The 144,179-nt window shown below is 46.9% G+C and overlaps 1 protein-coding gene and 2 long non-coding RNA genes across 4 annotated transcripts; 2 read left to right on the forward strand and 1 right to left on the reverse strand.

Moving 5' to 3' along the window:
- The first annotated feature begins 7,127 nt into the window (after positions 1–7,127).
- On the forward strand, positions 7,128–44,867 carry THBS2 (thrombospondin 2). 2 transcript variants are annotated; one of them, XM_030929300.1, is made up of 23 exons: positions 7,128–7,252; positions 7,346–7,518; positions 10,457–10,530; positions 12,003–12,559; positions 15,023–15,107; positions 18,984–19,180; positions 20,191–20,331; positions 21,088–21,184; positions 22,968–23,138; positions 23,417–23,593; positions 24,888–25,061; positions 26,223–26,350; positions 26,425–26,577; positions 27,040–27,258; positions 29,727–29,834; positions 31,110–31,269; positions 33,210–33,328; positions 34,447–34,681; positions 36,400–36,627; positions 37,580–37,851; positions 38,590–38,687; positions 39,805–39,944; positions 42,846–44,867. In XM_030929300.1, exons 3-23 carry the CDS (start codon positions 10,479–10,481, stop codon positions 42,851–42,853), a joined length of 3,519 nt encoding a protein of 1,172 aa, XP_030785160.1. In that variant the 5' UTR covers positions 7,128–7,252; positions 7,346–7,518; positions 10,457–10,478; the 3' UTR covers positions 42,854–44,867. The 2 variants fall into 2 exon arrangements, with proteins under 2 accessions (XP_030785160.1, XP_010386645.2); XM_010388343.2 differs by having other exon boundaries at positions 7,251–7,518.
- Positions 21,218–47,337, reverse strand: LOC115896969. The gene is made up of 3 exons (XR_004056923.1): positions 46,986–47,337; positions 46,063–46,382; positions 21,218–21,554 (listed from the first exon to the last, which is right to left on the reverse strand). It is a non-coding gene; the product is annotated as an uncharacterized LOC115896969 (long non-coding RNA).
- Positions 47,338–101,732: 54,395 nt separating this feature from the next.
- LOC115896965 lies at positions 101,733–107,476 on the forward strand. Its single transcript, XR_004056919.1, has 3 exons — positions 101,733–101,929; positions 103,465–103,682; positions 106,224–107,476. It is a non-coding gene; the product is annotated as an uncharacterized LOC115896965 (long non-coding RNA).
- Positions 107,477–144,179: the final 36,703 nt, after the last annotated feature.

The raw sequence follows: 144,179 nt of genomic DNA on the forward strand, positions 1-144,179 counted from the left end.
GGTGATCTGGGCATACTTGCCAGATGGGCGCTGCTTGGAGCTTGTTAAAATTATCAAAAGAGCAAGCAGACGACTTTCCCTGTATGACTTCTCCAGCTGAAATGCGCACACAGGACACTGGGCCTGGCCCAAAGGCAGATTCCGACTCAGTAGGTGTAGGGTGGGGGAATCTGATGGTGGGTTTAGAACAAGCTCCCCCACTCTAAGATCACGCTTGGAGCAGTAAGACTTGAGTGACTGGAACTCACCAGGGCACTGTTATCTTGGCCACCACCCATTCTACAGAGGAGAAAGCAAAGGCTCCTGGCTCTGGCCTCGCCTTGCCGACCCTGGGGTCCCCAGGATCCTTCCGTGGAGAGGGGCCCAGAATTCCCAGGGCCAGGGCTGAGGCCAGTCCTTCTGGCTTGGATTCCATCCAAGCTGCACTGACTTGGAGCACACACAGGAAAAGGAACGGGGGCACTCTGTCGATTTGTTTAAGGCTCCGTTTGCTCATCCATTTGTTCAGAAAATACTCATTGAGCATCTGTGGCACCTAACACATCCCAGACACTGCAAACAACACAGCATGCATGAGGCATAAACAGGTCCCTGCCCTTTGGGGCTCCTATGTAGCCCGGCCTGCTGCCTGACTGAATTCCCACCAAGCCTGGTGGAAGTCTGGTCATCAGCTCGTGCGCTGTGTCTCGCGTGACTGCAGCCTCCTGCCTCACAGATGGCTGTTAAGGGGTGAGCAGGAATCTTCTGTTCATTTCTGTTGTGCATAAATTCTAATTATGTCCCAGAAACCACAGATTCCCTTTTCCAGGTGTTGTGCGAGCATTCCAAGGCAGTGGCAGGGCCTTCTAGGACATTTGTGTGGCCCGTTTCTTCACCTGCCCAGCCATCACTCCCCTGGTAAACCCAGCATGGACCTGAGCCCATGCGCTCTACCTCAGGGGGCCCAAGGGCTGTGTTCCTGGCCCAGGCTTCCTGTGGCCACAGCCCATGCCCCCTCCCCCTGTCCCCTGCCCTGGAGTGGAGGTCATCCCTTGAGTGGAGGTCAGCCCTGGAGTGGAGGGAGGTCATCCCTGGAGTGGAGGTCATGCCTGGAGTGGAGGTCATGCCCGGAGTGGAGGGAGGTCACGCCTGGAGTGGAGGTAATCCCTGGACTGGAGGTCATGCCTGGAGTGGAGGGAGGTCATCCCTGGAGTAGAAGTCATGCCTGGAGTGCAGGTCGTCTCTGGAGTGGAGGTCATGCCTGGAGTGGAGGTCATGCCTGGAGTGGAGGGAGGTCACGCCTGGAGTAGAGGTAATCCCTGGAGTGGAGATCATGCTTGCAGTGGAGGTCATACCTGGACTGGAGGTCATGCCTGGAGTGGAGGTCATCCCTGGACTGGAGGTCATTCCTGGAGTGGAGGTCATGCCTGGAGTGGAGGTCGTCTCTGGAGTGGAGGTCATGCCTGGAGTGGAGGGAGGTCATCCCTGGAGTGGAGGTCATCCCTGGAGTGGAGGTCATGCCTGGAGTGGAAGTCATGCCTGGAGTGGAGGTCATGCCTGGAGTGGAGGTCATGCCTGGAGTGGAAGTCATGCCTGGAGTGGAGGGAGGTCATCCCTGGAGTGGAGGTCATCCCTGGAGTGGAGGTCATCCCTGGAGTGAAGGTCGTCCCTGGAGTGGAGGTCATCCTTGGAGCAGAGGTGCCGGTGTTGCAGACATTGAATGTCTCCCTCACTTCCCCTCTTTGCCTCTCAGCCCCTGCATTAACGTGCCCTCCATTTGGGGAGTTTGGTTTCCAGATTCTGGAGACTTTGATCTGGCCCAGTCTGGTGACCCTGGAAGGCAAGCTTCCTCCTGTTCTGCATGGGCCATTTGGATGACTATCTTGGGCCGCCTTTTCTGCCTGCTGAGACCTTTTGCTCCTTCATCATACACATTGACCTTGCCTCCAGGGCTGCCACAGATGCGAGTTTGCTTGCTGTCTCCTCTGTGGCACTGGTCACTGATGGCAATGTTCATGGCCAGGACTGTGCACAGAGTCCATGGTCCTCCTCATACCGTTCTCAAATCGCTGTTCTCTGTCTGCCTTCCCTCCTGCCTACGTTATCAGCACCACAGGCACCTGGTCCCTGGACTCAGAGTCTGTCTCTTATCACAGGGCTCAGAATGTTCTATCTCTTTTAGGGACTCCCACTGTAACAGGGGATCTTTGAGACTGCATGACCACTTTAGAAACATCCGGAATAATGGAAATTTCAGGCAATGTATCTGCATGGATACTGCATCTTTACAAACTGAAGGTCTGTGGCAAGTCTGCTGGTCCGATTTCTCCAGCAACAAGTGGTTACTTTATGGCTCTGTGTCATGCTTTGTAATTCTTACGATATTTCACATTTTTTATTACTATTCTGTCTGTGCTGGTGATCTGTGATCAGCGACCTTCAGTGTAACTACCTTAATTGTTTTGGGCCATCAACAATTGCACCCATGTAAGATGGCGAACAAAATCAATGAGGGTTGTGTGTGCTCTGACTTCCCTACCGATGGCTGTTCCATCTCTCTCCCTCTCTTTGGGCCTCCCTGTTCCCTGAGATGCAACAATATTGAAATTAAGCCAATTAATTACCTACAATGGCCTCTAAGAGTTCAAGTGAAAGGAAGAGTTTTGATTTCTCACTGCAAATAAAAACTTACTAAGTTTAGTGAGGGAGGCGTATCAAAAGCTGAGACAGGCTGAAAGCTAGGCCTCTTGCACCGGTTAGCCAAGTTGCGAATGCAAAGGCAAAGTTCTTAAAGGGAAAGTGCTCCTCCGGTGAACACACAATTGATAAGAAAGCAGAACAACCTTATCGCTGATTGACAGGGAGAAAGTTTGAGTGTCCTGGAGAGAAAATCAAACCAGCCACAACATTCTCTGAAGCCAAAGCCTAATCTAAGCAAGGCTCTAACTCTCTCCAATTCTCTGAAGGCTGAGAGAGATGAGGAAGCTGCAGAAGAAAAGTTCGACGCTGGCAGAGATTGTTTCATGAAGTTTAGGGAAGAAGCCATCTCTGTAAGATGAAAGTGCGAGGTGAACCAGCAAGTGCTGATGGAGAAGCTTCAGCAAGTGACCCAAAAGATCTAGCTAAAATCATTGTTGAGGTGGCTGCACTCAACAGCCGATTTTCAATGAAGACGAAACAGTCTTCTCTTAGAAGAAGAGGCCACGTCCAGCTGTCGTAGCTACAGAGGAGAAGTCAATGCCTGCCTTCAACAATTCAAAAGCCAGGCTGTCTCTTTTATGAGAGGCTAATGCAGCCGGTGACTTCAAGTTGAAGACTGTGATCATTTACCAATCTGGAAATCTTCAGGCCCTTAAGAGCTATGCTAAATGTATTATTCTTGTGCTCTTTAAATGGAACAGCAACGTCTAGATGACAGCAAATCTGTTCTCAGCATGGTTTACTAAATATTTCAAGCCCACTGTTGAGACCTACTGCTCAAAAAATGATCTATTTTAGAATATTACTGCTCTTGGTCAATGCACCTGGTCATCCAAGAGCTCTGAGGGAGATGCTTAGTGAGATTAAGGTTGTTTTCATGCTTACTAACACAACCTCCATTCTACGGCCCATGGGTCAAGGGGTCATTTGGACTTCCAAGTCTTACTATTTAAGAAATACATTTCATGAGGCTATAGCTGCCATAGACAGTGATTCCTCTGATGAATCTGCGCAAAGTCAGCTGAAAACCTTCTGGAAAGGATTCACCGTTCTAGATGCCACTAGGACATTCATGAGTCCTGGGAGAGGGAAAGGTATCAACACTGACAGGAGTTTGGAAGAAGCTGATTCCCATCATGAGGGATGACCCTGAGGGTTCAAGGCTTCCGTGGAGGAAGTCACTGAAGATGTGACGAAATGAGGGAGACACGTGGCGTTAGAAGCTGGGCCTGAGGATGGGACCGAATTGCTGTACTCTCATGATAAAACTTGAATGGATCAGGAGTTATTTCTTGTGGATGAGCAAAGAAAATGATTTCTTCAGATGAAATGTACTCCCAGTGAAGATGTTGTGAAATGCTTCACTCCTAGGGAAGATGTTGAGATGACAACAAATAATTTAGAATATTACATAAGCTTAGTTGAAAAAGCATGACATGCTACAGAGAAACGTTTTATAAAAGAGTCAATAGATGCAGCAAACTTCATTGTGGTCTTACTTTAAGAACGTGCCATAGACACTCTACACCACCCTTCAACAACCACCACCCTGATCAGTCAGCAGCTGTCAGCATTGAGGCAAGACTCTCCACCAGCAAAATATGACGACTCACTGAAGCCTCAGATGACCGTTAGTAGTTTTGAGCAATGAAATATTTTGGAATTAAGATATGCACCATTGTTCTCTTAGACATAATGCTACTACACCGTTAATAGACTATAGTGGAGTGTAAACGTCCCTTTTACATGCACTGGGAAAGCACAAATCCATGCAACTGACTTTATTGCAGAGGTGTGGAACCGAGCCTGCGGCATCTCCAAGGTGTGCCTGTGCTAGTTCCCTGGGCCTGCTGCAATGAAGTATCACAAACAATGCATGGATTGTCCTGCGGTTCTGGAGTCCAGCAGTTTTAAATGCAGCAGGTGGCAGGGCTGCACGTCCTCGGAATGCTCTGGCAGAAGCCCCTTCCCCATCTCCCACAGTTCTGGCGTTTCTGGCAGCCCTTGGTGACCTTGGCTTGTGTTTGCATCACCGCGTCCTCTGCTCCTTCATCAAGCGGTGCTCACCCTGTGTCTCCGTCTTCATACTCTCTATTCTTATTAGAACACTAGCCATTAGATTTGGAGGCTGCCCTATGTCAGTTTGACGATATCTACACTTGGTTTCATCCACATATACTGTGGTATTTCCAGTAAGCTCATTCACAGGTTCAGGGTGGACATGAACTTCGGGGGCATGATTCCACCTGCTGCATGTCTGTCCCTCGTCCTCCCGCACTCGCACGTGATTCCCTCAGCATCATTGGCTTTCCCGCCGAGGCCTCTGATTGCTTGTTGTTTCATCCTCACATCTCCCTTCCTACTCATCCCCAGGGGGCCCAGGGAATATGCTGACCAGGGGCTGTCCCCTGTACTCCCCCTCTGGCCCCCTGCACAGTGGGGCTGCAAAGTCCCGCTTCACCCTGCCAGGCACCTCTCTGTGACTTCCACCGCCTATGAAGCCCTTTCCATGCATCTGGGCCTGGGCGCTGCTCCAGGAACCTGCTGTTCTCTGCACCATGAACACCTACCCACTCTCTCTGCCTGACATACTTTCTCAATCGGGGAAGCCCCATTCATGGGCCATGTTCCAGTCGGTTTACCCTCTGTCTCCTCTAAACAGACTTCCCTGATTATGGGCTGCCAGATTCTACAGAAGGAGGCCCGTCTTCTCTGCACCCAGCCATCGGCACGTGGAGGGTCATTACTACATTCCTTCCTCCTTCCCAGTGAGTGTCACGGTCTTCACCGCCTGCTCCCTCCCGAAGTGCTGAGCAGCAGAGGAAGAGGGGAGGCTGTGGCACGCGGATGCCACCCTCCACATTCCGGCCCCAGGAAAAACTGACCTGGAGGCAGAAAAACTCAAACCGATGAATGGATAATTATCCACTGAAAATTCTTTAAGGGGAACTGGGTTATAGTTATTTTGAATTTGAGATAGCATTAACCTATTTAAACTACTTTTTAATTCAAATGATGACTTTGTCCCCAATAGCTTAAAAAAGCAAAATAACGTACCTTAAACATGACACATACACTCTTGGAGTCTAGTCTCTTGTCTGTGCGTGTGTCAGAAACTGATATTTACCAAGTGATAGTAAACAGGTGCCATTAGGAAAAACGGAGGTTTTCGCAAATGAAAGCTCCTTCCCTCTCCCACACCTGCTCACATATCCTCCCTGAAGACAGAGGCAAGAAAGCGAGGCTTGATCTTCATGATGCCTGCCGACCTCTGCGGTGCTGGACCCCTGTGGGGGAATGCCAGGAGGCTTAAGAGATGCTCCCCTGCCACAGAGACAGTGAAAGCTATGTCCATAGAAATTCGCTTTAATGTTCTCTAAAACTTGACGGGTCCATGGCCAGGCTGACAACTCCACACAAACGTGAAGGAACCCAATAGGCAGGTGCCAACAGAAAGCAGGTGCAGGTGGCTCTGGGCAAAGCAGCACCTCCCTAGTCACCATTCACCCCACCTGGAACAAGTAGAACCTCCCCCATTCAAGGTCCACCCCAACCTGGGAGAGGCAGCAGCTCCCCTGTCTGCCATTAACCCTGACCTGGGAGAAACGACACATCCCCATGCACCATTCACACTGACCTGGAAGACACAGCCCCTCCACCACCCACCTTCCACACTGTCCTGGGAGAAGGGGCACCTCCTCCATCCACCATCCAGCCCACATTGGGAGAAGCAGACCCTCCGCCATGTGCCATCAACCTCCGCCTTGGAACAGCAGCTCCCCTTTCCACCATCCGCCCTGACCCGGGAGAAGCAGCTCCCCCATCCATGGTCCACCCTGACCTCTGAGAAGCGGCCCCTCCCACCCCCATGCAGAGTGCACCCTGATTGGCCCTGATGCCTGAGGTGTGGGGGGGCGGGCTTCGCTGCTGCCACTGCTTCTGGTTCTCTGAGTCCTTGCTCTGTGCCGCTGCACATCAGGCTGTTGCTGCGATGGGACCACGTGACAGTGTGCACCAAGGGGACTTGGTCGGGTGTTGCGTGTCACGGGGAGACGTCCCTGGAGGGAATCCTCACTGAGCAGATGAAGCAGAATTTGGGTTACCATGAATTTTCCCAAAGCTGCAGTACAGTTGTTCAGTCCTCTAACTGCCTGAGGTAAATGTTGGCAACTTCCTTTTACATTAAATTTCATTTTTGTCACATAATAAACTTGGTTATTGACCATAAAAACTTTATTAATATACAGACTAATTATTGATACTCACCGATGTATTTTATGTGTTATTGAGAGTCAGTCATTTGGTTTAGAAAGACCGATATCACACTGAATAATTCGGAACATATTTAAGGCATAGAACGTGCATTTTTTTCTCTTAAGCAAAATGAGGCGTTCTAGCCAATCTTGCTAGTGTTATTTATAGCATCTTATTTCCTGAGAGAAGACAGGAAAAGTGAGTCCCTGCCTTCCCTCTCTCTGTCTGGCTCCTCCCAGGCCTGTCTGGCAGGGGCCGGGGTGCAGGAGGAGGAGGCGGCCTCCAGTACAGAGGGGCTGGACTTGGACCCCTGCAGCAGGTACTCGGAGCAAATGGTGAGATCAGAAGGGGGATGATGTCATTCCTTCGAAGGAATGAATTAAACGTGCTTCCTCGTGTGTCTGATTGACAGCACTGCACAGGAGAAGCGGCATATAAAGCCTCACTGCCCGGGAGCCGCTCGGCCACGTCCACCGGAGCGTCCTGCACGGCGGGGCCGGTCTCTCGCTCCAGCAGAGCCTGAGCCTTTCTGACTCAGTCCGGAACCCTGAAATCAGTCACCACTGCATCTTTTTAGCAAACCAGGTACGATTATTTCTTAAACTCAATTATTTCATCGTGCTCCAAGTTTAAGAAATTAGAGCTCTGGAACTCTAAGAAGGGGAGAAGAAAAAAGAGCTATTGAGATTCTTAAGGTGGGGGGTGCATCTATTAACACTAAACGGCCAGCCTTTCTTCACGTGGAGTTTTGACTGCCCACTGGAAGAGCAAGGCACGTGGCGGCCGCTAAGCTTTTCCTCCGCGGCTCCTTTCCCCGGCTGGCCCGGCACCCCTTCCTCTCTGAGGGTTGTGGTTGCTGCTATTGTAATGCATATACCTGCCTGGGAGCCCGGTAAAGGCTTTATGTTTTCAGCTTCAGAATAAGAAGATTCCACACGAGAGTTTGTTATTGAGGAGGGAATCAGAAACCACTCCCGGAGTATCTGAAAAGTAGCTGGAGATTAGAGAGAGACTCTGATTGTTAACATTATTAGTAGATTAGAGAGAGACTCTGATCTCTGATGAACATGATTCGTAGATTAGAGAGAGACTCTGATTGTTAACATCATCATTAGTACATGACAGAGAGACTGATTGTTTACATCATTCGTAGCTGAAAAGTGATTTTGAACCTAACTAGAGAGTATTTGTGGTGAGTCTATGCAAAGTCCTGTGACTGCCGGGACACACAGCGACTTTTAACAGTTTTGCGGCAGTTTGCATATGAAAAGCCAGCTGGTGGGTTGCCTGGCTACCACTTAAGGAAGGTGGGTTTGGCCGCCCAGGACTGGGGGCTGAGCACCCAGGAGCCTGCTGTTTCATCAGACTGCTGTTGGCGGGGGATGGCCGGTAAAGGATTAGCTCTCTGCAAAGTTATCTTTTACTTTGATTGTTCATCTGAAAAGAGTTTTCAAAGACCTTTGCAAATTCAAACTACATTCTGCTGCAGACAGGCACTGAAATCTTTCTTTTGGAAAAACACAAGCATAAACATGGATGCGTGGCATGCAGAGGCTGGGGCAGGGGTGAGCGGCACTGGCTTGTCCGTGGCTCCATCCCTGCCCGGTGTCCCTGGACGGGCTGAGGCCAGGCAGCCCGGCTGCTCATCCTTCCTGTGGCATGGAGCCTCACTGTCCTTTGACAATCCTCAGCGGCGGATGCTTTGTTAGACTCCTGTTCTTGGAAGAATCCACTTCAAGGCAGAGACAGTAGGATCTGGTTTTGTCAGAGGAGTTTGCTTTACTTTTTCCAACCTGTCCTTATGAAGCTGGGCATCCAGAACTTTCGCGTTTGCCATCCTGTTCTTGGCTGGCCTCTGCAGGGCCAGCCCCACACAGCTGTCCTTAGGGGACTGCGATGTGTCCGGCAGTGTGGGCTGATGAGGTGGAGAGCTGGGAGGAGCCTGCCAAGGCTGTACCTGAGCTGCGTATTCTAACACCTCTGTGGTGCTTACTGTGTGCAGGTACTGTTCTAAGCTCATGGTCAAGTGTTCACTCATGTCATTAAACCCTCTTAAGAGCTCCATAGAAAGGTCCTGTCAGCACCACCATTATGACTGCGGCTGCCTCGGGCATTTAGAGTAGAAATTGCCCCAGATCCAGAGGCACATTCTGCTCCTATAACCCATGCCTGCGGCTTGCTGGGCTAAGTCAGCCCCTGGTGAAGATTCGTTTGCTGAATTCATCTCTCATAACAACCCAATGAGGTGGGCGTTTTACATGACGCTATATTTCTACAGATGAGGAAACTGAGACAGAGAGGTTAAGTAAGTTTTCCTAGGTTGCACAGCTGGTGCTCAGCATTGCTCAGCCTGGTGATGGCCTCCGCCAGCCGCGGGCTGTGCTGCTTCCGGAGCCAGGACAGATGAAGCAATCACCAAGGACCACGGGGGTGGCACTAGGGGCAGCAGATGGGTTGCGGGGAGGCCGGGAAGCAGATGAGTTGGAGGGGTGTCCAGGGAGCAGATGGGTGCGGGGTCTGGAGGTGCTGCCAAGCATTTCTTCTGGGGAACGTTTCTCTATTCCTAGAAGGTGAGGATTTCCAGGTTACCAAACGTTGTTTCTGGAGAGGGAGAGTCCTTGGATTAACAGTGAGAAGTTAACAGCCTTTGCTATTCGAAATATGGGAAGAATTGGGGTCTCAGTCTTTGCTTCAACCTGGAGCAGGGTGTGACCAATTGCTGGAAGAGACTTGGGGAGCCCTGGGACCCGCAGGCTCATGCTCCTTTGGGAGAGGAGAAGCTGAGACCCACGGGGTTAATCGTGCAGCAGGGCATTGGGCCACGTCTCCTGACTCCGGGTCCAGCCTCCACTGAGCTGTGCCAACTTAAAATCCCCAAGAATGGAAAAACAGGCCTGCAGGAAAATAAAAAGGCAGGGTCAAAATGATGGCTAAGTCAAGTGTTCTGTTTTTTTGTAAGTATAATTCACCAAATTAAGTTTATTTCTAACTTTTTTTACAGTTAGTATTTATTCTGTTTAATTAGGTTATGCGTAACTGTTTTTTTTTTTTTTCTGGACCTTTACACAAAATGCTTTCACAGATTATTTTTGTCAGGCTGGATATTTTTCTAAATTCAAACTTTTTAGATCTAAGTCCTGTCTACGAGTCGTATGAACAGAATTACTCCGGGCAAGCACTGACCTTGCCCATCGTCCATTTGCTCATCTGTAACACGAGGACAATTAGAGCACCCCTCACCTCCCCGGCTGTTATGAAGATGAAATAATAGGAATATTTAGAACGTGATGAGCACAGTGTTTGCCGGCGAATGCTACCCCAACAAATCTTAGTTATAGTTAGAAGAATCCTGCTTGAAAAGTAAATTTCCTCCTTAGCTCTTAGTTTCCCACAAATCTAGTTGGTGCTGAGTTTTATATGCAAACTGTTTTTCAATGGTCATGTGAGTCACTGGGCCAGTCTCTCTCATGGGCAGGGTTGCAGCTGTGGACTCATCACTAACAAGGGTTTCCTGTATCCCCAGGAGCTAAACTGCAGGAGGCAGGATGGTCTGGGGGCTGGTCCTGCTGGCTCTGTGGGTGTGGCCCAGTACGCAAGGTGAGTGTCCTCAGAGCCCGTGGTCTCTCGGGCTTGTGAGATGTGGCTTAGCTGCGAGGGGAGAGACGACAAAATAAAGTGTGTGGTTGGACAATTTTTACCCGTGAGGACCTTCTAGCTCCTTAATAGTAACTTACTTCAGAGCCAATATGACATGAGATAATTTATCTTTGGAAAATTCAGGTGTTAGAGAAAAATGCCATTTCACTTAGAGTTGCACAGTTTATCCTTTTTTTCTGTAGAGGATGTTCACAGCACTGCAAGTATTTGATGTTTGTTGAATTATTTTTGCTCCACTTTCTTCCTCCTTTAAATATTTTCCCATGTGTTTACTTTTCTACAGTACGATTTTTAATGACCATGTAATATTTAATCACAGATGAAGCCTGATCTTTTTCAATCAATTCCCACTTAGATTGGTTTATTTTCATTAGCATAAATGGTGACACAAAAAATACTGATGTGGATAAATCTTAAGTAGCATTTGTGATTATATCCTTTGGATAGGTTACAAAATTAGAATCGCTGAATCAAAACTTTTAATTCTTGCCAAGTAACTCTATGGAAAGTGGTCCCATGCCCACTTCTATCAGCAACACTGTGTATTATACTGTTCTAATTTGCCAAATATTAGATGAAAAGGAAGGCTTTGTTTAAACTTTCCGTTCAGTGTATTCCTTCGAATTATTTAAACTGTTATGATTTTGGTAAGGTCTGATCACTTTTCTTGCCAATAGCCTAGGTGGTGAGTTAAAACCATTTGTTTCTGTACTGGACACTGATCACTCTTTCAGATCCTTACCCACAGGGTGCATTAAGAGTTGGAGAATACATTTTTACAAAATAGCAACCTGCTAACATAACGGGTTTTAGGCAGTGGATCTCAACAAGAAAGCAACATATGATTGAGCGGCTTTCAGACACTTTATCAGTAGCAAGGCTAAAGATCCATGTCTTTCCTAGTTATTCGTTCATTTATTTATTTCCTGAGCAATCAACTGGTAGAGAGGACGGCTGCTTTTCAGCCTCAGATCTGAGATGGAAGAGCCAGACAGAGTGACTTGGGACATGTGCCAGAATGTCAGTCGAGGCCCGGATTCCCTCACCACGAAGGTGGGGCTATGTGAAGGGCCAGCTAAACGGACAGGGCGCTGCCTGGCCCCACCGATTTACCTTCTGGCACACGCTCCTCAACCAGCCAGGGACAGAAGCTGACCCCACAGACCCACAGCTGCGTTGGGACCACACTCTGAATAGCGGCACTGGCAGTGGCTTTTCATCAGAGATTCATCAGATAGTGGCTTTTCATCAGAGAGGGCTCTAGCATTCCTATAAAAGAGGGAGAGAAGCTGTGGGATATTGGGAGGCCTGGTTAATTTCCTTACACAGGAGGTTCTGGTTTGTCACCCTGGGTCTGGCCAACCTCGCCCTCTTCCCCTACGTCACCTTCTGCACTGCGGTTCCCTTTGCAGCTGGTCACCAGGACAAAGGCACGACCTTCGACCTTTTCAGTATCAGCAACATCAACCGCAAGACCATTGGCGCCAAGCAGTTCCGCGGGCCCGACCCCGGCGTGCCGGCTTACCGCTTCGTGCGCTTCGACTACATCCCCCCGGTGAACGCAGAGGACCTCAGCAAGATCACCAGGATCATGCGGCAGAAGGAGGGCTTCTTCCTCACGGCCCAGCTCAAGCAGGACGGCAAGTCCAGGGGCACGCTGCTGGCTCTGGAGGGCCCCGGTCTCTCCCAGAGGCAATTCGAGATCGTCTCCAATGGCCCTGCAGACACGCTGGACCTCACCTACTGGATCGACGGCACCCGGCACGTGGTCTCCCTGGAGGACGTGGGCCTGGCTGACTCGCAATGGAAGAACGTCACCGTGCAGGTGGCTGGCGAGACCTACAGCCTGCACGTGGGCTGCGACCTCATAGACAGCTTCGCTCTGGACGAGCCCTTCTACGAGCACCTGCAGGCGGAAAAGAGCCGGATGTACGTGGCCAAAGGCTCTGCCAGAGAGAGTCACTTCAGGGTATGCTCTGCAGGGAGGTGGCCACCGTGAGGGAGGAAGGAGCTTTGCTGCCAACTGATCCGCGAGTGCGTCTGGTGATGCGATGCTTGAGCAGGCGGAGCCTGGCCTTAGAGAAGCACACTGCACCTCCACACACGTGCTCACATGCATGCATGCACACACTGCACACCACATGCAACCAAAGGCATGTGCATACGTGCACATGCACCACACACACACGAACACACATGCACACAAACACATGAACACACATCCAAAGACATATACACAAACACTGCATATGCACTCACACTCGCATGTGTATATACATCACACATGCACACACCACACACACACGTGAACACGCATGCACACACACGAACACACATCCAGAGACATATACACAAACATAGCATATGCACTCACACTTGTATGTGTATATACATCACACATGCACACATCACACACACATGCGAACACACATGCACACAAACACACGAACACACATCCAGAGACATATACACAAACACTGCATATGCACTCACACTCACATATGTATATACATCACACATGCACACACCACACACACACACGCGAACACACATGCACACAAACACATGAACACACATCGAGACATATGCACAAACACTGTATATGTACTCACACTCGCATATGTATATACATCACACATGTACACACACCACACCACACATGCACAGACACACACCTCACCACATACACATGCATGTGAACACACCCTCACATATGCATGCCAGTGTGCACACAAACACCGTACATGTGCACACACATGCACATGCAGACCCACATAAACACCATTCACACACTCATGTGCACGCATGCACACCACAGACATGCATGTGAACACACACATGCACACGTACACACACCCTACATGGGCATACATGCACATACACAAATAAACACCATGCATACACTCATATTCACACAGATGTGTGCACGTGCCACACATGCACACACACACCACACACACATGTGAACATACACTCACACATGCACATGTGCACACAACCATATGTAAGCACTTATACAGACATGTGGACAAAATAGATGTGCACACATCCATGCAATGCACACACATCACACACATGTGAACACACACATACACACATGTGCACAAAAGCACCATACACAGTCACACACATGCACACACTTACACACATAAACACCATACATACACTCACATTCACTCACATCCACCACACACACATAAACACACATATAGAAGCACACACAGAACCACAGATGTACAGACACATGAGCACACATGCACACACACTCATACACACGTATACACACACAAACTCCACATGTGAACTCATGCATACACATACGTCCACCACGCATGTGTACACACACAGGCACACATGCACACACAGGCACACATGCACACACAACGCATGCAGAGCCACAGGCAGTTGTCAGCACTTACATACTTTCACACATGCACTCACCCTTTCATGTGCAAACACCACCCACAAGTGCACACACACACACAACGCACGCCTTTCTAAGTCATGATTAATCAGAGAGGGCTGCCCCAGCTGTGCTTTCCTGACTGCACTAATAACCATCAGTTGTGATTGAGGGCTGGTTTGATGATCGGGGAATCAACCCTATTCCAATGTTTCTAGCAATCCCAGACTCTTTTGATCACGACCAAAACCACTCCTAAATGTTTGCTTTAGTAGCGAAATGATGGGAGAGCAAAGTAGCAGGTGCCCTTTTCCAAGGGAAAGGGCTATTGATTTATGAGGGAATGGTTTCATGTCCATGTTGGTTAAAATATGTTTGGAAATGAATCTTCCTTAAACTGCAGGTGTTTAGAATCACAATAGGGTGTAGTACATTGCTCCCTCCCAGTCATGTAGGGCCTTGGAAATAAGTACATGGTTAAACTCAGTAATTTGAGTAAAAGGCCTAGAGATGCATAGCTTGTTTTTGAGTTAATCTCTCATGGGTGCCGGGGAATTCCATACTATATAGGATTGGCCCAGCCCCACCGTAACTCAGCTGCGAGAGGCGCTCAGGGTCTATGTCTCTGAGTGGACCAGTGGGCTTCTGTGAGCTCCTTAGTCCGATGCAGAAACTCGCTAATCATGGTGACTTGCAAGGGAAGAATGGCCTTGAACGTCCATGGGAACATGCCCAGAACACAGCAGGCCACAGCTCTCCAAGGGCCATTTCACTCATTTACGAAACATTTCCTTCTAGGTAGATTTCTTACATTACACTTCCACTTCTTGTGTCATGCTCAAAACCAAAATTTCAAAAGTACTGTATACAGAAAAACTGATTATAAAGAGACTGCAAACCTGCTACGTAGAAGGAAATACTTTCACTACTTGAAGATCGCATCTTGTGTTTTTAGAATGTCAGTTAGCTTGGCATCAAACGTTGGATGTTTATCTGTTGCTCTATTTTTCTGCTTGGATGTATTTACAGGGTTTGCTTCAGAATGTCCACCTAGTGTTTGAAAACTCAGTGGAAGATATTCTAAGCAAGAAGGGTTGCCAGCAAGGCCAGGGAGGTAGGTGTGTTTTGAAAAATGCATTTTATTTACTGGCTTGGATGGGTTTCTATTGTGACATGATGTATGTGTGTGTGTGTATATATATGTGCATGCATGCTTGTAAAAATTTAAGTAAAAATATTTGGAACTACCACTATTGTCTTTGAGTGAGTTAGCTGGTCACCTTAGACATGTTGATATCTGAAAATAATAAATTGATTAAACAGTTAATTTTAAGCAGATTTTAATAATCCAAACAATTTTATTATAGAAGACAAAATATAAATAGCTGGTACTTTAATATGACTTTAAATATAGGCAACTTTTCTAGTATATTAATGTGTGATGCTCGTCTGCCTAAGGAAAGTCATAGATATTTGTTGAACTTGACTTATAGAAGTTTTTCTTTCTTTTTTTTTTTTTTTTTTTTTTGGAGATGGAGTCTTGCTCTGTCCCCCAGGCTGGAGTGCAGTGGGATGATCTCGACTCATTGCAAGCTCCACCTTCTGGTTTCACACCATTCTCCTGCCTCAGCCTCCCGAGTAGCTGGAACTACGGTCACCCGCCACCATGCCTGGCTAATTTTTTGTATTTTTAGTAGAGATGGGATTTCACAGTGTTAGCCAGGATGGTCTTGATCTCCTGACCTTGTGATCTGCCTACCTCGGCCTCCCAAAGTGCTAGGATTACAGGCGTGAGCCACTGCTCCCGGCCTAGAAGTTTTCTTATACTGTTCATAGTTGTTATCTCCATCATATGATGGAAATCTATGCTACTTAAATCATTGACAGATGATCTCACCTTTTCTGTTAGTTACAACTGTGAATGATATTTCCAAGCATACTTTCCAACATTTTCTTGAGCATTTCATTCCGAAGGTTGCTATGACAGGTTCATTAAATACCATACATCATTTAATCTTCAGAGTCACTACGTGAGATGCGTACTTTCACTTTCTTCGTTTTACAAAGATGAAGTCTGGCACCCAAGGGGGTGCTGTGTGGCTGCCGTGTTCAGCTCCCCAGAGAGCAGGCAGCAGGGCTGCTGCCGGGGTCTGACAGCCTCAAAGCGGAGCTCACGTCTGCCACACGGTGTGGCTGTGTGCGCATGAAGGCCAGGCCATTTCACTTCCAAATTATGACAAGTGTAAATTGTTATGTCATCAGGAAGATGTGGGATTTGATATCTTTGATGCACAATGACTCTGTGATTCCACTGCCTACTTCAGAACCGGGGTGCGTAGCCCACTCCTCAGTTACACTTTGCAGGTTCTGATTGCTGTGCATGTCCCGTGGGGAAAGAGAACAAGGAGACATTTGATCATCAGTGCGGGGAGAAGGGTGTTCTAAGACCAACCCTCAATCCCAGCTCCGACTTTCACCCCGCCATGACCCTCGCTGTGCCTGTGACCTGAGGGGTAATTTGCAGCACAGGCGGAGTTATCTTGGCTCCAGCACTCTGAGTGCCAGGGCCTCAGCTTCATGAGGCAGTGCTCTTCCCGGGCTCCTGGGGTGGAGGTGGCTGTGGGGCTTTTGGGTACTTTTTGTTGCAATAATGTTTTCAGTCTGATATATTTATATGTATATATGTGGGTGTGTGTGTCTGTGTGTGTGTATTTTCACTAATATAGAAAAATATTGTTTTTATAAACAAAACATATATGCAAATATGTTTTTATGAACAAAACATTATGCAAATATATGTTTATTATTTTATAAACAAAACTTATATGCAAATATTTTCACTACTATATGCAAATATTGTTTTTATAAACAAAACATATATGCAAATATTTGTATGAAAGAAAATATACCCTTCGTGGTGTTCCTAATCACACGTTTGTACCATAATTTCACGTGGGTTCAGTTGAACTAGCGCAAAGGTTGTCTATGGCACGTTGAATTAGTTGTCATAATGGTTAGTGAGTAAAACTAGCCTACTATGACAAACACGACTTACAACTCTATGTAAGCAAACACCTTGTGTGTGTGTGTGGGTGTGTGCGTGTGTGTGTGTTACCAGCATACACCCTAGCAGGTGCAGTCTCCTTCAGCAGGTTATTTCCTAGGCTCATAGGTACCAGTGAATAATCCCTGGAACTATTAAAAGCCAACCTTTAAAACTTATGAGAAACTCTGAGATCTTCCAAAAAAAAAAAAAAAAAAACCCAGACTTACAGAGAAATCTAGATCTGTTATCTCCAGATGTAGAATAAATATGGATCTATATACCTATATCTACCTACCATATGTGGCCATCAACCCTGAGTTAGTCTACTCAAAGCCAGGTGGATGCTGATGTCCCATTGGAGATCTTTGCCAACGAAGACTTCTTCTTCACTGGTTGTGTCAGACTTGAGGAAAATGGGCCTTTATAGAAACACCTACTTCATGGAATGGTGCTTGGCAATGACACTCCCTTCTTCACTGTTTGTTAAAAGTGAGAGTAACCTTGTGAAGAGGCTGAGCCATTATTATTTTACAACTGAGAATATTGGCAGAAGCCTGGAGAAATGCAAGCTAGTTGGAAGGTTTTACTACCAAGTAAAACTACATTCCTGTCAGAGCCGGAGCAGAAGCAAAGATATATGTGGTCTTTTGTTTAACTTTTAAAAGAATGAAAAGCAAATACCCTAGGTTAGCTAAAGATCAGTGTGCTGGGTAAAATCCACTCAGGGTGGTTTCTCTCTCTCTGCCAATACACTGATATTGACCTGATTGTACATGGTTATGGGCATGATGAACTGAGGGGAAGCCTCTGAGCTTAATGCAAATTGCAGCACAGTTTATAACCAAGTGATAAAAACTCGATCACGGAATGCCTGACAGTGCTGTAAAATGTGTAAGTCATTCCTCAATAATGGACTGTCCGAGAGAAGTCAGGCATTTCAAAGACGGGATCCTCACCCCTAAGAGGGAGCAGAGTCCTAGATGGGGGTGAGGTGAGCTCCGGCGTAGAGCCTGGGCCCCGACTGCGTCCATGCAGGCCCCACTGAACCTGAGGACGGGACCTGCCTCGGTCCCCAACTTGCCTTGGGTCAATTTGTAAATTACATGCCATACCCATCCAGGTCCCACGATATAGGGTTTCAGAGGGAGCGGTGGGAAGGTGGGAAGGTGGGAGCGGTGGGAAGGTGGGAGTGGTGGGAAGGTGGGAAGGTGGGAGCGGTGGGAAGGTGGGAAGATGGGAAGGTGGGAAGGTGGGAAGGTGGGAGCGGGGGGAAGGTGGGAAGATGGGAAGGTGGGAAGGTGGGAAGGTGGGAAGGTGGGAAGGTGGGAGCCAGGGGAAGGTGGGAAGGTGGGAGTGGGGGGAAGGTGGGAAGGTGGGAGCCAGGGGAAGGTGGGAAGGTGGGAGCGGGGGGAAGGTGGGAAGGTGGGAAGGTGGGAAGGTGGGAAAGCTGGGACCAGCAAGGCACAGTCTCGAGGGGACCGGCTGTTTCAGCAAGAGGATGAGTGAATTTTCTTTAAAGCAGAGCAAGGAGCTGTAAGAAAGGGTGTTTGGGGATGAAAATAAAAAAGGATGAAGAGTCTAGAGGAGCCGTCAGAACTTGTGGGGGATGTGTTGTTCAAGAAGCAGATTTGTGGTCGGAAGCTTTGGAAAGAGGGGACCTGGGTCTGAGTGACGTGCGTGGCCACTCCTGCTTCTGCGTTTGGACCATGTGGGCCTGTCCTATACTGCTGTGTCTCCCCACTCCTAAGCTAACCACGGCTCTGCTCCGTCTGTGATGCGTGGCAGTGTGGGAAACAGCCGCTGTCCCCTGTCCCTGCTGTTCCTGGTGTCACCCAGCACCAGGCCTCTCTGGGAACCAGAGCAGGTCATCCTCCCTGTGGTTCCGGCCCCTGCTGCTGGCCACGTCCTCCGTGACGCTCACGGCCCTTCTGTGCTTCCCCTCAGCTGAGATCAACGCCATCAGTGAGAACACGGAGACACTGCGCCTGGGTCCGCATGTCACCACCGAGTACGTGGGCCCCAGCTCGGAGAGGAGGCCCGAGGTGTGCGAACGCTCCTGTGAGGAGTTGGGGAACATGGTCCAGGAGCTCTCCGGGCTCCATGTCCTCGTGAACCAGCTCAGCGAGAACCTCAAGAGAGTGGTGGGTGCCCGCGAGGGGCTGCAGGGGTCACAGGGCACAGGCAGCTCCACCGCTGGCCCATCTCGGCGGGTCTCAACACTCCCTGGCCTGGCGGTGCCTGGTGCTCGATGTAAAAACCCACAGTTCTCAGGGGAGGCGTCTGCCGGGACCCTTGCTCAATATTCAGCGTTGTTAGAGGGAAGTTGGGTAGATCTAGGGAAGTATTCCCAAGGAAAACAGTCCTGGGCACAGTCTCCAAAGTAAATTCTTAATTTGGGGAATTTATCTCCTCAGTAAATCTGTAGGTACGAGTGTATACACACACACACGCACCTGCAGAGGAAAATACTTTTATTTAAAGGACTACATGTTGGAGTAGCTGAAGAAGCAGGATGGGAAGTCCCCGTGAGGCTGGCAGGAGTGAAATGCATTTTAGCAGCACAGCTTGGCCAGGAAGAGTGAACACAATGAGGTGCTCTGGGCCACGGTGCCCCACGATGTCCACATGGCTAACCAGGGCGCAGTGATGCCGACTGTCACTTGTACCCAGAGGACACGAAGTAAATGATGCCAGGAGATGGAACCCGGGGCTAGGAGGGCTGCGAGGGCAGGAGCCTGGGGCAGGGAGGGTGGCGAGGGCAGGAGATTGGCTGTATCCCTGCCTGTCCTTATGGCTACTGCCTGGGGACCTTGTTCCCACCCCCAGTCCCACCTTGGGTTCCCATTTGAAGGAGCCCCAGCATTGCTCTGCACTAACCCAGGTGTGATGTGAGCCGCGCAGTTTCCACTCCCCTGGAAGGCAGGTGGATAGGTCGCCGCAGAAGCCCAGGCAGTGACAAGCTGTGACACTGGCTCAGAAAGCTCCATGAGGATAGAGGGCAGCTTCTGGAACTTCCTCCCAGGGATAAGTCAAGTCCTACTTGACTTTAGAGCTTTTTAATGAAGGAGGAACTTTGTTTTTCATCCACAAGCATGATGACTAAATATGTTGTTTTCTTGTCTATACTTAAATGTTTCACTTGATTTTCCAGTCGAACGATAACCAGTTTCTCTGGGAGCTCATTGGTGGCCCTCCTAAGACAAGGAACATGTCAGCTTGCTGGCAGGATGGCCGGTTCTTTGCAGAAAATGAGACGTGGGTGGTGGACAGCTGTACCACGTGTACCTGCAAGGTGAGGCCCCAGAACTCAGCTCTCGGGGGAGGAGGCCACCACTGGACACTTAGCAGAGCCTGACTGCCTGGAAATGCCAGCGTTCAGTGCGGATGTGTAAAACCTGTTCAGCTACGTGAGGAAATCTGAGTGCAAGAACCACAGACGGGCCAGGAACCATATTCATGACTCGAATCAACCTCTTTGTTTGCACATAAAGAACCAGAGCCCAGAGAGGGGGAGCGACCTGGCCAGCGTCACCAGTGGGTTAGAAACAGGAGGAACAGAGAAGCCAGACATGGTCCTAGACTCCGCATTTAATTCCATTCAGTTCTGACACAGCCTGAGGCTCAACAGAAACGTTTGGGGGAAATACCAGCCACTGCCTGAAGTCTTATAGACAGACAATTTAGCTTTTAGTGTCACTCTATTTCTGCTAACAGTGGCCTCAGAGTTACCTTAGATAACGGGAGTTCCTGCTGCCTTTTCGTCCCTCCTTCCAGGAAGCGTGGAGCTCTCTGTTGCTTCCTTGCTGCTCCGTGAAGGGAGAAAGGAACGGAATGGATGCAGAGAGCCATCTGGGGGCCCTGTTCTTGTTAGGCTCTGAGCACTAATGGGAGAAAAAGATGCCCTTATTTTCACATCTCTGTTTGTAACATACGGTCCGTAGGATGGAAAACATTCAGCCATTCTGTCGACTCCTTCTAGTCTCAGCCCTTGTACCAATGTCCCCTGCTTTTAAATGAGTGTTTCATGCATGCCTTTCTTCACTTGTAGAAATTTAAAACCATTTGCCACCAAATCACCTGCCCGCCCGCGACCTGCGCCAGCCCGTCCTTCGTGGAAGGCGAATGCTGCCCCTCCTGCCTCCACTGTGAGTATCGCCAGCCGGCGAGCGCATCCTGCATTTTTAGGAAGTCCATGCTTGTTTGTTTATTTGTTCATTGGTTGGTTTTGGCGGAGAAGAGTGAGGTTCAGCCCCATGAGGACAGGTGAGGGAATCAGGGGCCCACCCTAGGCCACTGGTCGTCCACTGAGGACTGACTCGTGGCCAGAAAGGAGTGTGGAAGCCTTGGGAACGTGGGGATGGGAAGGCCTGTCCTGATGCTTCTCAGACGAGGAAGCTGAGCCCAGGGGTCATGCAGGTGAGTCCAGAACAGACCTCGATGGAGCCCCAGCTGAGTCAGAGGACACATGTAGATCTGTGACTGTTATGGCAGCGAGCAATCACTGTACACACACTCCTGGATAAGAACCATAGGAAATCAGACAAACAAAAACCAAAGACTGTTACCTGAGGAATGTGTTCTAAGTGATAGAAATACGTTCCAAGGAACAGAACCTGAGATGGAGAGGAACCACGCGTGGCCACCCTGGGGGTCCCGGGCCACCCTGGAAACTCAGTGCACCTTCAGAGACTGCCCTCGGGTCTCTGTGCTGCCTCCCACCCCTGCCCCGAGTTCCCTTCCCAAGCTGGCTCTGCTGACTCCACCCAGAGCTCCTGAGCCATCCATGGCTCCCCAGTGCCTTGCCATCCGGGCAAGGTGCTTCAGGTCCACACCCCAAGTTGCTGCTGCACTAAGACCAGGCAACACTTCTCCCAAACTAAACTAGTCACCATCCCCCAAACATTCCCAGAATGTCCCCGTGGCCCCAGAGCTGTGTCATCCTCAGGACACCTTAACTGTGATGTGGACAGAGAATGAAGGGACTCAGAGCTCACGCTCTGCCACTCTGTGATTTCGAATACAATGGGATATTTCTGAGTTTCAGATTTATTGCCTGTAAAATGCAGAAAATGTATCCCTTATACGGTTAGTCTTATAATGAAAATCAACAATTCAGTACGCGTAAAAGTGCCTCTTAGGTATTCACAAAGCCAGATTGCTCCTGGCACAGCATAAAAATATAATCCTGATAATTAAATGGCTCACATTAGACTAGAAGGAGATATTTTATGTTACCAAGAGCATCATAACCAGGAAAAGATCGCCTTGACCATTTTTCTTTTCTTTTCTTTCCCTGCTTTCTGGAACACTGAGTCACGGCACATTCATTGGGTTTCTCTCCTTACGGGAATGATTTCTTGCACCAGGTTGCTCTTTCCTTCCATTTGGGGGCTGTGATTACCCACGAGGAATTTCTTTACAGGGAATCTCCTTTTTATTAGCTTGTTTCAGTTTACTTGGAAATAAGTGACCTGTAATTTTCACCAATAATTGAAATGTTTCACTACATTATGTAAATCAGTGAACAGAGGTTAAATGGAGATACATTAAGTCTTTATAACTTTAATGAAACCTCAGGTAGAAAAGATTCAGCACTGTCTTTGGCAAGCTGTTTTATAAAATCGATTAGAAGACCTTCCTGGACACACATGGATTTAGCTCCCCACAGCACCCAACAGTAGACCCAGAAATGCGTTTCTGTTCTTCCCTTGAAAGGCAGCCCCTGAAGTCCTGTGCTGGTCACAGACTTGAGTCCCACAGAGCCACAGCCCAGCCACTGGGACGTCCACCTGCCCCAGCCAGGCAGTGGCTCCTCAGACTCCTGGATGCATGAACTGCGGCCCCGTGCCAGCTGCCCTGTGCCTGTTCTGTTCTGTGGCACGTCTGTGAGGCAGGGCCTGATTCCACTCTGTTTGCTTCCTCTGGCAGCGGTGGATGGTGAGGAGGGCTGGTCTCCATGGGCAGAGTGGACCGAGTGCTCGGTGACGTGTGGCTCTGGGACGCAGCAGAGAGGCCGGTCCTGTGACGTCACCAGCAACACCTGCTTGGGGCCCTCCATCCAGACACGGGCTTGCAGCCTGAGCAAGTGTGACACCCGCAGTGAGTGTCGGGCATGTGACACCCGCATGCCTGTGGGGGTGGGGCCAGGCTTCCTTTAGCCTTTGAGACCTTTGCAAGGGACACAGCTGCCCTCAGGAGGCGCTGGGCCTTTGCAAGGATTCTGGCCAGGCGAGGCTTTTCCTCCCGGCTGATGGGAAGGGTTCTCCTTCCCTCTCCTCAGCAGCTGTGAGGTGCTACTCGGTTAATAAGGCACATGGTTTATAGGCAAACGCCCCTCAAGGCAGCACAGCCTGATCTCTCTGTGCTTCTTGTGTTAGTCCGGCAGGACGGCGGCTGGAGCCACTGGTCACCCTGGTCTTCATGCTCTGTGACCTGTGGAGTCGGCAACATCACACGCATCCGTCTCTGCAACTCCCCAGTGCCCCAGATGGGGGGCAAGAATTGCAAAGGGAGTGGCCGGGAGACCAAAGCCTGCCAGGGTGCCCCATGCCCAAGTAAGTGCGGTGAAGGTGGGGCCCTGGGTAGGTGGGTTCACAGGCGGCTCACAGTGATCCGGGGTGCCAGGGTTTGTTCCAGCCCAGCCCAGCTGAGCAGCAAAGGGGGCTGCCATCCCAGGCCTGGCTCAGTACAGGACCCATCCTTTGTGGTTAATTCTGCTCACCTGTGCTCAGCGCCAACCTCGTCTGAGATAGTCCCGTTTCATCCCGGTTCAGGAGAGACTGTAATTAAAAGAAGAATGAGCCAGCACTGCAGCTCTGTCATGGGAGTGAGTGTGGATGGAAGTGAGTGAGTGTGGACAGGGAAGTGAGTGTGGACGGGGAGGGAGAGTGGATGGGGAGGGAGTGTGGATGGGGAGGGAGTGTGGACGGGGAGGGAGTGTGGATGGAAGTGAGTGTGGACGGGGAGGGAGTGTGGACGGGGAGGGAGTGTGGATGGAGAGTGAGTGAGTGTGGATGGGGAGGGAGTGTGGATGGAAGTGAGTGTGGATGGGAGAGAGAGTGTGGATGGGGAGTGAGTGTGGACAGGTAAGGAGTGTGGATGGGAGTGAGTGTGGACAGAGGACACCGCAGATGCACAGAACTGTGTCTCTCTGAAATAGTCTTTCCCTGCGTCTGTGCAGACTAGGGTGGGAGTTATAGAGCACTTGGGCCAAAGCATCAAGGACTTCCCCAGGGAGACCTGGCTCAGGAAGTGCATGGACATGCTGAGAAAAAGAGGGTGTGCGGAGATTGCTTTCAGCAGTGCTCATGCCTCATGGATACTGCCTATGAGGACATTCGGTGTCACACCAGGCTTCCGAGTTGAGGTCACCCTCCATGACAGAGGGACACCTTGGCGAGGAGTTCTGAGCTTCTCATTGTAAATGGTGGTGTGGGGCCGGGCACAGTGGCTCATGCCTGTAATCCCAGCACCGTGGGAGGCTGAGGCAGGAGGATTGCTTGAGGCCAGGAGTTTGAGAGCAGCCTGGGCAACATAGCAAGACCCTCTCTATTAAAAAAATTCTTTTATTAAAAAGAGGAGGTGGTATGATTTGTCTTCTGGAGGCCAAGAGATTGCAGCAAAACCACTGGAAACGCTGTCATCTGCACCACTCCTGGAATACACCGTTGCAGCAGGTTTAGTGGTGCGATCACGCTCTGACCTGTAGTCAGCCAACCTGGGGAGAAACCAGTTTGTGAGGCTGTATAGGGAACACCACGTCCCACCTGCTCTTCCCTCTCATTCAGCCAGCTCACATTCTCCACCCCGGGCCTTGCTCTGAGCTCCCCCTGTTGGTTTTCCCTGCAGTCGATGGACGCTGGAGCCCCTGGTCCCCGTGGTCGGCCTGCACTGTCACCTGTGCCGGTGGGATCCGGGAGCGCACCCGGGTCTGCAACAGCCCTGAGCCTCAGTACGGAGGGAAGGCCTGCGTGGGGGATGTGCAGGAACGCCAGATGTGCAACAAGAGGAGCTGCCCCGTGGGTGAGTGAGGGGTGGCAGCGGGGGCACTGAAACCGGCTTCCGTTCTGATGACAAGCGCAAACACTTTGGGAAACTAGATGAAAAACACAGAAAAGAAAAATCCATTTTAGTTGCACATGTGAAGACAACTGCTTTTAACATCTGTATTTCAGTCCTCCTGTATTTCTAATGTAAAAGCAGAAAAGATGCCATGTGGCGTGGCCTGTGGAATGTGGGTAGTTGTGTGGCGTGGAATGCGGTGTGTGGGTAGTTGTGTGGCATGGCCTGTGGAATGTGGGTAGTTACGTGGTGTAGACTGTGGCATTTGGATAGTTGTGTGGTGTGGTATGTGGTGTGTGGGTAGTTGTGTGGCGTGGAATGTGGTGTGTGGGTAGTTGTGTTGTGTGGCCTGTGGAATGTGGGTAGTTGTGTGGTGTAGACTGTGGCATTTGGGTAGTTGTGTGGCTGGGAACATAGCATGTAGATAGTTATGTGGTATGGAACATGGTGTGTGGGTAGTTGCATGGTATGGAATGTGGCACATGGATAGTTGTGTGGTCTGGGATGTGGCATCTAGGTAGTTGTTCAGTGTAGAACATGGCACGTGGGTAGTTGTGTGGTCTGGAATGTGGTACGTAGGTAGTTCTATGGTCTGGAACATGGCACGTAGGTTGTTCAGTGTGGAATGTGGCATGTGGATAGTTATGTGGTGTGAAACATGGCATGTAAACTGTGATATGATCCAGAGCGGGGCATGTGGGTTGTGAAACGTGGCATGTGGGTAGCTGTGCAGTGTGGAACATGGCACATGGGTAGATGTGTGGTCTGGAATGTAATATGTAGTTGTGTAGTGTGAAACGTGACATGTGAGTAGCTGTGTGTTGTGAAACATGGTGTGTAGGTAGTTGTGTGGTGTGGAACATGGTGCGTGGGTCGCGGTGCGGTGTGGAAGGTGGCGTGTGGGTAGATGTGTGGTGTGGCCCGTGGCGTGTAGTCATAGTGTGCGTGTGCTTCTGTAACCCACTGCACTGTGCCCACCTGAGCAATGCATTCTTGGAAATGACGCCTGATTACACAATTTGATGACAAGGATATCCAGAGTGTTTGACGGCACACAGGGCGGGCTTCCCTCTGTGCTGCGCAGGGTGCGTGGTTAACTCGGCTGCACCTTCTCCCACCCAGATGGCTGTTTATCCAACCCCTGCTTCCCGGGAGCCCAGTGCAGCAGCTTCCCCGATGGGTCCTGGTCATGCGGCTCCTGCCCTGTGGGCTTCTTGGGTAACGGCACCCACTGTGAGGACCTGGACGAGGTGGGTGACCCCGCCCTGGGCTGTGGGCGCCCTGGAGGTCGGGAGCGGCCTCTCACGTCTGCTTGTCCCCGCAGTGTGCCCTGGTCCCCGACATCTGCTTCTCCACCAGCAAGGTGCCTCGCTGTGTCAACACTCAGCCCGGCTTCCACTGCCTGCCCTGCCCACCCCGATACAGAGGGAGCCAGCCCGTCGGGGTCGGCCTGGAGGCAGCCAAGACGGAAAAGCAAGTACGCAAGGCCGGCCTTCCTTGTGTGTTGTGAGAGGCTTTGGAAAAATCACATGAGTTCGGAAAAGAAGCAGGAGAAAGGAGAGGAAGGGGTGGTGTGGCCCAGAAGAGACATGGGAGGGGCTGGCCCGGGGAAGCTGAGCACCGACACAGCTTGGCCGCTCCTCTCAGCGCGGGGGGGAAGGGCGGAGTGAAGGTCAGGCCACAACCTCTCAGCTATCAGCGGCATCCCTTGGTGAGCTGCAGCTGAGGCTCAGAAACGATGGCTGAGTCACTCACAGAGCCTCAGGAACGAACAGCACCTCAAGTGCATGTCCAGAAAGCCCTTCCCACTTCAGGACTTGGGTCTGCTTGGGACGGGGCCTGCTGGGGGCCGTGGTGCCCAGCGCCCTGCCTCGACGCCTCCAGAGCGTTAGCGTTAGTGTCCTGCCTGTCACTAACCACGCAACCCTTCTCCCCTTAGGTGTGTGAGCCCGAAAATCCGTGCAAGGACAAGACACACAACTGCCACAGGCACGCGGAGTGCATCTACCTGGGCCACTTCAGCGACCCCATGTACAAGTGCGAGTGCCAGACAGGCTACGCGGGCGACGGGCTCATCTGCGGGGAGGACTCGGACCTGGACGGCTGGCCCAACCTCAACCTGGTCTGCGCCACCAACGCCACCTACCACTGCATCAAGGTGAGGCGTGGGGCTCGCAGGGCACCCAGGCCACGGCGGTCAGCCCTCCTCCTGGTGCCAGGGACATTTTGTCGAGGGGGGGAGCACAGCGAATTTCGAAGCACGGCGAATTTGGAGGGAGCGTCTCTAAGGCCTCTTGCCTGATAACCAGGTTAAATGCGTCCCCCGGGTCCCCTTTCTGGGGGTCCTTAGTAGACACAGCCACACTCTGGCGCCGCCCGCTGCTGGGCACCAGAGAACAGCAGGTGCCTCGGCCCATATTTGCAACTGTGTGCATCGCATTACCTGAAAGTGTGAGTAGAGGGAGGACGCCGCCGGCTCCACGCTCAGCTCCAGGCTGTGCCGAGGCCACTGTGTCTCAGGCAGGTCTGGCCAGGCTTTGTCACTTGGAAAGAGTTAGGACATGGTTTTCTTCCCAAAGCCCAGGTGTGTTGCGATATAAGGAGCAGCTCAGCTGGCTGGGAGAAGGAGCTCCTTCGGGGCCCGTCACAGGCTGGACCGCTTTCCTGTGGCCACAGGAGCGAACACCATGGTCCAGGAAGCTCAGAACAACAAAAATCTGCTACCTCACAGCTCTGGAGGCCAGAAACACGTCATGGTGCTAGCGGGGCTATGCTCCCTCTGCTTCTCCCCGCTTCTCTGGCTCAGCCGTTGCTGGGCTTCTGGGGCTGGTGGCTGCATCACCCTGACCTCTGGTCTGTCTTCATACCACTTTCTCCAGTGCCTTTCTCTCCCGAAGCTTTCTCTGCCTCTCTCTGATAAGAACACCTGTGGCTGTGTTTAGGGCCCACCCAGATAATCTAGGATGAGCCTCTCTGTTCAAGGTCCTTAACCTAATTGCACTTGTTACCATATAAGATGAAATTCACTTCAGCCATACCAGGTGACATACCCGGGCTCCAGACACCAGGACGTGGACATCCCCTGTGGGAACCACCACTCAGTCCACCGCACAGGGTGCCCCAAAATGTGTTAGTGCAGTTTTATGCCTTAAGAAAGTCAGACATGGAAATGCCACAAACTGACACAAAATATCACTTGAAAATATAACTATATTCATTTTTATTTAATATTTAATCATGCTTGTGAATTTTGTGTTAATTTTTTCTTTCAGTCCCTCTTGACTAAAGATAGCAAATACTGACTGAAACAAAATATGAATATGTTTTAAAATCAATGAGGCACTGATCCCAACCTATGTTACACCCCTTGGCTACCCAGCCTACCCTTCCTGAAGCCCCTGATTTCAGAAGGTCAGCTGCAGCTGAGACCATGCTGCTGGAAGACCTCCTGATGATTCTTTCCATTGTCGTGGAATTTTAGATGGAAATTTAATAATTTTGAAAATGGTACATAATTTACAAAATTGTGTGTGTGTGTGTGTGTGTGTGTGTGTGTGTATATATATACATATATATATGGGACTGCCCAGAGTGTGCTGCCAGAAATGTTTTGAATAATTTTATCTATTTTAACTGCACAAAAATAGATATATATATATACACACACACACACACACTCACACACACAAAATAATTTAAAAGAGAGACTTGGCAAGGGACCCCTGTGCCTATTCCCATATTCACCCGACACACAGGTGCTGGATCCTCCCCATTGCCAGGGGCCCCCATCTGGGATCCGTGACCTCCACGACAAGCAACATGCTGTCCTTTCTTGATCTGTGAGGGCTGAAACTCTGGGCTCCAGGACATGACTCCAGGTTCTGTCTTCTGATTCCATGAGTGATGCACTTTGAGCCACGGGGAGGAGACACCCCTTGGAGCTCTTGCACACGTGTTCAGGAAACTGAAGCAGTTGCTCTACGCTCTACCTTTTCCTGGATTTCCAGTTCCCTCAAGTTGTTGGTGTCTAGACAGCTCAGCTTTAAATGATGGTATAATTGGACTGAAATGAAATGAGTGTTTTGCCCTATTACACGCATTACCCACTCATCGTGAAGAGCTGAGTTAGCAGATAATTTCAAGTTCTCAGCCCTGGTTTCAGAACACATCACATACATATTTGAAAGACTCTTTTCTTTGAGATCTTTCGGCTGGTGAGGGTTAAACGTTTATAAGCTTTGGCATTTTGATTTATGAGCTGAAGCCTGTGGGAAGGAAAGCACCACTAAAGCCTCTTTTCTCCCCCATGTTCTCTCAGAGCAATACCTTGTCATTCTCTTCTTGTTTCTGCAGTTGTTTGGCAACCTCACTGGGATCCTGGGCTCCAAACACTAGTTTCTTTTGTCTCCCTCATGAGTAATGGTGACATCATTTCCAGGGCAGGAGCTGAGAAGAAATCCACGCGCCTCTGGCCTCCTGGCTCCTCTCTGAGCTCCCACTTGAGATTGAGGACAGACGGGGGACGCTTCCTTCCTCAGAGCCATGCTGGTTTCATTTCACCTCCATTCCTGAAAGAGGCGCTTTCCTAAATGTTTTTTCCAAGTGTTCTTCCTTCTCTAATTGTAGGATAACTGCCCCCATCTGCCGAATTCTGGGCAGGAAGACTTTGACAAGGACGGGATTGGCGATGCCTGTGATGACGACGACGACAATGATGGTGTGACCGATGAGAAGGTAGGAGCGGCTCGTGCCGCGCACCTGCCCTGGGTTCCAGGAGCAGTGAGGTCCGCAGGAGGCCGCTTTATACCAAACAGCCCTTGTCAACGTAACTACCATTGTCTTGCAAGCGTTTGTGCATAAGCAGTTCCCAAAGGTCACTGTAAAGTCAGTCATTTGCAAAAGTGGATTACCTCAGTGCATGGGACTGCCCAGAGTGTGCTGCCGGAAATGTTTTGAATAATTTTATCTATTTTAACTGTACAAAAATAGAAGACCTCCTCTCCTTCTGCTGAGGAGCCAGTGATGGGCAAGGCTGACACCACCATGAGTGATAGACTTGCCTTTATGGCAACCTTTAAAATATTATCATTTTTCTGAGAAAATTGCTGCAAACACAAATGGTTTAACGTATTTGTACACAAAACAGCTCTAGCAAGAATAGATTACGTTTTTACTCACTGCTTTCTTACATCTGACTTTGATGGAGACATTGACTCACTAATCCAGTCATTTGATATTTACATCTCTCCACACCATGAAGTGTATGTTTTACCATTTTTGCCTTAGCAATCTCCGAATTTTCAACAGAAGACAGATGCATAAATGATAAAATGATTTTATATTGAAAAAGTGTTTGGCGAGGGCTAACTGGCTTTTTTTTTTTTTTTTTTTTTTTTTTTTTTGACGGAGTTTCAATTTTGTCACCCAGGCTGGAGTACAATGGCATGATCTTGGTTCACTGCAATCTCCATCTTCTGAGTTTAAGCGATTCTCCTGCCTCATCTCCAGAGTAACTGGGATTACAGGCGCACACCACATGCCCAGCTAATTTTTGTAATTTTAGTAGAGATGGGGTTTCACCATGTTGGCCAGGCTGGTCTCGAACTACTGATCTCAGGTGATCCACCTGCCTCAGCCTCCCAAAGTGTTGGGATTAAAGGTGTGAGCCACCACGCCTGGCCCTAACTGGCTTTTTGAAGTGCTGGGATTAAAGGCGTGAGCCACTGAGCCCGGCCCTGGTCTCGAACTCCTGACCTCAGGTGACCTGCCCGCCTCAGCTTCCCATAGTGCTGGGATTAAGGGTGTGAGCCCCCGCGCCCGGCCCTAACTGACTTTTTGGAGTGCTGGGATTACAGGTGTGAGCCACCGTCCAGCCCTAACTGGCTTTTGTGTTTGTTTGATTTCTGTATTGATTTTCATCAATTTTGAGTACATAACTTACAAGCGCTAAACGGCTTGACCCACATTCCTATGATCTTCGTTGAAGTCTTCCCTTTCTTGTTTTTCCAGGACAACTGCCAGCTCCTCTTCAATCCCCGCCAGGCTGACTACGACAAGGATGAGGTTGGGGACCGCTGTGACAACTGTCCTTACGTGCACAACCCCGCCCAGATCGACACAGACAACAACGGAGAGGGTGATGCCTGCTCCGTGGACATTGACGGGGATGGTGAGTGCTTCTGCTCCTTCCGACGCATGCAGTTTTTTTGTTTGTTTGTTTGTTTTTTGAGATAGAGTTTCACTCTTGCTGCCCAGGCTGGAATGCAATGGCACCATCTTGGCTCACTGCGATCTCCACCTTCTGGGTTCAAGCGATTCTCCTGCTTCAGCCTCCTGAGTAGCTGGGATCACAGGCACGCACCACCACACCCAACTAATTTGGTATTTTTAGGAGAGACGGGGTTTCACCATGCTGGCCAGGCTGGTCTCAGACTCCTGACCTCAAGTGATCTGCCTGCCTCGGCCTCCCAAAATGCTGGGATTACAGGCATGAGCCACCGCGCCCGGCCCAATGCATGCGTTTTAAGGGTCACAATTGGAAGAATTTGCAAGCTTCGTGTTTTATTCTGAATTTTGATAAGCTCCTCTCATTTTTACACTACTATAAGATTAAATGATTCGTTCAGTTATTCCCATAGGGGCCCATGCTTATTCTGCCTTGCCTTTTCCTGAGGGTCGGGGACACCGGCCACAGGACCGCCCTAGAGAAAGCTATGCATTTGGTTTCCTGTCTCTGACCCAAGCCTCGCAGTCCTGGGCCTCATGCTTCTTCATGGCATCTTTTCTAAAGTTCACCCTTCATTCAAAAATTCCAAGAAGCCATTACATGTTTTCATCAAACTGAGCTTCCAGGAGCCGTGGGTCTCTCCTGTGCCCCCATCCTGGGACATCTGCCTCTGCGCCCTTATTTCTAAATGTGTATTGGAAAGCTCCTCCCACAGGGCTCAGTTAGAATAACGTGGGTGTATTGTGGCTACCTCTGCCACTGCTCCCGGTGGATACTTTACCTGGAGAGCTTGCTGGTCTCGGTAAGCGAGCTCTGCAACCCAGTGCCACTGTCACCGCATGGCTGCTCCTTCTCTCGGGGTGCCTGGAGACCAGGCAAGCACTTCTGTAAAATCAGCAAGAGCTCGGGGCAGGCTCACGTCCACGCTGAAGCTCGGCCCCAGCTCCTCCACACTGGGCCTCCCTCATGGGGTCCTCTTCCCAGCCCGGCGACAGCCACCTTCTGAGCCACCCTTCTGAGCCACCCCAACCTGCTGTTCGGTCTCACGGCGGGTTTCTCAATCTAATCTTTTCCCCTGATTTCTGCCTCCACCCTCTTCTCGGTCTCGGGAATGTGGTGGGTTGCTGTCTAAGGGCTCGTGGTGGCCAGGGGGCTCCTCGGCTGTCATCCGGGGTGGCGTCTGTGATGTGCTGGATGCAGATCCCAAGCTCCCAGTCCCTTCTGTTTTTATTTTTTAGGGGCTCCTTACTTCCCTTCTCCAGACCTCACCTGACCAAAGCAAGGCGAGCGTCTCAGCTCAGTTCTGGCTCTTCCTGTGGACTCACTACCGTGTCACGTTTTGCTCTGTCATTTGTGACACTGTCGCTGATGGGATTGTTTAGTTCAGTGCTAGTTTATATTTTTATAACTTCAGTATCAATGCAACTCATCATTTTCAGATTTCTTAAAATAAGATATGACATCGAAAAATCCTGCCACTCTCTGCCATTGTTTTTTCCTACTCACGTGCATGGATGATAAGCTCCTAGGAACTCAACACGTACTTTCTGAGTGGGTATTAGGGACAAACAAGCAATTTAGCAAGCTCAGATTTACACGGCGACAGCACTTTCAACTGCCCCTCCTGCAACATTGCCCAGAAATCTCCAAAAGTTGGTTCTATTTCAAATGAAAGGAATTTGAGTTGTAATGAAATATGTCGTATGTTCTTCTAAAATCTAATAGTCTTTATATTTTACTATATTCTTAGGCTTCTTTTTATTATCATTAAATAAAAGTGTGGCTGTAAGCAATTTCACGTGATGGGAACCCAGTGAGCTTCTCCTAAACTCACCTGTCCTTCTGGTTTGTTTTTGTTTTTTTCCCCCTTTGAACACCAACAGATGTCTTCAATGAACGAGACAATTGTCCCTACGTCTACAACACTGACCAGAGGGACACAGACGGTGACGGTGTGGGGGATCACTGTGACAACTGCCCCCTGGTGCACAACCCTGACCAGGTGAGAGCAGCTGCGGGCAGGCGGGGTTGGGAGTCCTCATCAGAGGGACTCGGACGGTGACGGTGTGGGGGGTCACTGTGACAAGTGCCCCCAGTGCACAACCCTGACCAGGTGAGAGCAGCTGCGGGCAGGCGGGGTTGGGAGTCCTCATCAGAGGGACTCGGACGGTGACGGTATGAGGGGTCACTGTGACAACTGCCCCCTGGTGCACAACCCCGACCAGGTGAGGGCAGCTGCGAGCAGGCGGGGTTGGGGGTCCTCATCAGAGGGACTCGGATGGTGACGGTGTGGGACATCACTGTGACAACTGCCCCCTGGTGCACAACCCCGACCAGGTGAGGGCAGCCGTGAACAGGCGAGGTTGGCGGGGTTGGGGGTCCTCATCAGAGGGACGTGGACGGTGACAGTTTAGGGGGTCACTGTGACAACTGCCCCGTGGTGTACAACCCCGTCCAGGTGAGGGCAGCCGTGGACAGGCGAGTCTCAGGTCCTCATCAGTCCCCTCCACGAGGCCTTGGCAGTCTTCCATGAGCTCCGCCAAGACAGGATAACATGGAGTTTTCAATGATTTCAATCGAAAACATTTACTCCACTCAAATCGCAGCACAATTCTTGTATCTCAGTGGCCACAGGCCAAATGAATAAATGCCTTCACCTCATCAGCTGGAGCGAGGTTGCATCTTCACAGAATTCTCTCCCCATTTTCCTGATGCCAGCTAGGAATTGGCTTTATTCCCAGGTGTGCGTTTGAAAGAGACAAGGGAAGACAGTCATCTTGATGCAGCCCACAGGACATATTAGAGCAAGTGGTGTAAAAAAAAGACATAATTACTTGGTAGTTCATGCTTTTCCAGTGAAGAAGCACAACATCTTCCTTTAGTGAAGTGAATTACTGTGGAGAGGTGGCAGAGGGTGGAGAGATTCCTGGACCGAGGGTCCTGGCCCCAGTGCTGGTCCTGACGTCAGGGTCGGTGTGACCTTAGACCAGCCGCCCTTGCATGACCCGGGGCTTGTGCTGCAGGACGAGGAGGCGGCTCTCAGGCTTGCGTCCTGCTGGTTCCTCTCCACCTCCTCAAATTGGCGCTTCTCTGCTGTTTCCCTCACGCCCCATCCCCTAGACCGACATGGACAACGACCTCGTCGGGGACCAGTGCGACAACAACGAGGACATAGATGGCGACGGCCACCAGAACAACCAGGACAACTGCCCCTACATCTCCAATGCCAACCAGGCCGACCACGACAACGACGGCCACGGTGACGCCTGCGACCCCGATGATGACAACGATGGCGTCCCCGATGACAGGGACAACTGCCGGCTTGTGTTCAACCCAGACCAGGAGGACTTGGACGGTGGGTGCTCTCCCAGCTCATCGGGCATGGAGGAAAACGGCTTCTGAGCAACCCACCAGGGCAGAGACATGTATGCGCAGAGATCAGCTTAAATCTGCTGCTGGAAAAAGGGCAGTTACTTTGGGCCTCTTAAAGCTATGGTTCCACGCAATATGAGTTTCCTCTGCCCTGACACTCAGCACGTTCTTGGCTGCGTGTGTGCCCTTCAACAGGTGTGCTGCCTCGCGTGTGTGTGCGCGTTGGGGGAGGAGAAATCCCTGCCCCCATGTCACTGCTGGATTGTTGATGATCTCCTGGAAACAAAGCCAGTTATACACATAGGATGAATTGGAGATTTGGCGTATGGGGCCAGGCAGGGGACAGGGAGGATTTTTTTTAAGAGCATTTTTTAAAGAGCAAAACAAACAGAAGTGGCATGAGTGTGAAGGTGAGAGGAAGAGCTGCTTTGCTCAGGGATAAGCATAAATAGGTGGCCCATAGGCACCGGGGGTGGGGGGCCAAGGAAGGAGCTGGATGGGCTGCAGTCGTCTAAGTCAGAGTCCCTGAGTAATAAACAAGGGCACGGCTGTGCTCTGGGGATTCCTGGGTGGCTGTGAGAAAGTGGTCCTCACTAGGAGTTGGGGTCTGGCTGACACAGGCTCTCTTTGGAAGCCGTGTCCTTGACAGATGGAGATAAGGACTTGAGGGGCATCTGAGACAGCATGACTCAGAAGTACGTGGGAGATGCTGGGATCAGAAGGGCAGCTCCCGGGTTCTCCCTGAGCAGCATGAAGGGATGGAGTGAGCACAGGAAGCCTCATCTGGACTCCGTGCTCTGATGGGCAGGGGCTTGCCCAGGCAGCGTTTCCACAGAGAGGGCCTGGGATGGAGAGAAGCTGACAGGGAAAGCAGCATTTCAGCCTTTCAGAATGCCAGATAGCAACTACGTGCCTGCCACACGATAGGTGGAGTATGTTCTTGAACAGAACAGAAACTAGTTGAAGAATATGATGAGATATTCAATCCAACTTACCTTTCCTCATTCTAAAACAGCAGGCCGTGTGATAGCTAATTCAGTATGTTGCTATCTGCCTGTCAGGTTATCGTCATTGCCGTAGACTGACTGGACACATGTGGCAAATTCGTGTTCCCCCGCCCCGGTTTGCACCAGGCCCACCTCATCCCCTCTCCCCACTATGCCACAACCCTGTTGAAAACTTGACAAGGACCTCCTAAACAGCAGAAGTCCATGTCTCCCTAGGAAAAACCATTTTAGTGTGAGTTCTGCTTTAATGCCAAATAGACTATAAAAGGCAGGGATGACTAAGAAAAGTAATAACAGACATTCAGAAAACTATCCAAAAAGAAAGCTGGAAATGCAGGTTGATATTACTTGACAGCCATTCAGGTTTTATACCCTCAGCATTGAGTTTGGAACACAGTGAGAAATGGCTTTATGTGAATTTGCTGTGCTGGCCTTTGCTGTGTATTTATCACAAAAATGTTGTGAAAAGAGTTGAGGCTCCTCACAGCAGTGAAGTCAAATGTTTTGGAGGTTGCAGAGCATGAATCCACAACACACTGCAAAGCACTCAATCTTAGATGTTCGGGGAAAATGCACTCATGTTTCTCAGACATAGAAAAGCAAATGGCAAACCACCGACTTTGCTTCTTTGTTTTGTGTGTGTGTGTTTTAGTTATTTTTATTTTTCATTTTTTGGCTTGTTCTTTGTGCATAGGTGATGGACGGGGTGATATTTGTAAAGATGATTTTGACAATGACAACGTCCCAGATATTGATGATGTGTGTCCTGAAAACAATGCCATCAGTGAGACAGACTTCAGGAACTTCCAGATGGTCCCCTTGGATCCCAAAGGGACCACCCAAATTGATCCCAACTGGGTCATTCGCCATCAAGGCAAGGAGCTGGTTCAGACGGCCAACTCGGACCCTGGCATCGCTGTAGGTGAGTCTCTGAGTCACGGTGGTGGTGCCAGCATTGCTCTGGGGGAGGCACCCACAGAGGATGCAGACTGTGCTTTAAGATCATGCAGGTGGGATGCCGTGTGGTCTTTCTGAAAGCCCCCATCCTTCCATGGTCTGTGAAACTGTCTGCCTAGATAAGCTTGACAGGCACATGCACCTGCCGCTCTGAAGTCTCTGAAATTTCAGTAAGCCATTTTATTTTATAGACTTGGTCTATGAAATGGGACCTCATAACCCCCTCAGAACTCTTGTAAGTTGGATCTTAAATCCTTTCAATTCCAATAATCTCATGGTAAAAGAGCCCACTGGGGATGAAGAGGGGAGCCCCGCTGGGCATCCACTGTCAGAGGGTCACAGGGCCAAGGATTGCCTCAAACCTGTTTCTTTTTTTTTTCCTTTTCTCTCTCTCTTTCTCTCCTTCCTTCCTTCCTCCCTCCCTCCCTCCCTCCCTTCTTTCTTTTCTTTCTTTCTTTTCTTTCTTTCTTTCTTTCTTTCTTTCTTTCTTTCTTTCTTTCTTTCTTTCTTTCTTTCTTTCTTTCTTTCTTTCTTTCTTTTCTTTCTTTTTCTTTCTTTCTTTCTTCTTTCTTTCTTTTTCTCTTTCTTTACTTTTTTTTTGAGATGGAGTCTTGCTCTTGTCACCCAGGCTGGAGTATAGTGGTACAATCTCGGCTCACTACAGCCTTCGTTCCCAAGTTCAAGTGATTCTCCTGCCTCGGCCTCCTGAGTAGCTGGGATTACAGGTGCCCACCACCACGCCCAGCTAATTTTTGTATTTTTAGTAGAAATGAGGTTTCGCCATGACTGGTCTCAAACTCTTGACCTCAGGTGTCTGCCCACCTCGGCCTCTCAAAGTGCTGGGATTACAGGCATGAGCCACCACTCCCGGCCACCTGAAAGGTGTTTCTAACAAAACCTTATGGCATTGCATCCAGGTTTTGACGAGTTTGGGTCCGTGGACTTCAGTGGCACGTTCTATGTAAACACTGACCGGGATGACGACTATGCCGGCTTCGTCTTTGGGTACCAGTCAAGCAGCCGCTTCTACGTGGTGATGTGGAAGCAGGTGACGCAGACCTACTGGGAGGACCAGCCGACACGGGCCTATGGCTACTCTGGCGTGTCCCTCAAGGTGGTGAACTCCACCACGGGGACGGGCGAGCACCTGAGGAACGCGCTGTGGCACACGGGGAACACGCCAGGGCAGGTGAGGATGGCCGGCCGGGCCCATGCACCTCCTGTGTGCCGCTGTGGCTGCGGGGAGTTTCAGCAGGACTAGCCCAACCCAGAGACCCCAATTTTGTTTTTATCAATTTTAACTCCAGGCACAGTTATTTTAATAATCTTACTTTATTATAGACACTGTGCCTGGGGTTACAACTCAACACATTTGATTATTACCAGTTAAACACAGTTGCTAATCCTCTTACAAATTAAACCTCTTTTACCTTCCTCTGGAGAAAAGGAGTGAGCACAGGACATAATGATCAGATATAATATGAAAAAAAAATTTTTAATTGGAGATAGGGATAACTGAATATCAAAACTTTAAGTATTTTGCCCAACATCCCATATCAAGGAAAGAGAAGATCCAGACATGAACCCAGGAATCTAGGGTCAGGTGCCTGGTTTATTCAATCCAGAAATCTGAGGGTCAGGTGCCTGGTCTCTTCAATCCAGAAATCTGAGGGTCAGGTGCCTGGTCTCTTCAATCCAGAAATCTGAGGGTCAGGTGCCTGGGCTGTCAGCCCTGAGCCACACTCTGTCCATGGGCTTCAATCCACAGTAGAGATTTGGATGATAAACACATCAGAGAGAGATGGAGCACCATGAGCCTTAAATGTGAACTTTCAGAGTCATGTTCTTGCTTCCTGCTTGGTGTTACAGGGCTGTGGTTAAGGTCCTGGGTGCCCATGGCACTCAAGAGTGCTGTGTTCTCCCTCAGGTGCGAACCTTATGGCACGACCCCAGGAACATTGGCTGGAAGGACTACACGGCCTACAGGTGGCACCTGACTCACAGGCCCAAGACTGGCTACATCAGGTGAGGGCAGGTCAGCGCAGCTGCATTTCTTCCAAGGGGCTTCCCATCGGATGGCACGTTTGAACATTAATAGACAAATAAGCTCAAGTGAATTCTAACTTTTTGTTTTACTCTAGATTCGTCAGCATTAACTACCTTCTCTTTTCTATCCTGCATCTCTACTAAATATTACATATTTTTTAAAGATGGTTGAAAAGGAGAATATACAATCTGCTTTGTTTTTAAAATGACTTTTGGGATGATAACCGTATTTTCTCCTAATGAATATCCCAAGCAGGGGAGAACACCTGCAATTAGAAAAACTGCATCTTTGCAGAATTAGCATGTGCTTTATTGGAGACTAGATTTGTACCTGTTTCTGATGATGTAGATGGCTGAATTTAAAACACGGTTGTAGGAAGTTTTGACACGGTTAGCCCAGCAGAATCTTGTCCCTTGGCTTAACAGCTTTTGTAATTGATTTTTATTGAAACAAAATGTGGTCAATTTAAAATCAAGGTATTTTCGTTTTTGTTTCTTCAAAGTTAATAAGCATCAAGATCAGGCCGGACTCTGTACAGATGCCAGGAGTGTGTGAGTCCCTGGCAATAGTGGGCAGATCTGTGTGGGTGAAGTGCAGGCTCATGGCCTGGCTGGAACGTTTCCCTAAGGGCCTCCCATTGATTCACACTTACGCCCCATCCTCCCGTTGGGGGCTTCGTGCATCTGGTCCTGCTCCCACACAGCTTCCACAGTGGGGAGGAAAGTCAGTGAGCTCATGATTTTCGCACATGGTAAAGTAGGGAGAGTCCACTGTGGCTTCCCAGGAAGGGGGAAGTTTCCTCCTCACCCACCAAAGGCAGAGTCCCCTCTAAAACCCTTGCCCGGGTGACTGTCAGTGAACTCACAGGTTGTGACAATGGTGTGGTTGCAAGAAGGAAGGCGTGCCCTGGATCAGTGCTGCACCGGGGTGGCTGGAGCTCCAAAGGAGAAAGCCAGCGATGCCCCCTGGGGCACTGAAGCCCTGGGCGGGGTATCCACAGCTCGTGTCTGGAGCCGACCTGCCACCACTGGTGAATGCTTCACGGAGTTCATGTTCTCTTTCTTTCCTCTTCTTCTTTTTACAAACCATTTTTAGAGTCTTAGTGCATGAAGGAAAACAGATCATGGCAGACTCAGGACCTATCTATGACCAAACCTACGCTGGCGGGCGGCTGGGTCTATTTGTCTTCTCTCAAGAAATGGTCTATTTCTCAGACCTCAAGTACGAATGCAGAGGTGAGTGTGAGTGATTCAGGTTAGTGGGGAAAGCATGTGGCACCCAGAAGGGGAAAGGGGTACACAGTGCAGTTTTCCACTTACAAAAGCTGTACATCAGGGCAATAAACCTAATGCATGATATCACACGAGACCCCCGCACATTCCAAGCAGCCATTTCATTTGGTCAGCTTGGATTGTTGTTTGTGGTAATTGCATTTGGATGCCTCTGGTAGAACACTTTCCAATTATTTACAGGTCCCACCCATCCTCATTGTGCCATATCCTAGAGTTTGCTAGATTTCCTCCACCTTCCAGGCTCCTGACACCATTTTAGATTGGTACCCTTGCATTAGCAATGGCAGGCAGGCAGGAAGGAAAGAAGGAAGGGGTTTCTCTATAGTTATCTCTCTACAAGTATATTTGAATCAAAATATTATAGACCTGGAAGATAACTTGAGTCCCATCTGCTCTAATTCCATGACTTCACGTGCACATTACCCTTCCACAGATGTGGGAAATAAGGCTCAGGATGCTTCTCAAAAATTACACATTGAAAATCATGTGTTTGGCTGGGGGCAGTGGCTCATGCCTGTAATCCTAGCCCTTTGGGAGGCCAAGGTGGGTGGATCCCCTGAAGTCAGGAGTTCGAGACCAGTCTGACCAACAGGGCAAAACCCTGTTGGGGTTGATTTCTCTGCTTGTTCTGTGGAGGTTTTCTTCTTCTTATGTTAGGATGTCTTTCAAGGCATCTCATTTCCTCCCATCCATCCATATCATTCATCCACCCACCCACATATCTCATCCATCCATCCATCCATCCACCCATCTGCCCATCCATCTCATCCATTCACCCAATCATTCACCTCATCCATTCATCCATCCATCCACCCACCCACACACCCACCCAGCGCAGCCAGCCAGCCAGCACCCACCCAGCCAGGAGCACCAAGCCAGCCACCCACCCACCCAGCCAGCGCAGCCAGCCCGCCACCCACGCACCCACCCACCCACCCAGCGCAGCCAGCAGCCAGCCTCCAGCCAGCCAGCCAGCCATCCAACCACCCAGCCACCGAGCCACCTAGCCATGGGAAGCCATGCCACGAACCCACCCACTCCAGCCAGCCAGCCAGCCAGCCGAGCGACACAACCAGGGCATCCACCCCCACCCACGCAGCGGCCCAGCCACCAGACAGCGCAGCCACCACCCACCGACCAGCCAGCCAGCCACGCACAGAGCCAGCCAGCAGCCATCCAGCCAGCCAGCCACTCCAGCCAGCCAGCCAGCCAGCCACACCACCCACCCATCCAGCCAGCGCATCACTACCCACCCACTCATCATCCATCCAACCAGCCACCACTCATCCATCTATCTTATCCATCCATCCATCTCAGTCACCCACCCACCCACTCACTCATTCATCTCATCCATCCACCCACCCATCCATCTCATCCATCCATCCATCTCATCCACCAATCCATTCATCCATCCATCCACCCATGCACCCATCCATCCATCCATCTCATTCACCCACCCACCTATCTCATCCATCCATCCATCCACCTATCTCATCCATCCATGTCATCCATCCATCCATCCATTCATCGCATCCATCCATCCATCCATCCAGCCAGCCATCCATCCATTCATTCATCCATCCAATCCGTCCGTCCATCCATCTAATCATCATCATCATTATTCCATCCACCCAACCCACACACCCACCCATTCTCAATCCAGCCATCATCATCTATCCATCCTCATCATTCAGCCAACCACCCTCCACCTAGCATCTATCCATCCAACCAGCCCACCTCATCCATCCATCCATCTACCCACCCACCCATCCACCTCATCCATCCATCCATCCATCCATCCATCCATCCATCCATCCATCCATCTACCCACCCACCCATCCACCCATCCATTTCATCGACCCCCACCAATTCATCTATCCCATCCATCCATCCATTTCATCCACTCACCCACCTACTCATCCATCCATCCACCCACCTATCCATCCATCCATCCATTTCATCCACCCACCTATCTCATCCATCTATCTCATCCATCCATCCATCCATCCATCCATCCATCCACCCACCCACACACCCACCCATCTCATCTATCCATCCATCCACCCACCTATCCACTGATCCATCTAATCCATCCACCCACCCACCCATCCATCTCATCCATCCATCCACCCACTCACCCACCCACCCATCCATCTCATCCACCCATCCATTCATCCATCCACCCACCCACCCATCCACCCATCCATTTCATCCACCCCCACCCACTCATCTATCCCATCTCATCCACTCATCTATCTCATCCACTCACCCACCTACTCATCCATCCATGCACCCACCTATTCATCCATCCATCCATCTATCTCAGTCACCCACCCATCCACTCATCCATCCACCAATCTAGCCACCCATCCATCTCATCCCCCACCCACCCATCTATCCCATCTATCCATCCATCTCATCCACCCACCCACCTATCTCATCCGTCCATCCACCTATCTCATCCATCCATCTATCTCATCCATCCATCCATCCACCCATCCATCTATCCATCTATTCATCTCATTCATCTATCCACCCATCCATCCATCTCATCCAGCCACCCACCCACCTCATCATCCATCCACCCATCCATCCACCCACCCATTTCATCCATCTACCCATCCATTTCATCTATCCATCCACCCATCCATCCATCCACCCACCCACCCACCTCATCCATCCACCCATCCATTTAATCCATCCACCCATCCATCCATCCATCCATATGGTAGCCCTCATTTTTAATTAAAGTAGTTATATTTCAGGTTCTAGGTAAAACAAAATAAAACACTACCTATGGCCCAGTCATCCTAACTCTGTTTATTGTTCTTTTTCTTTTTGTAGATGTTTAAACAAGATTTGCTGCATTTCCGGCAATGCCCTGTGCATGCCATGGTCCCTAGACACCTCAGTTCATCATGGTCCTTGCGGCTTCTCTCTCCAGCAGCACCTCCTGTCCCTTGACCTTAACTCTGATGGTTCCTCACCTCCTGCCAGCAAACCCAAACCCAAGTGCCTTCAGAGGATAAATATCAGTGGAACTAAGAGAAGAACATCTAACCCACTAGAGGAAACCAGTTTGGTGATATACGAGACTTTATGTGGAGTGAAAATTGGGCATGCCATTACATTGCTTTTTCTTGTTTGTTTAAAAAGAATGACGTTTACATATAAAATGTAATTACTTATTGTATTTATGTGTATATGGAGTTGAAGGGAATATTGTGCATAAGCCATTATGATAAATTAAGCATGAAAAATATTGCTGAACTACTTTTGGTGCTTAAAGTTGTCACTATTCTTGAATTAGAGCTGCTCTACAATGACACACAAATCCCATTAAATCAATTATAAAGAAGGTTCAATTCAAATTTGAAGTAATGTTATAATAAGGAGAGATTAGAAGACAACAGGCATAGCAAATGACATGAGCTACCAATTAACTAATTGGAACATGTAAAACAGTTACAAAAATAAACAAACTCTCCTCTTGTCCTACAATGAAAGCCCTCATGTGCAGTAGAGATGCAGTTTCATCAAAGAACAAATATCCTTGCAAAATGGGTGTGACGTGGTTCCAGATGTGGATTTGGCAAAACCTCATTTAAGTAAAAGTTTAGCAGAGCAAAGTGCTGCGCTTCAGCTTGTGCCGCTGTGGTGTCGGGGAGGCTCCTGCCTGAGCTTCCTTCCCCAGCTTTGCTGCCTGAGAGGAGGCAGAGCAGACGCACAGGCCGGAAAAGGCACATCTAACTCGTATCTAGGCTTTGGTAACTGCAGACAAGTTGCTTTTACTTAATTTGATAATACATTTCATTAAGGTTCCAGTTATAAATGTTGTTAATATTTATTAAATGAATATAGAATGCAGCTCCATTTACCAATAACTTATTTTAAATATGCCTAGTAACACATATGTAGCATAATTTCTAGAAATAAACATCTAACAAGCATATAATCCTGTGAAAATATGAGGCTTTATAATATTAGGTTGTCATGATGAAGCATGCTAGAAGCTGTAACAGAATAAATAGAGAATAATGAGGAGTTTATGATGGAACCTTAATATATAATGTTGCCAGTGATTTTAGTTCAATATTTGTTACTGTTATCTATCTGCTGTATATGGAAATCTTTTAATTCAAATGCTGAAAACAAATCAGTATTTAGTCTTGCCAGGCACACCCAGTAATCAGTCATGTGTAATATGCACAAGTTTGTTTTTGTTTTTTGTTTGTTGGTTTGTTTTTTTTGCTTTAAGTTGCATGATCTTTCTGCAGGAAATAGTCGCTCATCCCACTCCACATAAGGGGTTTAGTAAGAGAAGTCTGTCTATCTGATAGGGGGCAAATCTTTTTCCCCTTTCTGTTAATAGTCATTACATTTCTATGCCAAATGGGAATGATCCATAACTTTAGTCTTAATGTACACATTGCATTTTGATAAAATTATTTTTGTTGTTTCCTTTGAGGTTGGTCGTTGTATTGTTGTTTTGCTGCACTTTTTACTTTTTTGTGTGGAGCTGTATTCCCGAGACCAACGAAGCGTTGGGAGACTTCATTAAATGTAGCGACTGTCAACAGCGTGCAGGTTTTCTGTTTCCGTGTTGTGGGGTCAACCGTACAATGGTGTGGGAATGATGATGATGTGAATATTTAGAATGTACCATATTTTTTGTAAATTATTTATGTTTTTCTAAACAAATTTCTCCTATAGGTTGATGAAACGTCATGTGTTTTGCCAAAGACTGTAAATATTTATTTATGTGTTCACGTGGTCAGAATTCCACCGCTGAAACCCTACACTTAGCTAGAACCTCATTTTTAAAGATTAACAACAGGAAATAAATTGTAAAAAAGGTTTTCTATACATGATCTCTCTCCCTTTTTTAAAAAGAATTAGCAGGGTTTCTACTGGGGGGAAAGGGGTAGAAGGAATTGGCATTTTGCTTCCTCTAATGTAAGCAGGCCTGTGGTGTGATCACGGGCTATCTCTTCACAAGTCACAGGTTGAAATGCAGGCTGAAGGGTCTGGTGGAGAAGGAAGCCCCTGCTTGACACAGGTCTCTGTTCTGCTGAGCCTCCCAGCGCGGTGTGGGATACAACCATTTAGCAATTCATCTCTCTTGCCTCTGCTCATTGTCAACCGAGGGAACAGACCTTTGTAGGGAATTTGGCAAACATGATTGAAATGATTCAGAAAAAGGCAACAGTACAGGGGACCGTCTCCCTAATACGAAATGTTCTTCCCTCTTGACTCATTCTTCTGAGTCAGGCAGAGGGAAGTAGCAGACCCCAGAGGAAGGGCCCATTTCCAACCATAGCACTGCCTAAAAATGAGCCAATCGGGCTCACCAGTTGGAGGGGGCAACAGCAGCAGCACAGGATGCTGGGGTTTCTTTAGCAGTTCCAGCTGCTCTTTCTGAGTAGTATGGAGCCAGACACAGGAAAGACACAGAGAAAAAAAAAACAGGGAGAGAGGGAGAGAGGGAGAGAGGGCATCCAGAGAGAAAGGGGAAAAGAGGGAGGGATCTGGGGAGAAAGATACAAAGAGACAGAGGGGGAATGGGGGGAGGGAGGAAAAGAGAGTGAGATGAATAAAAACAAGTATATTTGGCTGAAACACGCTGGGGTGAGTCAGACAGTGAAGCAATAAGATATAGGAAAGGCCATCTGAGGCAACGGGCTGTGAACTGAAGGCCCCGGCTTTGAGTTGTGAAATGGATGAGTTTCATTTCATCAATATGGAGGAAAGAGCTAGACCTACATGTGTAAACGAAAAGCTGAGAAACAAAATAATGATGGCAGTGATAGTGGCTGGTCTATGGACAGCTATTGGCGGAAGCTCAATGCACATTTTACTCATGAAACAATACATAAACTATATTGAATAAGGATGCTTAGAAGTCAGGCATTAAATTAGATACATTTCTCGTGCATTCAGGTTTTGTTGTCATTTATCAAAAAGTTGAGGTTTCCTGACAGCCATGTTCTCTGTCGATGGCCTTAGACACATCAGAATGGTTGTCTCCAACGATTAATGTCTGGTGCCTTTGTGAGCTGACCTGGGAGGAAGGTGTCCCTGGACCTCGAAGACTCCGTGCGAGGGCCTGCTCTGTGCTCCTCCATCTCCCTTCTGCGAGCGGCTGCCAGCACACCACCGGAGCTCCGCACCTTCCACCGTGGACAGGGAGGGCCGTCCTTCTAGACTCTGCTGCTGCTGCTGCTGCTCACAGGGAAAAGTTCAGCCCAGGCTCACGCTCTGATAGTCGACTGTACAAGGCTCAACCAACTCACCCTCAGGGCAGACACAGGCCTTGGTCGTGTGGAACGAGTCGGTGGGTGAAATAACACATCCTCATTCCCAAGTACCCAAGCTTGGGATCTGTGATTGCCGGGAGGAGAGAGGCCTTCATACCGTGACCAACTCACTGGCTGCTGCGTGTCCCAGCTGTAGGCTACATGGGGGGAAGGGGCTCCTTCCATCATTCCTGGAGGACCAAAATCTTAGGCCAGCTTTGCTCAGCCTGAGTTTCACAAAGTGATGCTTTTGACCATGGAGCAAGTAGTGCCTAGGCCTTGAGGAACGCAGGTGTGGGGTGATCCAGGAGCTGCCACTCAGCTCCATGGCCACAACAGCCCTGTGGGCTGCCAATACCCAAATGGGAGGGCCCTGCTGAGGGCTGAGATCACCCAGACGAGGCCCTTAGCCCAGGGCAGGTACTGCACTGATGCTTCCCACCCTCTTAGGAAGCTCCTTCTGGAGCCACCAGCCTGGGGGCCCAGGGGAGGGGCTGAAGCAAACCTGGACATCCCTGCTTCGCCCGGGTGTCAGCCCTGTGCCCAGGGGAGTGAGCTGCGGGCCCAGAGCAGCTTTCGGCCCACGCAACCGGCATTAGTTTTGGGGACCACGTGGGCATTTGTGCCAAGAGGTCCTGGCCCTGAGCTCCCCCGGCCCCGTGCAGTCCCACAGGGGCCCCCGACTCACCCTTCCCCAGCCCTCGCTCAGGGGCCCGGCCCCTCTGACTCCCCCGAGTCTGCGCTTGGCCCCTCACGGGTGGGGTGGGCGTGGAGCCACGGCTGTCCCTGCCGCGTGGCCCACCCAGGACACCCGCCGACCCTACAGCCGTAGCAGGACCTCCTGCCAGCTTCTCAGTTCCTGTCTCAGTCATTTTCAGGCCCTTGAAGACTTTTGCCACTTTTCAGACACTTTTTACCACATAATGGCTTTTTCAACCCCAAAGCACAGCAGAAGCAGGATGGGAAGTGATCTTCGACTTTCCAGCTTCCAGCAGACACCCCAGACGCGCGTGGACTGCAGGGCTTGGGTCGGGCGTCCCTGGGAAGCTGAGTGCATTCAGTCCTGGCGAGCCCCGCCCGTGCGCCTCCCCCGGAGCCCGAGGCCCCGCCGAGCGCATGCCCAGCCCTCCCTGCGCGCCTGCGCCCTCCCTGCTCTCTCTCCTGGGCCCTGACTGTGGTTGAGTGACAGCTTCACTGCAGGGAAACCAGGAACCTTCAAAAGGTCGATTCTGCAAACAAAATGGTGTAGAGAGAGGAAGAAAGTATTAGTGCAACAAAACTCAATTGCGCTTCGCTTTATGTACGATTTATTTACTTTTAAAATATTTATTTTTTTTTCTGTTTTTAGATTTATTTTTCTACTGAAAAATTGTTTAGTTATCTTGAGGTGGGACAGAATTCTTCATATGACTTTTCCCATTTAAAAATGTAATTATTTTAAAATATGGCTTTAGGAATAAATTACAGTTGTTAAAATGGAGATATGCATTATTTATATTTATGTATTGATTATTGAACGGCATATACTCAAGCAACATACACGTGACTAACATGCATCATGAATACACAAACCTTCTCCCTTGTCTCAGGCCATACTTATTCTGGATTTTTAAAAAGTAGAAAATTTGACAAACTTTCAGAGAACAAGATCAACACACAGAAATCAGTTGTGCGTCTGTATACCAGACAGAAACAATTGAAAACGGAAGTTAAAAATACAATACCATTCGCAATAACATACAAAACAATAAAATACCTCGTAATAAATCTAACTTGGGAGGCCGAAGACTTGTACTATGAAAACAGAAGAACAATGCCAAATAAATTAAAGGAAACCTATATAAATGGAAAGACACCCCCTGTGTATAGTTTGGAAGATTTAATTCTAATTGATTATAATATCTGTAATATTCTTGGGTTATATGTGACATTTTGATATCTGTATAAAATGTGTAATGATAAAGTCAGGGTAATTGGGATACTCATGACCTCATACATTTTTGTATTCTTTGTATTGAGAACATTACAATGCTTCTAGATATTTTGATATGTACAATAAACCATTAAGTTTAATTTTCCTGCTATACTGCATGTGATAGCTCATTCCTTCTGACTGTATTTTTGTACTCCTTAACCAGCTCCCCTTCATCTTCCTCTCCACCATTCCACCCCAGCAGCTGGCACCCACCATCCTGCTCTCAACATCCACAAGACCCACTTTTTTAGCTCCCACATATGAATGAGAACATGCAATATTTGTCTTTCTGTGTTGTGCTTATTTTACATAACCAAATGATCTTCAGATCTATCCATCCTGCTGCAAATGACAGGATTTAACTCCTTTTTGTGGCTGACTAGTATTCCATTGTGTAGACATACAACATTTTCTTTGTCCATTCACCTGTTGATGAACACTTAGGTTGATTCCATGTCTTGACTATTTAGTGAGTAGTGTTGTAAAAAACATGAGAGGGCCGATGTCTCTTTGATATGCTGATTTCCTTTCCGTTGGACGTATATCCAGCAGTAAGATTGCTGGACCATACCCAACATAGTTCTAGTTTAGTTTTTTGAGGAACCTCCATACTGTTTTCTCTAGTGGGTGTACTACTTTACATCCCTACCAACAGTGTATGAGTGTTCCTCTTTTTCCACCTTCTCATCAGCATTTGCTATTTTTTGTCTTTGTGATAATTCTAAAAAGGGTCAGATAATATCTTCTTGTGGTTTTGAATTGCATTTCCATAATGACTAGTGATGTTGAGCCTTTTTTCATATATGTGTTGGCCATTTCTTTTGAGAAACGTCTGTTAGGTCTTTTGCCCAGTTTTTAATTGGGTTGTTTGAGTTTCTCATATATTCTGATTACTAATCCCTTGTTGGATGGGTAGTTTGCAAATATTTTCTCCCTTTCTGTGGGTGGTCTCTTCACTTTGTTGATTGTTTCCTTTGCTGTGTAGAAGCTCTCTGGATTGATATAGATACTATTCTTCTATTTTTGTTATAGTTGTCTGTAATGTTGAGGTCTTACCAAAAAATCTTTACCCAGATCCATGTCCTGGAATTTTTTCTCCCTATTATTTTTCAGTAGTAGTTCTATCATTTTGGGTCTTGCATTTAAGTCTTTAATCCATTTCGATTTGATGTATGTATATGGTAAAAGAGGGGGGGTCTCGATTCATTTTTCTGCATGTCTAACTTTCCCGGCAGTATTTATCAAAGAGACGGTCCATTCCCCAACGTATGTTCCTGGTGTCTTTGCCAAAAATAGTTGGCTATAAATGCGTGGATTTATTTCTGAATTCATCATTTTATTCCATTGGTCCACGTGTCTGTTTTAGTGTTGGTACCATGCTGTTCTGGTTGTAATAAACATGAGAGGGCCGATTTCCTTTTTCCATTTTTCCTTGTTTACTATGATATTAAATGTGGGTGTGTCATTTATGGACTTTCTTGTGCTAAAGTACATTCCTTCTCTACCTTATTTGTTGAGAGTTTTTTAAAAATCAAGAATGGATGTTGAATTTTATTAAATACCTTTCAACATCTATTGAAATGATCATATGGTTTTTGTCCTCAATTCTGTTGATGTGCTATGTCATGCATATTGATTTGCACATGTTGAACCATCCTTACATCCCTGTAATGAATCTCACTTTATTACAGTGAATGATCTTTTTAATGTGTTGTTAAATTCAGTTTGCTAGTGTTTTGTTGAGAAGTTTTGCATCCATGTGTATTAGGGTTATTGGTCTATAGTTGTGTGTGTGTGTGTGTGTGTGTGTGTGTGTGTGTGTGTGTATGTGTGTGTCCTTGTCTGATCTGGCAATAGGATAATGCTGGCCTTATAGATGAGTTTGAAAGCATTTCCTCCTCTTCAATTTTTTGAAATAGTTTGAGTAGAATTGGTATTACTTCCTATTTAAGTGTTTGACAGAATTCAGCAGTGAATCCATCAGGTCTTGAGGGCTTTTTCTTTTGATGGGAGATTTTTCATTAGTGCTTTAATGTTGTTACTTATTGTTGGTGATTTCTTGATGGTTCAATATTTGTGGGTTTTACGTGTGCAGAGGTTTATTCATTTCTTACCATTGTTTTCCAATTTGTTGGCATGTAGTTGGTTAGTTTCTAATTATCTTTAGAATTTCTGTGGAATCAATTGTGATATTTCCATTTTTATCTCTGCTTTTATTTATTTGGGTTTTCTCTCTTTTTCACTCGGTCTGGCTAAGGGTGTCAAATTGTATATCTTTTCAAAAAACTAACATTTTGTTTTGTTGATATTTTGTATTTTTTTAGTTTCAATTTTATTTATTTCTCTTCTGTACTTCATTACATTTTTCTTTCTATTAATTTTGCTTTTGGTTTATTCTTACTTTTCTAGTTCCTGCAGTGCATTGTTAAGTTGTTTATTTGAAGTCTTTCTACTTTTCTGATATAGACATTTATCACTATGAAGTTCCCTCTTAAAAGTATCCCATAGCTTTTGATGTGGGTGTATTTCCATTTTTGTTTGTTTTAATACATTTTGTAATTTCTTTCTTAATTTCTTTATTGATCCATTAGTCATTCATGAGCATGTTGTTTAATGTCCACATATTGTACAGTTTTGAAAATTCCTCTTGTTATTGATTTCTAGCTTTATTCCATGTGGTCAGAAAAGATACCTGATATGATTTCAACTGTTTTAAATTTCCTGAGACTTGTTTTATTGCCTAACACGTGGTCTATCCTGAAGAATGTTCCATGTGCTCAGGAGAAGAATATAAGTTCTGCAGCAGTTGGATAAAATATTCTGTAAATGTCTGTTGGGTCCATTTGATCTAGAGTGTAATTTAACTTCAATGTTTCTTCATTGGTTTTCTGCCTGGATGATTTGTCCCCTGTTAAAAGTGGGGTGTTGAACCATCCTACTATTATTGTATTGCAATCTATGTCTCCCTGTAGTTCTACTGGTATTTGCTTTATATATTTGCATGTTGTGGTGTTGAGTGCTTATTTACTCATTTCCTCTGGCTGAATTGATAAATTACCTTTATGATAATTTTCTTTGTCTCTTTCTACAGTTTTTGACTTAAGATCTATTTTATCTGATATGAGTACAGTTACTCCTGCTCTTTTTTTGTTTGCATTTGCATGAAATATCTTTTCTTATTCTTTCACTCTCAGTCTATGTGTGACTTTATAGATATAATGAGTTTCTTATAGGCAGCACATAGCTGATTCTTCTTTTGAAAAAAAGTCATTCAGCCACTCTATGTCTTTGAAATGGATAATTATTCCATTTACATTGAATGTTATTATTCATAGGTAAGGACTTTCAACTACCATTTTGTTACTTGTTTTCTAGTTCTTTTGTAACCCTTCTTTTCCTTTCTTCTGTTTTTTTCTGCCTTCTTTTGTGGTTAAGTGGTTTCTTCTGGTTGTATGTTTTAATTCATTGCATTTTATTTTTAGTGTACCTATTATAGGCTTTGGCTTTGTGGTTACCATGATTCTTACAAAAAGCATTCTATAATTATAAGTAGTTATTTAAAATTGATATCAACTCAACTTTGATCACAAATGAAAGAAATAACCAGGAAAACCTGTATACATTAGCTCCCTTCTCCCACCACATTTTAAATCTTGATGTCACAATCTGTATTTTTAATACTGTCAATTTCTTAAATATTGTTGTATTCGTTTTTACTTCAATTGCTTTTCCTTTTAGTCTTCTTAGTAAATACACAAACAGTTTACACACCATGATTGCCATATTAGTGTAGCAATCACATTAGCATTATTTTCTTTCAGTTTTAAGAACCCCCTCTAGCATTTCCTATAGAACATGTTTGGTAGCAATATATTTTCTCAGCTTTTGTTTTTCTGGTCAAGCTTTTATCTCCCCTTTATTTTTAAAGGGCATATTTGCTGGGTTTAGTATTCCTGGTGGGCAGTATTTTTTCTTCAGCACTCTGAATATATTGTCCCATTCCCTTCCTACCTGTAAAGTTTCTGCTGAAAACTCCGCTGCTAGACATATTGGATCTTCCTTATATGCCATTTGCTACTCTTCTCTCACACTTCTCTCACTTTCAAGAGCTTACCTTTGTTTTTGACCTTGGAGTGTACTTGTAGCATGTTTTGGAGTATTTTTAATTTGGTGGAAACTGACTGGTGACTTTTGACCTTCGTATACCTGGATATTCATATCTTTCTCCAGATTTGGAAAGTTTTCTATTATTATTAATAAGTAATAATGATAATTATTATTTTAAGACAGGATCTCACTGTTGCCTAGGCTGGAGTGCAGTGGAGAGATCCGGGCTTACTGCAGCCTTACTCTCCCAGGTTCAAGGGATCTTTCCACCTCAGCTTCCCAAATAGCTGGAAGAACAGGCATAAGCCGTCATGCCTGACTAATTTTTAAAACAATTGTTGGAGACACAATAAATCACTTGTGTTGTCTAAGGTGGCCTCAAACTCCCGGGCTTAAGTGATTTTCCTGCCTCGGCCTCACAAACTCTTGGGATTATAGAGATAAGTGACTGCACCCAACCTTATGTTTTTGCATAAGGTTTCTACCCCTCTTTATTTTTCAGTTTTTTCTTTATCTTCAATAACCTGAATATTTGATTTTTGCCTGTCATCCCATAGAACCTCTAAAGCTTTCTCCATTCCATTTCACCTTTTTCATCTCTTTTCTTTCCTTTTTTTCCCTCAGTTAGTCTTCAAGCTCACTGATTCTTTCTTCTCTTTGGTCAATTTTTGTTATTGATACTGTTTATTTCATTTCTCAAATTATTCATTCTTCACAGGATTTCTGTTTGATTTTTTCTAAAATTTATTTCAATCTCTCTGTTAACTTTCTCTGATAAATTTCTAAATTGATTCTTTGTATTTTCTTGAAGTTCATTGAACGTTCTTAAAACAGCTATTTTTACTTAATTGTCTGAGAGATTACATATCTCCATCATTTTAGGGTTGATCTCTGGCACCTTGATCTGTCTATTTGGTGAAGTCACATTTTTCTGGGTGTCGTTGATGCTTCTGGATATGTGGTAATGTCAGCACATTGAAAGATTACATATTTATTTTAGTCTTCACAGTCTGGCTTTGTTTGTGCCTGTCCTTCTTCTAAGTAGAAAAAGTATATTCTAAGTAGATTGACTGTTGAATTCCCTGAGGCTGTGACCACTGCAGCCATATTTGCACTAGAAGACACTTGAAGTCTAGGCTTGCTACAAGTCTTGTAAAGACTCTGAGGTTGACATGGCTTTCCACCTGAGATTAATTTGGGGAAGACCCAGGGAAGGTACTCAGGCTGTGTGGGAATGCCGGCCAGGAAGCTGAGTCCAGAAGACTGTGTCAATGGCCCAGATGGATGAGCCACCAAACAGGTCTCTGCACATCTGGGCTGGGTTCCCAAGTGCAGCAAGAGTGGCTGAAATTGAGACTGGGTGCCCTAGAAATCTGCTGTTGAAAGAAGGCTTATGGGTCTTTCACATTGGCTCAGGTGGGTATGTATCTCCCAGGGAGGTCTTGCACAGATACAATCATTCCATAACTGTAGCAGAAGCGGCTGCAGCTTGGAATGGGCCCCTTTGGAATCTGCTGTGGCACAGAGTCTGGAGAGCCTGATCTTGGTTTAGAGTGATGCATGTTGCCTAGCAAGTTCCTGCATCAATGAGATAGTTCATCAACTATAGCAGGAGGGGCCGGAACTGAGCCTGGGCCCCCTGAAAATCTGCTGTGGAATGCAGGCTGGAGAGCCTGGTCTCATTGGCTCCGAGGGGTGCACACTTCCCTGCAGGTCTTAGTATAGATGGGATAGTTCTCTGATTGTATCAGAAGGGGCCAAGCTGAGACGGGGTCCCCTGAGGATCTGCTGTGGCATGCAGGCTGAAGAGCCCGGTCTCACTGCCTCAGAAGGGTGCAAATCTCCCTGCATGTCTCAGTATAGATGGGATAGTTCTCTGATTGTAGCAGAAGGGGCCAGAGTTGAGACAGGGTCACCTAAGGATCTGCTGTGGGAGACAGGTTGGCAATCCTATCAGGCAGTCTCAGACACCCAGGCTGCCATAGATGGGTGAATCTCTCTCTGGGTCCTTGTGCAAGCAGCTCTGAGCTGGCACCTCAGCTGGTGGACACTGGGACCGAACCATAGGGAAACTGTCAGGTTCACCACTGAGGCTGATGTTAGCAGGCAGATGAGCCCTTCTGCCAAGGTCCTAGTGTGTGTGATTCCTTCCAGATCCCTTGGCAGGTGGTTTGGATTGCAGCCTCAAGGCCAAAATGGGGCTGTAGCCAAACCCCTCGGAAGACTGAGTCATTTCTGGGTTTGAGCCTGGGAGCAAGCTCAGCAGACCAGCCACCCGAGTGTGGGTCTAAACTCTTAAAACAACCCTCCACAGTGTTCTACCTGAATCCGGAAGCTCCAGCAGAGACTTGACTGTGGATGCATGCAGAATTCTTATTGTTGTGGGAGGATACGAGTTAGTTACCTTCCATTTTGCCTTATTGGTGACATCGCCTACTTAATATTGTAAAGAGGGTAATACTGCCCCACAGTAATCCACAGATTCAGTACAATTGCTATCAAAATTCTGGTGGTTGGGTGGTTTTTGGCAATATTAGAAAAAATTATACTCAGATTCATATGTAATTACAGTGTCTTCTAAAAATTCAAAACACGATTGAAAAAGAAGAACAAAGTTGGAGAATTTATACTTCTTGATTTCAAAACTTACTACAAAGCTACAGTAATCAAATAGTGTAGCATGGACATACAGATAAACATAGAGACCAATGGAGCATAACTGAGAGTCCAGAAAGAAACATACATACGTATAGTGAATTGATTTCAACGGAGTCTTAAGACCATTGAATGAGGAAGGCTCAGGCTCTTCCGCAAGTGGCCCTGGACAACTGGATCTCTACATACCAAAGAAAGAAATGGTTCCTACCTCACATTATATACACAAATTGACTTAGAAATGTATTGGTGACCTACTGTAAGGGCTAATACTATAAAACTCTTAGATAAAAACATAGGGGTAAATTTTCAGGACCTTAGATTTAGCAATGGATTCTCAGATATGCCACTGAAAGCATGAGCAACAACAAACAAAACTAGATAAATTGGTCTCTATTAAAATAAAATTAAAAACTTTTGTGTAATCTCATAAGCAAACTATTTACTTTTGAAAGTAAAAAGATGTATGACTGAATGGGATGAATATTTGCAAATTATATATTTTATAAGTGTCTAGTGTCTCAACAACTAAAAGACAAAGAACTCAACTCAAAAATAGTCAGTGGATTTGAATAGACATTTCCCCAAAGCAGTTATGCAAATGGCCAAAAATCACATGAAAAAACTCTTGACCTCATCAGTCATTACAGAAATGAAAATGGAAACCACATTGGGGTGCCACCTGCCACTCACTGGGATGGTGATAATTGCAGGCGCCATTGAAAACAATATGCTAAGAATAGATAAGGCTCAAGGACAGTATCTCTAGCTAGTGGCACTTTCAATGAACTCCAGTAGTCAAGGACAGTATCTCTAGTTGAGCTTTTAATGAACTCTAGTAGGCGCCAAGAAGGCAGACAAATAAGAAAGAGCTTAGAGACAAGGAACTAAGCAGAAGGTTACATCTGGGTGCAGAAAGTTTGTTTTGCATTGTGTTATTTTTGCTGACGTGGGGTTTATGGAGTACAAATAAAGTGAGGCGGAGGCTCTAGGCGCGGCCGCCATGTTCTCTGTTTGTCTTTGTCTCCTGTGTCTGTTCATTCTCCACCACCCCCAGCACGGTCCCCAATAGATAATAATAATTAGAAAGGGAAGTATTCGTGAGAAACTGGAACCCCCGTATACCACTGCTGGTGGGAATGTAAAATGGTGCACCTGCCTTGGAAAACGGCTTCACATTTCCTCAAAAAGTTAATCTTGAGGAAAGATTAACTTTGATCCAAAAGTTTCACTCTTAGGGATATATAGCCAAAATAATTGAAAACAGATCTACAAACATAGTTCCATACCTGAGTGTCCATAGCAGCACTATTCACAGTAGCCCAAACATGTGAACAACCCAAATGTTCATCCATGGATAAACGGCTAAGCACAACACGGCATGTGCATACAGCCGCATTTTCCTCATCTGTAAAAAGTAATTTAATAGTGATACACCTACAACATGGATAATCCCCTAAAACACTGTGCAAAGTGAAAGAAGCCAAACACAAAGGTCACAATAGATAGAATTCTGTTTATATGAAATATACAGAACATGTAAATCTGTAGAGACAGAATGCTGATTGGCATTTGCTGGGGCTAGGGGCAGGGGAAAATGAGGGTGACTGCTAACTGGGTACAAGATTTTCTTCTGAGGTGATGAATATGCTTGGTAATAGTTTAACAACATTGTGAATGTACTAAGTGCCATTGAATTGCATACTTTAAAACTGTTACTTTCATATTATGTGAATTTCACCTTAACAAGAAAAAAGAGGCCAGTGTGGTGACTCATGCCTATAATCCCAGCACTTTGGAGACCTAAGTTGGGTGGATCTCCTGAGGTCAGGAGTTTGAGACCAGCCTGTCCAACATGGTGAAATACCGTCTCTACTAAATATACAAAAAATTAACCGGGCCTGGTGGCAGATGCCTGTAATCTTAGCTACTCAGGAGACTGAGGCAGGATAATTGCTTGAACCTGGGAGGTGGAGGTTGCAGTGAGCCAAGATCATGCCAGTGTACTCCAGCCTGGGTGACAGAGTGAGACTCCATCTCAAAAAAAAAAAAAAGAAAAGAAAAGAAAAAGAAAGAAAGAAAGAAAGAAAGAAAGAAAGAAAGAAAGAAAGAAAGAAAGAAAGAAAGAAAGAAAGAAAGAAAAGAAAAGAAAGAAAGAAAGAAAGAAAGAAAAAATGGGAAGCAATCATAACTATAGGAAACACTCAGTAAATGAAATTGTCAGACTAATAAACCGACCTTAAGACATGTTTTTTTCTTTGATTGAGAAAAGGTGTAAGCCTTTAGGCCTAAACATTTATCATCTTACACCTATAAAATAAACAGTTTCTAGAATCTAGTCACAGAGCAGTGACTACATCTCACACTAATGTATAATGTATTGAATACTTAAAATTTGCTGAGAGTAGATCTTATATTCTCACCACATGCATGCACACGCACACAATAACTATATGAGGCGATGAACACGTTAAGCAGCTGGATTAGGGTCAACATCTCACAGTGTATACGTATATTGAAACATCACATTGTACACCTTGAATGCAAACAACTTTCATTTACCAATGGATATGGTTTGGATCTGCCCAAAATCTCATGTCAAGTTGTAATCCTCAGTGCTGGTGGTGGGGCCTGGTGAGAGGTGAATGGGTCATGGGGGTGGAGCCCTCATGAATGGGTTAGTGCCATCCCCTGGGTGCTGTTTTTGTGATAGTGAGTTCTCGTGAGATCTGGTTGTTTAAAAGTGTGTGACACCTCCGCTTTCCCTCCTTCCTCCTGCTCCAGGCATGTACGATGCGCTGGCTTCCCCTTCGCCTTCTGTCATAATTGTAAGCTTCCTGAGGTCTCCCCAGAAGCTGAGTAGCATCATGCTTCCTGCATAGCCTACAGAACTGTGAGCCAGTTCTTCTTTATAAACTACCCAGTCTCAAGCATTTCTTTATAGCAGTGCGAGATCAGCCTCATACACCAACTATCCCTCAATATAGCTGAGAAACCAAGGTAAGCGTGTGGACCATGGCAGACCTGGCTGTGAGGAGTCCAAGTCTCCCTACTCCCTCAGGTCCAACTGTTCTCACGCCTGCTGCTCTCCGGTGGTGACGCAGATATGGAGGGAAGGATACATTCTGGAGTGGGGCATCCATGTGTGATGTCAGCTCCACCACACCAGCCACACTGTGACTTATGTTCACTGAGTCTTGCTGCTCCCATCTCTAAGACGGGAACACACTATCTGCTTCCCTGAGTTTCCACGAGGCCAAATGAGGCTGTGCATTTAATGCACGCGTGTGCACAGTACAGAGCTTCCCACACGTGTATGTTCTTTCCCCTCCACTCGGGTTTTGTGCACAGACAAGTTTTGAGAGACAGAGGAGAAGCAGTGGCGGGAGGCCTGTGCTGGAGGCAGAGGAGTGCAGGTGGCTGCCCGGTCTGCCTCTGTTTGCGAAGGAAGTGCTAGGAAAGTAGCTAAGGAGAAAATTGTAGGCTGAGGATCTTCACTCTGAGTGATGTTGGGCCTCCTGTGGACCTCCACGTAATTGTCCCAGGGCCCCCTCTGCTAGGCCCTCTGCAGTTCCCATCGGGGATCTGCGCCATGTGACTAAAGGTATTGACTCGTCTCATTCTCATGGAGATTCTCCACCTGCCGCCAGGCTCCCCGAATGCTCCATACTGGATTATTACATATACAGGGCCTTTTGTTTTTCTGGCTGGTGGTTCCATTGCTTTCATTGTTTCTTGAAGGGGTCATGATCTTAAAATTTCTACAAGCTGTTGTATTGGACGGAGTGTTTCTTGACATACCATAGTGCTTCTTGTGTGTGCACACGTGTGTGTGCATGTGTGTGTACGTATATTCAGTGACTGAAGGCTGTGTGTCCAGCCCTGAGATAGATGCTACATGCCCATTACATTTTCAAATCATTCCTGTGTTCACTACCTGGTTCTGGGGCTCCCATGAGGAAACTAGGGCTCAGAATCGTGGAGCCCCTGTCTGAGGTCCCCAGCCCATGCCCAGCTGTGGCAGTACAGGGATTCTGGACCTTGCCGTGGGCGCTGTGTTGTGTGTCTCATCCAACAGCGCAGACCAGACGGTGCTGAGGCCGTTCTGCCGGAGAGCAAGCTCAGGGGCATCTGGAGTTTTCTTATGAAGAATTCCATTGTCTCGCCAGTTTGGATTTTGGGAAGCCTTTCTTTCCTGCCAGAGTAATCATGCTTTCTTTCGATGAGGAATGAGGGTGTGAACTTCCAAGCTGGCCTTTGGGATGGACTGTGTTGGCCAGGGCTCCTGGGCTGTGTCCAGAGGGCTGTTTGATGGCTTCTCCATCTGCCCCTGTCTCCTTCCCGGCCTCTCAGGAGTAGGGTGGGGCTTCATGGCTTCATTGGAGGAGAACGCGCTTGCCTCACCTGGAATCCTGGCATGTCTAAACGTTAATGCATCTTATACCACCCAAAGCTTAGGTCAGTTCAAGTGTCGCCTGGGTAGGTAATGATTACACAACCTCTGTGTGCCTGGGGAGGCTGACGGCACGAAGGTAGGACTCCTGCCCGAGGTAGGGTTGTGTAAATCTCAGCGTGTCCGCTGCCTGGCTTTCGGGTACCTCCGTGTTCTCATGCGTGGAGTAGGGATGCCCATTTCAGCACCCAGCTGACTGTTTTGATGCCAGAATGACGGGACATGGGTGAAGCTCTTTGCAGATTCCCTGACACATAACATGCAGTCAGCGAAATTTAATTATTATTTTTTATTTGCAAGGAAGTGTGTTATTGACCTCATCTTTGAGGAAATGTGAAGCTTTTTGGGAGTGTGCATCGTGTTGAGGCTGGCAAGCACAGGGGGCCATGTCCCTCAGTCTGCCTCAGCCATTGACTGCCTGTGTAGTTCCTGGGAAAGTCACTAGCCTCCCCTGAGCTTCAGTTTCCTCATCCACCATACGACAGAAATAGCATATTCCTCATGGGGCTATTGTAAGAATTAACCTAAATTAATGCAACAGAAGAATCAAAATGGCTCATTTGAGGTGTTTTGGAGTAGCTATTAGATGAATAACAAAACAATGGCTAGCGGGAGCTAGAAGGTGGGCAGAGGGGTTTAGGGGAGGGAGCTGTGCATACAGCCCCCCTTGGAGAGGGCGACGGAGAGTGGGGGCAGGAAAGCGCCCACCCATGGGAGAGTTGCATTGAAGACACAAGGCAGGGTCCAGCTATGGGGAGTTGGAAAAATGCTTCCCAGAGGAATGGGAACCGACACAGAGTCACGTGTGCCAGGAGCTTGGGCCCTACTCACGCTGGCCCCTAACCCAGTCCATCAACCCTGGACAGAGCCTGGGATCTCAGCCTGCAGGTACTGAGCAGGGGAAGATGCTTCCCTCAGAAGAAGTGATGGGGCAGGAGGAAGAGATGGCGGCACTCACGGGGCTATCTGTGGGGACTTCGACCCCTGGAGTCCCCTCTCAACAGCGTTGGGAGGCAGGTCTGGTGCAGCCTGCACCAGGGCCACTCTGAGGGTGGAGATGAGCAGTATTTACCAGACCCCCAAGATGGCCGCATGGGGAGCAGAGGCCACATGCTTGGCCTCACAGCTTTGCAGTTGCATAGGGTCAGCACACTTATGGGGAATGCGAAAAGGATCCATGGGATCTTGAAGGGGAAAACAGTTTCCTTGAGACATGTCACAGCCCAATGTCTGCACCCCTGAGGCTAAGAGGAAAAGAGCAGAGGACGCATGCTCCCGACGTGGCGTGAAAGCAAAGGTCTTGGTTGTAATTCTGGAACACGGGTGTCTCCGAGGAATACTCAGAATATTCACCTGCCCTAAAGCACTTCCTTCAAAGAGGGAGCAGACATGCAAAAGTGATTGACCATTCATTGACAGAACCTTCTGTGCTTACATGCTTTCAACATGTGTGTTTACTTCAGCATCAACAAAGCTACAGCAGAGAAAAAGCACATTGATTCTGCCCCAGATCAAAAGATGTCAACAGCAGAATACATGGTCATTTTCACCTTGACCATCACATTGTCTTGTTTCTGTGTGTGTGTGTGTGCGTGCGTGCACGCACAAGTACTTGTGAAGGTTCATGTAAACCTGCTTATGAGGAAAACTGTAGACTCAGATTAAAAGCATCTTTGCACATCACATGTACTCCAGAAATACGTACAATCATCGCTCACCAATAAAAATATTTAAGCCGGGTATGGGGGTTCACATGGTGGCACTTTGGAAGGCCAAGACAGGAGGATTGCTTGAGTCTAGAAGTTCTAGACCACGCTGGGCAACGTAGGGAGACCCTGTCTCTACACAAAATCTAAAAAATAATTAGCCGGGCATGGTGGTGAGCACCTGCAGTCCCAGCTGCTTGAGAGGCTGAAGCGAGAGGATTGCTTGAGCCTAAGAGGTCAAGGCTTCAGTGAACCATGATTGCACCACTGCATTCCAGCCTGTGTGACACAGAGAGACCCTGTTTCCTAAAAACAAAATGAAATTTTTTAAAATAGAATTTCTAAAATAATTAAAAGCAAGCAAGAAGAGTAAGGAGCAAAGATCACCAGATGCTCAGTTTTCTTGTGAAACAACTTTGCATAGACAGTGTGTATCAGTTGTAGGCTGCTTATTCACAAGTGGAACTCACAGCCTTTTATACTGTAGCCTCTTTATTTCTTTTTTAACTTTTATTTTAGGTTCAGGGATACAAGTGCAGATTTGTGTAGGTGAATTGTATGTCACATGGGTTTGATGTACTGATTACTTAGTCACCCAGATCATGGGCACAGCACCTGATACGTAGTTTTTGGATTCTCACCCTCCCCTTCAAGTAGGCTTCAGTGTGTGTTGTTCACCTCTATGTGTCCATGTGTTCTCATCATTTAGCTACCGCTTACAAGTGAGAACCTCTGGTATCTGGTTTTCTGTTCCTGTGTTAGTTTGCTAAGGAGAGTGGCCTCCATCTCCATCACGCTGCTGCAGAAGACTTGCCCTTGTACTTCACTATGGCTGCATCGTATTCCATGGCGTGTGTGCACCACACTTTCTTTAGCGTCGTATTCCATGGCGTGTGTGCACCACACTTTCTTTAGCGTCGTATTCCACGGCGTGTGTGCACCACATTTTCTTTAGCGTCGTATTCCACGGCGTGTGTGCACCACACTTTCTTTAGCGTCGTATTCCACGGCGTGTGTGCACCACATTTTCTTTAGCGTCGTATTCCACGGCGTGTGTGCACCACACTTTCTTTAGCGTCGTATTCCACGGCGTGTGTGCACCACACTTTCTTTAGCGTCGTATTCCATGGCGTGTGTGCACCACATTTTCTTTAGCGTCGTATTCCACGGCGTGTGTGCACCACATTTTCTTTAGCGTCGTATTCCATGATGTGTGTGCACCACACTTTCTTTAGCGTCGTATTCCATGGTGTGTGCACCACACTTTCTTTAGCGTCGTATTCCATGGCGTGTGTGCACCACACTTTCTTTAGCGTCGTATTCCACGGCGTGTGTGCACCACATTTTCTTTAGCGTCGTATTCCACGGCGTGTGTGCACCACACTTTCTTTAGCGTCGTATTCCACGGCGTGTGTGCACCACACTTTCTTTAGCGTCGTATTCCATGGCGTGTGTGCACCACATTTTCTTTAGCGTCGTATTCCACGGCGTGTGTGCACCACATTTTCTTTAGCGTCGTATTCCATGATGTGTGTGCACCACACTTTCTTTAGCGTCGTATTCCATGGTGTGTGCACCACACTTTCTTTAGCGTCGTATTCCATGGCGTGTGTGCACCACACTTTCTTTAGCGTCGTATTCCACGGCGTGTGTGCACCACATTTTCTTTAGCGTCGTATTCCATGATGTGTGTGCACCACACTTTCTTTAGCGTCGTATTCCATGGTGTGTGCACCACACTTTCTTTAGCGTCGTATTCCATGGCGTGTGTGCACCACATTTTCTTTAGCGTCGTATTCCATGGCGTGTGTGCACCACACTTTCTTTAGCGTCGTATTCCATGGTGTGTGCACTACACTTTCTTTAGCGTCGTATTCCATGGCGTGTGTGCACCACACTTTCTTTAGCGTCGTATTCCATGGCGTGTGTGCACCACATTTTCTTTAGCGTCGTATTCCACGGCGTGTGTGCACCACATTTTCTTTAGCGTCGTATTCCATGATGTGTGTGCACCACACTTTCTTTAGCGTCGTATTCCATGGTGTGTGCACCACACTTTCTTTAGCGTCGTATTCCATGGCGTGTGTGCACCACACTTTCTTTAGCGTCGTATTCCACGGCGTGTGTGCACCACATTTTCTTTAGCGTCGTATTCCATGATGTGTGTGCACCACACTTTCTTTAGCGTCGTATTCCATGGTGTGTGCACCACACTTTCTTTAGCGTCGTATTCCATGGCGTGTGTGCACCACATTTTCTTTAGCGTCGTATTCCATGGTGTGTGTGCACCACACTTTCTTTAGCGTCGTATTCCATGGTGTGTGCACTACACTTTCTTTAGCGTCGTATTCCATGGCGTGTGTGCACCACACTTTCTTTAGCGTCGTATTCCATGGCGTGTGTGCACCACATTTTCTTTAGCGTCGTATTCCATGGCGTGTGTGCACCACATTTTCTTTAGCGTCGTATTCCATGGTGTGTGCACCACATTTTCTTTAGCGTCGTACTCCATGGTGTGTGCACCACATTTTCTTTAGCGTCGTACTCCATGGTGTGTGCACCACATTTTCTTTAGCGTCGTATTCCATGGCGTGTGTGCACCACATTTTCTTTAGCGTCGTATTCCATGGTGTGTGCACCACATTTTCTTTAGCGTCGTATTCCATGGCGTGTGTGCACCACATTTTCTTTAGCGTCGTATTCCATGGCGTGTGTGCACCACATTTTCTTTAGCGTCGTATTCCATGGCGTGTGTGCACCACATTTTCTTTAGCGTCGTATTCCATGGCGTGTGTGCACCACATTTTCTTTAGCGTCGTATTCCATGGTGTGTGCACCACACTTTCTTTAGCGTCGTATTCCATGGCGTGTGTGCACCACACTTTCTTTAGCGTCGTATTCCATGGCGTGTGTGCACCACATTTTCTTTAGCGTCGTATTCCACGGCGTGTGTGCACCACATTTTCTTTAGCGTCGTATTCCATGATGTGTGTGCACCACACTTTCTTTAGCGTCGTATTCCATGGTGTGTGCACCACACTTTCTTTAGCGTCGTATTCCATGGCGTGTGTGCACCACACTTTCTTTAGCGTCGTATTCCATGGCGTGTGTGCACCACACTTTCTTTAGCGTCGTATTCCATGGTGTGTGTGCACCACACTTTCTTTAGCGTCGTATTCCATGGTGTGTGTGCACTACACTTTCTTTAGCGTCGTATTCCATGGCGTGTGTGCACCACACTTTCTTTAGCGTCGTATTCCATGGCGTGTGTGCACCACATTTTCTTTAGCGTCGTATTCCATGGCGTGTGTGCACCACATTTTCTTTAGCGTCGTATTCCATGGTGTGTGCACCACATTTTCTTTAGCGTCGTATTCCATGGTGTGTGCACCACATTTTCTTTAGCGTCGTATTCCATGGTGTGTGCACCACATTTTCTTTAGCGTCGTATTCCATGGCGTGTGTGCACCACATTTTCTTTAGCATCGTATTCCATGGTGTGTGCACCACATTTTCTTTAGCGTCGTATTCCATGGCGTGTGTGCACCACATTTTCTTTAGCGTCGTATTCCATGGCGTGTGTGCACCACATTTTCTTTAGCGTCGTATTCCATGGCGTGTGTGCACCACATTTTCTTTAGCGTCGTATTCCATGGCGTGTGTGCACCACATTTTCTTTAGCGTCGTATTCCATGGCGTGTGTGCACCACATTTTCTTTAGCGTCGTATTCCATGGTGTGTGTGCACCACATTTTCTTTAGCGTCGTATTCCATGGTGTGTGTGTGCACAGTTTCTTTAGCATCATATTCCATGGCGTGTGTGCACCACATTTTCTTTAGCGTCGTATTCCATGGCGTGTGTGCACCACATTTTCTTTAGCGTCGTATTCCATGGTGTGTGTGTGCACAGTTTCTTTAGCATCATATTCCATGGTGTGTATGCACCATGTTTTCTTTATCCAGTCCACCAGTGATGGGCATTTAGGTTGACTCCGTGTTTGCTATTGTGAACTGTACTGCAATGAACACATGGGTGCATGTGTCTTTCTGGTAGAATGATTTATATTCCTTAGGGTATATACCCAGTAATGGGATTGCTGGGTTGAATGGCTGAGTTCTTTGAGAAATCACCAAATTGCTTTCCATAACGTCTGAACTAAGTTACATTCCCACCTGTGGTAGGTACATGTCCTCTTTTCTCTGCAACTGTAGCAGCACCTGTTATTTTTTGGCTTTTAAATAATAGCCATCCTGCCTCATGTGAGTCAACTCACGATACATTAAAGGCTTAAATGTAAAACCTAAAGCTATAAAAACCCTGGAATATAACCTAGGAAACACCATTCTGGACAAAGGCCCTGGCAAAGATTTCATGACAAAGATGCCAAGAACAATTCCAACAAAAACAAAAATTGACAAATGGGACCTAATTAAACTAAAGAGTTTCTGCACAACGAAACAAACTATCAACAAAGTAGACAGACAACCTACAGAACAGGAGAAAATTTTTGCAAACCACGTCTGATAAAGGTCTAATATTCAGAATCAATAAAAAACTTAAACTTATAAGCTAAAAGTAACCTCATTAAAAAGTGGGCAAAGGACATGAACGGACCCTTTTCAAAAAAAGACATACACATGGCCAACACACACGAAGAAAAGCTCCACATCACTGATCATTAGAGAAATGCAAATCAAAACCACAATGAGGTACCATCACCTCTTTGTAACAAAAACTTTCATTACACTTTCAGCAGGAATAAAACTAGGCCACGGGTGTTTGGAAAGGATACATTTCAGGCCTCGGTAGCCTGCATGGCACTTTCCCCTTGCCTTAAGCAGTCAGGCATCTTGAGGCCCCTGTCTCTTGCCAGACCCAGGCAGAGGTGGGAGGAGCACAGATAGGAGCCTCTAAGCAGGAGCAAAAGGTGGGACCCTTGGAGAATTTGCTCAGGATAAACCAGTGTGGGGTGGATGAGCTCAACCATCACAGAGGCAGCTCCCATGCAATAATCTCTGAATGGGACGCTGAAGAGTTTAAGAAACACCCAAATCTTAATGTGTCCTGGGTGTAACTTTCCAATGGAATGCACTTTCAAAACTTAAATGTGCTCCATTGTAGCCGACTTGGGGAAAAAAAAAAAGAAAAAACAACAACAAAACTGTGTTACTGGAAAAAGGATTGCCTGCCCTAGGGCTGAGGGCTGGGGGGAGGTGGAGAGTGAGGGTCCGAGCCCAGATGCAGGGGAGAGGGCTTTCCAGAAGGCCCATGAGCATCCACGTGGGAGCGCTCTCTGGGGCTTGGATGATCATGGTTTCATGTTGATGAAAGTATGATAATTATAGCCTTGATAATAATACAATTAGTTTCCTTGTGTTGATTCTCCAACCACCAAGAAAACTTTCATTGGGCTTTGTCTTAAGGCAGAGCATTGGACCTGAGCTTGGGGCCAAGTCATTTATTTTGGAGGTGACCCTAGGAAGCTGGACCCAGGGAGCAGGAAACCTACAAGAGAGATTTAAAGTGTACATTATTGAGTTGGTTACTGCTGTGGGCAACTGAAGCTCAATTTTCCCAGGATCCTATTGAGGAACCAGGAAGAAATGTTCCTCTGAAGGAGTCTGAGGTGTTTATTCATCAGCTCACCTCACACCCCCTTACCCTCCATGCCTTTAATTGCCCATAATTCTGGGCTGCATCCACCTGTAGGCTTAGAAAATGTGAGAAACACAGTGTTTACTTGAGTTAGGACGCCGTCAAGAGTGATCATGGTCAGTGTAGCTCATGCCAGAGCTGGTCGAAGAAGACACAGTCCGGGGAACTAAGAGTGTCTGCGATAGGAAGACTCTCCTGGAAAGTGAGACAGCGCTGATGGGGGCTCCAACCTGCGTTAGGGCAGGGCACATTTGTGCATCTACATCCTGGTTTTCAAGCAGTTCTCCTCCAAGAGTGGCTGGTGCTCAGTAAAGGCCTCTGAGTGGACATCTAGGACTTCAATGATGCTGAGAGTGTTTTCTGGTCTCTCAGCTGTGTTTCTCCCACTTTCATCCAAAAGAGCTTGAATCTAATGTACCTAACTTAGAAGAGTCTTCCGAGAGGTTCACCATTTTGAATTCAAGATGACATCTCACATCATGGATTGGGATTCCCTGGAAAGCATAGTATCTGTTTTGGCAAAAAGATTACCCAGTTATTGGAAGGGGCTCTGCATGATTTGTTGAGGAACACTGACCACCAGAATAAGGGAACAGGAATTGATTACAGGCAGCAAGAATGACGTTGGAATGGGTGTCTGTGCAGCCCCTGCCACTTTTCCAGTTGTGCACAGCTCCTTTTGAGTATGTGCTCCTCTCCTCTCCTTTGAAGCAGTGTCCTTCTTGCAATTCTTAAGCATTTCTTCATTGACAGACTCCACAGGTTCCCCACTGGCATGAGCCATGGGAGAGATCTCTTTACCTCCTGCTTCTCTTTGCATAGAAGTCAACAAAAGTGAGCTCTGAGGAGAGATTGTTCTGCCTGGAGATAAGAATGTTAATGGCACCTTAGGAGAGTGCGTTTCCAGGGACTGCTGAGCACAGATGCTGAGAACTGGAGTTGTAGAAAAAGGGGTAGAGGAGAGGTTAGGGAGGTCTGTGTGCACCACCTGCCCTGAAGAAGGTTCATCATGAAAGACGGAGGAAATACAGAGAGGGCTTGGGGAAGCAAAGGCATAAAGCCCATGATACAGGAAGATGGGGAGATGGGAAGAGGAGTGGGCAGAGGAGAATTCAAAGGAGCAGAAGGTGGAAAGAGGGAGAGAAACACTCCTCTGATTCTGAGAGCATGATCAAGGGGTTTGGTCACCAGAGTTCGGTTTTAGGAAAAACAGACATGTCATCTTCTGAAGCTGCTGCTAAGGAGAGAACTGGGGTACAAGAGCAGAGGGAACTCATTGAAAGGAAGAAGCAGGCACTGGAAGGACATTCCAGATGCACCAAGAGAAGTGACTTCAGTCCACTCTGGGCACATCTTCCAGCCGAGAAAAAGAGGCGCCCCAACCCGCAGCCATGATTATCTCCTCCCAGGGTTAGGTGGAGCTATGATTATGTAACCCTAGGATTACCCAGGGCCATGATTATCTCCCTCAAGACTACACAGGGCCATGATTATCACTTCCCAGTGTTAGGTGGAGCCGTGATTCTATCCTCCTAGGAGTACAGCAGGCCATGATTCTCTCCTCCTAAGATTACACAGATCATGATTATCTCCCCCAGGATCACACAGGGCCATGATTATCTCCCCCCAGGATCAAACTGGACCATGATTATCACCTCCCAGGATCACACAGGGTCATGATTATCTCCCCCCAGGATCACACGGAGTCATGATTATCTCCTCCCAGGATCACATGGAGTCATGATTATCTCCCCCAGGATCACACGGGACCATGATTCTCTCCTCCCAGGATCACACGGAGTCATGATCATCTCCTCCCAGGATCACAAAGGACCATGATTATCTCCCCCCAGGATCACACGGGACCATGATTATCTCCTCCCAGGATCACATGGGACCATGATTATCTCCCCCAGGATCACACGGGACCATGATTTTCTCCTCCCAGGATCACAAAGGACCATGATTATCTCCTCCCAGGATCACACAGGGTCATGATTATCTCCCCCAGGACTACACAGGGCCATGATTATCACCTCCCAGGGTTAGTTGGAGCCATGATTACATCCAGAGTACAACAGACCATGATTATCTCCTCCCAGGATCACATGGGACCATGATTATCTCCTCCCAGGATCACAAAGGACCATGATTACCTCCCCCAGGATCACACGGGACCATGATTATCTCCTCCCAGGATCACACGGAGTCATGATTATCTCCTCCCAGGATCACACGGAGTCATGATCATCTCCTCCCAGGATCACACGGTGTCATGATTATCTCCCCCCAGGATCACACGGGACCATGATTATCTCCCCCCAGGATCACACGGGACCATGATTATCTCCCCCCAGGATCACACGGGACCATGATTATCTCCTCCCAGGATCACACGGGACCATGACTATCACCGCCCAGGATCACACGGGACCATGATTATCTCCTCCCAGGATCACACGGGACCATGACTATCACCGCCCAGGATCACACGGGACCATGATTATCTCCTCCCAGGATCACACGGGACCATGACTATCACCGCCCAGGATCACATGGGACCATGATTATCTCCTCCCAGGATCACACAGGACCATGATTATCTCCCCCCAGGATCACATGGGACCATGATTATCTCCCCCCAGGATCACACGGAGTCATGATTATCTCCTCCCAGGATCACAAAGGACCATGATTATCTCCTCCCAGGATCACACGGGACCATGATTATCTCCTCCCAGGATCACAAAGGACCATGATTATCTCCTCCCAGGATCACACAGGGTCATGATTATCTCCCCCAGGACTACACAGGGCCATGATTATCACCTCCCAGGGTTAGTTGGAGCCATGATTACATCCAGAGTACAACAGACCATGATTATCTCCCCCTAAGATTACACAGATCATGGTTATGTCCTCCCAGTATCACATGGGGCCATGATTATCTCCTCCTAGGTTTATGTAGGCTTGGAGCAGGGTCAGTGTTAGAAATAAAAATGGAGCAAAAGGGGGTTTCCAGCCAGGCCTTCAAAAGTAATAGGAAATTTGATACCAGAGATCATCAGAGTCATTGGTTTAGAATCTTTGTAACTTTCATCTCTCGATATCCTATTTGTTTATTGTGTTTAACAGTAAAATGATGTAAAGAAAAATTGCTATCAAAATATACTCGAAATGAAATGAAATTATATTTGAAGCATCAGTCAAATACAAAAAGAAAGTGACCTATCTCACTACCTTGTGTTCTTAACTCTAACAACAAATGAGCTGGACAGGTCAGTGGAATTGCCATCTTCTGCAAGCAAAGGCCCTAAGAGGAGGCGTAGAGGCTGAGTGAACCATGTAAGGTCTTAAAGCAAGTTCTTGAAGGGCCAGGATCCTTAACTTTGGTCCCTGACTCTTAGGTAGCTGCTACAACCTTTTCCTTAAAATATCTTTCATGCACAAATGAAAGTGAATGTTTGTACAAGGCAGGTACTATTATGTAATGAAAGGCACAGTATTGGAACACACGCTCTAGGTCTGTGTGACTCGAAATCATTCAGCTCTCTGGAAACTCAGTTTTCTCATCTGTGCAGCAGGTCTGCAGAGACAGGGTGAGAATTTCAGGAGACCCACAGTGGGTGACCAGTGAGATGGCTTTTCTGTCTTCCCTTCAGTGAATTCCTCTTGGGATGCTCACAGTTCCACACTGACTGTTATCAGGGCCACGTTGGGGTTTCAGAGACCATACCTACTGTTTTATGGCCAGAATTAGAGATTTTTGAGTTACTTTAGGTCTATTTTAGTTGTAGCCACTTTGTGTAGCTTTTTCTGAGTTTGGGTTTCTCTTATAGTTTAATAAGCTGCACGTTTTACACATTTTAAAAACATTAAGTTATGCAGTATTAAACTTTTCATAATGTTCTTTTTTTTTGTTTGTTTTAAAATTGAAATAGCCTTCAACATTTTAAATCCAGAATTCTTATTCAGGAAAAGCTCCAAACCCAGAAATAGCTTTACATTTTCTGCCAACACATGACATAAAAATATCTCTTTGAAAAAAAATAGCAAATCATTTGTGGTTCTCTTAATGGCTAGTAAGAATATGTCTAGCTTTTACTTGATTATGAAATGGAAAATTGCAACACTTACCTTAAATAAGTAATATGACTTTTGTCAGACACCAAGATCCCAAATTTCCCAGAAAAGCGCAATAACGATGACCCAAGGCAGGAAGAGCTCAGATTCCCATGGTTGGGCTGCCTTTGGCTGCACACAGGGCTCCCACAGGCATGTCTGGCGGTGCTGAGGTCCACTGATAGGGGAGAGGCAACTGCCCTGGGCAAGGGCCAGGAGACACAGGGCTTTGTTTGGGACTGGTGCAAATCAGGGCCTGGGAGACACTGGGCAGGACCAGAGTATTCACGTCTCAGCTTCAGGGCTTGGGAAGCTGGAGATGCTCAGCCTGTCCTAGGAAGCCTCCCTGTGTGTGTGGGAGGGTGGGTTGAGTATTGTGAAGGTGGATGAATCCTACAGTAAGGGAGTAACTGCATGTGGCCTTAGAAAATATTTTAAAGTCGAATAATCATGAAAATGCATTAATTCATCACTCAACCCTTCTGCCATATTTTGTTCATGCCTGTGGCATCCCAGAGGATGCAGGCTAAGGCCCTGCCTGGTGGCTCTGAGGCTCACAGGTCCTTAGGAGTGAGGATGTGAATAGAGCAGGGACGAATTCAGGGCTCAGGATTTGGTACTTTCTCCAGCAACTTTTTTACAGAGAAGCCTCCCAACATCTGGCAAACATCGACAACATTCGACAACCACAAGGGAAGGCCACAGGAGCGTGGTGCGGGGGGGTGGTGCGGGGGCGTGGTGCACGGGCTTGGGGGCGCCACGGGTCCCACAGAGCTGCTTTTATTAACAATAAGGAATTTCATGCCCCCGTCTGCCCATGAGAAGCAGAATACTGTCTGATGTGCTGAGTATCCCACACATATTTTGATCTTCTTAACTCATCATTTGAATAATAAAGCACAGAAAATGAAAGGAGTAAATAAATTCCATCTTGCAAAAAAGTACAATGTTGCAGTTTGCAAAGTGTTGCGGTGAAGCTATGGGATCCCAAATCAACTCCCGAAACCCTGCGTTCCCTAGCTGGCCCTCCTTCTGCAGCTCTGCAGGCCCATCCTCACCCAGACCCCAGGCCTAACTCATCCCACTCGGCTCTCTGATGATCCCACAGCTTTGCGTCTGATTGGCTGCTCCAGGGCCCAGGGAGCAAAGTCTCCCTCTGACTTCACCTTTGGGGCCCAGATGCTGTGACCAGTGGTGTTTCCCCAACAGCCAACACAGCGGCAGGTGGTTTTCCTGGAGAGTAGAGCCCGGTCCTGGATGTCCTTCCCTGTCTGGAGTCCAGAGTTCCCCCTGCAATTCAGTGTGGGGGTCCTTCCCTGGTCCTGGACTCCGCTCAGCGCCCCAGGGATTCATCTGCACCCAGGGATGCCTGGAAGTCCCCCGCGGAGACCCGTGCTGGTCTCACAGCTTCGCACTCAGGAAATGGCCAAGCCCACGGACAGGGAGGCCGGGTGTCCATCCGGTTCACTGCACTGTCAAAGGAGCCTGGGGCTTTGGGGCATGAAGGCTCCTCTCCAGGACGAGGGTTCTTCAGCACAGAGCGAGGTTTGGAAACCACATCCTTCGTCACAACAAAAATATCCCATGGAAATCCTTCTGACAAAAACATGGATAAACGTAAGCACAAAGCACAAAGCAAGTACTAGACAAAGTTCCATATTTCCTGAATCCTTATTTCTTCCTGTTTTAACTGTCAAGTCTTCCTCTAACTCTTGGCTTTTACATATACATTATATTGTCTAAATATGCACATATTCTCTTTAATATATTACATTAAACTGTCATCACTATTTTCCTGTAAACAAACTAAATCATAGGAGCAAAATACTTCTGTCTACTTTTGATCTCAAGTACGTGACACTTTCTTTCAGATAACTGCAGATTTTATGCCAGATATAGATGTTTTTACAAGTCATCTGAGATTTTCTTAAATGTTGCTTTTCTTTCAAATGAGCTATGCTTTGGAATAAAAGAGAGGTCTTTATAAAATGTTTGTAGGCGAATGTATTTTCTGGGTATGGGAGCAGCATGCACTGATATAAATTGTTTCCTGACCCCTCTACCCACACACAAGTACACACTCATTTACACATACAGGAGAAACAACATCTACACAGAATTCATGAACTAGCACACACCAGTTCGTAAACTTGCCAGTTTTCAGATAGGAAACTCTCTGAAGAGTGGACTAAAATGTCTACATTTTGAACGACAGAAATCCCGTGAGTCAATGGGAGGGGCAGGGCAGAACTGCTCACTGCGATGTGGAAAGGGACTCATGTATTCCAGCTGTTGAAAGCAAGACCCCAGAAACCTAATGGCTTCTCTGGCCCCTAAAATATTTTCCAGACTGGAGCAGGCACCAATGACATATTCCCAAAGAGGAACTCCTGGTCTGCGCATACTTACGTCGAGACTTGTCTTTGTAAAACAGATGCGACTGCTAGTATTCAGATTTTGATAAATTGAAAAATCCCCTCGTTTCCTCTGCAATTTCTCATGCAGGTGAATGTACAAAATGTAGACAAGGAACAAAGAATGAGGAAAACGGGCAGTGGATGGCACAAAAGCAATATTCACGCAAAAGCAATGTGCATACTGCTATGTGTTTTCAGTCACACGTCATACTTTCTCTTTTTATCACGATGAAGCACTGGGAGTTCCAACATCACTGGTAGAAAACTTATGTATATAATTTATACATTTCTATCACTTACAATTTTATCTTCAGAATGGGACAAAAGGGCTGTTATCGGACTGGTGAGATGGCTCATGCCCGTAATCCCAGCACTTTGGGAGACCAAGGTGGGTGGATCACCTGAGGTCAGGAGTTCGAGACCGACCTGACCAACATGGTGAAACCCCGTCTCTACTAAAAATACCAAAATTAGCCGGACATGATGGCACATGCCTGTATTCCCAGTGACTCGGGAGGCTGAGGCAGGAGAATCACTTGAACTCAGGAGGTGTAGGTTGCAGTGAGCCATGCCTGGGTGACAGAGCAAAACTCTGTCTCAAAGAAAAAAAGGCTGTTACTAAGATGAATTATATGAATACTGGGATGGGCTTACATATTTCAGTTTAGTTTTTTCCAACAAAATTCATCTTATAATTTCCAGGCAATTTTGCTTCAGCAAATGCACACAGATATTTACACACTGCACTGTGTGAAAGGAAAATAAATCTTGGAACCCTAAAATCACTAAAATCACTAAGCCACAGGGAAAAGTCAAGCTGGGAACTGCTTAGGGCAAGGTGCCTCCCATTCCACCCCTTAAAAAGATAGCTATACTACAATATAAAGCGCCACACTTCCCTCACAAGGAATTTCCTGTAGACAAAGGACAGACGGAAGTAAAAGTCACCCCCCCGTTCACTGAGATAAACGCACGCCTGATTCCTCCTTTGGAGAGGCTAATCAGAAACTCAGAAGAATGCAACCATTTGTCTCTTACCTACCTATGACCTCAAAGCCTTTCCCCACTTCGACTTGTCCTGCCTTTCCCGACAGAATGAATGTATGTCTTAACGAATGCGCACCTTACATATACTGACGGATGTCTCAAGTCTCCCTAACATGTACAAAACCAAGCTGTCACCCGACCTCCCTGAGCACACGTCGTCAGGACTTCCTGAGGCTGTGTCACAAGCACTCATCCCTAACTTTGGCAAAATAAACTTCCTAAATTGACTAAGACCTGTCTCAGATATGTGGGGTTTACAACTGAAATTAGGTTTGCAGGTCTGCCCTTCGCTGGACAGAAATTCATCAAGAATAAGACCCACATCTCTCCTATTTCTGTATGCACAGTTGTTGAGAGTGATACCCCTCCAGTCACCTCAAGGAGACAACCTGGCTGTAACGGGACCTGTGCTGCGGTGTTCACTGTGCCGCGGTGTTCACTGTGCTGTGGTGTTCACGTGTGTGCTGGACGGCAGAGGTCCTGGAAGGGGGCCAGGGGCGATTCAGAGCACTGTGGTCTCCTTAACTTCTGATTCTTAAAACCAAGACATCTTTCCTGAAAGAGGCTCTTCAAGGCTGTTACGGCGTGATGCATACCAACATGTTCCATAAAGCAAGTGGAAAGACCAGCAGTGTCAGGGTGGTCTCCAAGTCAGAGGGTGCATGTGTGCTAGAAATGGTTGATGTTGAAACACAGACGCTGCATGTAACACACTCTCTTTTTGGTTGTGAAGTCTGAAACTTCCCTGAGAGGCGAGCAGATGGAGGAGAAGGACTGGGGAGCAGATTCACCCTCCAGCATCTTTACTGACAGGGTGGATCACGGGGCACTGGTCCGTTCCCGACGTCTGGGCAGAGCATTTCTCTGAGACGCTGCGGTGGGCTGGAAGAAGGCTCCAGCACCTTTAGTGCTTCCCGGTCCCTGCAGGTCAGCTCATTGGATGCTGATGATGGGGCCGTCGAACGGAACACAGCAATTGGGATATTGTTCAGCGACTGCCCTGGCAATACCTGGTGACAGAGAATAAAATATTTCAACAGTCACCTCTGCTCAGTGACAGGTCGTCCATGTCACCGTGACACAGGCTTCCACCAGTCACATGTGGGATAAAGTGAAGGCCTCCAAGGTCAGCAATAAATGCACCCAATTCTGTGGGCTGTACGTCTCCGGGCAGAGATGTCCGAGCATGGTGTGGCTACTGGAAAGAGCCCCAGGAAGCGGCCGCCACCTTCATAGTCCACATTTGGAAGACCTGCAGGTCGGGAAGAGCACAGAGCAGCCGCACTCACAGACCAGGGACCACCGCATCAGCACACGGAGCTCAGTCAGCCCGATGCCACCTTGAGCTTCCATGCGGGCAGACTGACCCCACCACAGGGTGTCACGGGATACGCACTCGGCCAAGAGCTGCCGAAGCCAGGGCAACGATGTGGAACGAGCTCTGAAACGGGTGGAGTGGAAGTGGCATTTCACTCTCAGCTGCTGGCACGATGCTGTCCTAGCCAGGACTCAGGGACTGATGACTTGCAGGCACCTGGGAGCTGATGCTCTGCCCAGCACGCCCTGCCCACGGCTCAGCTGCCATCGTGAGTGTCTCTGCCTCGGTGATGAGTGCAGTGCCTGCCTTTCTGTGTCAGCTATGCTGAAGCGCCCAGGAGGATTTCTGTGAGAGGGAAATATGCAAAACCCCACTGATGTCTGTTCCCAGTGATCTAGAATGGAAAAGGCTCACTGTTCCAAGAGGTTGCAGAAGTTTTTCTATCACCTTAATTGATATGTGTCTAGTGTAACATTTCAATGGCCAAAAGGTACAGAAAACATTGCACTTTCTTCAGTCTAGCCCAACAATGTTTCACGTGCTACTGTGAAACAGAACCTCTGTGAAAGGATTCCTGGCTGGGCACGGTGGCGCTCTGCCTATAATCTCACACTTTGGGAGGCTGAGGAGGGTGGATCACCTGAGGTCAGGAGTTCAAGACCAGCCTGACCAACAGGGTGAAACCTGGTCTCTACTAAAAATACAAAAATTAGCCAGGTGTGGTGGTGCGTGCCTGTTATCCCAGCTACTCAGGAGGCTGAGACAGGAGAATTGTTTGAACCTGGGAGGTGGAGGTTGCAGTGAGCTGAGATGGCACCACTGCACTCAAGCCTGGGTGACACAGTAAGACTCCATCTCCAAAAAAAAAAAAAAAAAAAAAAAAACCTCTGTGAAAGGACTCCTAAGCAGGTGCTCAAGGAAAACAAGCTCGCCCCTTACCGGGCAGCTGCCAAGTGAGTCAGTAACTCGCACCATTTTCTGAGCCTCTGGTTTAAAAGCTGAGGTTTACCATGAAGTATGACATCACCAGACTCCATGTGGCTTTGATATATATAAGTAAAAGTCTCCAGAATGTGAGTTTCCTTGTTGTCATGTTTTGCTGCCACTGGGGACCCTTGTGGGTAGCACTGCAGGGAACAGCTGCAAACCCGCTGCTCACCTGTCTCCAGACTGAGGGCCCGAGATCCACCCAGCACCCCAGATGGAGAGTCTCCAGACTGAGGGCCCGAGATCCACCCAGCACCCCAGATGGAGTCTCCAGACTGAGGGCCCGAGATCCACCCAGCACCCCAGATGGAGTCTCCAGACTGAGGGCCCGAGATCCACCCAGCACCCCAGATGGAGAGCTGTCAGTCTTCCTCCGGCATTCTCCCTCCCTCCCCTCCCATCCAGCCAGTCTCCAAGGCCTCCTGGGACACCTGGGCTCAGTTTCCTTCCCTCCAACCCCATGGCTGCTCTGCAGCTTGGGCCAGAACCAGCGGGCTTTCTGCTCCCAGGCCCACTTCCCTCCATTCTACAGCAGCGGAGGGAGGAATCTTCTAAAAGCAAAGCTCTGAGTGTGCTTCTCACCTCCTCAAAACCCTTCAAAACCCTTCCTTCAAAACCTCATGTGACTCAGAGAGCACCACAGCGGCCCAACACCCCACAGCACCTCCTCCCTCGCTGTTACTGGAGGCAACCTCACCATCAGGCCTCTTTCATCTCCCTGAGCATCCAGAGACCCCCCCTTGCCCAACGCTGTCTGCTCTGGATGGTGGAGGCTCTTCCCTCCCCAGAGCTCTCCTCTGTGTGGACGTCGGGCAGCTGTGGGAGGGACCAGCCACGTGCTGTCCATGGCTGGTGGCCTTCTTCTGGGGACAGGGATGGGAGACAGGGGGAAGGGGGGGTGGGGGGACAGGGACGGGGGATGGAGGGGCGGGGGGACAGGTGGACAGCCTGCCTGCAGCTTCGTGGTCATTTGCAGGGTTTACATTTACTCAATTCTTTTTACTTTTTAAATCTTTTTTAAGTGCATGGCTGTGTTGGGTTCACAATTGTTTGAATAGACGATCGTTTAATTAGTTCAGTTTTATCCAGTTGTTAAAACCATCAGTAGATATGTGATCTGATCCAAGCTTATCCAAGGAGAAGTTGCTCTTTGTTACTGTGTTAATGGTATTTCTTCTACTTATAAATAGATTAATCCAGTAAAATGTAGAGCGTTTAGAGAGAGAGCTGAAACTAAGGTCTGCTGAGTGTTGAACTTGAATACGCTCTTATTTGGTGGCTGCTTTAAAATAACTCTAGAAATTTAATAAATTGCTCCTGGTTCTAAGGAGCTGTCCCTCTTTAGATCAACATTTAAACTTACAGTAAGGTGAATACTTCGTCCGGTAATTTAAAGTTGAGCTGAGATTCTCTTCTGGATAAGCATGATCACCAGGTTGGGATGGCTTTTCTCTGCTCTTGGTTCTGCTCACGTTTTGCCACATTGGAGAGTTTGTTCTTGTAACTGTCCGTGAGTAACTTGTCTGCTTTCAGAGGTTTTAGCTAAATTTCTCTTTGTAAAATCATTCTAGCAAATTTATTATGCAAATGGCATAAGGGATTAGCTTTGCTTTTTTTGTATTTTAAATTGTTCTGTCATCTTTCTCTTATAGAGTACATCTCCTGTAGCACCTAAATAAATTTCTGTCTCCTATACCTTTTGTTGTGAATACATGTTTTGGTCTGAATATGTATAATTGCTAAGTTTTGTTGATTTGGGACTAGTTTGTGTTCAGAGTGGTGCAGTCGATGCGCAGTCTCCCAGGTGTGAGCAGGTGCCATGCAGAGGCTGCGCAGGGCTTCCCCGGACCCGCTCTCCAGGACGCCCACCTCGTCAGGCTCACCCACCCCCACTGCACCTGAGCTTCTGTCTGTGGAGGTGGCTGAGACGGCTGGCAGGTGGCATGTGTGTGGTCACGGTCCTGTTCAGTTACGCTGTCTGTTCTTAACTTCTGCCACACCCTCCTTCGGCTTTTCATTTCATGAGGGTTGTTGTTGGTGGAATGTTCTGTGGCTCATTTCTTTCCACCTCAGAGCTAGCCCTGGACCTGATGTTTTTGTGTAAATGCTGGTGCTCACCCTGCGGCCGTCGTGGGGTTTGCTGAAGATGGTGGCATGTGGCTGGGTCAGCAGCAGCCGGTGGGGGCTTCGGGGTGTGTTGGTTGTGGAGTGGTCTCCTCCGAGGAGTGAAGCGCTGCCCTCAGTCCCAGCTGCTGCTGGCGGCACTCGGGCCCGTGGCTCTGCTCATTTTGTTGAGTTCATGGCGAGGCCTAGTGGGGTAGCTGACCCCGGCTTGGGTCTTAGCTATCATGCTCAGAACACACTAAAGTCACTTTCACAGTTGGTTTTTGTTTTAGCTGTAGTTTTTCATGGCTTAGTTGGTTTTTAACTTTGTTTGTGTATAATCTTAAACACGATTTACATTGGACTTTATTACTTTTGGCTAAGCCCATGGACATGGTGGCTGGCACGAATTTACCAACCCTAAGGAAAATTACTGTAGCTTCTCACACTTCTGCTTACCACCGCGTCCCTATCTCCGCTGTTTCCCGCAGGGCTGTGGCTTAGTTGGGAGCTTGGAGCTGCTCCTGAGTGAGCCTAAGGCCCGCTGCTTTGGGTCTTCTGTGAACCTAGAGGCCTTCATGCAGGAACGCAGGTACCTGGATGCGTGGTCTTGCAAAGAACTCGCAAGGAGGCCAAGACCAGGCTGTGTGCTGACCACGTTGCACAAAGCCAGGCTTGGTCAGTGCCAGGCTTCAGAGATGGCAACATGTACTCAGAGGAGAAATTGCTGAGCTGCAGTTCTGTGTGAGTATCCTGGACTTTCTTAGTAATCGTAGTAAGAAACAAAACAAGTTTTAGTCCAAAAAGCCTACTTTTGAGTGATTTTTTCTGGCAAAGCAGGCTGTGGTCTGTAGGGGCCCAGCTCTGATGTCACAGCAGGTGACACAGGTCAGAAGCAGCCTCCTTGGAACGGAGTCAGCATGCTGGGGCCACCTCCCTGCCACCTCGCTTGGCCTGGCATCACCATGGCACACAGTGAGGGACCTTCTGATCCTGGTGGCAAGGGCCTTGTCTCCAGCCTGCCCCTGTGGCCAGCCCTGGGCACCTCTTTCATCTCAGGTTTCCAGCACATTGAAACAGTCTGTGACACCACCCTGGAGAGAGCAGAAGCCACGTTGGAGTGACCGGCCTTCTCGGACCACAGGGGTGGACATAGCAGTGGCTGTGGCAGCCTCAGGTGGACACCTCCCCTTCACTCCGTGTGCTCCCCATGGCCTCTCTCTGGCTCTATGAATAGCACTGACCCAAGTGGGGAGGGTCCCTGCGAGTACAGGAGCTGCATGGACAGCCAGTCCGGTACAGCCCCATTAGTAAGAGGCTTGGGAATAAAGGGTGGTACCAGGGGGTGGGGGGCTGAGGGTCACTGACCTCTGTGGGGACACAGTGGGTGCCACAGTGATTGACACGTCCAGCTGGGCCTGCTGGCTGTGGGACCCCCTAAGGCATCACGAGGTTGCTAGTTTTGGCAACAGAGAGGAGAATTTGTGGAAATGGGGTGCCATAGAAGAAAAGTAGACTGGGCTTGGTCCTCACAAAGGAATTGTCGACTGTTCTGGTAGAATTTTAACCCTTATATTTGAGAAAGGGAGCAAGGAAAGATAAAATCTCCTAACTGCTCAGGCGACTGTGTGGATAGCCTGCTAGGTTGGTTTTTCGATCTCAAATGTCCCTGAAGGAGTTGGGGGGATAGTGTTGATAGGGCCTCACTGCTCGCATGAGCTGGGTATCCTGATCCCTCGTTAGAAGCTGTTTCTGTTGAATGATATCCCAGAACTATTAATTCTGGGAGCTTGAAAACCACTTATGTAATGTCTTCAGAATAATATTAAGGGTTGGTCTCCACAGGAGAAATCTGGGCCACAGTTACACAGGATCCCACCCTGTTTCCAGGGAGCATTTGCCTCTTAGACAGTATTTGCTGAGAAGAAACAACAGTTTATAGCTTGAAAAAAAATCAGGATGGCGAGTGAGATCCATGGCATGTTTCAGCTTTTCTGCGATTCTCTGAAGCTTCTCTTCGTCAGTCCCCCGTGAATCCCGGGAAACTTTCCTGAGAAAATAAAACGAATTCACAAGATAGACACATAAAATTAACGCATAAATTAACACATATGGAGATATTTATGAAGCTTAGAGAAAACTTTATTGCCTGAGGCACGTGCTCCAGAAATGAGGTGTGGAATAAACAGAAGGACAGAATGCCGTCTGAAAGGCTGCCTCCACGCTTAACAACTGGCCTGTGATGATGGAAGACCTTCCAGAATCTAAATTTGCCTGGTAGTAATTAATAGGAAGAGTTAATAAGACAATACAGGAGATCATAAAGCCAAATTTTGCTCATTGGAGCACCATAAAACGTTTTGCTCATTGTAGCGGTAAATAAAAGGTGTAGCCTCAGAAGAAATTCAGAGCTCGGTTTCGATGAAAGAAAATGTCATCAATCGCATGTCCCAAAATAAAGCCTTTCAAGCCAATTATGTAATTGTCTTGTAGAAAGTTAATGTTTATTCATCCATATTTTATGCATTCTTTATTAATTTTATTTTCATGGGATAACAGATAAGATAAATAGTGTTTTTCAGATGTCCTCACTCTTGTTTCTCATCACACACCATTGTAATAGCTGTAATCATCTTAGCGCATTTCCTCTGGAAAGATAGAAAGGATGAGCTCACCTTAAAACACTCATTTCCCAAAAGGCATGTTTTTACCCTCTGTGGTTTGGATCGGGTTGCTGGGAGGAGGTAGTTCTTGTAGGTGAGAGTCACGGACAGGAATGTCAATACCAGGAATATCTGTTAGCCACATAGAAATAATTTTCATCGCTTTCACATATATTATTTTATGTCATCAGTACTTTCTGTTAATTTTATCAGATAGCAAAGTCTATTTTATCATCAAATATAGTAGGTGATTAAATAGGGGGCACCCTTCTACCTGGGATGCCCGGTGGAGGCTCAGCATTCACCCAGACCCACAGGATCTGTGAGGCGGTGTGGGACATCAGGCTGGCTTCCTTCACATCTGGGCTCTTCCTCAGCCTGATCCACCCCACATCTCACTGAAGCCACAGAACACAAGACAGCAGGCTACGGACTCATCAGCTGGGGGTTCATCTCGTGAGAAACACCATCTGTGGCCACTGACTAGAGCGGAATTCAAAGATCCTCTGCAAGGGACTGCTCTTCAGAATTTGTCCAAACGCTGCAGAGCCCATTCCTGTTCGACATGACAGGTCCGCCAGCTTCAAGGCACTTAGATCTGGGAGAGGGACCTAAACCTCAGCAGAGGCAGAGGGAACTCGGGACAGCAGCGACGCTGCTTTTTTCTCTCCTCATGTGCTGCTATTAGGAAAGGGCTTTCTATTTTGCAGGCACAAGTTAAAAATCACTACCAACCTTTTTTCAATAAAATTCAAAATTCCTTTTCACTGTTTCCACAGACTTTACCAAGCCACTTTGTGAGACTGACAACAAATAATAGCTTTTAAAATGGTTTTGGCCCTGATGTGGTTTGGCTTTGTGTCCCCACCCAAATCTCATCTTAAATTGTATTCCCACAATTCCCATGTGTTGCGGGAGGGACCCAGTGGGAGGTAACTGCACCATGGGAGTGGTTCCCCCTGTACCATTCTTCTGGTAGTGAATAAGGCTCACGAGATCTGATGGATTTATCAAGGGTTCCACCTTTGCATCTTCCTCATTTTCTCTGCCACTGCCACATAAGAAGTGCCTTTCACCTCTCACCACGATTCTGAGGCCTCCCCAGCCATGTGGAACTGTTAATCCAATTAAACCTCTTTTTCTTTGAAGTCTTGGGTATGTTTTTATCAGCAGCATGAACACAGACTAATACAGAAAATTGGTACCAGTAGAGTGGGGCGTTACTGAAAAGACACTCAAAAATGTGGAAGTGACTTTGGAACTGGATAACAGGCAGAAGATGGAACAGTTTGGAGGGCTCAGAAGAAAATAGAAAAATGTGGAACAGTTTGGAATTTCCTGGAGACTTCTTGAATGGCTTTGACAAAAATATTGATAATGATATGGACAGTGAAATCCAGGTTGAGGAGGTCTCAGATGGAGATGAGGAACTTGTTGGGAACTGGAGCAAAGGTGACTTTTGTTATGTTTTAGCAAAGCGACTGGTGGCATTTTGCCCCTGCCTAAGAAATTTCTGGAACTTTGAACTTGAGACAGCTGATGTAGGGTATCTGGGAGAAGAAATTTCTAAGCAGCAAAGCATTCAAGAGGTGACTTGGGTGCTTTTAAAGGCATTCAGTTTTAAAAAGGAAACAGAGCATAAAAGTCCAGAAAATTTGCAGCCTGACAATGTGATAGAAAAGAAAAACCCGGCCGGGCGCGGTGGCTCAAGCCTGTAATCCCAGCACTTTGGGAGGCCAAGACGGGCGGATCACGAGGTCAGGAGGTCGAGACCATCCTGGTTAACACGGTGAAACCCCGTCTCTACTAAAAAAAATACAAAAAACTAGCCGGGCGAGGTGGCGGGCACCTGTAGTCCCAGCTACTCGGGAGGCTGAGGCAGGAGAATGGCGTGAACCCGGGAGGCGGAGCTTGCAGTGAGCTGAGATCCGGCCACTGCAGTCCAGGCCGGGCGACAGAGCGAGAGTCCGTCTCAAAAAAAAAAAAAAAAAAAAAAAAAAGAAAAACCCATTTTCTGAGGAGAAATTAAAGCCAGCTGTGATATTTGCATAAATAATCAGGTGCTGAATGTTAATCTCCAAGACAGTGGGGAAAATGTCTCCAGGGCATATCAGAGACCTTTGAGGCAGCCTCTTCCATCAGAGACCCAGAGGTCTAAGAGAAAAAAATAGTTTTGTGGGCCCTGAGCTGTGTGCAGCCTAGGGACTTGGTGCCCTGTGTCCCAGCCGCTCCAGCCGTGGCTAAAAGGGGCCAATGGGTAGCCCGGGCTGTGGCTTCAGAGGTGGAAGCCCCAAGCCTTGGCAGCTTCCATGTGGTGTTGAGCCTGCAGGTGCACAGAAGTCAAGAATTGAGGTTTGGGAACCTCTGCCTAGATTTCAGAAGATGTATGGAAACACCTGGATGCCCAGGCAAAAGTTTGCTGCAGGGGCGGGACCCTCATGGAGAACCTCTGCCAGGGCAGTGCAGAAGGGAAATGTGGGGTCAGAGCCCCCACACAGAGTCCCCACTGGGGCACTGCCTAGTGGAGCTGTGAGAAGAGGGCCAAAGTCCTCCAGATCCCAGAAGTGTAGATCCACTGACAGCTGCACCATGAGCCTGGAAAAGCCGCAGTCACTCAATGCTAGCCCATGAAAGCAGCCCAGAGGGAGACTGTACCCTGCAGAGCCACAGGGGCAGACCTGCCCAAGACCATGGGAACCCACCTCTTGCATCAGCGTGACCTGGATGTGAGACCTGGAGTCAAAGGAGATCATTTTGGAACTTTAAAATTTGACTGTCCCACTGGATTTCAGATTTGCATAGGCCCTGAACCCCTTTGTTTTGGCCAATTTCTCCCTTTTGGAACGGCTGTATTTACCCCGACTGTATCTAGGAAGGAACTAGCTTGCTTTGGATTTTACAGGCTCATAGGTGGAAGGGACTTGCCATGTCTCATGTGAGACTTTGGAAGGTGGATTTTGGATTAATGCTAAAATGACTTAAGACTTTGGGGGACTGACTGTTGGGAAGGCATGATTGGTTTTGAAATGTGAGGACATGAGATTTGGAGGGGCCGGGCGCAGAATGATATGGTTTGGCTCTGTGTCCCCACCCAAATCTCATTTTGAATTGAACTCCCACAATTTCCACATGTTGTGGGAGGGATCTGGTGGGAGGTCATTTGAATCATGGGGGCGGTTCCCCCATACTGTTCTCGTTATAGTGAGTGAGTCTCATGAGATCTGACAGTTTTATCAGGGGTTTCTGCTTTTGCGTCTTCCTAGCTTTTCTTTCGCCGCTGCCATGTAAGAAGTGTCTTTCACCTCCTGTCACGATTAGGAGACCTCCCCAGCTGTGCGGAACTGCTAAGTGCAATTAAACCTCTTTTTCTTCCTAGTCCCAGGTATGTCTTCATCAGCAGCATGAAAACAGACTAACACAGGTCCTAACAGAAAGCATGTGCCGTTTTTATCCAGTTGACAAAGGCACACCCTGGGCGTTTCACAGGACTGAAGCATTAGGACCTGTGCAGTGTGTGTGTGTTTGTTGTTGCCCACGTTTGGGCCTGGCACCAGCACAGGGGAGAGGAAAATCCACTGTCACCCACAGCCTTCCCAAGGCTCCCCCACTGAGTGCCAGCAACGGACGTAGCTAAGCCCCAACCTCTCTGCCCAGGGAACCAGCCATCGGCACCCATCAGGCTCCAGGGCCTCTCGACAGGAGGCCCTTCAAGTTGAAGGGGTGACGTGTCCTGTCCCTGCTTCAGTGGAAGTCAGATTCAAATGTATACCAGAAGGACATAGAATATCTACCTAGGACAAAAGACCCCAAAAGAGAATGAAAAACCACAACCAAAACAGAAGGAACCTGTGTTATTGGGTATTTAGAGTTGACCACACGGCTCTTGCTGGCCTGTGTCTCATGCTTGGGAGCACTCGGCTCTGTGGACGTGACAGCGTGAGGGTGTGACCCAGGTCTTATTACTGCTGGGTGTTAGGATGTTAGGAAGCAGTGATCATTTCCTCCAGAAACAAAGACTTCCTATAATTTCTTCCTATGTGTGAGGTGGAAATCCAATGTCTATATTTTCTATCAGTTACAGAAAAATTTCTATTTTTAGATTCTGGCTAAATCTTTACCACCAATGTAAAGAAGGGTCATTTGGACTTATTCTTGTTTAGAAACCAAAAATCTACCCAAATAACTGATTTCCAAATTACGTGGGTCTGGTAGTTTTGTCTTGGTTTGCTTTAAGAGGGTAATTTCTCCGTATCTATCAAGAAGTCTGATATACAGTAGGTGATTAATAAATGTTTGTTGAATAAATGAATGAATGAGACTGTGACATACACTGTTAGAGACATTGTGTTGTGTCAGTATCAATGATATTTATGATACAAGACAAGGCATTTTACTTCCGCCTTTAGAGATGCATTTAATTTATTGTATATTACCATCATATTTACAAAGCCCCTTTCCATCTCTGTGTAGGGTAACTTGCTGCTCTTTATCAAGAGCAATCTGTGAATTTTGAAGAAACAGCAGACATCAGAAAAAGGAAATCTCCATCTAAAGATAAAATCACCTAGAAATTGCCTAGAGCACGATGAAAACTCATGCTTTGCTTGCTGGCTATAAGCATTTCTCTTGGGGTGGTTGTACATTTTACTTTCTGGCTTCCCACCCGCTAGGATGCATGCCACACTGAACTTAAATTCCGTGACTAACTGCCATGCACAGATGTCCTGGAGACGAATACACACCAGAAAGTATGCCGAGTATCATATTCACACAAAACATGATGGAACTAGCAAATATTTGCTGCTTTTGGCTGGGTTGGAAATTATCTTCTGTGAGATAAATCTTTTGGCTAAAATATGAGTTTTAAAGATTCTCAAATGTTTGAGTCTTCATTTCTGCATTAATTAAATTAAGATGGAGCCAGCGTCTCAGAGACGCTCACATGCTCTTAACTCATGAGGTTGCTCTGAAGTACCTCATTCTGTTTATATGCATCCTCCTGCGTGGCAAGGAAGAGAAAGAGCCAATAAATAAATGAAATAAATGAAAAGTCCTTCAGCTTCAGGCCCAGAACGGAGGTCTCAAGCTTGGTAGAAAATGGGCTGACCAAGAAACAAGCCATGGTGTCTGAAGCACACGGACACCTACAGATAAGAGGCCTGTTCTTTCCCACTGGCCCGCAGGGGCCCCAAAGTCTCGCATTTAGACTTTAGGCTCTTTCATCTTTGTTAAATATGTATTGATGTATTGGTCTTAGAGTTTTATTTTGCTCTCTATGAAGACAATGCCTGTAACCGTCTGTTGTATGTAATAGAATGCCACAGTGACTAAAATACGCAAAAATAACAAGACCCAGAAAGATGAAATCAAAAATCCTTGTTGTAGTAGCCACTAGTAAGAAGTCCAACTTCTATCTCCCATTTGCATTGACCCATTTGTGTATTTACTAACTCATTTGCCTGACAGGTACCGCACGTTTCCTGTGTGCCTTCAAAGCTGTTTCATCTCATTTCCCTTCCTCTCCAATTTGACTGAGGGGCTCATCCGAGCCTTCGGCACCGGACTCAGTTCTTGTTGAAACACTGCCCGCCACCCTTGGCAGTCTCTGTGTTGAATGGTGGAGCAGCCAAAGTGGGTTCTCAGAGCCCGCTGCACCTCTCTGCAGACCCCCACCTGCCAGCCCCCTCCTCTTGGCCCTCAGAGGCCTGGCCTGTCCTGCTCCAGCGCAGTGACCCCAAAGCCTCTTTCCCCCAACAGGACACCTCCAATTACCCCCTTGTCCTGTGTGTTCCTTTCTCCTGAGGTTTGCCCTCTCCCACAGCATAAGCAAGCTCCAGCCTCTCCTGCTTCTGAACCCTCTCCTGGACCCTGCAGCCTCCTCCCTCTGCCCCTGCCCCTGCCATGCTGCTTCTGGCAGCTCCTGCAGGCATCCCCTTGGTCACGCTTTCCGGATGTTCCCCTAATTCAGTAGTTGGTCTTCACTTCTGCCCACACCGGGCTGAGGCTTCACTGGAGCTCGGGGATGCCCTGCAGAGATTCCTGCTGCTCCCTCTCAGGCCTGGGCACCTCCCATGACTCCAGGGACAGAGCTCCTCCTGCCTCCCAGGCAACTCGCTCTTCCCTGTGGGGGCTTGGTGCCCTGCAGTTGGTTCTTCTTTGTACCCTGCTGGCCTCTTTGCACCGAGCTCCTCTCTTCAGCCTCTGCTGTGCACGGTGAGTGGTTGTGAGCACAGGATGCCCACAGGCAGATCCATCTCAAGCCAATGCCATTCCCTCTCCCCTGGGAATAAGCCCATCTTCTCACACCTTATTCCCACCCACCACGGTCAACCAGGGGGTGTCAGTCACCCCAGCCTCCACCAGGCCCCACATCCTGATGACTTCATTTTGAAAACTTATTTTTGAAGTTTTCATATTTAAATATTAAACTAATAACTTTGTAATTAGGGATAAAATTCAAAACCGTAAAGAAAGAAAAATTAAATCATCCCAATTTTACCACCCAGAAATCGCTGATGCCAGTGTTCAATGAGTGTTATCACAAACCTCTCCATGAATGGGAAAGAATAAAAGAAGGAAAAGCACATTTAAAAATGTGATTATACCATAAACGCTAAAGTATAACGAAGTACAGGATTTAATTTTAAATGAATTTGACCAACGAAACAGAGAACTGGACGATAAGTGGAGGAAAACGGTCAGACACATTTTCAGTTACAGCAGAAATAATAGCTCCTAAAATACAGCTCTGAAGTTCGTCAAAATGTTAACAAAAATGTGAAGGAGATGGAACTTTTCAAAGCCAGCGGTTCAGGTTTGGGTCACACTAAGGGCCCCTGGTTCTGAATGAGAAAATCAGCATCTGTGAACGTTCTTTTATCCCCTCTCTTCCCTGAGCTCCGGTTGTGTACATGTCTCCAACGCATTTCCTACGATCAACATTTTTCATCTTCGTTCCACATTTAAACGGATTCAGTTGTTTTTCTGTAGTTCAGTCTCTTTTGGTGCACGTCCTGTTTCTGACCTCTTCATTCAGGTTGTTCTCATTCGTGGCTGGATCACACCAGCAAGAAGGACTCGGGGCTGTCCTACACTGAAACCGCCTGAGTGCTGCTGTCTCTGTGCTTTCAGAAAATCACGGTGGGCACAAAATTTTAGACTAAGCAAAAGAGCTACTGTTCACGAATCCAGGGCCAGCCTGGTGACTGTCTTCCTTTAAAGCACCTGGTTGGGTACCTAAAATGTTCCATTTTTTAAAAAAAATTCAATAACTTCATCAGAACAGGCCTTGATGTAGACAGATCTCCATTTTTTTTTTTTTTTTGGTTTTTTGGGTGAGTTTTTGCTCTGCAGGCTCAATTCTTTGGAATTTAGTTCTGAAATCACCCTATGGTTGAATATTCGTTTCCTAGCCGTCTGCTGCTGTCTTTCTTTCTCTGCAACCTTGGTGGGTCTGATGAGCAGGGAGAGTGCGGGCAGCAAAGCCACCAGGAAAGCCCAGAGCAGCAGAGCAGGGATGGAAGGTGGTGGGGGGAGGAGGGGGATGTGGAGCGAGGGGCTGGAGCGGCAATAGGGGAACACAGGGGAAACCTAAGGGCATGTCTATCATTGATAAGAGTAGTGGGGAGTAGCAGAGCAGAACGTGAAACATTTATACATCAGTTTATAGCTGATGGGGAAAGGAAGAGAATTCCCAGTGTCACATCCCTGAACGCTATTCAAAATGGAATCTCACGTCACATCTGAGACAGTAAATGTTCACCGTGGAATAGAATTTGAAACAAAAAAGTACAAGTAGCTTCCCTGCAGAATACCTACTGGATGTCGGACCGTGTACCAAGTGTTCTGCAACATTTACGTTATTTAAACTCCCCAGTACTTCCATTGCTTTTCCTTTACAGATGGGGAAACTGAGTCACCAAGGAGGTGATTAGCATGCAGAAGGTCATGCTAATTTGCTAAATTGCTGGTAACTGGAAGGGCCTGGATTTGACCACAGGTGTTTTATGACAACTCTAAAGACAAAAAATCAATACAGATAGTTTCAACAAAAAGAAAATAAACAATCTATTTATATTATTCATCATTGATAAAATGAAAGGTTTTGAGAAAAACAAAGCAATGAGAAGAATCTGAGACAGAAATATAGAGGTTCTGCCTTGCACTCACCTGGGGCTCTGGAGTGAGATGAGACAGGACCAGAGCCCCTGCCAGCTGTGTGACCTTAGGGAACCTCTGTAATGATTAAAGTCATGCAAGTAATAACTCCACTAACACCCAGATGCCAGGCCCCAGGCTGTGGGCTTCAGTCATACCATTGTTACCCCATTTTCTCCCCAGTTACTCAACATGCCAACCTCATGGGTTAATTGAGAGAAGTGTGTGGGTATTCCTGGTCAAACACTCAACCTAGGGCTGGCTGCTACCAGCGCTCCGCTCCGATGACTGCAGGGACGTGTTTTATATCCATAAAACCAAAAGGGGATGCCCGTGTTTGAGTTAGTCACAAAATGTACACGCCCATGTCCCGCTGTCTCCAGCGGTGGAGATTCGAAAGCTTCTAAACACACCCGCTATCAGGTGACATGGAGACGTGGGTCTCCCCATGTGGAGGTGTGGACAGATCCCATGGTTGGGTAGAGACGCTTGGGATGGAGGAGGAGCTGGGCCTAGTGTTAGAGCAGCTGGGGTTCTGCAAGGGTTGCCACTGTCCAGGGAGAAGATGTGGAGAAAACCGAGGCCTGCGGTGGGCAGGAATCGGGAGGGGCAGGGTGCTCAGAGGACATCCCTGCTTAGTGGAAGCCACAGGATTTGCCGGGCATAAGCAGGAAGTAAAAACCATACCCCCTTCTAACAGGGTGTGCATGCTGCTGAGAGAACATCTGTGTCATTCCCCAGCACAATTTGGAAGTATAATTGAAGTCTTTTTCACCTTTCACAGCATCAGACAACACTGAATTATTAAGGTGATGGAGGTTCCAGATGGTTCTATGAGACATAATGTGATTCAACCAAAATGGAGGCCCAGTCTTCACCTCAGCAGGTGAGTGCAGATGAGAGAATCGCAGGCTTGGGCTTGGGGCTGGTCACGGAGGATCCTGTGGTCTACACCCCAGTTTCAGCGGCTCCTGAAGTAAAAATGTGCTTGAGGAGAGCCCACCTGTCTTTGGGGAGTGCAGCGGAACTCTGGAGGCCGGATGCTGGCTGTCGCCTTCTAGGAGTGGAGACTTGGATAATAGACGCTTAAGGGCCTTTTAAGGTTAAAGGTCTTACTTTTTAACTTAAGGTTTTGCTTTGTTTTGATTTTGGACAGAAGAGTCCTGGAAAAATTAATTGCCAAGGGTCACTTGGAAGAGAGTGGGTGCCGTGAATTTGGTGGGGTCACCCAATGTCAGACTGGCGAGCATCTCGAGTTGCCCGTCAGCACTGTGCCTCAAGCTCCTGGTGTTCCTGGAGGCTGTGCCCTGGAGGCCTGTTGCAGAGGCCACGAGGCACATTCTCCTGCTGTGAAGTCAACCCGGGCAAGGCAGGCGTGGCAGCCTGTACCATGAGGGCAAGGAAACGTGGAGAGGGAGGTTGGTTTCATGTTACAAAATGCGGGATGAGTAGGCAAACCCCCACGTCTGGCCAAATTACACTTTTAGGTTCAGGCCTATACTTTATATTTTAAAAGCTCAAATTATTTTATAATCTCCTGAAAATACATCATCTTGCCATTTGCTTTCAATACTGCACTGTGACCTTTTATAATCTTTCAAAAACATGTTCTCCCCTTGGATAAATGAGGAAATAAAGAGGATTCAGTGAAGACCAACTACTGAATTAGTTTTAAATATCTTGTTTATAAAATTTTACTCCTGAGAGGATTTAAGAGTTGCTTGGCCCTTGAAGCCAGCAGACTGCGTGCATTACTTCATTTGTGGGGGAGGACTCTAGCCCCACATGGCGGATGAAGAAACTGTGCCTCGGAGGAATTAAGCAAATTGCTGAGGATGGTACCACAGGGAACGCCCTTAAGCTTCTATTGTCCTAATCTCCACTCTCAGACTCCTAGAAGGTGGCCATGTGTCTGCCCGGCCTCCTCACACCTGCTTACCCCTTACCTCGCTACGGGACCTGGTGTTCACCCTGCCCTTCTAACACAGTCTCTACAGCCTTGTCAAGGTGTAGCCCACTGACGGGCAGCATCAGTGCCATCTGGAAGCTTTTATACAAAAAAAACCCCAAACCCAGTGACTCCCAAACCCCAAAACTCTTTGCCTCCCAGAAGCTTTTTTCAAAAACCCCAAACCCGGTGCCTGCCAGAAAAACCCCCAAACCCGGTGCCTCCCAGACCTTCGGAGTCTGACTCCACCTGCAGGATGTTTGTGTGACCTGTAGGCAAACTAACATTTGGAAAGTATTGTCCAAGAACATGAGTAACCTCTCAGTCACCAAACACAGCAGTGTTTTCTGAAGCCGTCTCCTCGTCATTTTTTGTTTTGTTTTGAATTTGAGATGGAGTCTCGCTCTGTTGCCCAGGCTGGAGTGCAGTGGCATGATCTCGACTCACTGCAACCTCCGTCTCCCTGGTTTAAGAGATTCTCCTGCCTAAGCCTCCCGAGTAGCTGAGATTACAGGTGCCTGCCACCACGCCTGGCTAATTTTTGTATTTTTAGTAGAGATGGGGTTTCGCCATTTTGGCCAGGCTGGTCTCAAACTCCTGACCTCAAGTGATTCATCTGCCTCTGCCTCCCAAAGTGCTGGGATTGCAGGCGTGAGCCACCAAGCCCGGCCTCTCCTCGAGTCATCTGTCGTTTGCAGGACGGGCGTGGGAATGGCCTCCATGTTTCTAAGTTGTCACCTCCTGAAGCTCCCCATCCTTTCTGGTCTACTTTTCTCAGTGTGCTGCTGCACCGCATGCTCTGTTGTTAAACATCTACTTATTCCTCCTCTCCAATTCTATTTTTTCCTATATTTTCTATTTTTTTCAATTAATAATAAAATAATAAAATCAAAAGCTTCCACAATTGTCCAAGGGCATTTAACTCCTAAACCACTGCCTCTTACTCTGCTGCCTGTCCCAGCTGCCCACAAGACATCTCAGCCTGGAGGTTGTTGGCAGCACAGGCTCAGCATTTCCCACATGGAAAGACCCTATTCCGGTTCCATTGCCTGCTTGAAATGGGAAGACCCTGTTCCGGTTCCATTGCCTGCTTGAAATGGGAAGACCCTGTTCCCATTCCATCGCCTTCCTGCCTGAAGTCACCGAGCTTCCTAACCCCCGATTCTGCTGAAGAGGCTCCCGCATGCTGGCCTGGAAACGCTGTCTTGTTCCCTGCGTTCGCTTGAGTCCTTGGCTTGGTCCCTTGTAGGGGCGTTTTCTCCATGAGCCTGGGTATAAACCTCTGCAGGAAGCCCCTGCTCAGGCCCCACCTGGATCACATCTCTGTACTTCTCTGTGTTTCCATTCTGTCTGTTTAACAGGAGCACAGAAATAGGTATTTGACCCTCACTTGATGCTCAAAGAAGAATATATTACTGGAAACCTTGTCAAATGCTAAGTATTTTCAACTTTCACTCCTGGTGTACTGTGAGATGTTTCTGTCTCTGCTGCCGCCGCCTAGTTCACGCGTTTCTGTGTGGCTCCGTGCGTCCCCCAGGCTGCTCACTGGGGCCCACTGTGCAGAGATTGATTCTGTTGCAGCAGATCACAGAGGACAGGGATCGGGTGCCCCTCATCCTCACACATCTTCGGTTCTCACCACGGAGTCCCACGTACCATTGACCACTCTAGAAATTCAGCACCCAGTGGTGTCTGTAGGTGGAGCCTTCCCTGAGCTGGGCCGTTTCAGGCTCTGCAGTCACAGCAGGGAGCAAAGCAGAGGGGTCTCTGTCCTCATGTAGATGAAATCTAGTGAGGGGGGATGTGGCAAACATGCACGTATAGTTGATAAATCTTACAAGTAAAAAACTCCATGAAGAAAGTCAAATGTGGTGACTTGCTGGAGGCTGACGGCGGCCGGGGCCGTGGCAGAGGCTGCAAGGAGAAGGCGTCTGAGTGAACACCAAGCTCTGGGGAGAAGCCAGGAGAGGACAAGAGGAGGATGGTGAACCAGAGAGGGCCGGGCCTTGAGACAGAGTGGACAGAGGCGGGCGGGAAGAGCAATGGGGGAGGGAAGGGTAAGGAAGGAGGGCAGGAAGAGCAGTGGTGGAGAGGGAAGGGCAAGGGCAGGCCTCAGGGTGGGAGCTGGAGCGTGTTCAGGAACCAAATTAGAAAGACCTGCCTGGAGGTGCCAGGGGGACCTGACCCAGAGCACATTGGCCTCTGAGCAGTTCTTACTACGAGTCAAAGGAGCACTCGCTTCCTCAGGCTGAGTGCCAGCCCTCAGTCAGTCGTCCCGGATTCGGTAGTACTGGGAGCACCTGAATTTGGGGACTGGCCCCTCACCACTGTTTTCTCAGTCCTCGGAGAGTGGCTGATGCGGGAGGATGTTCAGTGAGGCTTTCTGGACACAGCAGGTGTGGGACAGTGTGGACTGTGGGGCAGGAGGGGAGGTGGGCTGGGAAGCCAGGTGCAGGCACGCAGAGCTGAGATGCGCAGGGACACACACACCCAAGCGTGTGCAGATGTGTTTAAACTCAATCTGCACCAGATTTTATGTGCTCCCCCGTGTCTCCTGTCTCTAACACTTCTTGTGTTCATGAAAACCAGCCCCTGTAACCTCTGGAGCTCTGGAGCTGCTGAGACGCAGCCTGTTTCCAGACAGTGCCATAAAGACATTCCCCTCCGTGTGCCCACAGTGTTCTCTTAGTGACCTGTGACACCTGTCACACAGCATCCTTGCACTTACCAGCTACAGAGCAGCGGAGGCTGGACTTGGCTTGTTTCGGCCCTAGGTGGAATATCCTCCTGTTACCTGCTGCCCAGAGCCCAGGTTCTGTCCCAGGTGTGGCTGCGACTCTGTCATGGTGAGCGGGGACTGAACATGACTGTGACTCGAGAGAGGTGGAACGTTCACCGGGAAATCCACCCATCACATCATCAAGTCACTCCCGTCCAGGCTGCACAGGCCTGTCCGCAGCGCTCCTCTGAAAGGGACACTCCCGGTGGTCTGTGTCCCCTTCCCCCCCGAGCTCTCTCCTCATCGGCACGCTTTTCTCTCCTCCCCACGTCCCGTCTCTCTGGTTCTCCCTCTCTCTTTCTTGGCCAGCTCTCTTCTTGCCTTTTCCATTAACCTTTTACAAATTCCTCCCCTACCTTTCCCCGTACTTTATCCGTCCATGACATGGACCTGCAGAATGGTGGCATATTCCGTATTTTTCAACAAAGTTTGAAGAGGCAGCTTTTTAATTTAAAATTAAATGATTAGGTGTTTTATTTTTCTCAAGGCAGAGAAAAAGCTGCATTCAGTGGTGTTTGGTAAAACGTCTCTCATGACTCAGCCCCCACCCTCCACCATGCTCTGGGGGTCTGTGGGGGTCTGGAGAGCGCATGTTTCCCCACCTGAGAGCCGCAGGGCACCGGAATCTACAGGGAAAGTGCTTTCCAGCCCAGGGATGTGTACTTACGTCTGCACATTTTTGCTGTCTCTGGGAGATGGGCCTAATGATCCACTCGGTAGACGCTGGCCAGCCAGTACGCTGTAGAGATAGGCTGTTGTCCTCAGTGGGCTGAGCTTTCCCCGCCAGCGTCCTGGGAATGCAGCCCCAGTGGAAATTCCTGTGAGAATTGTCCACCCTTTTCTCTCTCTCCTTATTTTGTTTAGCATTGTTTGCTTAACCTTTAACTATTTAAGACTAGATGATGACAAAATTTTGATACATTCAAGGCACACTTTGTCAATGGTGCAAGCAAAATTGCACTCACCACCCTCAGTGCCCCGGATTTCGACATTTTTGCCCAGCTAATAATAGTTTTGAGAACATTTAGATATCTTGGTTCTCCCATTTCCTTTCTCAGACTTTTATAATTCACTTAAGCATTCCTTTAAATAGTCCGCTTTTCAAATATTCTTCTGATAAGCAGAGCTCCCTGCGGCCCCAGTCAGCAGGCAAGTCCCTCGCAGCGGGACCCGCACCTGCCTGGCGCCGTCGCTGCCCTGGGCGCACACAGCAATTTCACTGTGGGCTCTCTGTCCTGGCGCGGCTGTTGCTTTGGACTTACTTTTTGCTTAAACTTTCAATTTTCTACTTGCCTATAGTAACGTATCATTATTCACCACCTTATGATTTCTAGTTTGTTCAGATTTTGTGTGGAGGTAGGCTCAATTTGATGCTGTGTTTAGGGCCCTGTGGGGACAGGGTTGCACCCTCAGAACACCGCCTTCCCCGTGCAAGGCTGGGTGCCTGCAGGCGCCCTGCCGCCCATGGAGATAAGGCAGTCCCTGGAGCGGCCAGGCCCCCCTGTCCAGAGCCTTTTATCAGTTCCTGGGTCAGACCAGGAAATGCTTATGACGTGGCTGGAAAGCCATGGAATGAAGCCGAGCTCATTCAGAAGGGAAAGCTGGGAAGAAAAATGACAGGCAGCTGGGAAAGGGCTTGGGAAAAGCCATGTCCTAAGTGTAGAGAAGCAGCCACCTGAGAATCAGCCTGAGGCTGGGCAGTCTCCCTGGCAGGGGTGGTCTCCCTGGCAAGACCAGGAAGTCTGGGAGTTCTTCAACGGCCCCACGGGGAGCCAGTGCCAGCCATACTGAAGCAGGACCAGGGGATAGTGAGCACCCCATGATGCCGTTGTGGTGGGAGAGACACCCCGACCCCACACTGTGGCCTCATCTGCTGACAGTCAAGGCTCCAGCACTGAGATGCAGCAGGGCCTGCTGGCGGCACAAAACGGCTGGGGTGTGGCCCGGATCCCAAGGCCACCGCCCCACACTGGGCCTCCTCTCTGGGGCTCTTCCTCATCAGCTACCTCGTCCGGCCCTGCTACTAGCTGAAAGTGAAGAAGATTAATCTACATGGATCTGTGGATCCGCCTTAATATCATGCAAGGAAACACACTCCTAAGTCAGGTGTCAGAACTATTCCTAGATTTACCTCTGGGGATGTGGAGCGTGGCTCATCGACGTCATCCTTTTCCTGAAGGACCGAGCTGCCCAAATCCTGGCCCTCCTGCTTTTCAGCCCTGCTGAGATGGGGTTGCACTCCCGGGGTGACTCCACCGTCATCCCCATTCCCTGTCTGCTGAGGGCTGCCTGTGTGCCGGTACTGCACTGAGACGCCACACATCAATGTCGCTTCGTCCCCCACACTCGCGTGCACAGGTGAGGAGTGAAGGTGCCGGTGGCCGCACAGTGCGCCCAGCCATTGCCTCGTGTCAGGGAGCCCGGGGCCGGGCACGGTGCACACCCAGGGATTCCACGCTGCTCTTAGGAAGCCCGCCTGCCGGGGCCGCCGTGGAGCTCGGCCTCCGTCCAGTGTGTGGCCTGGGACAAGCCACTCCACGGTCTCACAGCAGTTCCATCATCAAGGATGCCGAGTGACGGTGGCACCCCAGGCGCGTGACTTTCTAGAAGGGAATGAGCACGTCCGCATGAAGTAATGTCCGCGGTGCGCTCTCAGGAAGCATTGCTAGGCGCTCTGCCGCCCTGCCTGGAAGCGCATCTGTAAGCCGTGGCTGGGCTGGGCTGCAGTCCTGCCGTCGTTTGCCCTGTCCTCCCTGGACCCAGCCCTCATGCTCAGGCCCCTGAGATGTCCAGAGTAGGGCTGTTTCTGCTTATTGCAGCCCTCTTTCTGATTCCTGGGCCTTGCTGTGATGAACTGAAATGGATAATCCAACCTGGAAACCTCTGCAGTCTTCCTGACCAATCAGCTAGATGCTAGAGCTCTAATCCAGGGATTATCTGTTCTCTTCCCCTACTTCACCATTCTGGCACTATTTTCTTCTCTAACATCCTATAGGAGGCAAAGTTACAAACAAAAATATGTCCACCAAGAACTCTCTCACTGTCCCCATTTTTCACCTTTCTTATGGGACTCACCTGCCGTCTGCACCAGCCCACCACGTGAACAGAGGCAGAGGTGTTTCTGCCTTACGGTAAAATCTTGTGGTGTGTGCAATGCAGGGATCTTCTCAAAGTCACTGTCACCTTGGAAACTGCAGATCAATCACTCCATCCCTTACAGAGCATGACCAGAAAGCAAGTTGTCTAAAGCCAGGCAAAGCAGAAAGCTCTAGAGACAGACCAGGAGACAAGGCACCTGGAGGCACCTGCTACTCAAGTTGCTGGCTAAGAGGATACCTGGTAACAGGAAAAGGGAATCGTCCTCTCTATGTCGCTAAGGGCTCATCTTCATGATCTCCAAACCTCCCCTATTCAAATTTGTAGGGAGACAGAAGCAGGTTTGTAGGCACAATTTCAAGCTCTTTGCTGCCCAGACGTAGCTCTAAGGCCTACCCAGGACAGTGTGTGCATAAGATGTTCTGGTGGTAAAGCCGCGGCACACAGGGAAATGCTCTGTGATGAAGACACTGCTAGAGCATGACCGCAGCCATGCATGCCGGAGCCACTGAAAACAGCACACCTGCTGCGGGCAGGGGAGCCAACACGCTCAGTGGATAAGAAGACGGATTTCAGTTTTATTTATTTTGTTGAGACTGAGTCTCTCTCTGTCGCCCAGGCTGGAGTGCGGTGGCTGGATCTCAGCTCACTGCAAGCTCTGCCTCCCGGATTTATGCCATTCTCCTGCCTCAGCCTCCCGAGTAGCTGGGGTCATAGGTGCGCGCCACCTCACCTGGCTAGTTTTCTGTATTTTTTAGTAGAGACGGGGTTTCACCATGTTAGCTAGGATGGTCTCGATCTCCTGACCTAGTGATTCACCCGTCTCGCCCTCCCAAAGTGCTGGGATTACAGGCTTGAGCCACCGCGCCTGGCCGGATTTCAGTTTTATATTGATCCGGCAGGGGAGCTGACGCCCTCAGTGGATAAGGAGAAGACGGACTTCAGTTTCACACTGATTCCATTCTCACGCTGACTGTGAAAGGCTTTCCATGCCATGGAGAGCATCCCCACAGCCCACAGACTCAGAAGAGATGTCGGGGGCTTCACCAGACAGCGCCTGGCAAGGCGGGTGATAATGACTCCCTTTGGGGGCCACAGGGGTTTGGTCCCTAACACATGGTGGCCAGGCTCTCATGCTCGCTAAGCCATCACCCTTTCAATGGCCTCAATGCAAGTTCCTGCGTAATTCAAGGATGAAATGCGGGAGGAGGTTTTGACCCACCAGCACTGCGTCAGAGCAAGGGGAGCATCTGCGTAGAGGAGTCAGTTCCCGGGAGGCAGACTTGGCAACCTTTACAGTCTAGGACTAAAAGCCACACACAAACAAGGAATATGCAGTCAGGAGTTTTAAAAGAAAAACGTTTATATCCAAAGACACAAGTAAAATAAGACACTCTGACTCTTCAGCCCCCTAAATTTCATTCTACAGTTGGAAACATGCAAAGTAAACCTGGCTCATTTTATACAAAATTTATCTTCTGTGAACTTTGGGTACAGTCCCACTACCAAAGGCATTCCACTGGACCTGGATTGAGTCTGTCTCTATCTCTTAAGTGTTAACCTAAGAAATTGTGGATACACCCCACACCTAACAGAATCAACCAAGAGAAGGGGCTTTGGTGACCAAAAGGGAGCTCACAATGAGGACAGCTGCATTCAGCACCCACAGATCTGTGGCCAGCCTGAGCACTGCCTCCGGGCACAGCAGGAAAATGCTGGCAGGTTGCAGAGCCCAGCAGTCCACCCCATCACCATGGACGGCCCCATATGTAGGCAGATTTGAGAGGGGCAGATCAGAACTCACCCACAAACTCTTCATGGCATGAATATTGGAAAAGGTACTTCTAATTCTGTGAGAGAAAAAAGTTCTAGAATCCTGCTAAGTTAACATGTGCTGATAATACACAAGTGACTGCTGAACTCATACCACCTGTGTATATATAACATGGAAAAGTAAATCATCATCATCAACATAACTCAGAATGCTTACTTCCAAAATGTGAGCACTACTCATTTCTGTTAATATAAGGCCATCATAAGCAGATAATTCATTTTTGGTATTTTTTTAAAAATAAAGATTTAAACTAAGATTTCCCTCATGATTTAAACCAGGGATTCCCAATCCCAGCAGCATGACTAGTACTGGTCCATAGCTTGTGAGGAACCAGGCCACAGAGCAGGGGGTGAGCAGCAGGTGAGCAAAGCTTCACTTGTATTGACAGCCTCTCCCCATGGCTCCCATTACCCCCTGAGCTCTGCCTCCTGTTTACAGCCGCTCCCCATGGTTCAAGTTACCCCTTGAGCTCCACTTCCTGTCAGATCAGTGGCAGCATCAGATTCTCACAGGAGCTCAAACCCTATTGCGAACTGTGCATGTGAGGGATCTAGGTTACGTGCTCCTCATGAGAATCTAAGGCCGGATGATCTGTCACTGTCGCTCATCACCTTCAGATGAGACCATCTCATTGCCAGAAAACAAGCTCAGGGCTCCCACTGACTCCACATGATGGTGAGCGCTATCATTATTTCATTATATATTACAGTGTAATAATAATAGAAATAAAGTGCACAATAAATATAATGCACTTGGGCTGGGCGAGGTGGCTCATGCCTGTAATCCCAGCACTTTGGGAGGCGGGTCAATCGCCTGAGTTCAGGAGTTTGAGAACAGCCTGGCCAATATATGGTGAAACATTGCGCCTACTAAAAATACAAAAATTATCCAGGTGTGGTGGCAGGCACCTGTAGTCCCAGCTGCTCGTGAGGCTGAGGCAGGAGAATCTCTTGAACCTGGAAGGCAGAGGTTGTAGTGAGCTGAGATCGTGACACTGCACTCCAGCCTGGGCAACAAGAGCAAAGCTCCTTCTCAAAAACAAATGAACAAATTAATTAATTAATGTAATGCACTTGAATCATCAAGAAATCACCCCCCACTGCCCCCACTGCCAGTTGATGGAAAAATTGTCTTCCATGAAACTGGTTCCTGGTACCATAAAGGTTGGGGATTGCTGATTTAAACAACACAATATATTAAAAAGGCAGACCCCACTTCTGGCCCAAGGCCACTTCTGTTTCTGGAGGCAGCGTTCTTGGCTGGGTAAATGCAGCTTCCCCAAAGGCAGCTGTGTCCTGATGCCTCTGTAGATATCAGCAAAACGGGAAAACCGAGCACTCAGCCCAGTTCCTGCTTCTCAGTGGACAGTTCCCGCCCCTCACCAGGCAGTTCCCACCCCTCAGCAGGCAGTTCCCACACCCCGGCCAGCAGTTCTCACCCCTTGGTCAGCAGTTCTCACCCCCTGACCAGCAGTTCCCACCCCTCAGCAGGCAGTTCCCACCCCTCAGCAGACAGTTCCCATCTCCCGGCCAGCAGTTCCCACCCCTCAACAGGCAGTTCCCACCCCTTGGCCAGCAGTTCCCACCCCCAGCCAGCAGTTCCCACCCCCAGCCAGTAGTTCCCACCCCTCGGCCAGCAGTTCCTCCCTCTCAGCCAGCAGTTCCCATCTCCCGGCCAGCATTTCCCACCCCTCAAGAGGCAGTTTCTACCCCTCAGCAGGTAGTTCCCACCCCTCGGCCGGCAGTTCCCACCCCCAGCCGGCAGTTCCCACCCCTCAGCAGGCAGTTCCCACCCCTCAGCCAGCAGTTCCTACCCCCAGTCAGCAGTTCCCACCTCTCAGTGCACAGTTCCTACCTGTCAATGAGCAGTCCAGTGCCACTTCTTATCCATAGGATACAGCCCTGTGAGGGTCAGGCCTTTGGCCCGGGGCACCCAGGCCTGGGCAGCATCTCCTCAGGGCAGCCTGTCCTGCAGTGAGAGACTCTTGCAGACCCTGCCACTTGGTCATTTGGTTCTTCCATTTTCCTCCGTGACTCACAACAGCATGGACACATGTGCAAGAGCCAGTGATCTCAGAACTCAGTCGTGAGTCAGTAAAGTCCATCTCGTTTTCTCTTTTGGAAAGCGTTATGCCTTTCCTGCTTATGCCTTCAGGGGCTGTCGTCTGCGCTGCCGTGACTCAGGTTTGCCATTTCATGATTTTCCCCCTTTGTGAGAACCAGCCCCTCCCAGAAAGGAGCCTGGGAACTGCATGGCCTGAGGCAGGACCTCCCCAGGGCGGTGCCCCAGCCCCAGGCCCTCTGGGCCGAGGAGAACAACCAGGTCTATGGGTCTATGTACTGACGTTGGTCCACAGACAACACCCATGTCCATGTGGTGGGTGGGCTGGCTCCGTCAGAGGATAAGATGAGAAGCGGTTGGCACAGGGCCTGGAGATGGGGACCAGCCAGGCGTGCAGGGGACGCTGCCTCTCCTCCATCCAACAACAAGCCTGCGTGTGCCCAGCTCCCTCCGGTACATGCCTTTCTCCACATCCTTAGAATTGATCAATTGAAAATAAGACCTTGGAAGAACCCCTTTTGAAGCAGACACTGTACAAGCCAAGGCAGGTAATAAAGCATAGATACGGTGAGTGAGGGGCGGACGGCACGACACGTCAGAGGGTGACGCCTGCAGCGGGGATGCCCTGAGAATAGAGAGGGCAGGTTGGGAGCTGGAGACGTGCTCCCGAGAGGGAGATGGGAGAGAGGGTGCTGCGTGGATCCTGAGGAAGGCTGCAGACAGGAGGAGGAAGGGGTCACACACATTAAACGCTGCCTAAAGCCCAGGAGAGATTAAGACAGAAATGAATCACTGGATTCGGCCAGGCTGGGGTTGTTGACAACAGTGGGAAGAGCAGGTTTGGCGCCGCGGTGCTCGCATTTGGGGTGGCGAGAATGCGAAGAAGGCCCTGGCCATGGGGTCAGCTACACAGGCCAAGAGCTTGATGATGGTGGCTGGCAGAAAGTGCAGTACAAAGTACTCTGTTTCATTTTGATTGTGTTTTAAAATGGGACAAATAACAGCATGTGTGTTTGCTGATGGGAAAAATCCAGGAGAAAAACAATGAAGTTGAGGAGTGAGCAGAGCTGTGTTGGCGGAAAGCTGCGGGGGGTAGTAGGCGGTGGGTGGCGGGCAGGCCAGGCCACGAATTGGCTCTGCAGGGCGGGGATGTGCGTCCTGGTCCCCGGTGTGGAAGGCAGGGTCCTGGGTTCAGGGGCCAGGGCATCCGTGGACAGGGCCCGGGGACGAGAGTGGGACTTCCTCTAGATCACCCAGACCTTGCCAGGGACCAGGAGAGAGCAAGGTTGGAGCTCAGCATGAGGGTGACGCCCGAGCTGGTGCAGGTTAAGGAGAGGGAGAAGGCACCAGTGTTAGCCAGGAGATGGGCAGGAGACAGTGAGGGAGATGCAGGAGGCTGGCTGGGGGCATGATGCGGCCTGCTGGACTGTCTCTGTGGGTGGTTTTGAGCTTTTTACCAGTGATGACCAGTTGTGTAATTGAACACAGAGATGGAAGAGAATCAGATTTAGCCAAGCAAGTTCAACAAACAGAAATTCAAAAATGGTGAGATTGCAGGCAAGGTGATGTTAAAAATGATTTGTCATGGAATTCACATACGGTTAGGTGGGGAGATTGGATACCTGGAGGATGGGGGACTGACCCCAAAACAGTGATAGGATCAATGGGTTAGAGCTGGCAGCAGGGCCAACAGACTGTAGGAGCCCCTTTCCCAGAGGGTGAGTGGGGAGGACAGGAGGAGGTCACCAAAGTGCGGGTGCAGATGCTGAGCAGATAGGGGCTGTGCTGAGGATAAGGCAGCTCTGCAGTGGAGCCGAGGTGGCTGGAGGACACGGTGCCAGGCTGGGGGCCTGAGGCCAGACTTCGAGAGAGATGGTGCAGACAGGGATGCCACCAGGAGATTATGCAAGTCAGCACTGGGTGGTCCCACGATTTCTTAGGATCTCTAGTTTATGGCTTTAGCAGAAATGGAACTCCCTTCCCCTCACAATGAGCCTCACGGGGTCAGTGGGGAAGACGGAGGATCCCGAAGATAACATTTGCTACGAACTCAATTGCATCCGTCCCTGTTCCGATGCTGAAGCCCGAACGTCCGCCCCGGTTCCGGTGCTGAGGCCCGAACGTCCGCCCCGGTTCGATGCTGAGGCCCGAACGTCCGCCCCGGTTCCGGTGCTGAAGCCCTAATCCCCGGTGACTGCATTTGGAGATCACCTTTCAGCACGTGCCGGGGGGTGAGTGAGGTCACCAGGCCGGGGCCCTCATCTGCTGCGGGTCCTTCTAAGAAGCCGAAGAGGCACCAGGGTGAGTGAGCGGCGAGGAAAGCCAGGCGGGCACGCAGCCAGGGGAGGCCGTCTGCAGCCGGGAGGGGATCCTTCCCCAGGAACCAGCCCTGCCCACAACTCGACCCCCAGCTTCCAGCTGCCTGTGCTGGGTCCAGAGGCCCTTGTGTGGTTAAAACAGCCCAGTCTTCTGCATTTTGTTATGGCAGCTCTAGAAGACAAAGCCCGTTCTTCTCCTCTACCCCTGACTTGAAGGTCCCTCCCTCAGGCTCTCTAATCAGTTTGGATGATGAATTACTCACTCCCAACCTGGGATTCAGGCCACACTGTTCAGATGACCTGGGTTCGAAGGAAGGGATGTCCTCAAAGCCAGATGACCTGGGTGATGTGAGCATCGAGGGGGGGCTTCCCTGCCGTGAAACACAGCAGTGCCCTCCCTGCCCTTGTCGGTGGCGCCCTGCAGATGCACCTGCACCAGCTTCAGCGCCAGCCGGGCCTGGATTTGCATCCTGCCTCTTCCCTTCTACTCTGACATTTGAAAACATGGCTTTCGCCTCTCAATGGTAAAATCTGGAAAACAGAAGGGCCTGCGCGTTAGCCTGCCGCAAGGATCACATGAGAGGTGGGGGAAGCTCCTGTCACATGCAGGGCCTGGAACTCGGCCAATTCTTGTTTCCCTGAGCCAGGAGCGGTGGTGTGGCAAAGGGTCCAGCAACACAGGCTCCCCTGGAACCTGGAACCCGTGGGAAATTCTTGCCACATCGCTGTCCCATGAAAGGCAGTTGCTGCTGTGGCTGCTGAGCCGGCAGGTGTCTCCGTTCCACCAGGTCACCCCACCTAGGTCCCTGCTGCTCTGACAGCCTTCCGGGCATGGTCCTCATTGGGTCAAAAGCTGCGCGTCCCAGCAACAGGTCCAAATTCCAGTCCATGTGGAGACAGCATTGCTGACGATTCACTATTCATAACTCATTTTGCAGCATGAGACCAATGTCTCTCCACTTTTCTTTGCCCGCCCTTCCAAATGGCTGGCCGGTCTCAGTTCCTGCAATCATGATGCGTGAGCTCTGCTGCTGGGGCTCCCAGCCTGCTAGCACCCAGGCAGGGAGGAGAAGGAAGGGTCTCGCCACAAGGAAGGTGCGTCTTGGCAAGCATATTTAGTCAATGTTATATTTCTGTTTCTTACACATTTTTTAAAGTCAGGGATTTGCTGAGCTGTGTCCAAGAACACAAGCATATTCTTCTCAAAACTGCCCTTTCCTTGGAGTTGAGCTGGGATGTGTTCTCTTGTGGAAATGATGCCGTGGGATGTTCTTACAAAAACCTCCGTGGCTAAGTGCAGCTGGAGGCTCCTCCTCTCCAACAAGCAGTTGTAGAAGGTAGTGAAGGAAGAGGCAATACCAGCGGGCTGTGTTGTATTTGTTAAGGACATCGTGCATTGTGGGAGGCTTCACTGACTTGTGTGAAAACAGTCAATGGCCCCCCGGGGAGCCGGCACCAGTCGTGCCGAAGCGGGACCAGGGGATAGTGAGCACCCCACGATGTCGTTCTGGTGGGAGAGATACCCCGACCCGTGGCCTCATCTGCTGACAGTCAAGGCTCCAGCCTGGCGACGCGGCAGGGCCTGCTGGCAGCACAGAACCACTGGGGTGTCGCTGGGATCCCAAGGCCATGGCCCCACGCTGGGCCTAGTCTCGGGGGCTCTTCCTCATCAGCTACCTCGTTGGGTCCTGCTACTAGCTGAAAGTGAAGGTGATTAATCTATGTGGATCTGCGGATCTGCCTTAATATCATGCAAGGAACTCATTCTTAAGTCAGATGTCAGAGCTGTTCCTACATTTAACTCTGGGGATGTGGAGTGTGGCTGATCAATGTTATCCTTTTCGTGAAGGACCGAGTTGCCCAAATCCTGGCCCTCCTGCTAGACTTTTATTTTAAAGAAAAATAAAATTAATGTTAACTTCTAAGCAGCTTCCAAGCTCTGGTAAGGTGATCCAACCCTAAATCCCCAGTAGTCACTATTGGAATATGGTGAACCTCTCTCTTTGAAGCCTGGATTGGCCTTGCGTCCCTCCCAGTGGACGGAATGCACTGTTTCTGGTAGAGGGGAGTCTCCCGTCTCAGCAGGTTTTCAAACACAGGCTAAGGATGTGTCAGAGATGCTTTGACAGCTTTAACAGTTCTAGTGAGCCCTGTGCCCAGACAGCCTGGAAAGTTCAGGGGTGCCTGTGCCCTTTTGGGTACAGTTTGCAGACTCTTATGGGCACCCGCCAGGAATAAAGGGTCCTCAACATCATCCATGGCTTATGACTGGAAATCCCGAATACATCTACAAAATGGTGACACTGCCGAATAATCTGTCACCCTGGGAAGTCGACAGAAGGAAAAACCCAAGCCATCCTTTAGCAAGATGGTCAGCATAACAATCGCTAAAGGCTGACATGGGGTTTGGAGTGTTATAATCCACACTCGGTTTCTAGGCTGCCATTGTAACCGCCCCTCATCAGAATTCAAGGTTACTTCGTTTTGCATTGTTGAAGCTTATGCTTTTCTTCTTCTTTTGCAGCGGCCCCAGAGAGGGTCAGCGAGGGGCCTCCGCTGTCTGAGTCCGCTCCTGGCAACGCCTGCTCTCTGCACTCGGAGGCCCGGTCCCGGCAGCTGCCACGTTGCTCAGAAGTTCTGGCCGGGGGAGCCTGAAACCCCTGTCTGCTGGCGACACTCCCGGAGCTGCAGGAAATCTCTACATTTTATTTTTTTTCTTAACAGACAAAAGTATTTGACTCCAGAATGATTTCCAGGAATTACAGTATGAGAACTTAGTCCTTGAGATTTTTATTTTCTTCTTAAAACAATGAAAATGAAATCAAAGCAGAAGACACTGGGTTGAGCAGACGGCACACTAGCACATTCCACTTTGCAACAAAACGTGCGTGCTTCCTGCCCGGTCTACCTCAGATGGGGACCACAGGTTTCATAGCCTCTCCTCTGGAAGGACTTCAGGGCGGGAGGGAAGTGCTGGGGTAGGAGGGGCAGGCAGAACCTGGAAACTGCGCCCCGTTCTTTCTTCTTTCCTTTCTTCTCGGAACTCCACTGCCAGAGGGCTTGGAGTGCTTCTTGGGGATCTGGCATCTGCTTCTCCTCTGTCCCTCATTCAGAGTTCTCACTGCAAGAAAAGCAAGAGAAAGGCTCAAAAAGCCCTTCAGACTTGGAGCCATTCCACGGTGATGATTAAACCACCAAACAAAGGTGCTGGCAGGGCCATGTCGAGAGGCACCTCTAGGAAATCTCACACAGCCCACACCACTCCCCTCTCCTGCACGGCAGTGACCCTCCGGTGAAAGGGTACAGCCTGTTGTGCCAGCTTTGCTCTTGGGATCATTGCAGTCTCTGGCGTTGTGACTCCAGGTGGGCTCCGTGCCTTCCGGGACCTCTTTGTCCTTGTCAGGCCAGTGGGGGCCACAGAGACCTCACTGGCTTCCTATGAATATTCAATGGGATTCGCTGTGGAGGGAGCTTCCATAAAGCAGAAAGGGGTCCCTGGTGTTGGCTATTAGTGTTATTTTCTTTTAAATCATCTGTGCTCCTTCAAAGACGACATAAGAAGCTTGTGCCTGGCGTTGCTGAAATCTCTGGCTGTAGGAATTAAAGCCTACGTGTCCTCCCGATGGGGTGGTGAAAATGTAAACGGTGAATAGTGCCAGCCACAGGGAGCATTGCAGAGAGTAACCAAGTGTGTGATAAACATGCTGCCTTATGTGTGTGAACGGCCAGGAGACCAATGCTTTTGCCTGAGTAACCTCTGCAAAGACACAGAAATAAACTATACAAAAAAGTTGGCTCTGAGTGGTCTAGAATCTTCCATCTCTGTGTTTTCTTGGTAGAAACTAAGCCTCAAAGAAAACCTGTGCTTCCAGTTGACAAGATCATTCTCCCAAGCCTGTCTGCCCCTGAGAATTGGTTATCTGTTGCTGCATAACCGTTCACTTCCAACTTCAGCAGATTAAACAACCCTTTCTCATCTCACACAGTTTCTGGGCTCCGAAGTTGGGGAGCAGCCTAGCTGGCTGACCGAGGCTCAGGGGGTCCCTTGGGTCTGCAGTTATCTGAGGACTGGATGGGACTGGAGGTGAGGCTTCCAAGCGCACTCCTGCGGCCATTGGAAGCTTCAGCGTCCCAAGTGAGTGATCCAGGAGGGCAAGGATTTGCCTGGCAGGAAGCTGCGATCACTTGTGGGCTGGTCTCAGAAGCCCATTCCCCTACTTTTGCTGTATGCTGAGCACACAGATCCCAGCATGAGGCGGGCAGGCTGGAGCAGGGAGAGCCACAGTAGCCAGGACCTGGGAGGACTGTCTTGGACGCCGGTCGTCACTCCCAGATAGCGGTGTGTGGCTGATTGCATCAAACAACCATGGCTTTCCTGCTTTGAGGATGTGAATCAGAAGGCTGGTGAGGAGCCTCTGAAATGCACGAGGGAGGGGTGTGTGTACAGCATCCTGGGAGCCTGTTACCAGCAAAGGAAAATGAACCACTGATGCCAGATCATTCCCGACAGCAGATAGACGTGTGATTTCACCCATCGTAAAACAAAACAAAACAGATTCTCCCAACCCACACTCTCAGTAAGCTACGTCCCCATTGCTCTGCACCCACTCCCATCAGCCGTCACCCCACCGTTTAGTCCATACCACTCTGTGGGGGCAGCACTCAGGTGATCCCAGCGGTGCCTCTCGGTCCCAGCGGTGCCTCTCGGTCCGTTTCCATGGGCATGTCACCACACAGGGCGACACGGACAGCGCCTTCAGCTCACAACTTGCTCTTCACTTGGCCTCTAGGGTCCCGCTCTTTGGTTCTCAGCTGCCTCTTCTGATCCCTCTGTTCCCAGCTTCTGAATGTCGAAGAAACCAGACTCTTTCCCTGATTCACTCCTCTTCTCTGTCAGCATGGCTTTAAACACCGTCCTCATGCCACTGACTCCAAAATTCATACTTTTGGTTCAGATCACTCCCCTGACCCCAAAACTCACATAGGGTCTGTCCGCTGAGCCTCTCCTCTTAGATGAACCTCTCCTCTCAGTAGTCATTGAGAATTCAAAATGTCCAAACGGAACTTTTGATCTCCTTTCCAATCTGTCCTCCCTGCAGCCACCCCACCTCAGGTGAGGGCAATGCCATCCTTTCTGTTGCTTAGGCCAAAAACCTTGAAGGGCCCCTGGATTCTCCCTTATCTTACACATCACATCCAATCCTACCAATTATCCTCCCAGTGCATGTCCAGACACATCTCCTTCCCTCCTTGGTGGCACCCTGGTGGAGCCACCATCGCTTCCCACCTGGGTGAGTGCAGTGGCTCTCCCATGGCTGTCCTCTTCCTCTCCTTCCTCTCCATGGGGAGTTCCTTCCATCATGAAGGCCGTGCCACCCTGGCTCCTCACTCCCCCTTGAACATACTCATCGGTGTTCCTGTCTGGAGGCCTCAGCACTGCTTTCCTCTCTTCCTGGAGCTCTGTCCCCTGGGATCACTGCCTGCCTGATTTCCCCATCTGTTCCTCGGTTTATACAAAAAGTACCTCCCAACAACGAAGCTCGTGGTAAAGGCACCGCCTGCCCTGCTCACCCTGCACCCTGGACCGCTGGTCTTGCTCACTTTTTCTCTTTGTGGATGCATCTCTCACCATTCTCTAAAGAACTGGGTCATTTATGGCCTTTATATCTGTTTTTTGTAATCTCTCCCTTTTTGATTCATTAAAATACCAGTCCCTATGAGGGCAGGTTTTTTTTTCCCTTTTTTCTTTTCCATTGTCATGTTCCCCGAACTTACCATAATGCCTGGCACATAGTAGGTGTTTGGTAAATATCCGGTGCATGAATTCCCTCAGGGATGAGGGAAACGTGATAGTTTGAGGATGCTATAACAGGAGCCTACATGAATTAATTGTGCTAGTTATTGCCTATTGTAAAGAGATTTCCATACTAAGTTGGCTCCTTTAAAAGTGCTTCAGTGAACTCTCCCGGCGTTTAACTTCATCTCGGGAGAGTGAGAGTCAAGGCACCAGACAGACGGCACTGAGAGTGAGCAGTGAGTGTACGGAGGAGCACTTCTGCTCTTGCTTAGCATGCGTTTTTAATGTCAACACCCTTTTATATTAAAAATATATTTTCCAGAAAGTTGGTAGAGACTGAAATCTCCCGAGCATCCGCAATGTATCAACTGCCAGTTTGGAAGCCCTGAAGGAATAGATTTCTGCCACCAGAAATGCAATCCCCTTGCGGTGGCCTGTTTCATCAGCAACCTCCAAACCAGCAAAGTGTGTTTTCTCATGACTTTCCCACAAGGTAAAATATACCATTTCCCCAGCGAGCCTACTGTTTCAATGGTCAGACTGTTCCCATGAGGATGCAGCCTTTCCATGGCTACTCGCACCGTTTCAGACATGGGGGATGCATTCGGAGACTATTTTAGGCCTTCCCTTTTATAGAAAGCATGGTAAACCAAAAAGTTTTACTGTAAGTGTAATCCTTGATTATCATGGTACAACATTCAATTATAGGTTTTAATGGCTTTCTTTGTTGTTTATGCATCCATACAAATTCCATTGAACTTCGTGTTTGAGGATGATGTTTCCCACTAGGTAAAAGAACCAGGTATTTACCATGGTGACTTGTAAGTGATTCTTAGAATACCACTGGACTCTATATATAACTACAGTTTTTTACATTGTGGTGGCATCTAGGACTTCCACAACTCAATAGCAAAAACGAAAATAAAAGCACAGCAAAAAAAAAAAAAAATTAAAAATGGTCAAAGGGCTTGAGCGTACATATCTCTAAAGATGACATGTTAATGGACAACAAGCGTGTGAAAAGACGCTCCACGATATTAATAATCAGGAAATTCAAATCGAAGTCACAATGAGCTGTCACCTCGCACCTGTGGGGATGGCTAAAAAACCACAAAACTAGAAAACAACAAGTGTGGGTTGATGATGTGGAGCAGCTGGACCCTTGTGCACTGTTGGTGGGAATGGAAAGTGATGGAGCTGCTCTGGGAGACAGTGCAGGTGCCTCAAAACATTAAGAATAGAGTTCTCCAAGGATCCAGCAATCTCACTTCTGAGCATATATCCAAAGGCACTGACGCGAAGACCTCAAAGGAGAGCTGCACTCTCTTGTTAGTTATAGCATTATTCTTAATAGCCAAGGCGTTGATGTAACTCCAGTGTCCCTTGATGAATGTATGGTAAAGACAATGTGGTATGTATGTAGCATGGAATATTATTCAGCCTTAAAGAAGAAGGAAATCCTGCCATTTGCAACCACATGGATAAACCCCAAGGATGTTACTCTGAAATAGGCCGGATACAGAAGGACAAATATGGCTTGATAGATGCCATGTATGTAATGAATTTAAAACAATGAAACTTACAGAAGCAGAAAGTGGAAGGGTGGTTGCCAGAGGCTGGGAGGAGAGGAGAGGGAAACAGGGAGGTGTTAATGAAAGAGGAACAAGCCCTAGAGCTCTACAGTTCAGCACAGAGCATACAGTTAACAATATTGTATGATACACCCGAAAATCTGCTAGGAGGATACAGCTCATGTTAAGTGTGCTTATTGCAAACATCATCATCATCATCATCACAGAGTGGGAAGAGACTTTTGGAAGTAATAGAAAGCCTTAGGGCATAGATTGTGGTGATGGCTTCATAGCTGCCTACTTCTCTCCAAACTCATCAAGTTGTATATATTGAATATGCAGTTTTTATATGTCAACTACACCTCAGTAAAGCACTTTGGGGGAAAAAAAACAATTGAGTTTATTGAAATTTATGAGTCTATTCACATGTTAATTCTGAAAATAATTTAACATTTTTATGAACGAAGTCCTCATTCTTGTGCTAGGTTTGTATCTGTGTCAGTATTCTGAGATTTTTCTTATTTACAGAAAACCTATTTTTATAATTAAATTTTCTTAGATCCAGTATTCAAATGCTGACACATAAAGAATGGGACAGATATGAGCAATCTTCGTATGTGCCACCACTATTATTAAAATGCACAGGAATAATTCAAGATGTTGAAGGAACACAATAGAACACATTCGACCAGGTGATCTTCTCTGGACAAACTGCTTAAGGAAGTGTTCTAGCAAAATAATTACTTAAACATAAGATAGATAAAAATCAACAACAGCCACAAGGCTGTGCAATAAGCCATGAGGATAGAGGGTATGGCTTACACCTGGAACGTGATCTGTGTAAACTAGAACAAGATTGAACGCTTCCCAAAATGAATTTCTTCAAAGGCAATGGACCCAAGACAAATGAAGGAAACTGTTTTCGATCACACCATTGCTAGGGAGAGGGATGATTGAAGGGAGCAGTCTTCAAGCTCTTTGCTCATGAATGTAAAAGACTGCACATTTGTAAGTAAGTATCTAAATTTTTCTCCAAAGTTTAAGTAGTTGCAAACAATGTCATTGACATGTCAAGTAAAACTGTCACACCAGTTTCATACACATACAGGGGCATTGAAATACCGCATCTGCTTTACACCAGAATCATCCACATGAAAAAATATCAGGAAAAGCTTTTTAACAGTCAAAATGTTAAATTATTACACATTTCTTGAATTTGCAAGTCCCTTCTATTTTCCTACGTATTATTTTTTAACCTTACACAATAAATTTTAGAATAGAAACATTTAAGGAATCACTCTATCATACTCTTCTTCAACACAAATAGGTAATTGAGAAATATAACTTAAAATGATGTCATTAAGACTGCATATTTTTAAAGTTTCTGATTGTGTTATTACTATTGCTTTTAATGCTTAACTTGTTAAAACAACATAAAAATTACATATTTTAAGAGTATTAAATATAAAAGCAAAACTTGATGAAAGTGCATCCTTAATTATACAGGTAATTCTTGATCAGTTCATGTTACCTACTGCTGTAACTAGAAAAGACTGCAAATCAATTACCCTCTTATCATTCATTCTTGTGTGTGTGTAAATATTGACATATTTTGTTCAAATACTGAGTGGGTCAGAATCAGAATGTGGTTATGGTGTTTATCCATCTGACCATGATGAAGTAGCCCCTGCTGGGAATGACTCTAAACATGAACAACATTTTGTGTATTTTATTTTACTTTATGTATTTATTTATTTTATTTTAAGGTCTGGGGTACATGCGCAGGACATGCAGGTTTGTTGTGTAGGTAAATGTGTGTCATGGTGATTTGTTGGACCCATCAACCCATCACCTAGGTATTAAGCCCAGCATGCGTTAGCTGTTTTTCGTGATGCTCTCCCTCCCTCCACACTCCCCAACAGACCCCAGTGTGTGCTGTTCCTCTCCCTGTGTCTATATGTCCATTTTCTAAAGAACTGTTGGAAGATTCTGGAGAACAAACAGAGTAGCCATAAATGGAAAAGCCAGAGAGAAGGAAATTATGCAAGGCTGGACCCAACTTTCTCTTCCAGTTTGGTCAATTTTGGGTGCTTGGAGCACAACAGCTGAGGGTAAGAAGATCAGAACTCTCAGTACCTCCCACAGCTGAGGAGGCAAATGCCAGAGAGTAGAGTGGCCTCAGTGGCAGGACTTGCGGGACAATGTCCTGAAGAACAGAGACTCTCTCTACTAACTTTAATATCCTGGAGAAAAGAGATTCTCTCTACTAATTTTAATATCTTGGAGAACAGAGACTGTCTCTACTAATTTTAATATCCTGGAGAACAGAGACTCTCTCTACTAATTTTCTTTTGGAGGCTTATAACAATTCCTAAACTTCAGGGAATTAAAGAGAAAAAAACATACAAGAACTGGTATCTGAAACTCTGTAAATCTAAGGACAGATTTCTGTATCCTTAAGGTGTTGAATGGAAAATATTGAGGTTTAATTTCCATCAAAAAGGACACTGGTTAATAGCCAAAGTAAATCTAGTCAATTTTATACTTTCACCTGAGATCCCTGAATGACTATTTTCCAGGAGTAAAAGAAAATACAAATTATACCAATCATCAAAAAGGGCAAAGCAGAAGGGATTTCTATTATTCATGCTACCAAAGCAACTAGAACTGTGGGGAAATTGGTCCCACAGCCTTAAAACAGTTTGATCCCTGATACAATAAAGGTAATTTGTGACTACTCAAAACTGCATAGAAAATTAGCTTTTCTCTGGAGCAAGATAATATTCCCCAAAGCTTCTATAATTTTTCATAAGATAGTGTCAATATTCAAACAAAAGTTACAAGCCATAGTAGAAAACAAATTTAAATTATAGTAAATGAGGGGAAAAAAAACAAAATATGGACAAGAACAACAAACCCAGTAATCTAGATAAAAGAGTTATCAGAAAATGGCATTAAAATAATCAAAATATGTATAAGAAAACTGGTGATATTATGGGGAATTACATGAGAGAACTGAAACCCATTAATTAATATCATAGAACTGAAAATTAACTGAAATCAATAACTGAAACCAATAGATAGATTTAATAGCAATGAGATGGAGTTGAAGAGAGTATTGGTGAATTGGAAAACAGGCAAGAAGAAAATATCTGGAAGGAAACACAGAGTAAAAAAGAAGTTTGGAATGTATACAAAAATAAACTAGGAGAAATGGAGAAAAAGTCTAAACAGCATTAACTGCACACCCAAAAAGAGAGGAGAGAAAAAAAATGTGAAAAAACTATTAGAACTATTAGCCAAGTAGTTTCCAAAACTGCTAAATCCATCATTCCAAAGATCCAAGACATACAGGCAGACAGATAAATAATTCACACCTACTCACATTAATGTAAAGCTTTTGAAAGCTAAAGTCAAAAAAAAAAAAAAAAATCTTTCTACCAGAGGAAAACTGAAAGACTATGTGAGCAATAATAAGAATGCTAACTGACATTTAAGAAGAAGAAAAGAAGAATGGATGTTTGAAGACACTGGAATGTGATATTTAAAATGCTGAAAGAAATAACTAACACTAAAAATATTCTTCAAAAACAAAAATAATAATTTTTAGGTAAACAAATACTTAGAAAACTTTTAGCAGCACAGCTACACTACAAGAATGACCAGAAAGTCTGTAGGAAGAAGGCAAATGATCCCACAGAAATGCCAGATAGGAAATAGAGCAAGTACAGAGTTGAAAAAAAATGTGGATTCTATCAAATGGGAATAATACAGTTTTGATGATGTTAAGATCAAATAGAGCTGGGTGTGGTGTTGTGCACCTATAATCCAAGCTGCTCCGGAGGCTGAGGCTGGAAGATCACTTGAGGCCAGAAGTTCAAGACAAGCCCTGGTAACATACTGAGATTCCCATCTTTAAAAAAATAATAACATGAAACAAAAAGACCAAATGCAACTGAAACACATTTCAAATAGCAAAAACAAGAAGTGTTTGTGGTAGGTGGTTAGCATGGCTGTCTTCCAAAAAGCACAAACAGCAAAGAGGACTGATCATGCTAAAGTGTTCCAATGTCCTTCATCATTTGGAAGTGGGAACGGAAATAATTAACACCAGCAAGAAATAAATCAGGAATGGATGTGTTAATCCTTAGAATAGCCGTTAAGAGAAGAGTGAAAACATAATTAGAATAGAAATACTTGATTAATGCAAAAATAATTAAAGAAATAAGAAAAATGCATTGAAACCAGATATCATACATTAAAAATGAAATATAAAAGAGTAGACTCACATCCAGATATATTGTAATGGTATGAAAGTACGGATGAACTTAGGGTGCCAGTTAACCAATAATATTGTTGAATTGGATTAAAATAACAAAATTTAACTACGTGCTCTTTATAGGAGACATACATTATGTAAAAAAGGACACAGAAAAAGCAGGGAAATGTATCATTAAAGGCAGAAAATTTCCAGCATTAGTAATTAAGGAAGTTTTTGTAATGAAAACAAAGAGTCATGCATAGAAGACATACCAATTCTTAATCTAAATAAAATTTAGATTTTAATCTAATAAAATTTTAGTGCACCTAAAAAATAACCTCAAGATATATACAGCAAAAATGGGAAAAAACCTGGAGGAGAAATAGATAAGCCCACAACCATGTTGGAATAATCCAGTATACTTCAGTAACAGGAAGGTAAAATAGACCGACTAAACATCAGTGGTAACACAGACGAGATGAACAACTAGATTGACAAAATTGATCTAACAAGCAAACCCGTGTTCCAGTCCTTTCAGCAGTTAAAGTGCAATAGATTGGGTGGCTTATAAACAACAGAGACTTATTTCTCATTGTCTTGTGAACACAAAATATTTGAGACAAATCTCAGTCAATTTAGAAAATTTATGTTGTCAAGGTTACAGATGCACACATGACAAAGCCTGAGAAGTCCTAAGACATGTGCCCAAGGTGGTGGGGGTACAGGTTGGTTTCCTACATTTTAGGGAGACATGAGACATCAATCAATATGTTTAAGATGTACTTTCGTTTGGTCCAGTAAGACAGGAAAACTCAAAGTGGGGGCTTCCAGGTTAGAGGTAGGTAAGAGACAAAAGGTTGCATTTTTTGAGTCCTTGATGAGCCTTCCACTGAAGATACTATTTAGTCTGGCTCAGTGACTGCATTTTTGCATAAACAACAGGGGATAGGAAGCAATCAGGTGTGCATTTGTCTCAGGTGAGCTTCAGAAGGATAACTTTGAATAGAATGGGAGGTAGGTTTGCCCTAAGCAGTTCTCAGCTTGACTTTTCCCTTTAGCTTAGTGATTTGGGGATGCCAAGGTGTGTTTGCCTTTCACAGTCTGGACGCTGGAAGTCTGAGATCAGAGTGCTAGCACGGTTGGCTTCTGATGGGGGCCCTCCTCCAGGATGCAGACAGCATTTTCTCACTGTGCCCTCATGGGGCAGAAAGAGGGCTAGGTGCTGTCTTGTGCCTTTTAGCATCATCCGGCCCTGTTCACCTTTCCTTCCTCGCAATGCCCTCTTCCTTCAGTTTGCATGAGACTTTCATTGGTTCTTCCTCTTCCTCCTACATCTCCAGTCACTCCCTCTCAGTGCCTCATACCTGCTCACAGTCTTCGAATGGACCATAAGTAGCTGGCATTCTTTGAGGCTGACCCTTAGCTCTCTTCTTTAACTACACCTGTTCCCTCCAGGAAATCTCCAGGCTTCAATTTTAGGGATCATGAATCAAGTTGGCCCCTTGTATTGTGCGCGCACAGCCTCTAAGATGGCATTTCTCCCCTGTACAAGAAAATGCTGTGAGTCCAAAGGTAAATTCATGACTTTCTCCACCCAAACCTATGCAGCTCTATGTGAATGGCACTACCATCCATGACATTACCCAAGCCAAAAAATCTCACTTGACACCTTCCTCCCTGACACGATGCTACATTCAATCAACCACGATTTTCAGTTTTTCCCCCTAAGCATCTCTTCACTCCTCTCATCCCTGCATCTCCACTGCCTCCCGGGGTGGTGGGGAACCACCTCTGACCTGTGCTTGGAGGCGGAAGTAGCCTCCTCACTGGTCTCTTCGGGTTGACTTTTGCTTCCTATTGTTCATGTTTCAAATTGTATTCAAAATGACGTTTAACACATGCTGTTCAGGTCATTTCCCACCAGGTAACACAGTTCAACGTCTCTAACAAATTCCAGCAGTGCCTCAACCTGCCTCTTGGAGGCAATCTGGCACTGCAGCCCCCCTGTTCTTGGTCCCCAGCCCCTCAGACTTATGTCAGTTCCCTAAGTGATTTTATGTCACTCCAGCTACAGGATATTTGCACGTGCTGTTCTCTACCTAGCACTCTCTTCCCACTCTCTTCGTCCAGTTACCTACCTCTCAGCACTCACTTGTTAACCCAGGGCTCATTTCTTCCTGTGTGGTTTCTCCAGCCTCCTGAACTGGGCCTGGCTCCTGAATTTATATTGCAGAGTCCTGATAAGTTAGTAACAATGAGGAAGGGGAGAACAGCTGTCCCAAGAGATGGCTAACCACAAACAACTCACTTGCACGGCAGCCTGTTCCCAAATACCTCGCTGTGTACATAGTCCCAGCAGCACAATCCTGTCTGCACTTAGCCCCTCCAGCACGACCCGATAAAGCTTCCCTCCAGCCCCTGCCTCTCGGCAGACAGGCCCTTCTCTGCTGCGCTCTCTTGCAAGGAATCTTTGAACTTTCTCTAATAAATCTGCCTTTTTTTTTTTTTACCAATGACTATCTTGGTAAATTCTTTTACCACCTGCAACACCAGCCACAGCCAGTCATACCCATGACATACATGTTTCCCTGAGCACTGATGTCATTGTTTGACTAATGGCTCCTCACTCTCTCTCTCTCATTGGATTCTCCATGAAGGCAGAGATTATCTATGTATCTGCTCACAAGTTTATTCCAGAATGTAGTCTTGTACTCAGTTTTTTTATTTTATATTTTTTTAAAATTATACTTTAAGCTCTAGGGTACATGTGCACATCATGCAGGTTTGTTACATAGGTATACATGTGCCATGTTGGTTTGTTGCACCCATCAACTTATCATTCACATTAGGTATTTTTTCTAATGCTATCCCTCCCCCAGCCCCCCACCCCTGACAGGCCCCGGTGTGTGATGTTCCCTGCTCTATGTCCATGTGTTCTCATTGTTCAACTCCTACCTATGGTGTTTGGTTTTCTGTCCTTGTGATAGTTTGCTCAGAATGATGGTTTCCAGCTTCATCCATGTCCCTGTAAAGGACATGAACTCATCCTTTTTTATGGCTCCATAGTATTCCATATTCTTTGTAGATTCTGGATATTAGTCCTTTGTCAGATGGGTAGATTGCAAAGATTTCCTCCGATTCTGTAACAGCAAAAGAAACTATCATCAGAGTGAACAGGTACTCAGTTTTTAGTACACACTCAGTGAATGTTTGTTAGATGAGTCAGCAGGAGGATCCTTTATGTTATCTAGTGCTAAGTTCCTGCAATGGCCCACCCTCCTTCACCTCCGTCTCCCATTCTGACTTCATCCTCTGTGGACCTTCAGTTAGGAAGGCCCTAACTGCTCTAATATTAATACCTTCTAAACTGCAGACACTATGCAAGGTTAGTTGGGGAGGATAATGCCTTACATATATTGACTCTTGGACTATCCGCCTGTTTGACTACTCGTCTGTGTGTGCATTTGTCAGCATCACAGCTTCAGATCCTCTGTTGGGTCCTAAGTGAGGCTGTGCCCAACTCTGCTTTTATGTGCCTGACTCTGCTTTTGTGTCTTCTGGTTTTAGACAAAAAGGATCAAACTGTAAAATATCTGAAGAGATTTGCTCTGAGCCAAATATGAGTGGCCATGGCCCATGACACTGCCCAGGAGATTCTGAGAACATGTGCTCAAGGTGATCAGGCCACAAGTTGATTTTATACATGTTTAGGGAGGCATAAGGCATCAATACATGTGAAATGTACATTGGTTTGGTTGGGAAAGGCGGGATAACTGGAAATAGGGCCTTCCAGGTTATAGGTGATTCAAAGGTTTTCTGATTGGCAATTGGTTGAAAGAGTTATTATCTAAACCTGGAATCAATATAAAAGAATGTCTAGGTTAAGATAAGGGGTTGTGGAAACCAAGGTTTTATCAAGAAGTTGAAGCTTTCAGGTAGCAGGCTTCGGAGAGAATAGATTGTACATGTTTCTTATCAGACTTAAAGAGTTTGTTCTATAGGTAATTCCAAAAGAGAGGAGGGTATGATAAGGCACGCCAGACTCTCTTTTCCCATGATGGCCTGAACTAGTTTGTCAAGTTAACTTCCGAATGGCCTTGGCCAGGAGGAGGGGTCCATTTGGATGGTTGGAGCTTAGAATTTTACTTTCCGTTTCCACATCCCTCTGGCTGTCAGCCTTTACTTTGGTGGGCCTCATTGCCTGAGCTGGGTGGGGGATGAAATGAGCATGGAAAGACTGGGCTGGTTTTGAGAGAAATGACAGAAAGTGTCAGGCATTGCAGTGGACTGTCTGGAGGCTATGGAGAGGGGAGAGGGCAAGGGGTAGGAACCGAGCTTCAAACTTGAGAATACGGAGGATCCAGAGCATGAGCCCTGAGTGTGTGGGGACACTGAGAAGGGGGAGGGGGGTGTTAGTCCATTTTTATGCAGCTGATAAAGACATACTTGAGACTGGGAAGAACAAGAGGTTTAAGTGGACTTATAGCTCCACATAGCTGGGGAGGCCTCTGAATCGTGACGGGAGGTGAAAGGCACTTCTTACGTGGTGTCAGCAAGAGAAAATGAACCAGAGGCAAAAGCGGAAACCCCTGATAAACCCATCAGATCTTGTGAGACTTACTTATATCACGAGAATAGCACAGGAAAGACCAGCCCATGATTCAATGACCTCCTCCTTGGTCTCTCCCAAAACATGTGGGAATTCTGGGAGATACAATTCAAGTTGAGATTTGAATGGGGATGCAGCCAAACCATATCAGGGGGTCTGTTTGTGGGGAAAGCATAGGCGTCTCTGACCACTGACTCACAGCCTCTGGAGCAGCCACAGATACAAGGCAGAACCTGCTGCCACATGCAGTTGGCATGGAAAGAACACACAGATGTTACATTTAATAACTGCTGTGTTTCTGTGGATGCTGAAGGCATACAAGGCTCCAGCTTGTTTTGAAGACTTGATTTTAGAATCCCTTGACCACCCATTCCTTTTCTCTAAATCTGAAATCCTTTTCTTTCTGGATTGCATCCAAAGAGAAACTTGTGATGAATTTTACCGCGTGCTGTGCTGACTCCCAGCCACAAAGCACAGGACGTTGCTGTAGCCACGAGTGCAGGTGGTGGCTGACGGGGAAATGAGGAAAGTCACTTGCTCCCACCGCAGGGAAAAATGCATCTTTGTTATTTCATTTCTGAAAGCAGAAAATTATTCCACTGTGCTTTGATGAAATAGATGATCCTTTCACTTTAAAGAGAATGAAATAAACAACTCTGAGGTTAGTTGCTTTAAAAAATCTGTTTACATATCAGGTTCTGCCAAAGACCTTGAAAAAGTGCATTGCTGGTGGTGGTGATGTTTCTCTCCTCACCCTCCCAACCCAAAACACATTGTATTCATTATACAGTCTGCATTCTGCCTGGGGTTAAGAATCCACAGGATTTTCTCTTGAGTCCAATTCAGAATGTATGTTTTAATTCTTCAGAGAATTTATCTCCTGCCTGTGTGGAAGTTTGAGATGGGTAAACATCTCTCCAAATCACCACCACCAGCCTGTGACAGATGCAGCCAGCGGTTATTCCAGGCATGTGGGAGACGGTTGCTGATCCTGCCTGCAAGTCACTGATACCAAAAGAGCATGTCTGTGTTGATGGGGAGTCTACTATTCAGACTCATGTCTAGAAGCCATTTTTTGATTGCTTCTGTAATTTTGAAATATTTCAGAGATCATAATCCCCATAATATAGGAGTTTGTGACCCTGGCTCCAATGGAGGTAGCTTAAGATTCATTTCTTTTTTATGTTCTGTGATTTTACATGTCACTTAAAATGGGATAAGTTTTTTAGTTGCTGACTATTTAGTAATGGGCTCAGCAAGAGGGTCCACAAGAGCTTATTCAGCACATCATCTCTGTTCTGTGGCTGCAGAGTCTCAGCCATGTGTTTTACAGTGCATTTATTAACCTATTAATAAATCATGTGCTAATTTAGGTTTTAAATTAATTAACATACGTTTATTCCAGAAAATGGAGATATAGCAGTGAGCAAAACAGTCAAGTTCCTTGTTATTATGGAGTTTACTTTCAAGAGGAAAGATGCATAGTAATATATATCAGAGGCTATTGTCGAAAAGACAGAAAAGTAGAGTCACAGAGAAGGGCATTTACTGTGAATAGAGACTCCTATTGAGTGAAGACCTGAACTGCTGGAGCCGGTGCACCCAGCTCCCACAGGAGCTGCCCAGGCAGAGACAGCAAGTGCACACCTGCCTGCGAGCTGCTTTGCAAAGGGGCAGAAGGTGGCTGAGTGAGATGCAGAAGTTTAAACACCACCCTATGGTCAGCTTGTGCCTTGGACAAGCTCTCTTGATAGGCAATCGCAAGATTTGTCTTTTCTATTTTCTATGTAAAACAAAGAAAATAAGTTCAAAACGGATATTTTAATAAAAACCAATTCCTGAAGCCAACTGTCTGTTCCTTCCTGAATACCTGGACCCATAGAGAAGGGAAGGCTGGGCTTATGTGTGCGGGTGAGCAGGGATGAGGCTGAGGAAGTTAGTAGGAAATGCTTTCTAGATCACTGGCCTCCTCTGCCTGGTGAATAGCAAATGCTGGAAGAATTATTTGCAGAGATGCACAACATATGTTGTCTTTGACAGCATGACCTCTTGGTAAAGAGTTCTGCATCTCAGCCATGTGGAAGCATCCACTGCATCGAGATAAATCAGGAACAGCAGATATGCGCAGCTCTGTCATTTACTCTGCTTAAGGTGTTTTAATCCTGAAGAGGTAAGAAGAAATTAAGATAAAATCTAAGCCATCTGTATTAAAAGAATCAAAGCACCCTGGAAAATAGGGACATTTTCTCCTGGCAGCCCTCACTGCAGGGTGGGCCTGGGCGTCCATTGGGCTGATTAACACTTAAGCTGTCTGTGGATGGCAAGGCTAAAAGAACATTGTAACACTGGGACTGCAGGCACCCACCCGTAGACACTACTGCAGGGCTGGAGCCCAAAGCACTTGCCTGGGTCTTGCACCTGCTGGTCTGCATGATCCCACTCCAGTCCGGGGTTTGGATGGTGTGGTGATCGAACAGGCGAGCCACACCCTTGTCATAGGTTATTTGAGGGGATCGGGAGACTCCTGTTTCACCTATAGACATTTATTTCAAGAGAAGCATTTCAGGAATACATGTACTTTATTAAAGATGTATACCTATTTTTAAAAAATGGCTTTGGAGTTAGCTTAGTTGGTATCTTCGGAAGCCTTAGAGTGACAAAAAAAAAAAAAAAAATACTACATGTTGGACTGGGAAAAGAGGGATGAGAACCTCACAATTCTATGAAAGAATTAGTAAATTAATTGCATTCAGTCCATATTTACTGCCTTACCTGCTTCTGTTGTGGGTTTATATACGTGATGACAACTGACGTTTGGGTAGAAGCATCGTCATCTCTGCTGGGATCAGCACCCATCCTGGTTTAGGCATCAGCTTCCTGCAAAACCTGGACCCTTTGTTGCTGGGACAGGTGGCCCACCTCAAGGACTCTGAGAAGCAGGTGTGTGCTTTGGTGGGGTGGGAGTACCGAGGGGACGAGGAACGGGAGGAACGGCTGGCATTCTAAGCCATCAGATGAGGGAATGGAGGTACGAGATTTGCCATAAGCGATGTCCTGTCTAGGGAGCTGTGGCCAACTTGCTCAGGCTTCCTTGACCACCATCTGTCCGAATTAGGGCTGCTGCCCTCCTCTGCACCACGGCCTCCAGAACAGATCTAATTATAGCGCTTGGCATGCTCTAGTTTAGTTCACTTCAGAAACTTCCTTTTTACTTGCTTATTCTCAGTGCTTCTGCAAATGCATGACAGATAATTGCTACAATGATCCCTTGGGCGGGAATACATGAACGCAGCCCTCCCCATTGCTGGGGAAACGGTGACGCTGGGGACGTGCCCTTCTGGCAAAGGCCTTAGTTGGCAATTCAGGGCTGGGGCAGAGATAGAATCAGACCTTTGTCACACGTGTTGAGTTGCGCTGATAACTGGTTTCTGAGCACAGGGTCCCTGTGCGTGTTCCAGCATGATCTGTGCTCAGCCCCACATGTATGCCAATGCTGCTGGTGACCTTCCAAACCCATGACACCACCCCACCTTGGCCGGCTCACACTGTGGACGAGGAAGAGGCCCTGTGCCCTGGGTAGGGAGGCTCTGCTTGTCAGGAACAACTTGCATCTATCATGACTCTTGAGTTTGGACAAACTTCTGAAAGTAAACAATCCTGTCCTGAAGCAGGGTGAGTGGACGACCTAATTGGCTTTTGACCAGTCCCCACTTTAGTGCCTGTGACTTTGCTCATCCTGTTGGAGTGTCTTTGGGAATTACACAGAGGACCATCAACAGCCGATCCCAAGAGCAGATGTGAGTCGTCATGTTAATTCTGCATAGAGAAGGAAGAGCTCAGCTGAAAAGCATGTAAGTTTACTTTATTTATTTTTTTACGTAACCCAAGATTGGGTCAACATTGCAGTATTCCAAAAGTGAAAAACACCAGAACTATGATAGGGGTTGCTTGGAAAACCCTGACTCCTCTCCAGTATTCTCTTCTTATCATAACTCCATGAAGGGCATCTCTCTTCGTCATACAGGAGAAGCCACGGAAGGCTGGCACGCTGTCCTTGGGACAGGAGTCCGATGGGATGGTGTCCTGTGACAAAGCACTTTAACAAGACCTGAAGTGGTGTGGATTTTTCAGGGATAGAGAGAAAATGAATCCCTAACCTAAACAGGCATTCTAGTGCCGTCCATGCACACAGGACTGCACTGGCCAACCGTCCATCCATCTGTTCCCAGAGCCATTTCCCCACTTGTGAACCATCTCACTGTGCAATCCTTATGCCAGGAAACATTCTCCCCACATGTCGCCCATGGTAGTAAGGGATTCAGAGCTCCCATATAATGCCACTTTGGCTACTTTCTTCTCCCCAGCCAGCCTGGAATCTGATGCTAACCTTAACTGAATAACAGAATCATGGCCCCTCAGGGCTGGACAAATTGATGAAGGAGAGGGATGCACAGAGAGTCCTTGGGATTAGTTACCCGATCAGATTCACCCTTAGAGAAAGTGATGACAGTGTGAGCCCAAAACCAAAGGACACACAGATTCACCCTTAATTTAGGGAGCATGTGTATCAGGCACGTAGATTTCCAAACTTCATTCCAAAGTTTGCAGACAAGTTGCTTAGTCTTTCCTTGAAACCAGCATCAACTAAAGCCAAAATCGTGTGTGATCTTATCTGCTAGTATGCTGCATGAACGTTTAGAACAAGGAATCCAAGATCAGCAGTCATTCTTACCTATACAAAGTGTGCTTTGAACTTTTTCAGCATTCGGGTTTGACTTTAATCTCCTCATACTAACCACAGCCCTGTGGAGCCGCTGAGAACAGGGACTGCCCAGGAAGATGTGAAAGTGAATTGTCGCCATCCTGGGGGCGAACCCACAGGAGGTCCCTAGGGCTGCCTCAGCCACCCCAGCAGACGCACAGGAGCCTTGATTTCTGTACAACTTACTATGCTGGGCTAATAATCTTCTTTTTTTCTTTTTTTCTATCCTTTTTCTTTTTTTTTTTAAAGGAGTGATTGTAGATGCTAAGGCAGGGGTTTAAGTCTTCTCAAATGGCAAGGTAAGAGCACACATACACACAGCACATATGTGCACACACCTGAAAACGCACGTGAACACACAGCCAGGGGCTCAGAGCATGGCTCTGCCTCTCACGGAAGCACTTTAGAAAGCAACTTAAGATTCCTGCCCTCAGCTTTCTCTCCTGTAAAATGGGGATAAGACCCTCCCATTCCTGAGAAACTGGGTTTTGGCGAGTGGCAAATAAGGCGTCCACTACAGAGCACATGCGTGTACCTGCTATTATTGCTACTGAATGCAAGAAGCCAGGAGCTGAGGAAATCAGAACAGAACGTGGGGCTCCAGAGGCCCTGGGCCGGGATCAGCAAAGCTTTCCGGGGTTTGGCTGCGCTGCGATGGGACAGCAGCTCCGTTCCAATGAAACTTTATCTAGAAACACTCGGCAGACTGGATTTGGCCCTGGGTCGTGGTTTTCTGAGGATTCTAGGCCAAGACAGGCCCAAAAGCTGCGGAATTCGGGAGGACGTTGGAGTGCGGCCTCCATAGTGGTTCCTTCCCCTCCGCAGATGCGCGCGGGCCCGGGGCGCAGAGCTGAGTCCGGTGCAGGAGGTGACGCGGTGGCCGAGTTCCAGGGGACCCAGGCTTGCGGCCTAGGAGAGGAGGCAGGAAAAGCCGGCCCGGGCGTCCTCGGCGGGGGAGAGCTCCGTGGAAAGGTCGTGCGGGGGCACCCGGCGTCCTGCCTTGAGGGTCCCCAGCAGGGCTGGAGCTTGGCGGTCAGGGATGAAGCGGGTGTCCGTGCCCAGCGCGGGTTGCCGGCTCCCAGTCCTCCAAGGCCGAGCTCAGGCCACTGTCCTGGAGGCCTTTTCCACGGAGCGGCAGAGAAGTCGGCCAGGACCGGTCCGCAGGAAGCTTTTTAAAACTCAAGTCCACTGAAGGCCTCCACAGGAGCATCTGCCCCGGTTCCCCTGGCCCCGACCTCCTCGGCCTCACGTGCGGCGGACGCGGAGCACTGGCGTCTGGAGGGCCGGGGCACGGAGAGAGGCTGACCCAGCGAGGGGTGCAGGACTCACCACAGTGAACCCCAAAGATGCCCGCTGGCAGCTTCCAAGAAAATGCTTATGAAAAACCTGGCCTTGTCTCCACGCGTCAGCCTAGCCTCTGTCCTCCTCCCCAGCGAACCCTTCCTCCTTCAGGCATGTTATTTCCAGACTCAGCCCGGTATCCAATGTGTGATTTAACCTTTGCCCTGCACCCCTCCCTGACATCAGGCTGAGCGGCCCTGCCTCTGGGCCACTAGGATGAACTGAGAAGGTATAAGAGAAATCTCCCAACAAGAATTTTTTTCATAACAACAAATAGTATGTTCTCTGCATTGTTGTATTTTGTTTTCCATTTTCCAATAAGATTTTCCAGAAACAGCAAAAATTTTCTTCCAAAAATGGAATTTTAAAAAAATTTTGGCTGCTACAGTGCATTAAATATTTTGGTATAGGCATGCAATGCTTAATAATCATATCATAGAAAATTAGGTATCCCTTCCTTCAAGCATTGTTACAAACAATTCAATTATATTCTCTTAGTTACTTTAAAATTTGCAATTAAACTAAATTATTATTGACTATAGTCCTCCTGTTATGCCTGCAAGTACTAGATCTTATTCATTCTTTCTATGTTTTTTGTACCCATTAACCATCCCCTCCTACCTCCTCACCCCACACACCACTACCCTGCCAAGACTGTGGTAACCATTTTTTCTACTCTCTATCTCTGAGTTTAATTGTTTTGATTTTTAGATTCCACAAATAAGTGAGAGCATGTGATGTTTATCTTTCTGTGCCTGTCTTAATTTACCTAATATGATGACCTTCAGTTCCATCCATGGTGTTGCAAATGACAGAATCTCATTTTTCTTCATGGCCGAATAGTACTCCATTGTGTATATGTACCACATTTTCTTTATCCATTCATCTGATAATAAACCTTCAGGTTGCTTCCAAATCTTAGCTATTGTAAACAATGCTGCAACAAACATGGAGTGCAGTTGTGTCTTCGATATACTGATTTCTTTTCTTTTGAGTATATACCCACCAGTGGGATTGCTGGATCATATGGTAGCTCTATTTTTAGTTTTTGAGGAACCTCTAAACTGTTCTCCATAGTGGTTGTACTAATTTACATTCCCACCCACAGTGTACAAGGGTTCCTGTTTCTCCACATCCTCATCAGCCTTTGTTACTGCCTGACTTTTGTATAAAAGCCATTTTAACTGGGGTGAGGTGACAACTTATTTGGCACCTTTGTCAAAACATGAGTTCACTGTAGGTGTGTGAATGTGTATCTGGGTTCTCTATTCTGTTCCATTGGTCTATGTGTCTGTTTTCATGCCAGTACTTTGCCGTTTTGGTTATTATGCCTCTGTAGTATAATTTGAAGTCAGGTAATGGGATTCCTCTAGTTTTATTCTTTTTCAGGATAGTTTTGGCTGTTCTGGGTCTTTTGTGATTCCATATAAATTTTGGGACTGTGAAGAATGCCATTGGTATATTCATAGGGATGGCTTTGAATCTGTAGATTGCTTTGGATAGTATGAACATTTTAACAATACTGAGTCTTCCAATCCATGGACATAAACTATTTTTCCATTTTCTTTCTGTCCTCTTCAATTTATTTCATCAGTGTTTTATAATTTTCATTGTAGAGATCTTTCACTTTTTTGATTAATTCGTAGGCATTTAATTTGATTTGTAGCTATCATAAATGAGATTACTTTCTTACTCTTTATCAGATTGTTCACTGTTGGCTTATAGGTATGCTACTGTATTTTGTATATTGATTTTATATCCTGCAACTTTACAAAATTTATCAGTTCTAATAGTTTTTTAGATAGAGTCTTTAGGTTTTTCCAAATATAAGATCATATAATCTGCAAACAAAGATAATATGACTTCTACCTTTCCAGTTTGGATGCCCTTTACTTCTTTCTCTTATTTGATTGCTCTAGCTAGGAAATCCAGAACAATGTTGAATAACAGTGGTGAAGGTATATATCCTTGTCATTTTCCAGATCTAAGAGGAAAGGCTTTCAGTTTTTCCCCATTTAGTATGATACTAGCTGTGGGTCTGTCATATATGTCTTTTATTATGTTGAGATATTTTCCTTCTATATCCACTTTTTTGAGGGTTTTTATCATGAAGAGATGTTGAACTTTATCAGATGTATCTGCAGCATTGATTGAAATGATCATATGGTTTTTGTCTTTTATTCTGTCAATACGATGTATCACATTGATTGACTGGAATATGGTAAACCATCCTTGCCTCCCTGGGATACGTCCTACTTGATCAGGATCAATGATCTTTCTTAACATAGTGTTGAATTTTGTTTGCTAGTATTTTGTTGAGAATTTTGGCATCAATATTTATCAGAAATATTGGACTGTGGTTTTTTTTTTAGGATGTGTCTTTGTCTGGTTTTGGTATCAAGGTAAAATACTGGCCTTATGGAATGAATTTGGAAGTATCCCCTCCTTTATGTCTTGGAGCAGTTTAAGTAGGACTGGTATTAGTTCTCTACATGTTTGGTAGAACGTAACAGTGAAGTCATCACGTCCTTGGCATTTTCTTACTGAGAGACTTTTTATTGTGGCTTCAATCTCCTTACTTGTTATTGGTCTGTTTTGGATTTCTTTATGGTTCAATCTTGGCAGCTTGTATATGTCTAAGAATTTATCCATTTCTTCTAGATTTTCCAATTTATTGGCAAATAGTCATTCATAGTGGCCACTAATGGTCCTTTGAATTTCTGTGGTATCAGAATGTCAGATACCACAGAAATTCAATGTCTCCTTTTTTAAATCTCTGGTTTTATTTACTTGGGTCTTCTCTCTCTCTCTCTCTTTGGTCTGGCTAAAGGTTTGTCAATAATTTTATCTTCTGAGAAAACCCAATGTTTTGTTTCATTGTATTTTTTCTTCATTTCAAATTATTTATTCTTCTTCGATCCTTATTTCTTTTCTCCTAATTTTGGGTTCAGTTTGCTCTTGCTTTTGCAGTTCTTTTTTTTTTTTTTTTTTTTTTTTTTGAAATGGAGTCTTGCTCCATCACCCAGGCTGGAGTGCAGTGGCGCAATCTCGGCTCACTGTAAACTCTGCCTCGCAGGTTCATGCCATTCTCCTGCCTAAGTCTCCTGAGGAGTTGGGACTACAGGTGCCCACCACCACACCTGGCTAATTTTTTGTATTTTTAGTAGAGATGGGGGTTTCACCATGTTAGCCAGGACAGTCTCAATCTCCTGACCTCGTGATCCACCGGCCTTCACCTCCCAAAGTGCTGGGATAACAGGCATGAGCTGCTGCGCCCGGCTGCTTTTGTAGTTCTTTAAGATGCATCATTAGGTTATTTATTTGAAGCTTTTCTTCTTTAATGATGTAGGCACTTAAGCTATAAATTTCCCTTCTAGTGCTGTTTTCACTGTATCCCGTAGGTTTTGGTATGTTGTGTTTTCATTATTATTCATCTCAAGAAATTTTTCAATTTCCTTCTAAATTTCTTCATTGACCCACTGGTCATTCAGGAGCATATTACTTAATTTCCTTGTATTTGTACAGTTTCCAAAATTCCTCTTCTTATTATTTTGTAGTTTTATTCCATTGTGGTCAGAAAAGAAGTTTGATATTATTTCAACTGTTAAAAATGTTTTAAGACTTGTTTTGTCACCTAATATATGATCTACCCTTGAGAATGATCCATGTGCTAAGGAGAAGAATGTGTATTCTGAAGCCAATGTAGGAAAAGCTCTGTAAGTATATAAGTCAATTTTTCCTATAGTGCAGATTAAGTCTGATGTTTCTTTGTTGATTTTCTATCTGGGAGATGTGTCCAATGCTAAAAGTGGGGTGTTGAAGTCTCCAACTATTATTGGGGTCTATCTCTCTCTTTAGTTCCAATAATATTTGCTTTATATATCTGGGTGCTCCAGTGTTGGGTGCTATATATTTATAGTCATTATATCTTCATGCTGAATTGACCTCTTTATCATAATATAATAACTTTTTTGTCTCTTCTTATGATTTTTGTCTTGAAATCTATTTTTTTCTGATTTAAGTATAGCTACTCATATTCTTTTTTGGTTTCTGTTTGCATGGAATAACATTTTCCTATACATTATTTTCAGTCTAGGTGTATCTTTTCAGGTGAAGTGTGTTTCTTGTAGGCAACAGGTCATTGGGTTTTGTTTTTTCATCCATTCAGCCACTCTGTGTCTTTTGATTAGAGAGTTTAGTCCATTTACATTTAAGGTTATTATTGATAATTAGGGACTTACTCCTGCCATTTTGTTATTTGTTTTCTGGTTGCTTTGCAATCTTCTCTTTCTTCTTTTCTGTCTGTCTTCCTTTTAGCGTAGGTGATTTTCTCTGGTGGCATGCTTTAATTTCTTGTTTTTTAAAAAAGTTTTTAACTTTGACCCCCTCCTTTTTAACTTTTTGTTGTTTCTCTTTATGTCTTACTGTATTATCCGTGTCTTGAAAAGTTGCCATAAGTTTTCATTTTTGATTGATTCATCATTTAGTCTTTCTACTTAAGACAAGAGTAGTTTACACACCATTACAGTGTTATATTATTTTGTGTTTTCTGTGTGCTTATTATTGGCAGTGAGTTTTATACTTTCAGATAATTTCTTCTTGCTCATTAACATCCTTTTTTTCAGATTAAAGAACTGTCTTTAGCATTTCTTGTAGGACTGGTTTGGTGTTGATGAAATCCCTCAGCTTTTGCTTGGAAAGGTCTTTATTTCTCCCTCATGCTTGAAGTATATTTTTGCCAGGTATACTATTCTAGGCTAAACGTTTTTTTTCCTTCAGCACTTTAAATATGTCATGCTACTCTCTCCTGGCCTGTAAAGATTCCACTGAAAAGTCTTCTGCCAGATGTATTAGAGCTCCATTATATGTTATTTGTTTCTTTTTCTCTTGCTGCTTTTAAAATCCTTTATTTATCCTTGACCTTTGGGAGTCTGATTATTAAATGCCCTGAGACAGTCTTCTTTGAGTTAAATCTGCTTGGTGTTCTATAACCTTCTTGTACTTGAATGTTAATCTATCCCTAGGTTTGGGAAGTTCTCTGATATTATCCCTTTGAATAAACTTCCTACCCCTATGTCTTTCTCTGCCTCCTCTTTAAGCCTGATAACTCTTAGATTTGCCCTTTGGAGGCTTTTTTCTAGATCTTGTAGGGATACTTTATTGTTTTTTATTTTTTCTCCTATATCTGTGTGTCTTTTCAAATAATGTGTCTTCAAGCTCACTAATTGATCGATTCTGCTATTAAGAGACTCTGATCCTTTCTTCAGCACTTTTCAGTTGCACTTTTCAACTCTAGAATTTCTACTTGATTCTTTTGAATTATTTCAATCTCCTTGTTAAATTTAACTGATAAAATTATGAATTTATTTTCTGTGTTATCTTGAATTTCTTTGAGTTTCCTCAAAAGAGCCATTTTGAATTCTCTGTCTGAAAGGTCATATATATCTGTTTCTCTAGGATTGGTCCCTGGTGCCTTATTTAGTTCATTTGATGAGGTCATGTTTTCCTGGATGGTGTTGATGCTTGTGGATGTTCGTCAGTGTCTGGGCATTGAAGAGTTAGATATTTATTGCAGTCTTCACAGTTGGGGCTTATTTGTGTCTTCCCTTCTTGGGAAGGATTTCCAGGGGTTTGAAGGGACTTGGGCCCCAAACCTAATAATGCTGTGGTTTTTGTAGACTCATAGAGGTACTTCCTTGGTGGTCTGAGATAAGATCCAGAAGAATTCTCTGGATTACCTGGCAGAAATTCTTATTCTTTTCCCTTACCTTTCCCCAAACAAATGAAGTTTTTCTCTCTCTCTCTTTTGAGCCACCTGGAACTGGGGGTGGAGTGATATAAGCACCCCTGTGACCACCACCACTGGTACTGTGCTGGCTGAAACCTGAAGCTTGCATATCACTGGCTGTTGCCCAAGGCCATTCCCTTCAGGGTAATGAGTTCTCCCAGGCCCTGGGCATGTCCAGAGATGCTGCCTGGGGGCCAAGGATTAGAGTAAAACACCTTGGCAATTTACCATATATTCTATTCTACTGTGGCTAAGCTGACTCTCACAGTGCAATACAGAGTCTTTCCTGCTTTTCCTCCCCATTCCACAGGCAGAGGAACCTTTCCCTGTGGCCACCACAACCACTGGTCCACAGGGGTTCTGCAAGGCCACCAGTGATGTTCACTTAAAACCCAAAGGCTCTTCCATCAGATTGTGGTGAATGCTTCCAGGCCTGGGATTCACCCTTCAGGGCAGTGGGCTTCCCTCTCACTCATGGTAGGTCCAGAAATCCTGCCTTAAAGCCTAGGCCTGGACTCAGGGACCCCAGAGCCTATTGGTCTCTCTAACCTACTGTGTTCAAGCTGATACCTAAGGTGCAAAACGAAGTCTCCTTCGATTTTCACTCTGCTTTTCTCAAACAGAAGGAATCTTTCACCATAGCCTCCCCAGCTGGGAGTGTGGTGGGTCACTCATGAAGCCAGCATGTCTCAGAGCCTAAGGCTTACAGTGTAGTCCCTGGGTATTGCTGCTGGTTATTCAGGCACCAAGGCTCTTTAGTCAGCAGATAATAAATCCTGCCAGGACTGGGTCCTTCACCTCAAGGCAGTAGGTTCTTTTTTGGCCCAAAGTGCATCTAGAAATATCCAGGAGATAAGGCCTGGAAGGGAGGTCTCATGACGTTGCCCAGTGCCCTATCTTACTGTGGCTAAACTGGTATCCAAAGTGCAAGACAAAGTCCTTTTTAGTCTTCACTCTGCCCTCCTTAAGCAGAAGGAAGGAGTCATTGTCATTGCTATGAGCTGTGCTGCCTGGGGTTGGGGGAGGCGTGGTGCAAGCACTCCTTTAGCCACCCTAGGTCATGTGTCACCCTAGTCCTCTGGCTCTAAGCCCAGCCTCAGAATTGCAGTCCTAGGAATTACAGTCCTTGTATCCTAGACTACCTTTCAAGTTTATTTAGAACCCTGGAGCACTTCAGCCAACAGTGGAAAAGCTTGCCAAGAAACTCAAGTTCTCACTGCTGGGATGAGCAATTTTCCTCTGGCTAGGGCTGTTCCAAATGCTTCCTCCATGCATCGGTGCTGCTGAGCCCACCATTCTCTGCTGTGACTGGGCAGCACTGAGCTCAGTGTAAGGTTCCCCAGTCGCTGTGCTTTCCCTCCACAGAGTGCCTAAACTCTTTGTGCCACATGGTTGCTGCCAGGGGCTGGAGGACAGTGACAGCCGTCCTCAAGACTGTCCCTGCTGCCCTCCTTCATGACTTTTTCAGTGATATGAAGTTAAAACCAGATACTGTGATTCCTCACCTGATTTTTGGTTCTCGTGATGGAGCTTTTCTGTGTGCAGATAATTGTTAAAATATGGTATTCCAAGGCTGGGTGTGGTGGTTCATGCCTGTAATCCCAGCACTTTGGGAGGCTGAGGTTAGCAGATCACTTGAGGCCAGGAGTTCAAGACCAGCCTGGCCAACGTGGCAAAAACCCATCTCTACTAAAAATACAAAAATTAACTCAATGTGGTGCCTCATGCCTGTAATCCCAGCTACTTGGGTGGCTGAGGCACATGAACCACTTGGATCCAGGAGGCAGAGGCTGAAGTGATCCGAAATGACACCACTGCACTCCAGCCTGGGCAACAGAAGAAGACTCTGTCAAACAAACAAACAAACAAACAAACAACAAAAACATGGTATTCCATGGTGTTCCCGCAAGGGGATGAATGGTGCAGGTTTCTATTCCATCATCTTGTTCTGCCAGAATTTTTAAATATATGTATATAAAAGCATAGAAATTGCTTTCTCACTAAGAAGAACTTCTAGTGTTTTGTCATGTTTGGTCTATTTGGGAATATGGATTACATTTTCTGCCATTTATCTTGGATTCTTTGTATTGAATATATTCTCCTTACTATTAAGATATATGGCACTAAAAATAACTCTCTGATGGTTAATTTTATGTGTCAACTCGAGTGAACCATGGGATGCCCAGGTATTTGGTTAAACATGATACTGGGTGTTCCCACGAGGGTGTTTCAGGAAGACACTGGCATTTGAGTTGAGGACTGGGTGAGGGAGATAGCCCTCCCTAACTTGGGTGGGCATCTTCGATTCCCTGAGAGCCTGAATAGAAATGAAGCTGGAAGAGGACTGTATTCTCTGCCTGGCTGTTTGAGCTGGAACATCCATCTTCTCTGGGTGTTCCTAGCTCTCTGGCCTTCAGACTCGGACTGGAATCTACACTCTTGGCTCTCTGACTCTAGGCCTTTGAACCTGACCACTGACTGCGAGTCTCCAACTTGCAGACAGAAGATTGTGGGAATTCTCGGCTTCAGTAATCACGTTAGCCAATGTCCCATGATCAATCTCTTTGTCCGTGTGTGCATGTGCCTGTGCATCTCCTATTGTCTGTTTCTCAAGAGAACGCTGGCTGAGCCACTCTCTAAAGGTAAGTCAGAAAATGTGTTGTTAGAGCAAGCTAATAATGTCAGAAGAAATTGCCACTCCGGGAACCAACTTCTTTTTAAAGGTTTGTATTTTCTCTGAGCAATAGAAGCTGTTGACATACTCTGAGAATTAGAAAAAAAAAACTGTGCTGAGAAAGACTAGTCTTTTCGTTGCATATGTGTTAAGAAAATAGATAAATACGTTAGTTTTCTCCTTAAATTGAAGTTAACAGAAAAGAAAAACAAAAGAAACCAAGTGTTCTCCCTCTCTATACAAACATGTAATTGCACTTATCCTATATATTTAACAAATGTATTTTAAATTAAATGGCAAATATTTACTGGGCATCAACTATGCACTCATATTCAAATTGCTTATAATTTAATTGGGGAAATATAGCTATATGCAAATCAAATCACAAGATAATATTATGTCATATTGAAATGGGAAATTTTCCTTGACCCCTTCATGGACCTTGAGATTGAGGTGCCTCACTTAGTCTGCAGCTCTCAACTGCTCAAGGGAGGGTGTTTTGGTCCATTTTTCACACTGCTGATAAAGACACACCCAAGACCAGGCAATTTACAAAAGAAAGAGGTTTAATTGGACTTACAGTTCCACGTGGCTTGGTGAGGCCTCACATCCTGGCAGAAGGCAAGGAGAAGCAAATCACATCTTACGTGGATGGTGGCAGGGAAATAGAGAGTTTGTGCAGAGAAACTCTTGTTTTTGTTTTTGTTTTTGTTTTTTTTGAGACGGAGTCTTGCTCTGTTGCCCAGGCTGGAGTGCAGTGGGGCAATCTCGGCTCACTGCAAGCTCCGTCTCCCGGGTTCACGCCATTCTCCTGCCTCAGCCTCCCGTGTAGCTGGGACTACAGGCACCTGACACCGTGCCTGGCTAATTTTTGTATTTTTAGTAGAGACAAAGTTTCACCATGTTAGCCAGGATGATCTGGATCTCCCGACCTCGTGATCCACCCGTCTGGGCCTGCCGAAGTGCTGGGATTACAGGCGTGAGCCACCGTGCCTGGCAAAACTCTTGTTTTTAAAGCTATCAGATCTGATGAAACCCATTCAGTATCACAAGAACAGCACGGGAACGACCCGCCCCTAGGATTCAGTCATCTCTCACCGAGTCCCTCCCACAACACGAGAGAATTATGGGAGTTACAAGATGAGATTTGGGTAAGGACACAGAACCAAATGATATCAGCAGGTGTGCACACAGGTGAATGGGTGCAGGAGCCAGAGCCAGCACTTTTGGGTGCCAGTGGGAGAAAAACTTCATGTGGCCCTGAACTGAACCAGTGTCTAGGGGGTACCCACAATCCCTGAAGCCCTAGAGGATGTGTGTTACAATGTCCTCTTTTAGCTTTGCCATCCACAGAGGCTTCGGTGTTAACAGTTCGGCGTAGGGTCAGTGTGACAGCCTTTTGAATCCATACCTGAGTCCTTTTTCAACGTCCAGGAGGAATGAGGTCGCACAAACAAATTGAATGGTGGTGAATGCAGAGGATTTTATTGCCGATGAAAGTGGGTGTCCGTGGAAAAGAAAGCTGGAAGGGGGATGGGGTGGGAAGGTGATGCTCCCCTGGAGTTTGGCCATTTCTAGCTGGACTCTTCTCTAAAGTCCTACCACTGAGCCATCCCTCTGAAGTCAAGCTGCTTCTCTCTGATGTCTGGCTTCTTTATTTCTCTCCTTCTCTCTGCCCTCTGCCACTCAGGCCAGAGGTTTTAATGGGCACAGAATGGGGAGCAGGGTGGGCCATGCATGATTTTGGAAAAGGCACAATTTGAGCAGGAAAACAGGGATGTAATGTTCTCACTGGGCCACACTTACAAGGTTGAGGGTGAGGCCATCGCCAGGAACCCCACCCTTTTCTGCCTAGAATTTCTCTGCCTTCTGACCCTGTCATTCCCCTACCCCCAACCCGAACAGTCACATCTAACTGCCATTAGAATATAGATGATGATCAGTCTTAGCTGCTTTCTGGGGACAGTGGACATTGTTTTGGGGAGAACGGCAGTCAGATTCCTCCCAGAGGTCTACCTAAGGGTCCCTGGCAAAAATCATCTGAAGCTTTGGTTGCCTGACTATTTGGAGTTTCATGGCCTCTAGGCAAGAAGAAACAAATTTTACAAGGTTAAGTATGTAAGATTAAGTATATGTATTATACAAAAAGGGGTTAAAAGGAAAGAACTGAGTATCAAAGATTACAGAAATAACAAGTGAAACATGATAATCAATCTGAAAACAGCACTGTACCCCGTGATACAGAACAGAACAAAGGTAAAAACAGCAATCATTGGCAACACTATAGAGGATATCCATGGAAGATTAATTGTTAACACTTATCTTTTGTGATTTTCAGCTTGAGATCACCAGTCTTTTCACTGTGGTACTTTGGATGCTCTTCTGGGTTGGTGGAGGTGACTGCATTGGCCTCCCAGGCCTTTACTCAGGCATAAGGAATCCAAGAGTCTATTCCAGTGACCTTCACTGCAGTAGGAGTAGAAAGAAGTACAGTGTAAGGTTCCTTCCAACCTGAGCTTAGAGAAGGAGAAAGGGAACGTAGTACCTTTAGCAGTACCAGATCTCCCAGGTGAATAGAAGTGGCTCTGGTTCATGGGATTGGGCCTCTGACAGATATTGTAGTTCCTGTTGGAAATGAGCTAAAAAAAGTTATGTGTTTGATAAAGTCAGAAGTTTCTTGGTCTAGCAAGAAATCATTGGTGAGAAAAGGCTGTCCATACATCATTTCAAAGACACTTAAACCCAGCTTTGAAGGAGTGTTTCTAATACATAGTAGGGCTGTGCAGAGAAGGGTAGTCCAGTGGACATAAGTCTCCTGAGACAGTTTCCTGGGGTGCCTTTGGATAATACAATGTATCTTTTCCACCTTTCCTGAGGATTGTGGTCTCCAAACACAGAAGTGCTATATGCGATGGTACTGTATGCCTAGTGCCTTTGAGACGCCCTGGGTGACAGCCGCCTTGAACGAGGGGTCATTACTACTCTGGAGGTACTTAGAAAGTCTAACATGAGGAATTACGTTATTAATTAGTACTTTTATCACCTGAGAGGCTTTCTCTGTTCAACATGGAAATGCTTCTACCCAGTTAGTGAACGGATCTATCCATATTAAGATACGGGAGGCCCCTGGCCTTTGACATGTGGGTGAAATCCATCTGCCAGTCTTCCACTGGGTAGCCTCCTGTCTTTTGAGTTCCTGGGGGAGGAAGCCATCAGTTGAGAGGATTATTTTTAAGGCAAGCCTCACAAGCATTAACAACTTGTTTAACCATTTGTATCAGATTTTTACCTGAGAACAATCTCTGGGCCAATTGATAGGTTTTGTTCTTACCTAGGTGGAAGGCCTGATGAAGGCTTTGAAGGACTTTCCATTTGTTGGCAACTGGTAGATAAAACTTGCTGTCCTTCCATTGTAGCTGCCCGGAGGACTGAATGGTGTATCCCTGAGAGGTGGCCCCTTCTATTTCCTCAGGAGACTATTGAGTTTTTATTTCCCTGGTTGGACCTTCTCAGATGAGTGGACCTTCAAGTGGGTCAGAGACCTGGGGCCCCCTTGCTGCTGATTTAGCTGCTTGGTCTGCCAACCTATTTCCCTCAGCCACTTCATCCCTCCTTTTTCAGTGGCCTTTTCAGTGTATAACTGTCACTTCCCATGGGAGGAAAACCAAGGATACTAGTCCATTAGTTTTCTGATGGCATTTAATGGGAGACCCATTAGCTGTGAGGAAGTTCCTCTCTTTCCAGTCCGTGGCAGGGCATGCAGATTAAGAAACTGTACTTAGAATCAGTATAAATGTTGACTGCTTTCCCTTTGCTTAATGCAAGCACCGCATGAGGGCGATGAGTTCGGCTAATTGAGCACTCGTGCCTGAGGAGAGAGGTGTGCTCTCAGCAGTATCATTCAGGGTAACTTTTGCATACCCTACTTTATAGGTCCCTTGTTCTACAAAACAACTTCTGTCCATAAAGAGAATCCAGTCTGGGAGTTTCCTTGAGATTCTACCTCAAAGGAGGGAGGAAGGTGGCTGGATTTAGGGAGGGACAGGTTCTTAATTGGACTGCAGATTCCTCCAATAGCAGAGCTTGATATCTGAGGGGATGGTTGTCCATTAGCCAGAGACTCTCTTTAGAAGACAGCAGTCTTGCCACATTATGTGGAATGTAAGCAGTGAAGTTATACCCTATGGTTAACTTAGTAGCCTCTGGTACCAACAAGGCTACTGCTGAAACCGCCCAGAGGCAAGTTGGCCATCGTTTAGCTACCAAATCAAGCTCCTTACTTAGGTAGCCTACAGGCTGCTGGGCTGGACTTTGGGCCTTCGTTAGAACTCCCAGTGCTATTCTTTTTCTTTCTAACACATAAAGATTAAACATTTTCCCTGTGGGGAGACTAAGGGCTGGTGCCTTAAGCAAGGCTTGTTTTAGTTGGTCAAAGGCCTTTCTAGCCTCTGGACCCCAAATTAGACAGTGAATTTTAGCTGCCTGAGTCTCCTTTATTAGGTGGTATAAGGGCTGAACTATTTCACCATAACCAGATATCCATAGTCTGCAGAAACCTGTAATGCCTAAGAATCCCCTTAGTTGCTTGAGGGTTTCGGGGAGGGGAAAGGAGGAGATGGCCTTAATCCTTTTTTCACCAAATGCTCTAGTCCCCTCTGACAAGACCAGGCCTAGGTACTTCACTGAAGCTGGCAGAGCTGAGCTTTAGGTTTTTTTTTTAAACCTTATATCCTCTATTAGCCAAAAATTAAGAAGAGCCTTACTGCCCTCCTGAGAGATTTCCTCAGAGCACAGAGGAGAATGTCATCTACATATTATAAAACTTTAACCCGAGGATAAAGGAACTCGGAGAGGTCTCTTGACAATGTCTGCCCAAACAATTGGGGACTATCTAAGAATCCCTGAGGTAACACTGTCCAGGTTAACTGGGTGGTTTGGTTAGAGGGATCCTCAAATGCAAATAAATACTGAGAGTTGAGGTGTAATGGTATGCAGAAGAAGGCATCCTTTAGATCCATGGCTCTGAACCATTTAGTTCCCTCGGTTATTTGGGCTAGCAGAGTATATGGATTGGGAACCGCCAGGTGAAAGGAGGCAGAGGTCCCAAAGTAGCCTCCATTCCCTGCTGGGTTTTTGTACCCCCAGTATCAGGATATTACAAGGGATGTTGCAGGGTTTGAGGAGGCCCTGCAACCTTCAGTTATCAATGATGGCTTCTAGTCCTTTCCTAACTTCTGATTTCAGGGGATATTGTTTCTGGTTATGAAAGGAGGTGGGATCTTTAAGATGGACCCACACAGGTATGGTGGTTGTGGCTTGGCCAATCTTCCCCTGAATTGCCCAAACTTCTGGGTTAGTATTGATTTCCTCTAGGGGGAGACAAAGAGTTTGTCATGGCCCATCAGGATGGTGGTCCCAATATGGGCCAGAATATCCCTGCTCGACAGAGGAGTTGGGCTTTCAGGCATAATTAGAAAGGCATGGGTGAACAAGAGATCTCCCCAACTGCAACTAAGAGCTTGGAAAAAAGTCAGGTTAAAGGACTTCCTGAGACACCCCTCATGGTTGTGCTAAGGTCGGAGCAGGGGTCTGGATTGGAGAGGGGAACCAAGAGACCAGCCCCAGTGTCCAAAAGGAAGTCCACTTTCCTCTCTTCGATTTCCAGAATTACCCAGCGCTCCTGGATGGTAATGGTGGTCTGGACCACTGGAGCTGGGGAGAGGAGCCCCAGGACCCATCAGCTCGGCTGCTGGACCATTTGGGAGATTGGTTCTAGACCCAGTGACCAGTGTCCCTGGGGAGAGTCAACCTTCCAGTGGTCCCCATTGCAGATTGGACAGGGTTGGAGTGGCTTCCTCATGCTGCCTAGGCATCCTTAAGATACCCCAGCTTAGCTGGGCGTGGTGGCTCATGCCTGTAATCCCAACACTTTGGGAGGCCGAAACGGGTGGATCACGAGGTCAGGAGATCGAGACCATCCTGGCGAACACGGTGAAACCCTGCCTCTACTAAAAAATACAGAAAACTAGCCAGGCAAAGTGGCGGGCGCCTGTAGTCCCAGCTACTCGGGAGGCTGAGGCAGGAGAATGGCGTGAATCCGGGAGGCGGAGCTTGCAGTGAGCTGAGATCCGGCCACTGCACTCCAGCCTGGGCGACAGAGGGAGACTCCGTCTCAAAAAAAAAAAAAGAACAGTTTTTAAACACCTTCATGTTAATCAGGTAGTCTTGATTTAAAAACTAAAACAAAGACAATATTTATGTAAAGTGAAAACAAAAGCAAAGCAAAACATAATAAAAACAAACACAGGACACTAATGTTTAAAAGTCTTAGTTAAAGAAAAGTCAGGAAATTTCCCTCTCAATTTCTTTCGCAATGCCAAGGATGGGGCAGAAGTTTACATCAGTGGTCTGAGATACAAAATATGCACCAAATAATCGCGTTGAAAATTGGCTCATGGGTTTTGGGTAACTGAGTCTCACTGATTTCTTGTTTTTGTTGTTTCTAATTGGGTAAAACACAGAAAAGTTAGCCCTTTCTTGTGGCAGACTCTGTAACTCAAGATGCAGGAGAGAAATGCATGAGCTGAAAAGGATGGTTCTAAGAAAAATCTCTTCATCACTCTAAGAATACTCAATAAAATAGATGTGAATGTTTCAGGAATGTCTCAGTAAAGCAGGTAATGAAATTGTAAAACTATTCTGAAACATGTAGTTAGAGTGATTTATCAGGTACAACTTCATACGTTGGCAAATTTGTACTTTATGTTGCCTTCTGCTTATGTGAATTATCAATTGTCCACTTACCTAAAATATTATTCTATGTACTATTTAGTTTTTTTAATTTATTTTTTTCTATGAGGCAAAATTAAGTTTTTGGCACACACTTCTGTGCATTTTGACATGCATACAGTCATATTTCCAACATTCCTCCTATGTATAGCTCATTGATGTTCTGTCACTGATTGTGTGTATGTGTGTATATCAGCTTTATTATTATGTAATTGACGTGCTTTATAGTTTACTCATTAAAAGTATGCAATGCAATGGTTCTTAGTATATTCACAGAATATTGCCCAATCTTAGGCTGCTTTCATAACTTCAAAATGAAATTCCGTACCCATTAAAATCACCTCTTTCCCCCAAACCCCCAGCCCTAGGCAACCACTAATCTATTTTCTGTATCTACAGATGAGGCTGCACTGAACATTGTATATAAATGGAATCATACAATCTGTGTCCTTTTATGACTTATTTATTTCACTTAGTGATATAGTTTGGCTGTGTCCTCACCCAAAATCTCATCTTGAATTTTAATCCCCATAATCCTCATGTGCGAAGGAGAGATCAGGTGGAGGTCATTGGATCATGGGCGATTTTCCCCCATGCTGTTCTCATGATAGTGAATGAGTTCTCACCAGATCTCATGGTTTTATAAGTGTTTGGCAAGCTCCTCCTTCAGTCATTCTCCGTCCCGCTTCCTGTGAAGAAGGTGCCTTGCTTCCCCTTTGCCTTCCACCATGATTATAAGTTCCCTGAGGCCTCCCCAGTCACGCCGAACTTTGAGTCAATTAAACCTCTTTCCTTCATAAATTACCCAGTTTCTGGCAGTTCTTTTTAGCATAATGTGTTCATCCATGTTGCAGCATTTATCAGTATTTTATTACTTTTATTTGGCAAATAATACTCCAATTGATGGATATATCTCATTCTGATTTTCCAGTGATGGTCACTTGCGGTTATTTCCACCTCATTTGGCTGTTGTGAATAATAATGCTAAGAACATTTGTATACATTTTTCTGTGTATTTTTTAGGCACAAACCTAGATGTGAAATATATGGGTCATAGGCAATTTTATGCTTAACCTTTTGAGGAACTTCTTAATTCTTTTCAAAGCTGATTCACGGTTTTATGTTCCTGCCAGTGATGCATGAGATTTCCATTATCTCCAAATTCTCATCAATACCTGGTCTTATTTAATGGGGATATGGGTGAATTAATATCTTTTTGTGATTTTAATTTGCATTTCCTTGATGGCTAATGACACTGACACTTTTTCATGTGCTTATTAAGTTTACATGTATATCTTCCTTTACATGTGTATCTTCCTTTACATGTATATCTTCCTTTACATGTGTATCTTCCTTTACATGTATATCTTCCTTTACATGTGTATCTTCCTTTACATGTATATCTTCCTTTACATGTATATCTTCCTTTACATGTATATCTATTCAGATCACTTGCCTATTTTAATTATTATTTGCCTTTTTATTATTACATTTAAGAGTTCTTTATATATTCTGTATATACTCCCATTATCAGACAGATTTTCTCCCATTTTCTGAGTTCACTGATCTCTGGAATCTTTAAATTTGTGTTATTTGTCAAATTTGAAACATTTCAGCCATTACTTCTTCAAGTTTTTTCTGGAAAAATTTCTTTTTTTATTTCCCTCTCAGACCTCAATAACATGAACATTAGATGCTTGATATTATCTCACAGGTCCATGAAACGCCATTTATGCACTTGTCTAGTATTTTTTTTTTTTCTGTTTGCTATTTAAACTGAATATTTTCTATTGCCTATTTTAACTTTCACAAACTTTTTTCTTTGCTATCTTCATTCTGCAAAAAAGCCCATTTAAGAAATTACTGCACTTACTGTATTTTTCATTCCAATTTTTTTGGTTCTTTTTAATAATTTCTACCTCTGCCAAGCATGCCTACATTGTATGGATTTCAATAGTTTTCCCTCTTACTTAATAAAACATGGTAAAAATAGCTGCTTTACAAGTCTTTTTTGTATAATTTCATCTGGGTTGTCTCTGAGCTAATGTCTGCTGATTGTCTTTTCTGTTAAGTTATTGAAATTGTCCTGGTAATTTTTTTGATAAGAAACTCTGATTATATTTTGGGGATTTAAAATATTTGATAAGAAACTGTGGGAATTGTTAAAAGTCTCTGGAAAATTTTAAGTATGTTTTTTTGCAGGCAATCTATGAATTAGGTTCAGATTATACATCCCAAGTCACCTTGTGCTGCTTGCATTTCCAAAGTGAGTTAAATTTTCAAAGCCTTAGCTATTGTATTCAGGTCCTCCTGAAGTGTGCACCACGCTGTGCCGGCAATCTATGAATTAGGCCCTGGAGTGTTCAATCCTGTCATTTAGTTCTAACATCCTTTGCTGTGCTGCTTCAGGTCAGACCCAGGCATGCACAGCTTTGCAGTGAGCCCAGAACTTGAACATAGATTAAGGGGAGCCCTCTCCAGATACCTCCTCTCTGAAACTTTCCTCACACTCCATGGTGACTAGGGGCACTTTTTTCTTGTCCTCTTGTTAAAAGTCTGGGATCCTTGCCATTAGGCACCATCACTGTTCTTATAAGATTTGAAGAACAAATCCCTCTTCATGTTCCAGGGGCTCATTGTCAAATTGTCACAGTTCCCAAGTTTACTCCAGTGAGAGAAACTTCTACCATGATTTTATAAAATAGTCTTTCACAGTCTCCTTAAAATCCTATTATCTTTACCTTATTATGCTGAGATAGAAAGCGCCTAAGGGAAAAATTCTAAACATACATGCATGTGACCACCCCCCGGGCTCACACAAACAACTTATCTAGAAAACCCCTAGCCGTTTGAGGTTGCAGCATACATGCATGTGACCACCCCCCGGG

This window comes from Rhinopithecus roxellana, chromosome 4, assembly GCF_007565055.1.
Source record: "Rhinopithecus roxellana isolate Shanxi Qingling chromosome 4, ASM756505v1, whole genome shotgun sequence".
In the NCBI taxonomy this organism is placed as follows: Eukaryota; Metazoa; Chordata; class Mammalia; order Primates; family Cercopithecidae; genus Rhinopithecus; species Rhinopithecus roxellana.

Coding starts and splice junctions, on each gene's coding strand:
- THBS2 (XM_030929300.1), top strand. CDS start 10,479: ATGGTCTGGGGGCTGGTCCTGCTGGCTCTGTGGGTGTGGCCCAGTACG. Junction 29,835..31,109: donor ATGGTGTGACCGATGAGAAG/GTAGGAGCGGCT, acceptor TTGTTTTTCCAG/GACAACTGCCAGCTCCTCTT. Junction 36,628..37,579: donor GGACCCTGGCATCGCTGTAG/GTGAGTCTCTGA, acceptor CATTGCATCCAG/GTTTTGACGAGTTTGGGTCC.